This window comes from Falco rusticolus, chromosome 2 (genome assembly GCF_015220075.1).
Source record: "Falco rusticolus isolate bFalRus1 chromosome 2, bFalRus1.pri, whole genome shotgun sequence".
In the NCBI taxonomy this organism is placed as follows: domain Eukaryota; kingdom Metazoa; phylum Chordata; class Aves; order Falconiformes; family Falconidae; genus Falco; species Falco rusticolus.
The window spans coordinates 41,687,140-41,831,318 of NC_051188.1; positions in this window are offsets into that span (position 1 = coordinate 41,687,140).

Genomic DNA, 144,179 nt, shown 5'->3' on the forward strand with positions numbered 1-144,179 from the left:
TCTCTTTCCTCATACTCAAAAGGACAGTAGTAAATGAGATGAAAAAAAACCTTGAAGGTGGCATTGAAGACAGGGGAATCAATTACCAATTACCATCATAGGTAAAACAGCCTTGTCTTAGGGAAAATTAATTTCATTTTTTAGTGAGAAATAAAGACAAAATTAAAATAACACCTTCCCGCCATTTTTCTCCCAAGTTCAACTCCAATACTTCATTTGCAACTCTTCTACCCACCATGGAGAACCTGCTCCAGCGTGAGCTCTCCATGGGCCACAATACCTTCAGGAAATACCCACCTGCTATGCTGTGAGGTCCTCCACAGGCTAAGGTGTGGATATCTGCCTTGGTGTGGTCTTCTCTACAGGCTGCAGGGGAATCTTGTTCCAGTGTCCAGAGCACCTCCTCCCCCTCTTCCTTGCCTTACCTTGAGGTTCACAGAATTGTTTCTTATGCTTTTTCCCCCCTCTCAGTTCTCAGTGTCTGTATGGTAATTTTCCTTTTCTTGAATGCATTTCCTCAGGGTGCCACCACCTTGGCTGAGGGGCTCAGCTGTGACCTGCAGTGCGCCCAGTGGAGCTGGCTGGAACCAGCTGTGTCTGGCACAGGGCAGCCCCAGCCTCTTCTCACAGAAGCCACCCCTGTAGTCTTCGTAAGGACCAAAAACTTGCCACCTACACCCAGCACAGCACAAAGTAATGCAGTTGGTTTGGGGTTTATAATGTGTGTGATCAAATACTGGGGTCGATTTCCCAGAGAAGTTGTGGAGTCTCCATCTTTGTAGATATTTAAAATCTGACTGGACATGGGCATGGGCAAACTAACCTGACTTTGTGCTGAGCAGCAGATTGGACTAGATTTCCAGAGGCCCCTTTTGACATTAGTGACTCTGTGATTATATGATTATGTGATGTGGACCATAGAAAACATATTAATGATTTGCAGAATTGTTGGTCAGCCACACTTCTAAATGAAATTAAAACAATTCAAGTTTATTCAGTGACCACAGTATAATACTACAAACAAAATACAAAAAATAAAACAAGGAAAAGGAAGAAGTTAGGGAACTCTTGAGTGAGGTTTCCAATGACACTGTTAACATTTTTGGTTAAAATATGAACAGCTGTTGAACTGCAAAAAGGGTCTTTTTAAACCTTCTTAATTCCTTAATTTTGTCTACTGTTTTGCTCTAGTGGAAGCTCTGAGGAATTTAGCTTCTGAGAAACTTAGTTCAAAGCTTTGAAGATTTCTGATGCACTTATAATCCTGGGAATTGACACTGGTTGACTCAGGGCTTTTATGTTTCCTTCTTCTTGGTGCACAGACCTTGGAACATTTCTCTGCATTGAATTAAACTCACCTAGTATTAGATGTCTGGATGTTCTGGTTTGGCTAGGACAGAGACAATTTTTTTCATACTAGCTAGCATGGGACTATGTTTTGCATTTGTGCTGGAAACAGTGTTGAAAATACAGGGATGTTTTCATTATTGCTGAGCAGGGCTCACACAGAGCCAAGGCCTTTGCTGCTTCTCACCACACCCCTACCAGTGAGTAGGTTGGAGGTGCACAATAAAGCTGGAAGGGGACACTGTTGGCACAGTTGAACCCAACTGACCAAAGGGACATACGATGTCATATGACATCACACTCAGCATATAAAGCTGGGGGAAGAAGAAGGAATTGGAGGATTTTCAGAGTGATAGCATTTGCCTTCCCAAGAAACAGTTATGTGTGATGGAGTCCTGCTTGCCCAGAGACGGTTGAACACCTGCCTGCTGATGGGAAGTAGTGAGAGTACTCCTTGTTTTTCTTTGCTTGCAGGCATGCTTTACCTATTAATCTGCCTTTATCTCAGCCATGAGTTTTCTCACTTTTACTCTCCTGATTCTTTCCCCCATCTCACTGGGTGAGGAGTGAGCAAGATGCTGTTTGGTGCTTCATTGCCAGCTGGCAATGGCTTATACCATCCAGTACTTAAAGCAGGCTTTTAAGAAAGACAGAGAATTTCTAGCAAGGCCTGTAGTGACAGGAGAAGAGGTAATGGTTTTAAACTGAAAAAGAGTAGATTTAGGTTGGACATAAGGAAGAACATTTTTTTACAATGATGGTGGTGAGATACTGGACCAGGTTTCCCAGAGAAGTTGTGAATGCCCCATCATTGGAAGTATTCAAGGTCAGATTAGACAGCACTTTGATCAACCTGATTTATTAGAGTATTTCCCTGCCCATGGCAGGGGAGTTAGACTAGGTGATCTTTAAAATTTCCTCCCAACCCAAACCATTCCATGGGTTTATGAATCTATCATTCCATGATTCTATGATTCTACGATTCTATGATTCTGCAGTTATGGTCCCTGTTAACTACAACTTCTTGAGTTGTATGGAAATGTATTTCTTATTGACTTCAGTCAAGTTTCCTTGGCCAGATTATTCGTTTAGTACTAAGTCCATATTCAGTTCAGGATTGGGAGTCCCATAGAAAAATATTCAGATGTTTTTATTCTGGTGACTTTGAATCACTGAATTCTTTATCTGGATATGGATTATCTAGATCTTTTTAAGACATCCTTTTGAATGTTCATAAAGACTCCTATAAGTCACTGGGGTTTGGCTGAGCAAGAAACATAGAAACTTTTATTTTTATAGTTCATGGAATACACTAGTATCTCTTATTTTATTTCAATATATTGAATAAAATCAGAAAGTACAGTTTGCAGTTCTTTGTTTCTAAAACAGAGAGAAAAGCAAACTGTATTCTGCAGATTGAAATACATTGATTATGTAGAGTGGCAAGGATAAGATGAACATTAAGTTTTTCAAAGCACTAGAATATTTTTAGTCCTCTTTTTTGATTGCAGCATAGTAACTATCTAAGGAAAAGAAGTCAACAATGACTATTGCTTAATTTGGTTTCCATTTTTTATCTGATCTGTTTCTGCATATGTATAAAAGAAGAAGCAATTTGGTGTTGCAGAGAAAATAAATATCTAAATAGTCTGAGCCAAAGATAAACACCAAAATGATAACTCTTCAGTATCACTTAATGTCATTTATGCTTTAGCAAGAACTTCATGTGAAAAGTCAGAGAAATTACTTTCCAGTTTTAGTTTAATCGTTGGAAATAAATTAATTGTGAGTTAATTTACCCTTATGCATGTGTATAAATCAAACAAAGGAAATTATGTCTGTAATGCTTACATGCTTGTATTCTTCATTGATAAGAACAAGTTTCATCAATGGAAATTTAAGTGTAGCACAGTTAATGTTTAAGAGATGACTTTATAGCACTTGAGTTTGATAACTACAGAAAACCTGAGCTGCAAATAAAACCTCTTTTTTTCCCCTGAAATATTCTCAAGAATCATGATTGATACATTTAATAAACAACGAGAAACATTTTGTGATTTTATGTACCTGATAATATGTGGAAAGTGCATTTTTTTTTTCTTCATAGCTAGTCTTCCTTTTTATTTTTTTTTTCCCTTGGTGAAAAACTCATAAATGAGACAACAATCAAGTTACTTCCTGTCATCACAGTATTTCCAGAAGGATTCAGTTCAGTACATGCACAGTTTAGATTTATAATTTACTTTAAATGGCGAGGCTAACAAGTGCTAATATCGCTTACAGAGAGAGGAAGAGTCTGTGAGCTGTCATTGTCACTTTGGAACAGAGATTTATGTTTTTTTAAATCAATCTGTCTTCTAAATTATCTGTGCTTTTTAGGATTTTAGTGTTTTGACTTTGTCCTGGTTTCAGATGGCACAGAATTAATTTTCTCCTTAGAAGCTGGTTCAGTGCTGTGTTTTCAACTTAGTGTGAGAACAATGTTGATAACACACTGATGTTTTCAGTTGTTGCTGGGTGATGTTTATACTAAATCAAGGACTTTTCATTTTTTTGGGCCTTGCCAGTGACAGGGCTGGAGGGGCACAGGGAATTAGGAGGGGACCCAGACAGCACAGTTGACCCCAACTAGCCAAAGAAGTATTCCATGCCATGGGATGGCATGCTGAGTATATAAACCTGGGTAAGAAGAAGGAAGAGAGGGACATTTGGCATTATGGCGTTTGTCTTCCCAAGTAACTGTTGAGCATGATGGAGCCCTGCTTCCCTGGGGATGGCTGAGCACCTGCCTGCCGATGGGAAGTGGCAAATTAATCCCTTGTTTTGCTTTGCTTGCATGTGTAGCTTTTACTTTACCTATTAAATTGTTCTTACCTCAACCCTTGAGTTTTACATTCCTTTCCAATCCTCCTCCCCATCACTCTGGGTGAGGGGGAGTGAGCAAGCAGCTGTGTGGTGCTTGGTTGCTGGCTGGGGTTAAACCACAACAGACTTCCCCTCCCAGTTGATCTAAAACATGTATTTATAATGACAAGCTTAAAAATCTGCTGGGGTTTCATGACCTCAGATTTTTTAAAAGCAACACTTAGCAGAAGAGCATAAGGCAGAGGTGCCTATAAAAATCATAGAATCATGGAATCATTTAGGTTGAAAAAGACCTTTGAGATCTTCAAGTCCAACTGTTCAAATGTCTCATGTTTAGACTTTTCAGGGGAACATACTTTATCAGAACACATCTTCTGAAGTATTTTTGTGACTTTTATTAAAATTAAGTTTATTAATTTAACAATGAGGTTAATATACAGAACATAGTAATGATCCAATCCAGAAGAAAAGATGTTTTTTATTCTCAAGACTTTCATTTACTTGATTCGTTCTTTATTTTCTGGATTTTTGTAAGAACACAAAAGGTAAAACATACAAGGTGGGCACTTCATTATCCATAGGAAAAACAGTTCTTTATTAAAACCTCTAATTAATTTTTATAATGTAAGTTGTTATAAACTTAAGTTATATAAGTAACACTTGTTTATGTGTCCCTCTGGAATTTATTAAGTCTGTTAAATTAATGTTCAGGTGATTGTTCCAGCAGTTGCTGATTTCTGTCACATTAAAGCAAGTCTAAACTGTAACATGTCTGCATGCACTTACACAGATTTAGCAAAAGTCATCCTCTATCTGGCTTTAACATCTGGTATTCTTTTCCTGCAAAAATAAATTTCAAAGAATGCATACGAGATTTTCTAGCTGTCTGTAAGGTTTTCTCTTTACTTTGTAGAAAACATTTAAGAGAACTCTAGATGTAAGTTGTAAATCTACTGCAAATGACAGGACCATCTGATGAAGAATTAGATAATGAACTGATATGTCTACTTATAGAACAATACACACTGTGACATGGACTTATTTCAAGGATACAGACTTTCAAGGTATTTATCTTACAAGAACACAATTGTAAAATATAAAGATGTTTTGATTATGAAAGTGAAATATTGAAATGCATTATTGATTGTAATATGAGGCAGAAATCACAACTGGCAAGAACAATAAAACATTTTGTACTTTTCAAAATTAAATCCACTTTCATAATTACAGTCTTTCAAAAGCTGTCCACAGGGAAGTGTTTAAAGGGATTGAAACTTAAATCTTTGTTAATGTCTACAGCTTCCTTTTTTGCACATCTCCCTTCCATATTTATTCAGCTGTGAAATCGTCCTGGTTAACAACAGCAATTGTTTTTCTTGTTTCTACATTCCAAGGGATACCTTTTTTAAAAAAAAATAATATTTCAAATGAGAAGTCACTTCTCTGGGTTAGCACTGGAAAATTTACCTATAGCATTTCTTATTTCTTTAGACTACAGTATGAAAATAATTCAATTTGAGGTTGCTTGGAATATGATGACTTGAACACTAAAGAACATTTTATGAGCAGAGAAACACTCATTAACTAATTCACAGACAGGATTTTGGAATACTATACTTTGAGATACACATTCAAATAATATATAAAATAAATGATACTGTAACAACCCACCCACAACAGTGAAAGCAATCAACCAGTGGAACCTGCCACCAAGAGTTATACTGGATTGTGTGCTATATCTTTTAAGATTAGGAATTATATCTGTATTGAATCACCTCAGAAATTTTCTACACAATCTTACAGCCATTTGTTGAAAATAGAATTGTTTCTTCCCAAAAAGATTTCACCAAATCCTGTGAAGATTCCTTATGAAGCTGTCTTTGAACTAATGATGACCTGTCTCAGACTTTAGGAATAACATATTTCTCACCTGAATCTGGAAGTTCATAACCAGACTGTCCAGATGTATGTCAGCAGATTACCTCAGACTCTATGACCACTGAAGAGATGATTTCAGAGCCAACAATTCTGGGATGCCTATAGAGATAAGTATTTGAAAGTTCTTTGTCTAACAAGGCTTGGATTCAGGTGACCAAGGGTCTAATGAGAAGCAGCAGCTAAGGATGCAAGTCACTGTTGAAAAAAAATGGCATTTGTTTTGGTTTCACTGATCCTATAGATTATTTGCTGAACAAAATTGTTAACGGCATCAATATCACAGAGCATCTGAAAGTCCATAAAACTGCTTTTATAGTGGAGAAACTACTGCATGCTTGTTTTTCCAAAATAAAATATACTCATTTTTTTTTAAACTGATACAAAATGAAAACCTACATTTAAAAAATTAAAATTCATCATTTAAATAGCTTGACTTCTCCTGCTTAAATCACTTCTTGGAAAAGAAATGTTTCAAATCACATAACCATCCTGTTCCTTGCTGTACAATGATACATTCTGCTTATGAGATACCTTCTCAGAGTCTCCCTAAGAAATATGCTTAGGGTGGAAGAACATCCAAGGAGCAAATGTGTAGCACACAGACAGCACAATTTAAAGGAGAGCAAAATATACTGTTCCTTAAGGCATCCTGAAGAAGCTGTTATGGCCAAATTAAGGAATGTGCTTTTACATAATAAAGAATCATTCTGGTCTGGTAAAAGTACCAAATTATCTGTATTGGATCTGGCTGAGATGGAGTTAACTCTCCCCATAGCAGCCCTTATAGTGCTCTGCTTTGTACTGGTAGCTAGAAAGGTGCTGATAAGACACCAGTGTTCTGGCTGTTACTGAGCAGTACCTGCACAGCACCAACCAACCCACCTCCTCTCCACCCTTTGCTGAAACAAGAAGGCTGGGAGTGGGGCAAGAGGTTGGGAGGGAACATAGCTGGGGCACAGATGACCCAAAATGACCAAAGGGGTATTCCATGTCATAGAATCATAAAATCATATATTCATTTAGGTTGGAAAAAAACTATATATCACCAAGTTATAAATATGTCATCATCAAGTCATAAATAAGACACTACCCAGTCCACCACTGTCGTATGAAATCATGCTCAGCAATAAAAGATAAGAGAAAAGAGGAGGAAGGGGGACATTCGTTATTAAGGTGTTTGTCTTCTGAAGCAACTGCTATATGTACTGAAGCCCAACTTCCGAGGAAGTGCCCAGACATTGCCTGCTGACAGGAACTAGAGATAAACCTTTTTGCTTTACTTTACTTCCACAGGGCTTTTGCTTTTCTTCATTAAACTGTCTGTATCTTGACCCACAAGTTTTTGATTTTTTTTCTCCTCCATTACTCTGAAGAGAGGGAGTGATAGAGCAGCTTGGTGAGCACCTGGTGGCCAGCTGAGGTTGAGCCACCACATTATTTCCTCATTACTCTGTGTTGCTTGTTTCTCAAGGAATGCTCTAACCCCACAGAATTTGTGGGCTTGCTATGAGATATAGTAGGTGAATTCCTTCTGACTGTAACATTTATGGCTCCTTCAAAATTAAGTCAATTCCCCCCCCCCCATCAGCCACAGGATCTGACCCAGCTGACATGATTAAAGTTCGATGGTTGTGCCTTTGGTAAACTTCTTTCCTTTTTTTCTCCTTACATAATTCATGTTGTGTCTTTGTTGTCTATCTTAATTCAATCCATTCCATCTAAGAAGCTGAGCAAAGTTACTCTTATCAGAGTAACTCAATGTATCCTTTCTCATTAGAAGTGTTAGCAAAGTAAGGAAAATATTCCTGTCTAAATGGTGTAATGGAGGAAACAGATTTGGATGAAGAAAAGGAATGAGGAGAAAGGATTTTCTATGGTTTTTATATTGTTTTTCACACAATTTCACAATTTCATTTTCTCTCTGTCATGTTTTTCTAATTCTTTTTAGAGCTTCACATTTTTTCCTTTTTGAGCTTGAGAGACTGAAGAACAAAGATGGTATCTGTTTTTTACTACCGAACAGCCTGGAAATTCTCAGTAGAAGAACTAGTAGTGGAAGAAAGAGAAGGTGTTATTATAGCTAATCAGAATAAGGAGTTTCACATATTTACAGTACAAATGTTTTTAAAATAAGTAGTCAGTGATTCTTTTCATAGATTGTTAAAAATGCACCTTTCTATTGTTCTTAATTGTTATATAAATCTGTGAACAATTAGCAAAGGCTGCCAAGTTTATCAGCTGTACTAGTAAACTAAATGGTTAAAAATAAATACTTATTTTCTGGTTGTGCTTCTTCCACCCCATAATCAAACTGAATGAAAAAGAACAGAATAGCCACTCATTCTTGATTCTTGTTTCATCCTTACTACTTGTTTTTGGCTAGACAGCATCTTTGCATTTTGATTGCTTGAAAAAAGAAAGTCAGTATGAACTATGATAATTTGATGCAAACTAGAGGAATAACTGAATGCTTATTTGTCTACATAGCTAATGAAAGCATATTTTGTTATTTCACTCTGTGTGTGTATATATTTATATATATGCCTATTTTTATATGTATATATGTATAAAAATTAGGAGAAATCCTAGCACAATGGAGACAATCCTTTCAGCAATGATTTTATTATTATCTTACCATTGTTACAATATCAATTTCAGTAATGCTGAATTAACTTAAGTCCTTCAGGATGAGAAGGGTTGGTTTCTGTAATGCACTATAACTTATAAATCAGATATATGTCCCCTCCATGATCCCATGCAAATAACCAAAATGCTAACAATTAAAATATCAATTAAAATATTTAAATTAGTCTTGTGAAGATAAAGCCTTAGGCTAAAGCTCTGAAATAAATTTGGGTTTTGGCTTTGTTAGAACAATTGCAATTTTATATAAGTCACAAAAGAATAAAAGTGAAAATGTCTTGTTATCAGGCATTTTAAAATTAACTATTTTTTCTTCTTGTTTTGGAAGAGGTGCTTATCATCCCAAGAGGAATTTGGAAAGCACTTTTAGGTCCCAAGTTTCCAACACTGTATGCAGAATAAGACATTCAGATGAAGATTTAATTTCACATTCGAAGTTAGAGAATTTGGGTCTATCCTTCTCAATATTAAAACCAAATCACCTCAGGTTGTAAATTAGAATGAAACTGACACTTGGATTAATATATTAAAAATCAGGCTGATCACAGAAATAGATCAGGCAGTAAATCTGTTCCTCCCTTTGCTGTATACATTTATGTTTAGCCTAAAAAAGCTATAAGCCATTTTGAGAATTTTGTAAATGTAGCCTCAGTTTTGATGATTGACATTATTTCTTTGTGGTAAGTTATAATGGGAATCCAGTGGAAACATGAATAAATAGTTAGGAATTGAAATTCAAACCAGGTCGACTTTTTAAGAAAGGGAGTAAGTAAATATCACCAGTATACTAACAAAAACCAAAAACAATCAAAAAAAGCGCAAAAGGATATCAGATGTGGAGATACATTATTTTATTGCCAATTATTGATAAAAATGAAGGTGGAGGAGGCTGGAGATATTAAAATCTTTACAAGAAGAGAAAAAAGACAGGGTTCATGAGGGAAACATGCCTTAGCCAATGGCCAATGTTCAAATGTCAGAGTATTTTGACTGAAGCCTTTTTAAATATTAATAAATTTGTGCATTGTAAATATGGAAACAAAGGGAAAAAATGAAGTTTTGGGGAAAAAAAAGAGACAGAAGTAAAGGGCAAGGACAGTAACAAAGGTGAGAAAGTGGGACATCTGCAGTGGTAGCTGAAATGCTTTTCTGTCATTGAACACCAGCTATGTAAGATAGATGAATTCTTCCCGGTATGTTATTTCTTCCATACACAATCACTAATTTTTCATTTATAAGATGCTTGTGAACTATGCTGAGAATTAATTGAATGATGAAATAACACTAATGACAAGATTAAGGGTCACATATTGACTTCTGTATCTCACTTAATTGGAGAAGAGGGAAATAAAAAAGGCATTTGCCTTTTCATACAAGCTGATGATCATCCTATTTTTTCCAGTTTTTCCTCTCAATTTGCCAGCATCCTTCCTTAAAACTATGTACCTTATTACTTCACTTTTCTCCCAACAAATATACTGCATTGTAAATGTTTCCTAATGAGATTATTTTCTCTTTTCTAAGGATATAGAGCTTGTAGGTTTACAGCTGAGAGGCACATGGTGCCCATATGGGAAAAGCATGTCTAGCTACAGTGGGATTTTTTGTGTCTATTACATGGATCTTCCACAAAAGAAAGAACTTTTTCATAGCTGCAGAGATTTTTCTTTGTAATAAAGAACTGTTGGGAAATGCTGGCAACTTTACATGCTTCAGTAATCAATTTCTTTTTTTTTTCAAATGCATTACAAAATCTATTTTTCATTTGGAAAAATCTGACATTCTCTGCTTCTCAAGTTTGTAAAAAGCTTTTGAAGTGGCATTCATGATTCCAGCAGATGCTATTCAATGTATATGTAAATGTATAAAAGTATAGTTTCTGTTTTGATTTCTGCATAATTTTAATTCACATTTGTTGCAGACAGTAGAGTAATTGAAATTTGATTATATGAAATGAAAAAGTAAAATACCACATATACAATTAAAATACCTTTTTTCCTTGTTACTTAAAGAACCAAAGTAAAATAAGCTTTTAATTTTAACATGCAGGGTACTAAGAGAGATTTTAAAGGTGGCTGGTATGAGTTTTCAAGAGAATATAATATAATTTTAATATACTTTTCAAGATATTGTCAGGTCAAAACAGGGTTTTTGTTTTCTTCATTCCATGCATATAATTTCAATACATGAGAAAAAGAGTAGAAAAAAAGATCAAGTCCTGAGTCTGAGTGGTTTTGACCATGTCTTCAGAGTACAAGGATAGAGAATACCTGGTGTTCCTCCCTGGAATGGGGCCAGGAACAGTACTGGGATGCCCCATGCAGGATGTGTGCTCTGATACAGGTGCTGTAGTGCCACATGGAAGAGATGTCAGAAATGGATGAGCAAGCTTTGCTGCACTCAGCATGAGAACAGAAGATAAGCAGCATCTCCAAAAAGAACAAAGGCAATGGCATGAGCCCCATAATAGTGGAAAGGAAGGCATGGCCAAGACAACAAAGAAACAGAAAGATAAAAGCTCTCAAGTGGGTGGCAGCTGGAAAATATTGCTTCTAAGAGCAAAAGAAAGGTTCACTCTCCACTTGTAACTGATAAGAAAACAGATTCAGGACTTTTGAAACTGAGAAGGAGGAACACTCAAAGGACAGACTTTTTTTTCTGTTTTTTCTACAGTATTTTCAGTCAAGGGAGAAGACTATGGCAAGAGCATTCATATGCAGTGAACCAACACCTGGCTGCATTACAGTTTGGCCTATTCAATAATGGCGCATAATTTGATGAAGGAAAACTACTGTCAAGAAATGACAATACAGCTGATAAAAACAAGGAATAGCAAAATTATTAACCTAGTAAGAGCTTTAACATAACCTGACAGGGTGATGGGCATCTAGGTTCAGAAGTCATTAAGGAAGAGCCACAGAAGAGGAGATTCTCCTGGAATAAGGGACACTTATGTTTCCTCTCAGAAGAGAGGACGTTCAGAAGCTTTTCTCAAGCATTTGTGCATTAACACAAATTACTCTATTGAAGTAAACAGGAGGAACTGGAAATTCTTGTATTTAGAGGGTTTTTGTGATAGCACAACAGGAACACATGAATGAGTATAGACTGTTAAAGACTGATAAAGAGAGAACGGGGAGAGTTTCACTGTGTAAAACAGCTCCCTGGCTCTGCAGAGCTCCAGCATGAAGCCAGAGACTTATTTTCTGTATCTCTAGATAGAGATCTGAAGATAATATGGTCAGAGAGCTGGTTTTGATCAACTGACAGAGGATGAGCTCAAGAAGTCTGGAATTTTTGGCAGAAAGCCTATTTGACTAAGAAACCTTTTTGTGAACTAAAATATAAAAAGGAAGCATACAGGAAGTTGACAGCAACGGTGGAATCTAAAATGTGTGTACAACATCTCTAAGCCTTTTAATTTTGTATGAGAGTTTGATCACTTAATCCACCTGAGGGTGTTGAAAGAACTGACGATGAAACTGGACAACTGCTGTCATTCATTTATTAAAAAAAATCCCACACTGTTCAGGCATTGTTTCCAACAACTCAGAAAATTAATCATTCTGTATCTACTTTAAAGAGGGAGGACTGAAGAACTAAAAGGCCATTCAACCTCACCTCAGTTCTTAGAAAGATCATGAAGCATGTCCTCTCAAAACCCATTCCCAAATGAATGATGGACAGGGAGGTAATAAAATTTACAAAGGCCAACCTTACTTGACAAAACTGAATGCCTTCTGCTCTTAAACGATGGGCTACAAGGAGAAAGAGGCAGCAGAAGGCCTAGATCAACTTCAGGAAGGCTTTTGAGACCATTTCCTACATCAGTCTCATCTGGAAGCTGAGGAAGTATGGGCTGGATAAACAGATAGCTAGAGGAGATGAAATTTGGCTCAGCTGTGATATATTTATAGAACTGTGCCTTAAAACATAGAAGACACCTATTTCTGGGTAGGCAACTGCAGAATGAGTGGGATTCTCCAGGCTTACCCTAGATGCCAATGTGTGTACAACTGAATCAAGCTAATTGGACATAAACAGCAAAAATTAAGATGAATTCCACTCTTCCTCAGTGTTTCAGAACAGCATTTAATAAGAAACAACATAAACAAAATGAGACAGAAATACGAAGTTTTGAAGGCTAAAGCTAGGACTCAACATGTATCACATAATTTTGCATTGTGGAAATCAATGCATTTTTAAATTTTATTTGTTACAATTTCTCTGGCAAAGCTCTCAGAACTGTCATTTTCCATTGCTTTAGCAGGGCAGAATATCCTCTTCTTTTATATTAGGAAAGAATAAGAAATAAAACAAAATACTGGAGGGATTTTAATGAGGCAGTTTCAATGAGTCAGACTCAACTGAATTTGAAAGGAATTGTTTCTCCGAAGTTCACATTTCTTTATTGGTTTTCACTTCTGTTTTACTGAGGCTCTTCTCTTTGGCTTCTTATTCATAAACAGTACAGATTTGTGTTTGCATCCACAAGTTGTTAGACAACACCTATATTTGTAAAACTACACCTTTTTGTTATGAAAATCCTTGAAACCTATATAAACGTCAGGGAGCCACCATTCTTCCAGTAATACAAGAATAATGGAATGAGTAAAATGATTATCATAATGTCTCTTGGCTTTAAAGTCCATCTGTTTAATCATGATCTGACCATTTTGCAGCCAGAGAACTGAGAAAAAGGAGTTCTCCAGAATATCTACACAAGCCACATTCAGTTTTAATAGCACTGAATTTTAGAGGTTTCCTGGAAGCACTTACATGTCCTGCTATAGGCTCCAATATCCTGTTTAACATTATTTTGTACTTCTCTAAAATTTGTTTACTGGCAGTTAAATGATAGTTCAATGTCTTCCTTACATATGTTCCATGCAATGTCAGCTGAACACTGTCAGTTTTATATTTTAGAGTTCAGCCAGGCACTATGTTGCTGGTTCATCAGAGAAATAAGCCATCTATCTGCACTTAGCTGATGTTTGCTTATTGATTCTGCCTAAGAGTTACAAGTGTCTATGTGTTATCTGGAAAATATATGAAAACATTCAACCAAGATTTAATGTGCCTTATGCATCAAAATGGATACAAAGGTAGAAAAAAATATCTTGGGTTTTTCAATTCTCACTGGGAAAAATCTCAAATGATAAGATTATAATAAAAAGGGAGCTGAAAGAAAGAGCAATAGTTCATTTATTATATCTCTCTGTCTCAAATTAGCATCGGTTATTCTGAATCACCATCATGATGGGAAGGAAACCGCTTGCTGACTACCATGTCACCCTACCTGCACAGCTTTGCCTGTTGTAATAACCATCAGAAAATAGAGTCCTCAACTTCGGTGCTCTCAGATCTCTTGTACTGTTTTAAGAGCCAACATTACTCATGCCTCCGCATTAATAGCCAACAGGTTGCCTTTTTTGTTGCCTCCAACAGCTAGTCTGATAGCATCCTGCCACTCTATGCGCTAGGTTCTAAGCATCTTTTAGTTATTCATTACTTCAGCAGAGAGAGGTCTCCTGCTGTCTGTATCTGCAGGCAAGCACAAACACCAGCCTCAGTATACTTTGCTACTGCACCTCTTTCCTTTTAAAAGACACGCTGAATTTTCTGCTTTTTTAATCAATTGATGCTGTGCTTCAGCTGTATCTTTCACTGAAAATCCAGTTCCCTGTTCTTCTTCGTCTGCAACAGACTGGATGCGGTTTTTCTTGTAGAAGTTTATGGTGGAGAAGTAAATATTAAATTCAAATCTGAAAAAAATGTATTTGATGAAGCTTATCTAACTAGAGAAAAACATGTTAACTGAAAATGGAAAACACTTTTTTGTTTTAAAAAACATTTTTGCTTTTTTTTTTTTTTTAATGTATAATGTCCTTTGAATTTCCTCATGGAAAATAACATCACTTTTCAAGATCCATTTCTATATATTTGAATATGTTAACATGGCCTCTAAACCCCCACCATTTTCATAATATATAAATGTTGAGCATTGCTGATATGAAAAGTCTTTCCATCTTTCTATAAGGGTCAGTTTTCAATAAGAGGTATAATACTGGTACTACCTGAAATTACAACAGTACTTGAAATCATGCACTCCTATGACTTCAGTATGATATAACCACAGTGAGAAGTGAGAAGCCCTAAAATCTGCTGATCAGCTTCAGTAGATATCCTCCATTTCCATGATAATAACTTAAGCCTTGTTCCAGTTTGAATTCTTCCTTTATCGTGGTTGATCAAAACGATATGCAATATTTGAACGCCTTCTGTACTGTTATTCATGTTTTCTCATTTCTATTGAAAATGCTCACTGATGCACCACAAACTACAGATATCTTTTTATGACCACATTAAACAGATGATTTATAGCTATTCCATAAAGGACCAAAACCCCACAATCTTTTAAAGGCAGATTAAAAACCCCACTGTGTATCATTGTGCCCTATTAGATACAAGCTAGCTCTAAACAAGTATGTCTATGTCTAGTGGAGTGTACTTCCTGAGCTAATAATCCTTGCTATGAGGAGAAACACATTATTCCATGCTTCAGCCTGGGCTGAGAGAGAAAAGTGACTGTTGATTACGAATGGCTCATATTAGGAATTACTAGCCTGTACTTGGATGTGAGAAATACATGCACTTTCCTCATGCCCACAAGCAAAAAATCAAACAAACGTTGTGATAATACATATTTTTGTCTTCCATTATTTTCAAATACCTCCTTGTCCTCCTCAATAAACAGGAAAAAAATAATTCATTGCCACCAGATATTGATCTTTTTAGTACTAGACCCCTTTTTATAACTTGTTGCTACGAAGTGAAGCAATTCTTTCTCCACAATACTCATATTCTCCTTTGTATTTTAAATTTCTTTAATTTTGTGTTATCAGAAAAATTTAGCTTATCCCTTACACTTTTTTCCAGATTAACAGAAATATTAATAAAGATTGTAAAAATTATTTGAAACCTATCCTTGATGAATATGACTGTTAATATTCCTCTATCCCTATGTTTGTTTGCTTACAGTAAAAATTATAGCTCCTCTTCTAACCAGCTTTTCTCTTCCCTAGAGTTGATACTCATGCCTATCATTTCTACTGTGCATAATTTGTAGTGCAGGTATATATCACATGCTTAAGTTCCAATAGATTAAATCCACTGAATTTTATTTAACCAAGAGAAAAACCAAATATCCCACCCCCCTAAAAATACCCAAAAAAACCAAAAAAGCCCAAACCCACCAGTTTGCTGTTCAAGAAAAATACTAGGCTAGCCACACTAAAGCAGTCTTCATTACGCACATGCTATTTATTAAAACATTCAATTTATGAAAAATTGCCCTTTTAAAGTAAAGAACTGCAGCTGTATCCCTACATTTGCTATGTCTGCCCTTTTATATGAATCAAGTCACAGATATCTAGGACATTTTCTTTTCTATGAGCAATTTTACAATATCCCTTTTGTTTACTAAAAACAAGTGGAATACATTATTTGGAATATTCCCTTAACACTATGATAAAGTGCTTTTCAAAATTATGAATGCTATTTCTTACTTAATCTGTATTTCTAAAAATTACATTTTTAGTACTATGTTTGTTTCCAGTAACATAAAAAGAAAATCTACCAATACCTAAATCTGACCTCCACCCCCTCCACCCCTCCACCCCCCATAGTTCTTGGTCTGATACTGTGGTTCTAGAACTATCCCAGTAAATCTTCTCCTACTTTAAAATCTTTCATACTATTTATATTTTCACATATTTCTTTATGTTTCATCCTTCCATTTGCAATCATTTCCTCACTTCTCTGTTTACTTCAAATTTCCTGAATTTTTTTATGGTCTTCAATACCTATATTCTAATTGCAACTGCTAGATTACTGGGTTTTATCTTATTGTTAACACTCAAATACTGCTCAAGTCTTTTTTTTTTTTTTCTGTGAATATCCTTCCGTCACAATAGATATTTGGGGAGTTTCTTTGGTGTGTATATACTTGCTGCATTTTGAAAAACAAAACAAAACAAAAAAATAACAAAATAAATAATAAAAAAAAAACCACAAAAAAATCCCCAAAATCTGTAGGATCAGTAAAATGCCTTACATTCTTTATTTTTATGAAAGAAATATGTTTAGATTTTGCAACACCAGGTTTGTCTCTGAGGGTCTACGAAAGCTGGTTCCCTTTACAGAGACTGTTCTATTATATACTTTTATGAATAGGAATTGCCAGACATTGAAAGTCACAACAGTTTAGAAACCATGGCAGTGGAATTCGATGCTGATAGACACATAGGGCACTATAAATTCTCCTGAAGTTGTACTACAGTTATGTTTAGCAAATTTATCAGTAGGACAGATTTATCTTTGGGTTGTTGACTAATCAACAGGTTCATGGAAATGAATGGAAAGAAAATCTTTGGAATTTGAAATGAGAAGTGAATAGAAAGAAAAGGAACAAATGCTGAAGTTGTCTTGATGAGAAGACAGTAAGGTGATTTGAAAACCATCTGGAAGTCTGGGCTGAGAGAGTAATGACCACTGGAACAAAGTCTAGTTGGAGGCCAGTGACTAGCGGTGTACCCAAGAGGTCAGTACTGGGTCCAATCCTGTATACCATCTTCACTAAAGATCTGGATGATGGGGGAGTGTGTACGCTCAAGTTTACCGATGATACAAAACTGGGACAGTTGGCTGTTACACCACAGGGTTGTGCTGTCATCCAGAGGGACGTTGACAGGCTGTAGAAGCTGACTGACAGGAATCTTGTGAAGTTTAACAAGGGGAAGTACAAAGTCCTGCACATGGAAAGAAACCACCGCAGGCACCAGTGCATGCTGGGGGCACCCAGCTGGAAAGCAGCTTTGCAGAAAATGACCTGGGGGTCCTGCCAGACACCATGTTGAATATGAACAAGCAATGTGCCCTTGTGACAAAAAAAGGCTAATGTCATCCCCAGCTTCATTAGATAGATTGTTGCCAACAGGTCAAGGGTCCTTCCCCCTCTGTTCAGCAGTGGTGAGACCACATCTGAAGTATTGTGTCTTGTTCTGGGCCCCCCAGTACAAGGTAAGGTGTCTGATGGACATCTACAAAGATGATAAAGGGACTGGAGCATCCCTCCTATGAGGAAAGGCTGAAAAAGCTAGGACTGCTTATACTAGAGAAGAAAAGGTTCAGGGGGATCTTATTAATGCCTATAAATACCTGAAGGAATGGTATCATGTGAATGGAGCCAGGCTCTTTTCAGTGGCGTCCAGTGACAGGACAAGCAATGAACAGAAACTGAATCAGAAGGTTCTGTCTGAATATGAGTAAACAGTTTTTCACTGTGAAGGGGACTGAGCACTGGCATAAGTTGCCCTGAGAGGTTCTGGGCCTCCTCAAGATATTAAAAAAGATATTTAAAAAAAGCCATATGGATATGTTCCTGGGTAACCATGTCTAGGCAGCCCGGTTTGAGCAGAAGGGTTGGACCAGCTGACCTCCAGAGGTTCCCTTCCAGCTTCAACAACTCTGTCCACTCAGTATTTCATCAATGGGAAGGATGATATATTTCTTTGGAAAAAGCAGCTGCTGTTCATGGAAAATGTTTTGGTTTTGTAGGAATCAAAAGACAAACCACATTTTTTTTAAACCAATAAACCTGAGATTAAATAAACTTAACCTCTTCTTTCTTACATCTATTTCAGAAATTCCCTTGAACATAAGAAAATTCCACTTTTTACTCCATTATCTCATAACAGATTGCTGACTGGTTTCTTTAAAACAAATTATTTTATAACTTCCACTTTATTTCTAAAATTATTTCAATGATGACAAAGCTGGTTTTCTTACAGAAGCCTGACTTTGCAAAAATTTTCAACAGCTTCTTCCTCATCCAAGTAAAATGCATCATTGAAAGGAATTCATAAAATTTAGAAGATCCCGTCCTACACCAGGTTCCTAACATCCAGAATCTATTCTTAATGTTTAATTTGGTGATGGTTCTTTTTTTCTCATCTTGTATATTACTGACCCATGTGTCACTGCTATTGATGCCGCTGTTGCTTTTTCTGTCAGATGTGCATAGAATTACTAAACAGTATTAAACATACAGAATAGATCTCTCATCCTTCTCTGGGAGTATTCTTCTAATTATAAATCCATGTATCAAATGCAAAGAAGTAATGAGAATGGCAAATAGATTAAAATCCTGGTCTCCCTTGGCTATGTAGTCAAGGGGATTTGAACAAGAGAATTTCCTACATTCATGGTTGTTGGGTTTTTTTGCCTTCTTGTCAGCTTGTAAATCAGCTTTCATTGTACAACAGTTACTTTAAACAAAAATTAATAGCATAAGCACAATGAACTAAAACCCAAGAGATCTATACTTTGTGTCTATGCATAGGATATGGTACATGCTAATGTGAATAAAATGTGAAATATTATTATAAAGACATTAGGTTTCAGCTTTATTCTGTTTTACACTACAGTAACTTTATATTTTCTATTTAATAAGTATTTTCAGTGCAGAAGCAGCAAAAAGGCTGCTCTGTACTATGAGCATTGTTGGGTTTCTCTTGTTCACCATTAAAATCTCATACCTTCCCTCTTCATTCTCTTACTCTTGTACAAAACACAGGATCTGCAGAGGAACATCTACCCAATCCATAGAAAACTGCTATGTAGATAGCAGTTCTTTTCAACCTCTTTTTTACATATAATCAACAGATTAGTCTGTGGCAAATAGGAATGACCATAACTAGTATTATTTTTATTCCCAGGTTGTTAAGGGAATTACATAGTGATTAAGGTCTTTTTGTAATTTAAGCATAAATACATCACAGAGGTGTTCATTGTCCATAAAATGGACTTTGTATGCCCACCAAATTTAGAATTAAGTTTACAGTAAACCAAAGCAAATTAAAATAATAAAAAACCCCAACTCTGTTGATTATGGTGAGAAATAAGCAATTAAAATATTTAATATTTAAATAAATTTCTAAAGAAGTCTCAGATATCCATCTCTGACATTTGATCCTTTGAATCTGCCCAATAGGTCTACATGGAAGTTCCTACTCATCTTAGTCTGTATCCCCAGTCATAGTTGCATTGTAATGAATTAAAAATAATGTCTAACAGGTGTTTCAAAGCTAATGTCTAGGCTCTGCTCAATCATGGAGATTTCAAAAGTAAGAAGAGTCAAACCAGTGGATACCTCTAACACAAAAATATTTCTCCTCAGATAATATGGCTATTTTTTGCAAAATACATTTGCAGGTTTGAGACAATTTTCTGACTTAAAATGTCTCATGGACTCTAGGAAGTAATCTTACAGTTACTTTATCCTTTCCACTAGCCCATATAATCAGTAGAATTAGACAAAATACAAGAATAATTCAAACATATGTAAATTTAATGTTTTGCTTATTCTATTACTGGTGTAAACAAAGACACAAAAAAATGGATGGACTCTTCTCACTTATGTCTGGAAACGTACAATGAAACTATCTGTACATGAAGAAGAAATATGCTTCTTTTAGGTGAAAATAAAGACTTTGGAATCAGGAGAAAGAAAGGGGCATCTCTAGAGTTTATGTCTTAACTGTAGATATCCTTACTGAAGTTATCTGAAGTTTGGTGAGAATACCACCACAAATGAAAATGTAGTTGTCTGTCTCAGACAATCAACATGTTTGCATGAAAATAATCAGATATTTTTTGCTGAACTCTGGGAGTAAATATTGTTGAACCAGAAAATATATCTAATTGTCCAAGAAAAAGGAAAAAAAAAAAAAACCCAAACAAAACTATGCATCCTGCTTTATGTGTAAACCACTAATCCGTTATAACCTTATGTTATGTCTGTTATTTTCTTTTAAAAACTTCAATGACAGTATACTATCCTATGAGTATAGTAGTCATGAGTTTGATGATAACAGTCACTAACTGAAGACAGCTACTAAAACACACTTATAATATTCAGGGAAATCCAAATACTTAACAGTGACAAACCTGAATAAGCCAAATCAACATAGCATTATTGCTATTATTTGGCATATTTATATTTAAGAAATGCAATTTTTAAGATGCTTTTTCTGCATACAGAAAAATAGAAATACTAAACTTTCTCCTGTGTGTGTGCTTGCAATAAACAGACATAAATGTGAATAAATGCTGGACATACATTATTGTAAAATAGGGGTGACAATGGGGATACCGTGAACTTAGTAAAAGTTATTGGCAGTGCATAAAGAGATTTGGTTTAATGAAAATTTAACAGCATAACCCGACTGTTGCAGTCAATATAAAGCTATTCATATTAACTAGTATAAAGGGTCAAGAACTTCATAGTAAGAACTTCAAACTATGCTATTCTATTTTTCCATAAATGCTAAAATATTTCCTGTAGTTTTTATTCTTTTTTTGGTTATTTCAACATCAATTGGAATTTATCAAATCATTTAAGTAGAAAAAGTAGAAGTGGAAAGATCCAGCATATCTTCCTTTTTAAAAAAAATCCATTAAACTCCAAAGCAGTTTCATATCAATAAGGGTGACAGTCTACATCCCATGTATTTGATCTATATAAAGCCTACCCATCCAATGGAGTAAGAAAAACATGTTATTTTAATGAGGAATAACCACCAGAAAGATCAAATAGCAGATTTTCCTAAGTGTGTTGTAGAAGAATTAGAATTAGGAGAATTACAATTTTTAAGGAAAAAAATAGAGTAGTGATAGAGTAATCATCCCCTATTTCTATATTTATTTATACATATATTACATTTTTACATAAATTTATCCATATTCTCATGTGTCAGAAATAGAACTCCTTGAACTTCTCACAGACAACTTCATAAAGTTGTTTTTGTATATCAAGAAGAGAAATGTAGAATTTATTTTCTCAGAAAAAATATTACAAAATAATGCAGTGGAATATAAAAATTTTGTTCACATTGTATCTATTACCAAACCATACAATGGAAAGGATGCTCTTTCTTCACTTTCATTGAAAAACTCATAGAATATCACTGTGTAGTTAATAGCTATCACAACTTCTTTTTTTTTTTTTTTCAGATAGGTTACCTATTTGATTGCTTTTTACTTTTTCCCTGTTACAAGTCAATTGTCAGCTAATCTTTTCACATGTTCCTTGTATGACATTTCTATCAGCCTTTTGTGAATGGTTAGTGCTAGCAAGCACTGAGCTAAAGTAAAGATTTACTTATTTCCTACTGATAATCCGTTTGAATTTGTTGAAATGTAAGGATTTTCTGGGAAATAATGATAGCTATAATTAATATATGGGGAAGCAAAAAAGTATTAGACAGTGACTCATTTAAAGAAATACTAATTTTAATTCAATCGGCTCTTTATTTCTTATTATTCATTAACTTAACTTCATGGCATTATTTATGTTAATAACATTGCAAATACATAGTATCAAGTAATGTTTCTTAATTACTGCAGAATAATCCAAACTAACTCTGTAGACTGAACTTCATTAGTTTTAAAGTAATGCTGCTTATATGAGATCAAAATTTGTAGATATGTAGAAGCACCCATAGATACACAGGAAAGACAGCAAATCATGGTAAGAGAAATGCCAAGAGATATTGGAAAAACTGTACATGACATGTCGTGTACATCACATGCATCCAGAATAAAATTATTATAGTTCTGATCTAATTATAATGCTATTTTCGAACCATTGAAAAGACACTATGGCCGTAATATCTATCAACTATTAATTTATGCAACATATAAATTAAATATATAAAATTCCTGTGTTTCTCTAAAGTACACAGATATTGACATGTAAAATCACTTTCATTCATATCTGTACAACATTTTCTAAAGGGGTCAAATAGGCTTTTTAAAAAAGCTTTTTCTCAAAACAAAGTTATAGATCTTTAATCAAAATTGGTTTAAACTCTTCTTTTGGTGTCCTTTTTAAAAAAAGATATTAGTGGTATTTCTATCTAGGTACTGTATTTTTAAATAGCACATGACCATAAGTAATAAGATATTTCTAGATTAAGCATAAGTATGCAAATTTTAACTCTTTTTGTTCTACCATCCTTAAGGCAAATGATCAAACACTATTATGAATACTGAGCTCCTAAACTATGTGTATATCCAGTGTGTTACTGATGTTCAAAGATGCTAAGGAACAGAAACTTTAAGTAGTTTCATGAAAGTTTGAGCTAAACAGTCAAAACAGCCTAGGTCACTGAAGGTATTTTTTCTGATTATTTTTCTTTAATTTATCTAATAAATACAGGTTTTTAGCAGATGTTTTTGAGAATCTCAATCCATGTGAATATATGAAGTTTTTCAATGCATTTTTTTTACTATTAAAATTTTAGTATAAAATATAATATACTGTTAAATGAGATACAAATACATGAGGACACAAATACTATGAAAATTAACTAAGACACAAGAAACCTGACACAGAATGCTGGATTATGCTTTAAAAGTTACAGATGGGAAATTTCTTCAGTAACATGAAGAGTGATGATTATTTGAGAAGTACAAGGATAGATTGTTGCACCAAATTAATTACAAACAAAAAGTTGCAATTCTGGTAGAAATTTTAGGTGTTAAACCTAAATATCATAATGTGGATGGTTTTAGAAAGTAAATCTTTGCATTACTTCCCACTGTTTTCTTCTTTCCTCTTTTCCTAACTCAATAATGGTGGGGCTTATTCTCCTCTCAGCACCTCTCTTGACAATGGGTTGCCTTCTCTGACTTTAATTCCTTGACAATGAAATCAGCTCTTACACTTTTCTGGTTGACTTTCCTCTGGCTCCTCCCCCACTCCCCCATGGTCCATTATCTTTGTTTAAATTCTTTTCCCCCCTCTTTTTTCTTTTTTTTCTTTTCCCTCTATATTCTGCTAAAAATGATATGGAAATGAAATGTTCCTGCATTTTTGAGAGGACTTGTTTTTCAGAGTTGGAGTTGTTGGCAGTTTTGTGCACCAAAGAATGACCTTAACCAATGGTGCTCTTCTGTTGGGTTTCAGCCACTGTATATAGATCGATTTAGAAATTCTTTTTTAATTTGCCTGAAAAAAATTAATTACACACTCAGATTCACTCAGTCAATCTCAGTTGAGAATCTCCAAGTAAGACATATTACTGACATCCTGTCCTTATTAAGCATTACACATTGCTATTGTGAATTAACCACAGTCATATTCTAAGTACTTCAGAGGGAAAGTTTGTCTGTCATGTCATAAACATCTTGTTTGTATTTGAGCTTCAGATGAATCTCTATTAAGTTGCTGTACTCAGACTTAGAGAATGCCCTAAATAATTACAAAATTTGTTTATTTCTTCTCAAATACATTTTTCTAGTGTTTTTATGAAAGAATGAGTCATTTCAGCAGAATAAAATAAAATTATTTTACAAATGTAATAAGCAAAATATACTTTAACTTTCTACTCATAATTTATTTCACAATTTAAAACTTGCTTGTATTCATTATCTCATGCTGAATACTTGAAAAATGCATCAAATGACCACCAAAAAAAAATCCACAAAACATTACAAAATTACCAAGTAAAATCTACAGTACTCTTGTTTCTCATAATGTAGAACAGAGACATACAACAATTTATTTTAAACTACTAAACCAACATCATTAGTTTAACCAAGTCAGGCCTCTAAAAATCAGGATTATGATGTTCCAGTGTTCCAGCTAATTATCTTATAAAAAAATACACGGAGAGGCATTCAGTGGTCGTGGGGTTTGTATGTATTTAACAGAATAAAGGGCAAGAAAAAAAAATAAATTAACCAAGTGATTGCTTGAGCTGTGAACATCTGTAGTGACATTCATTTTCAAAGTATTGTACACACTTTCTAATTAACTAACAAAAATTAATTAGTTAAATATTAAGGAAGATTAAACTGATTGTGAAAAATCACTCTTGTTGGAACTCTTTTGATTTCTTTAAGCTCAGAGAAGCATAAGATCTGTTCCATCATTTAGTTTCCATTCTGGTGTACTAATCCTTAGCAAGCTAAACTAACTTTTTACCCCAAGGGACATATCCTTAATGATATAGCAACAACTTTGATTTACCTTGTACCACAGGCTGCAAAGTAAGATTAAGTGGGAGATGCATTTTTTGTTTAGCTCTATTTTCCCCTAGTTTCATACCAATAATGCATATAGGGAAAATTGGGAGGAAAATAACGAGGTTTTAAATAGCAAGAGACATAAAAACCAGCTAAAGTGTAGAAATGCCAAATACACAAGAAAACAGACCTACTTTGTATCGGAAAAGTTATGGGGATGTTACATGCATTCTTACATTAGATATATGTGTAAAGGTAATTTGTGACAAGGTACATAACATAATTAAGTTAAGTAAGGAGATAAGCATGCAAGCTAGAGTTTGGAGGGAAAAAAAAATGTGCACGTCAAAATCAGATTAAAGGATGACTTGGTATGGCATCTGTGTTCTGTTCATCAGGGCCCAATGAAATAATTCACCAGAGCATGCCAAAAGACTTACCAGAAGTCACTCAGAATCACTCCAGTATCTCTAAGAATTTGAGGGAATAGATGTGGTCATGGAAGACTGGGAAGTTGGATAGATTTGTCTGTGGTGTTTGGCAGGGAGGTGGAGTTTTATCTTAAGGACTGTAGGGGCAAGTCTATAACAGAATGACTGACTGTCCCACAAAACATCTCATGAATAACTAAAGTCTAGTTGTTATAGCCATTCAAGGTGACTGGAAAATTATTCTCCAAGAATATTTGTCAATGGTTTGGTGTACAATTGTGAAGCATCTTAAACTCAAAAAGGGTCTCTCTTAAGGTCAGGTTTTCATTAATGGTATGATAGAAAACAGAGGATAACTTCAAAAATTTGCAGATGACATCCAGCAGAAAGGAGGTGCAACTTGACAGAGACTCGGACTTCAAAATGGTCTTGGCAGATCAGTGCAGGATCTGAAATCAGGGAGATGAAATTCAGCTGAGACAAAAGCAAAGTGCTGTATTTCTGAAGGAGGAGAAATACTAATGGGAATATCTGAATAGGCATCAATAGTGCTGAGAGGAGTTCTAGAAGTAACCACGTATCAAACACAAGATAAGTGCCAAGAGTGTGACATTGTTGCAAAACAAGCAAATCTCATTTAGGAATGTAATAAAAGCTTTTTTATTTTAGAGGTATTCTAGGCCTGCTAAACTGAGAGAGAATAAATGTCTCCCAGTTAGCAGTGAAAATGATTTATCTCAGAGACTCCAGCTCACTTTAGGTGGTGAAAGAGTGAGAAAAATTGTTCTAGGACTAAGTTATCCGACCTTGAACTTCCTGCTTGATTTTGGTTGAAGTCAAATAAAAACCTAAAGAATAAACCCAAACCAGGATGTAACCATTTATCTACTGGGAAAAAAACAACTACTTTTTAGATGTCTTGTCTGCCTAGAGATAAATTTCAGTAAAATGCCCAGTTGTCCATGTAGAAAATTTTGTGTTAGTTACAACAGTAGACAACTAGCAACAGGAAGGCTCCTGGAGTTAGCCAGTAGGAAATTTTCTATAGCTAGATAAAGTTGTCTGGACTCCTCTTTGTAACAGTGTTTTGAGGGTGTAACTCAAGATCAAAGGAAAGTATTTACATATACACTTAGACTGAGAGACCCAATACGTCTTCTGAAGAGCAGGGCTCATTATTATCCTTTACTATCTGTCAAGGGAAAAGCTGATGGCAAGATTTATATTATAATTACTGTTTAGAACTCTTGCTTAGAATGAGAAAAGTTTTGAAACCTCCTCCAATAAGTATCATGAATAAAACAGCAACAGGTTATATGCCTTTCAACCTATGCAGACTTTCAAAGTTATCACAAACCAAATAAGCTTCTTACCCTGAAGCACCTCCATCAACCTTAATCAGACATCTCAGAGCATAGAACACCTTTTCTGTCTCACACTGCCCTGCCAGTGAGTAGACTGGAGGTGCACAAGAAGCTAGGAGGGGACACAGCTGCAACAGCTGACCCCCAGTGACCAAAGAGATATTCTGTTGCATACAACATTGTACTCATCAATAAAACCTATAGGCAAGAAGGAAGTGGAGATGGGCATCTGTCTTCCCAGGTAACTCTTGCATGTGATGGACCCTGCTTTCCTGGAAATGGCTAAACATCTGCCTGCCAATGGGATACAGTGAATGAATTCCTTATTTTGCTTTGCTTGTGCATGCAGGTTTTTCTTTACCGGTTAAACTGTCTTTAGCTCAACCTGTAAGTTTTTGCACTTTTACCCTTCCAATTATGTCTCCCACTCCATCGAGTGGGAGTGAGCAAATGGTTGTGTGGGGTTGTGCTGGCTACTGTGGTTAAACTACAGCACTAAGTCCTTTATTAATGCGGTATGGCCTTTACATATTTATTCATTTCAGCTGAAATATGTATATCGCAACGAAAATTTGGGTGGCCCTTTAAAAAAACGGAAAAATGAATCAGCTATAACTAGGGGGAAAAAACCCCAGAAGACCATTTGCTATTTGCTACAAGTATGTCACAGTAGGAAGGTGCTTGTGATGAACTGCAAATTACTTCTGTATTATCACGATTTACATCATACATTTTCGTTTCCTATACTTTTCAGAATTCGGAGAACTGCTGTTAGTGTTGTTAGCATCCAAGGAACATGCTTCAGTGCAAAAACTGATATATGAAGAACAATGTAATAAACTGACTGCTTAAAAAAGCAGTGGTCATTCTATACCCAAGAGCTTTGTCATTATTTCAAAAGCACTGACTCACCAGATTGGTCTCTCTGTACTGCGCCCCTCTCTCCTTGATTAACGATTTATCACCATCAATGAGACATAGCCATATTGCAATGATTTCATTGTAGGTATCCAATGTTTTCCTGATGAACTAAATCATGCATTATACATAGGGGTCTTATTTGAAATTATAGACAATGGGACATATTTTTTAATAGACATGATTCATATACTGAGACTAGGATACTATTGCAGAGAATACCATGGAAGGTTTTTAGATCCATTCCTTGGAGGAAGGTAGTGCTCCCCAAAATAAAGGAAGATATAAAACATACAGGAAAGACCTAAGGCAAATAACCTTTCTCCTGCTCGCAGAATCTCACTTGTAAATATGGATACAACAGACATTACATATCATATGGGAGAACATATCTGCTGATAAGGTCTTATTCTGTATGACCACTGGTATTTTCATTATGGAAAAAGCAAAATCATTTCTGCATTTACAAAATCATGTGTACCCCCCAAAAAATATTCAGAATTATTATCTGATCTGTTAAACAAATCATCTTATTACAGAAATCAGTTTGTGGAGAAATTTATACAAAGGGGATGGAATATATTCAACACATTACACCTGAAGACATATCATATCCTTTAAATGTGTAAATACATGAAGTAAATAAGGTTCCTCAAAGTCTGTCATTTAAGAAATCCACATTGTTATATTTGTTTTAGATAGAAATCTGCACATCACTTTATGGTGGAAAATACAATTAACTGTTCTATAAAATGAAGGCTGGACCATCAATTTCTTGAGCTACAAGTTGTATGCTTCTTCCATTTTCTAGTTGAATTGAAAATACATAGTCATAACAGCCACTTTGGGCACTCAAGGTCATGTTCAAAGCAGCCAGTACTACACATTTTGTTACCTATTTGCACAGAATTCACATTTGATCTTGGCTGTGATATGGATATGCACTGTTAATTTGTATAAGGCATTAAAGATCCATCAGAAAAGTTAAGATTTGGCACTTTCTCAATATTAATTGGATGGAATCAAAATAAAGTGGATTAAGTCAAATTTGTCATGTTTATTTTTTAATTAATTAATTTTCTCTCTGCTATGTTCATATGTCTATTGGAAAGAAAGATCAAATAATTTGACCAGCTCCAACTGTGATGTGCAGCAGAAAAATGACTGACAATAAAAGGTGCATACTGCAAACTTCTATTTTTCCTTTTGCAATATAACTCTAAGATAAAATTCCACCAAATAAGAGTTATACTATTTAGAAGTAACAAGCCACCTAATTGTAACAGAATATGTTGCATCAAAAGGTGAGATTCAGTTCATCTTATTTTGGACCTTTGCAACCTAGGCAGCTACAGGTGTCTACGTTGTAGTTTAGAGTCTTTCTGTACTCAAGAAATAGACATTTTCAGCGACAAATTCATGTCAGTTCTGAATGAGATGAATCACGCTTTGGACCCAGTTGGCAATATTAACTAGATCTTACTAGGAACCTCGAATTATTCTTTCAAATATCAACATCTGATGGCGGTTAAATGAATCACACCTACAATATTATTGAATTCATGATTTCTTTTCTGGGTGCATCACGCAATCCCAGATGATAATGAAACACCAAAGAAACATCAGGGAAACCACCAGAAGGAAACATAAGCTTAGGTTTACATAAAATTATGTATTTTTGGTAGTGCTAGAGATATATTGGTGCCACTATACAAAGAGAGACGAGATTTCATTTGCAGTTCTGTGCATCCATAGTCAAGAAATATATGGAGTACATAAAGGGAAGGACAGCAAAAATTATCAGGGATATGGACATTTAAATTGACTAGAAGAGTTTGGTTTATAATTTGTTCATCTGCAATATTAAATTAAAAACTAACAGACTGTTTCTAGACTCTGAAATGTTGAAGATTTCTGAACCCAGTAGGATCATGGCTTGCAAAAATTAATTCTAAATTGGGACTGACCACTTGATGAAAAGATTATCTGATGCGTTTGATGATGTTGCTTGTGTTTGCTTTTTTTTTTTTTTTTTTTTTTTTTTTTAATAACAGCACTAGTCATTTCAAAATATATGTGGTTTTAGGTAATTTAACATTCAATATTTAACATTAATTCTAGTGTCACTATTTTTTATTTAAAAAATGAGAAACTGTGCCTAGAGAAACATCATGTTGTTTTTGGTGGAGTTTTTGATTAACATCTACTGTTTTTATTTTACCACAGCTTGTTGTTTCTGGGTTGTTTTTTTCTCTAAATATCAGTATTCATATTACAAAAAATTGTTTGTTTTGGAATGAGTATTAATGTTTACTACTTATTGTTTCCCATTCAATTGTTTAAAAAATGATATATTAACTATAAAATTTTAACAACACTCTACAGTCTTGTTTGTTCAGAAGTGGACTTATTTCAAAATAATTTGCTGCACAAACTTATCTATCATTTTTGTCTTTGTCATTCTAAATCTGTTAAGAAGCTAAGTAGCAAACAGTAAGCTGTAGATGTCTTTTATATATTAGTCTTATCAGTCCTTAGAAAATACCTTGTAATCGTGTTCACTTATATGTGCCTTTTATTTGCTACCTGAAATTACTTCCTCTTCTCCAGCTCCATCTTAATACCTTTTTGATTTGTTTTCTCCTCTCTTGATTGATCATGGCTAATAAGTTTTTCTAACAATCTTCTCTTCACTAATCTAACTTCCTTAAACTCATGCATTATTTGGATTCTTAATCTTCGGACCTTTTCCTTACAACTTCAGGTTGCTCTCCTGTCTCCTTTGCCACTGTGACTGATTATGCTTTATCAGGGCAGTCTTCTCTCTCCCTCTACTCTGTTGTGTTTCACAGGAAGCCCATCCTTCAAAATCTTCTCATACTTTTCAGCACCATTATCAGTTGAATATCTAATTTGATTTTTCAAAGATTCATATATAGCTCTGGTTCTGAATATGATCTTAATTTCTTCAGTGATTTCACATCTCAGCCTGCCTCTGACATTTCTATCTCTATTAATCATAACAGAATATGACCCAAATTTTTTCCTCAGAGCAGAATAAATTAATGGCAGTCAATGGACACTGGAACAACATAAAAAGAAAAAAGCATAAATCAAGACAAAAAAATGTCCAGAAATCAGTTAAAATACATGTGTTCATAACATCAGTATACCTCATTTTATTAAAATACTTGCAGTAAGAAATACTGCAAATGTTGTTGTGAATGATTTAATGTTCAATTCTGAGTGATTTCACATTTGGTTTTCACACTGACTAAATAATTTTCGGGGTATTGGACAAAAACTTGCTTTTAATTAATCATAGAATTCCCCATCAATGGGAGCATTTAAGGTAAGATTGGATGGGGCTTTGAGCAATCTGATCTAGTGAAAGATGTCCCTGCTCATGGCAGGGAGTGTGAAGTCAATGACCTTAAAAGTTCCTTCCAACCCAAGCCATTCTATGATTCTGTGATTCTAAGATGCTAGAAGATAAATAGTATTAGCCCCAGTACAGACTCCTGGGGGACACCACTCACTACTGGTTTCCCCTTGGATGCTGAGTATTGACTGCAACTTTTTGGAAACAGCCATGCAGCCAATTTCTTATCCAACTAACATCCCATCCATCACCCATATCTCTTCAGTTTAGAGGGAATATTGTGGAAGATGCTCCCAAGGGCCCTATAGGAGACCAGCTAGATAACATCCGTAGCTCTTCCTTTGACCACTGATGCCCTCACTACATCACAGAAGGCCACTACGTTCGTCAAGCATGATTTGGCCTTGGTGAAGCCATGTTGGCTGTTTCTAATCATCACCTTGTCTTGGATATGTTTCAATATATCTTCCAGGACAATCTGTTCCATGTTCATTCTGGGCAGAAGGGTGAGGCTGACTGATCAGTAGTTCCCAGAATCCACCTTTTTACCCATTTTCAAAATGGCCATGATACTTCCCTTTTTCCAGTTGCAGTTTCACCTCACTGCCATGATTTTTCAAATATAATAGAGCAATTTAATAAGTGTCATACCATCAACAAGGAGCTTTAGATGAGTCACCTCTTGAATACGTTTCAAAACCACCAACTGCTTCTTAAAAGAAAATTAAGAGGGATGTGGGTTGTTGCAGCACAAACTAGTAGGCTGCAACAAGGCTTTACCATTGGTCAGATTCTACTGTCAATACTGTTTCTCATTCCTCCAGAGGCCAGACCAGACCAGACCAGACCAGACCACTACTACTACTACTACTACTACTACTACTACTACTACTACTACTACTACTACTACTACTACTACTACCACTACTACTACTACTACTACTCCACCCAGACACAACTCTCACCCTCCTCAGTGCTATTTAATTACTTAGCAGGAACGAGCTACAGCTGCACATTATCCACATCAGCCAACCTACTGCCTTCGAGGCAAGGCCATGGCTGCATGTTATCAATGCTAAGCAACCCACTGCCTTCATTCCTCTACAGTAGGTTATGAAGAAATAAATAAGATCTTGTCAGTTTGCTGCTGATATAAAAGAAAGTTGAGAAAGGGAAGTGAGTTCAAACACAGAAATAACAAGTCTAGATGGAGTTTAAGTGCAATTAACTAATACATAAACTAACTTTCTGGAAATTAAGGTGTGCCACTTAAGGGAAAATCGAGGATTAACCAAGAAAATATAGTGTTGTAGAGGGAGGTGTGGTTGCATGTCATAAAAATTAAAAGAAGCCTGACAATTACTCTCCAGCTTCAATTTACTGCTAAAATAATTAAGGCTTTATCAGAGTAGCTAGATGGCTGTCTTTGTACCTGGGAAAGCTGCAAGCAAAATTAACTAAGGCTGAAAATAATTGTAGGCACTGTAGTCACAATAAAAAGTAATATCTCCATGAAAGTAAATTTCTCCTTAGAAGAGTGGCATTAATGCTGATTCACTATTTGAAGACTCTGGGGTTAACTATTCCTGTGTGAAGTAGAGAATAAACTCACCAGTCATTTAACAAACACAAAAACAGACCCTTCCATGTGAATATTCCTGCTCACCTTTACTGGTTTTGGTTCCTATAATTTATATCATTTTGCCTATTTTACCTAACAAATCTGTTGCAGTTTTCTGTAATGGCATTGCTATCTTATCATCTTCAGTGTATAATGATAGTTGAGTTTGGAACTGATTAATACATTTCATATATAAATCAGGAAACCTTTAAAAGAAGTAGGCATTAAATTTACATTTTTGTAAGCACAAGCCTAGTAAAGCATGGATCCAATGGTTCATTGAGAATTTATCTGTTATCTGTATTTGATAACACCCAAACTCAACATCACAACAATCATGTGATGGACACTGTAACTGTCAGGCAAGTGACCACAAACTCATAGGAAACCAGACAGAGGAACCCCTGTGAATGTGAGACCTGATCTATGCAGAAACAGACCTTCAATAATCAGACTTTCCAATATTACAGCATGAGGCTTTTGCAGGACTTCCATATTCATAATGCTCATTTCTCTTATCTCACAGTGGATTTGGATTAGAACAGCAGAAAAGCTGTTATTCCAGCATCCAATATAATACAATGACTTTTTACAAAGGAAGTGTAGGTCAAATTTTATTTGTTTGTTTAATTTTAGCTGAATACACTGAAAAGTGTTTAGATTTCCATAATTTCTTTTTAAAGTTAGATGTTTCAGTTTATACCGTTAATCTACCACTTCTTTCCGTTGTTTTTGTCCCTCTAGTTTTGTTTTGGTCATTTTTAAACACTAATCTCTAATTAGTAATTATAAAATAATATGATGCAAATAAAATTTTAATTGCTTTTAAACACCCAATACTCTGCCACAATAAGTATGTATACTACTTCTGCATCGTCAGAAGATAACATAGTTGCTTGCTAATGCAACCTTTAGCTCCTAGTTTCTATTGTTACTACCAGCAAAAATTCTACAGGCTGTTATTACATGCCACGGAACAAAAAGGGCACCATGTTGCAGTGGCTGAATAGATAACACATGTCAACAGTGAGAAATACGTGATTTACTTTAATAGAAATGTTTGAAGTTGCTCTGAGTCACTTATCAGAGCCCAGCAGCTTATTTCATTAGCATTTTCATATTTCCTTATGTTTTTAAAATCAGTCTGAGCAAACAGTAAAAAGTTCATGTGTAATTTATTCTAGTGCCTTTTGTGGGATGTATTTTTAGAGAGAAAAAACAGAATTAATACTGTAGTCTGTTGTCCTATAAGATGACTCACATGAAAAGTATAATAAAAGTCTGATGTCAATGTTTTAGCTATATTGTGGGACGCATATTTGATTTTATACCCTTCAAAATCCACAAGACAATTCAAAAAAACATATTTAGGTGAACTTGGCATACAACTGGAGGACAATGTAATATCAAAACAGTGGCAGTAGAAAAACATACTTAAAGCTTGGTAAGAACAGCGGAGGCCTTCTGATTGTTCATCACACAGCTAAAGTTCTCTTTGAAGCAATAGACGTTTCAAGGATAGAACTTATATTATGCAAAAAAACCCAACCCAACAAACCAAACCCAAACCCAAAACAAGCCAACAGTGTTTGTCGGGCAGAAAACTGCAGAACAAAAGAGATCTTAAAAAAAAGCATGTTCATATTTTATTGTTAACAAGGAATATAAATTTTATTTTGTATAATATATTACAGTTAAGAATGAAATTATACTGAGTTGTGTAAGGTTCACTTTGACAGACTTCGGGTTTAGTTATTATTATTACTTCTACTATTATTCAGTATGATATATAATCTGCACATAGTGTTGTTCCTTATGTCAAAAATGGTTTTGTACACACGTTCAAAAAAAAAAAATCCATTTTCTGTAGAAGGGAAAAATCAAGCAATCAAAAGAAAATGGAATTAATTGTAGAATTTTTTAAGTTTTGTAAGTAAACACACACAGACCTTGAGAAATCTAACTCCTAAGTATAAGAAAATTGAAGAGACAGTACAATGCCCAGTTCGTTTACAGACATCCAAACTAAGTGTGAATTTAGATGAGAAGAATCCCATCTGATGTGATTTTCAAGAAAACAAAAAGCAAGCAAGCAAGCAAACAAAAACCCAGATGAAGACAATTGGTATTTTACGTATGATGTGTAACTATTAAAATATAAATTCACTACATGAATGGGCTGGACTTCTGTTGTAGGCATTTCATACCGCCTAGTTACATTAATCTTGCACCTCCCTAGAATTGTTTATACACTGGCAATGTCACTGATTTATCTTATTAAAACTTGTTTTCTCATTCTTACTAGCACTCAGCTATGTAGTAGAGGTAGTGCAGCCTAACAGCTCCTAGCTAACACTGAGTTACAGAATAGGAATCATGCTACAAAATAGGAGAAATACACTATAAGGTGAGAAGAGACTTGGAGACTTATGTAGGTGGCCACTGTAAGGAGCGTAATCAAGTTTAATTATCTACAGTGATCAACATTCCTATAGCTGATGACATGATACAGAGCTGTAAGAGACACTTAACCTGGTCATGTGACTTACCGTTTCTCTGTTCAGAAAGATAATTATCCATGACACTTAAGAGTCTAAAATATACTGAAATTAAGGCATTACCAAGCATGACACTTTCAAAATGCTAGCATTGGGCTTTGATCAGACTACATTGGTGTATTTTATTAGATACTATTACAAGGTTCTACTGCTGCTGGAAGGTTAGAAAACTTCATACACAACCACCTCCAGATACTCATTTGTTTTTTGTCACTTAGCAAGTTTTTAATTCTGTAACACATCTGTTGGCCTCTGTCTAACCATTTGGCAAGTATATCATGGTGTCTTTTCTTCATATCACTTTTTGAATGACTGAGCAATTTTTGTGTAGAACATAGAACAGTCTTTTTATAATAGGAAGAATGGTTTTTTTTTTCTTTTTTTAAGCATTCATGAAGAACTTTAAGATGTATGTGAGTCTTGGAAACCTGTTCACTAAGAACTACAGTACTTAGACAGGAATTTTCTGAAATGTCATCAGAACTACTCCAGAAGTACTTAGCAGAAATGTCATACTTCCAAAAAAAATACACCTGGCAACTTATTTTACCATCCTGCTGGCTTGAGGACAGGAAATAAAATATGGGGTTTGTTGCTTCTAGTCCAATGATTGAAAACTAGATGCTACACGTTACTGAAATTCACTATTGTAATTTTTTTCCAAGTAGTGTATTGGAACTGACTCACAGTCACTCTCTAGTCTATAACTGATAATTGCTTAGCTCAGGAGTCAGTTTACAGTTTATGGCTGAAGTTTATGGTGAAAATAAATGGTGAATATAAATATGAATGGTGAAAATAAATATGGTGAAATTAAATGGGAGTTTTATGCCTCAAATGAAGTAAAAAAAAATATTTTGAGATATAAATTCTTTATTTTTTTCCCACTAAAATAGTAAAATTAAGTATATATGTAAGGAAAGCAAATTAAATTTACTACTGGTTTCCATGGAGGAGGCATCTTTTCTCTTTTTTGAAAAACATGGGATTTAGAGCGCAAATCTGTGGAAAGCATGAGAAAAATGGCAATTTAATTTAATTTAAAGTTCTTAAGTGGTAAATCATCCCAGACCTAAAGCTGTGATGCCTGTCTCCTTAACCAAAAGGTGATAGCAAAAATGAGACCAAAAAGCTTCAGTCAGACTATTTCAAATGGACTGAAACCTTCCTGTAAGTGGCTTGTCCTATGAAGCTTGAGATACAGTTTATTCTCTTAGACAGTAATTGTAGTCTAAATCCATGTTCCCCAAAATTAAACAAAATTTTGTTACAACAATATATGCATAGGTCTCTGAATTTGCTTGGCCTTGTAGATTTGTGAGGTACCACATGATCTTTAGAGTCTGTATTGTTATACTTAGTCTCTATGTAGTTCTATAAAACACCTTGATGTCTGACCTACTGAATACTCCATGACCTGTTCTGTTTTGAATCTTCATGATGTAGAATTCTTCACTTAAGGAAAGTTAAATATCCTCTATTATAGTTAACATGGTCTCTGACCTCTGTTAATTTATCAGCTATGCCTCAAAGTTATTTGGGAGTGTAGTGGCTGTTACAGGCTAAAACATCCAGGGAGAATTCTAATACACTATAAACAAATATGTCCCCATTGTTTGGGAATTTTACCTGGAGCTGCTTAATTCATATATATTTATGCATAATAGGTTAAAATCAATCTTTTTTTTATTTTATACTGTACTGAGTTTGGCTTTCACAGTAGCTTGTATCATGTTATGTTTTGCATTTGTGCTGAAAACAGTGTTGATAATAGGGGAATGGTTTTGTTATTGCTGAGCAGGGCTGACACAGAGCCAAGGCCTTTTCTGCTCCTCACACCACTCCACCAGCAAGGAGGATGGGGGGGGCACAATAAGCTGGGAGAGGACACAGCTGTGACAGCTGACCCCAACTGACCAAAGGGATATTTTGTTATTATTACTGGCATTGTGCTCAGTAATAAAAGCTACAAGCAAGAAGAAGGAAGGGGGGACATTCAAAGTGGTGGCATTTCTCTTCTAAAATAACTATCTTTCCAGGAGATAGCTGAACACCTGCCTGCTGATGGGAAGTAGCGAATGAATTCCTTATTTGTTTTGCTTCCACGCACGGCTTTTTCTTTAACTATTAAATGTCTTTACTTCAACCCATGAGTTTTTGCAGTTTTACCCTGCCAGTTCTCTCTCCCACCCCACTGACTGGGAGTGAGCAAGTGGCTGCATGGGGCTGTGCTGTCTACCAGAGTTAACTATAACATTGAGTCATGGCGTTTAGCCAACCTTTAATGCAACACACCAGAAAATAAAATGCATACATGAATACATTTGCTATGAAAAGTTAGAAGATCAATTTATTTTCAATCCTGAAGAAATATCAACACAAATGGATTCTTCATACAAAACTAATATTAGAGTTATAAGGCTTCAAAGTAAAGACCATATTCTTGAAGAAGTGGTGATATAACTGTCCCTATTTACAAATTAAAGTTCTTTGTGTAAGTATTAGTGTAGCATACTGGTTTTGCTAAATTGAAATCCTGTGTAACTAAAGCATAACCTCTACTCATGTCTGAATTCACAGTTCTACCTTTTAAAGTATTCTAACAGATGTACCTTATCATGCAATTTTCCTTTAAGTTGCCACTGCCTGTAGACGTGTTTGCTGTGACTAAGTGACTAGATGCAATTTTGTCTTTATAAATGCTGGAATTGATTTTTGTCACCTTCAAGATCTTGTTCTGAAAATCCAAACATATCCTTGACCCTAAAGTGCAGTTGCAGCAACAGCAACAGCAGACCATAAAGGGTATAAATTTTTTTGTCATCAAGCATGTCAAGATGAGCAAAATCTGATAACCTGATTCTCCCACAACCACACATATACTGCTTTTCCTGACTAGTATGTGGAAAGGCATAAAAATAATTATTGATGAGTAGAAAACTCAATGTATTACCTGCAGAATACACAGTACACAACATAACAGACTTTATTTGGTTAAATAAAACATTGCCTTCTGTTGTTTTCTAATAACCCAACTATAATTACATTTCAGAAAATAGTATTGTCTTTTTGTTTAATCTGCAGTTCAGGTATTTCAATACTCATACCTTGTACAAATTCCCTAAAATTATGTGTACTTTTTCCTTAAGTAAACTAATAATGTATCCACTCTTAGTGTCTGAATCACATGTTTATAAGGTAATTAACTTCATACTGCAAATAACAGCAGAGCATGAAAGAAAATATAGATCTGAGGTACAAAATCTATGCTCTTTCTTCCAGTAAATATGTAAGTAAAAAACTTCTAATGAAGCAATAAAATAGATTGTGAAATTCATCAGTTCTCTTGCTTGATTCATTTATTATCACCAGTTGGAATTTAATACAGCATAAAATCTGTCCCAGCATTTTCCTTAAATACATTTCCTGGCAAAGAAAAGCATTGTATTTCCTGCTGTTATTTTGTAACAGGGAAGTATTATATTAAGAACAAATCCTTTCATTCTCTCTATTACATTGATCACATACAAAATCCAAATTTGTGGATAGAAACAATTTCCCCTACCTCAAATTGAGTTCACTGATACAATGGGAAATAAAATGAAGAGCAAGTAGAAGAGCTCCAGCTGTTAGAGAATTCTGTGTTGCAGCTCACAATGCATGTGTCATTTGCTCATGAAGATTAAGGCAATTAATTTTTTGTTGTTTTCCACACCTGACAAATCAATCAGACAATGATATAATCAGTAACAACAAAGGTTTAATGGGACTCACAGTAAACAAGACTTAATTATTGCACTCTCCCTATAGGGGGTGCACTCTAGGCAACAAGACTATAACGCAGATAATTTTGCCTCTTTTTATTTTTTTGTGTCCCTGTAGAGATCTCTATAGCAACTGAATTAAATTATATGTGGTGCTAATACCTACAAACTGTTATAAATTAATAATGCTGCAAAATTGGACTATGGTTTGTAAATGGTAAAGATATATGGACAGTATAAATTTATAGCACATGAAACTTGGTTACTGCATTTACTTTCTAAACTAATTTTAAATAGAAAGCTACATAAGCACTTTTACCATTGTCCTGATCTATGGAAGTGATTGCATTGTTCTTTTAAAATATAGCGTGTTGAATTTTATAAATACAGTTAAACCTAAACTTGCTTGTGAACATGTTGCTTCTGCTATGAGAATTCCGTTGTATATACATGAGCAAAACAGCTACTCATTACAGTCTGACCCATGTCTTATGAGTCTTCACGTGTACCATGGAAATCTCAGTAGAAACAAAAATCATAGGTCCTATGTCTACTCTGTCTTTTAGAGCTATGCCTTCCATTTAACCTGTAGCCAAGGGTATAATGATGTGCTCGTGTTATGACTGCCCTAAGAGCTGGTATTGCAAAGGGGCTTATCGAGGACTCAGATAAGTAACTTCTATTTTAGTTTCTTAAGAATAAATCTTAAAACCCCAAGGTTCTCATTGAAATACCTCAAAATAAGAGGATGAGAGCTAAAATACCTTCTGTTTCACCATGAAGTTGCTTACAGGCCTAAAAATCTGTTTATGAGAAAGCTAAAAGCAGTTTGATACTACCAGTTAAGTGTAAGCAATTGGGAATCCCCCCTGTTCACAATCGGAGCAAAAATCAGTTTCCTACAGGGAAACTTTAGAGAGGTCTTTAATAAAAATTATTTAAAATATGAAATACAGATGACTTCAAAAAATGGGAGCTCAGGTCAGTGTATGAAAAATATATTTAGCTTTTATTTCTTTATGAGACGTTATAAGAATTTAATATAAATAATAGTGAAGATGCAATATAAGTAGATACTGTAAAGCATGTATGTGATTTAGTGCTTTAAAACACTTGGATAGGGACTAGAATTATATGAGTGTGGTAATGTCCTGGTTTCAGCTGGGATAGAGTTACTTTTCTTAGTAGCTGATGGACTGCTGTGTTTTGGATGTGGTGCAAGAACAATGTTGGTAACAGATGGTTTTAATTGTTGCCAGGTAATGTTTACATTAAGTCAAGGATTTTTTAGTTTCTCAGGCCTTGACAGTGAGAACGCTGGAGGGGCACAAGAAACTGGGAGGGGACACAGCCAGGACAGCCAGCCAGAACTAGCCAAAGGGGTATTCAATACCACAGAACATCATGATGAGTATATGAACTGGGGGGGAGCTGGCCAGTGCCTGTTGACCACTGCTCAGGGACTGGCTGGGCATCAGTCAGTGGGTGGTGAGCAATTGTTCTGTGCATCACCTGTTTTTTCTCCTTTCCCTTTGGATTTTATTGCTCTCCCTTGTCCTTCCTTTTCATTATAATTGTTATTATTCCTATTATTGCTATTATTGTCATTGTTTTGCTTTTTGTCCTATTTTATTTTATTTTTCTTTAATTATGAAATTGTTCTTATTTCAACCCTTGAATTTTACATTCCTTTCTGACTACTATCCCCATCCCTTTGGGGGTGTGGGCAGGGGGGAGTAAGAAAGCAGCTGTGTGGTACTTAGTTTCTGGCTAGGGTTAAACTACTACAGGTAAATATTAAATGGAGTGAAAAGAAACTCACCATTGGTGTTAAAGCTGGGATTGTCCATAGATAGTGACCATGTGCATAACAGAGATTGATTCTGGTCCTGATTATGGTCGTGTGCTAGTATCAGTGATATGCAAGAAAGCATAAAAGATTTAATGATCAAAATTGGAAAGAACATTAAAAGAGTGCAAATAAGGAATGGGACTGTTTGCTAATATTAGGGTGATCTATTTGTTAAACTAATAATACTGATTAATGAGGACAAAAGTTAAGTCATAGGCTCATACTGAGAATATAGTCTAATGAGTACTGTGGCAGAGGTTTTAACGCACTTCAAAAATTTAGAAACAGAGACTAGCAAGTAAAAGTAAAGAAGTTAGAATGATAGCTGGCTGCACCATCATTTTTAAACCTGAAACAAGCTTGACACACACTGATCTAGAACAAAACATTCTGTAGCAAGTGTCCTGTTATTTCAAACTAGCAGACAGGTATAATCAGGTCCAGTGCCTGGAAGCTGACAATAGATTAATTTAGATTAGAAATAAAGAAAATAATTTTAATTGTGATGGTAATAATCTGCTGTACTTGAAAGCTGTGGTGGAGATTCATCGCTAAACATATGTTTTTTCCTCGAAGAGTTACTATAGTTCAGAATCAGATTAATTCAAAGAATTCCTATGACTTGTGTTATGCTGAAGCCAGGCTAGATATTGAGTGCCTCCTTAAGGCTTTACAGTTTTTGGATCCGTTTATTACAACGGGAGGCCAAACCATAGAATAGAATAGCACTGGTAGAGAAAAACTATGATAGAATCCTGATTACGAACAGTAAAAAATACCTTGTCACTCCCATAGTTTTCAGGATAGAAATGATTACTCAGGTTTTGTGCAACAGATGATGCTAATCCAGGTTGGCAGCTGTCATGGGCTAACCCCAGTGGGCAGCTAGGCACTACACAGCTGCTTGTCACTTCCTCCCATCACCCTGAGTAGGATGGGGAAGAGGAAAGGAAAAATAAAAGTGAGAAAATTTGCAGGTAAAGATTTAAAGAAAGAAGTTTAATAAGTGAGAAAGAAGTGGAAGAAAATAGAAGAAAGCAAACAAAAAATGATGGAAATGCAATGACTCACCACTCCCCCCCACTCCCATGGGTAAATTGATAGTTTTTCAGTTCCTAAGCAAAAGATGGCAAAGCCTCCTAAAACTCCCTTTTTTTTTTTTTTTTTTTTTTTTTTTGCTAAGCATGACATTTTATACATGGACTGGTTTTTTGGTCAGTTTGGCTCAACTGCCTGGCTCTGTCCCCTCACAACCTATTGCACCCTCCACAGTTTATTCACTGAGGGGGCAGAGTGAGAAACAGAGAAGGCCTTGGAGCTGTGTGAACACTGTTCAGCAAAAGCTAGAGCACTACTGTCTACTCAGTATTGTTATGGTTAAAAATCTAAACCACAGCACCATGTGAACTACTATGAAGAAACTTACCTCTGTCCTAGACAGTACCACAGATAAAACCTTTGGGGATTTTATCCACTTCCTTTCCAAGAGAAGCTTGAAGCCCTGTCAATCAATTTGTGCACATAAACTTTTGCAATTTCAAACACAATTATTTTTTTTTTTTAAGTTTCAGATAGAATATCCTACAGTGCCTATATTATATTAATTCATGTACATACCTTACCTTTACCACTTTTACTGTGATTTTTCACTGAATTAATTTAGGCTTTAGGGTTCCTTAAAGAAAGTTATTAAATGTTCAGTATTTCCACAGAAGGTGTAGGCAGACAAGCTGGAATAACAGTTTAGACCTCTGTACTTGATTAGCTGAATAGCTTTCTAGACTGTCCTGGTTTAACACCAGCCAGCAACCAAGCACCATGCAGCTGCTTGCTCACTTCCCCCTGCTCCCCCCGCAAGGGATGAGGAGGAGAATTGGAAAGAAATGTACAACTCCAGAGTTAAGAACAATTTAATAGCTAAAGCAAAACCCATGCATGCAAGCAAAGCAAAACAAGGAATTCATTCACTACTTCCCATGGGCAGGCAGGTGTTCTGCCATCCCCAGGAGAACAGGGCTTCATCATGCGTAACAATTACTTAGGAAAACAAACATCATAATGCCAGATGTCCTCCCCTTCCTTCTTCTTCCCCCAGTTCATATACTCAGCATGACATCATATGGTATGGAATATCCCTTTGGCTAGTTGGGGTCACCTGTCCTGGCTGTGTCCCCTCCCAATTTCCCACGCCCCCCCAGTCCTCTGGCTGGCAGGGCCCAAGAAACTGAAAAGTCCTTGACTTAGCATAAACATGACCCAGTAACAGCCAAACCCATCAGTGTGCTATCAACATTGTTCTCACACCAAATCCAAAACACAGCACTGCACCAGCTAATAAGAACAAAATTAACTCTATCACAGCTGAAACCAGGACATAGACTTTTGACTGGATTTCTTTTGACTATTAGGCAGTTGGCATTCATTTAGATGTTACATTCAGAAAACTAAAAGTAGGTATCTGGCATTTGGAACTCAACTCGTTTTCCAATTTGTATTAATAAAACTGTTACTGAAATATCTTCAGTTCTGCCAACATCAACATTTATTCTATCTCTTGCCAAATTTCAATTTAGCATAAAAAACCGAAGTGAGTAACTTTACTTAAACTGGTACAGTTTCCAGCTGTCCATTAGATTTTTTCATTTTTCACGCTACTGCTTGATTTGCATTACTGCACTGTTACAGTTGTTTCTTCTTCTGATGCTGTTTCATTTTCCTGCTCTCTGCTTCATAAGGCTCAAGATCATCTTTCTCCAGGTAACACTGCAAATCTAGTATCTAGCACTTAATCAGCTATATGGAGAACAAGCACAAAAACCTGAGGTAGCAAGATTCTGATCAATTTGTAAGCTTTAATGGCAATTCACTTTCTCTGTTCCTTAAGAATTACGGATTCTGCTTGTAACACTGTAATAAAATTTAATGGGAACAGATGCCCCACAATTTGGATTTCTTGGGTTTTAAGCAGTTTTGGATCTTAATGCTGAATTAAACTTACCAATCAAAATGAACATAATCCAGAAATATGTAATCTTCATGGTAAAATTTGGATTTAAAATTTCATAAAATATTCAGAAACCTGTTACAACCACATAAACACTTTCCTTAAGACCAGATTACAGTGTCATTAAGATGATTAAAATGTTGGAATATCTGATATAGGAGGAGAGGATGAAAGATATGTAATTATTCAGACTGAAGAAGAGAAGGCTTTGGGGGGTGGGGGTAGGGGGGTGTCTTATAAATGTGTGAAAAAAAAGATGGGGCAGTTATAAAAGACCCAGCCAGACCCTTCTCACCAGTGCCCACTGATAGAACAAGAGGCAATTGGTGCACACCAAAGAAACACAAATTCCACTGGAACAATAAAAAAACTGTTTCACTGTGAGGATGGTCAAACACTCAAACATGTTGAGAATGGTTGTGAAGTCTCCATACTTGGAGATATTCAAAGCTTGTCTGGATATGGTCCTGAGCAATCTGCTATAGCTGTCCCTGCTCCGAGCTGGGCCATTGGACTTGATGTCCCTCAGCACAGGGCATCAGGCATGTCTGTGGGGATGTGAGCAGCTAAAGACATAAGCCAGTGGGTGGGGATCAGGTCAGGCCTGGTGAGGGGAAGCAAGGTCAGACACATCCCTGGGAGGGCCATGCAGGGCTATGGGGATGAGCAGAGGCTAGGCTGGGATGTGGGCATGTGGATGGGTCTGGCTTGGCAAGGCCCATGGCTGAGCAGGGCTGTGGGTAGCTGGAGATGGACCCTGCTGCAACATCTCTGGGGCAGGGCTTGATGGGCCCAGGGCACTAAAATGGAGTCCTGCACCAGGGGCAGGGATGGGGAGCCCCAAGGCATTAAAGCCTATTAATGCACCTGTGTCCCTTTCAGGTACTTCTGAAATATTCTCCCACAATGTGAATGACACAAATTTGTCTCCTTGGTCCCTTCTTTGAAAAGCAAGCTCCCAAATCTCAACTAAATCATAGGGAAACTGAATGAATCATTAGTTCTCTACCGATTTCCTAGTGAATATAATGGGATCCTAGAAATCTAGTTTGCATGAAGATGCTCTTATTTTTTAACAAATTTTTAGAAATGTCTGTAATGTTTAGCTTGCTTTCACCTAAATGTAACCTGGACTTTCAACTCAGAAAGACTGTTCTAATCTCAAAGCTATAGGGTAAACACATTTTCTTTCTGTTAGACTGCCTCCACTATGTAGAAATACATGAGATCTTTTAGTTAGCATTAAAGGCTTGTCTATAACAATTAGAATTCAATACTACAATGAGATACCTGGACTAACAAAGCTTAGATTAACTTTTTTGGCTTGATATTCTCCCTGTACTCCTAATTTATCTTAAAGGTTTCAATAAGCAGACAAATTGCCTTGGCTGTAGCACTACACTACTATGTATTTCTGATACAAAGTTAGTTTGTTAAAAGCTAGTTTAGGTATTTTTTAACTGGTGCTTAGTTACTGCAGTTAACTGTACAGCCACTGTGTAATAAGGCCACGATAATGTGTAGCCTTAAGGGTCAAGCCTAAGTCTTGGAAAAATGAGAATGTAGGTTCAGGTCCTGAAGACTAGCTGCCTTGCTCTTGAATAAACAATGATGTCAATTCCTCAGCTGGCAACTTTCATTTTGAAGGCCTTCTCTCATGTGTTGTTTCACAGACGCCCAAAAGAAACATTGTCTTTAAGTTTCCAATAGTGTTGCAATTAAGCAAACTGAAAAACCCAGGGTTTCATTTCCACAAAGAGGGGAAAATCCTCTTTCTTTCCCTCCTGGTACTCTTCTGCTGCTAAACTGAGCAATCACTAAATTATCCCAGGATTTTCATAAATACATTCCTCAAATGTTAAACCAAATCCACAGCTTACTATTTTTTAAGGTTACATTTACATAAAATCATTCTGTGATGAAGGGTATTGTTTACATAGCCATGGTCAAAAAGATAACAGCATGTCACAACTCCATTTTCCTATCATTGTGTTCTACTCAGCTCACAGCCAAGGCCAGCATTGATCTTGGAATTAGTTTACGTATGCTTAGGGCTTTGAAAAAAGAAAATAAAATAAATGGTGCTATTTCTGATTCTAATACTATTTCCAATGTATTTTTAGATGTTATTTTTATCAGTACTTTTTGTATTTTTTCATGATTATGATTATTGCCATACATAGGTCTTATGCAATTTCTTTGTTAATATTAACATAAATTAAATATTCTTACAGAAACTTCTTACTTTCAGACCTTTCAGTAACAAGTTTTAACAAATTTTTAGAATTCTGTAGCTGAATTATGGATATTTCCTCATGTGGTTGTTTAAAACTTGAAATTTAATAGCACAAAGAAATGCTGTCTTGAGGTATTTCATCTAGATGATTCAGGTAGTCCACTGAAATATGTAAGTAATGCAACAGGGGTATTTTTGTCATAATATAATCATATCCCTAAGGCTTTAAAAGATATGAGATTTAGCAGAGTATCTGTAATTCCCAAGGGAGGTGATTATCTCCTGACAGCTACCCACTAGTTTTGCCTTGCTGCTTTTATAAGAAGTCTGCATTGTGTGAGATAATGCAGCTTAATTTCCTAGAAGATAAAGTCAGTTTGACAGCAGTTTCAGTATGTTTCACGTGAAATAATCTGACATTATGAAATAGTGTAACATTTAGTGTGTTATCTAGCCATTAAGATTGCTCCCCCAATTCAGTGATCCAATGCAGTAATAAAGGTGAGCAAAGTGATATGGCCAACAGCATAAGGATATTGAGAACTTACAATAACACTGGGGAAACATAATGGAAATTTTACTGTCTGGAGAAAATTATATTTTGTGGGGTTTTTTTTCAGGATATTGTAATTATGTAGATTTCTATACTGTGCTTACAAGACTACAAACAGAACTAGACTGTCTTTAATCTAGCTCTGAATAACAACAGTGAGTGACATGACGCCTCTTAGCTTAACAACGCCAAATGTTCATTTCCTGATTTGATTTTGAAATCCTTTCTAATACGTCACTTCTAGAAAGCTGCTTATAGCCAGGCTATCCATTTTAAGGTTAATTTATTGTGTCCCTGTGACTCTACATTATTGTAGATTCAGCTGATGAAGAACTGGGCACAAGGGCGACATTCACCTAGCCTAAGTAGCATATTGAAAGTTAGACATCAACTAATTATCTAAGTTCATAACTTCACCATAACTTCACCATTAATAGGAAAAAAAATAAATCAATAAATCTCCAGATAGTAATGTTATCACCTTACCTGAAACTTAGTAAATTCTTTATTATAAGACTTTTTTCTCCAACGTACAGCATTCATATTTTAAGAAACACATTTTTGTTATAATCATCCTTACCGAGACTCTAAGTTGTGCAAATCTCCAATGAAGTTAGCTTTTGCTGTTACAAAAATACTCACAAACAGTAACAAATGATAAAGCATGTTATCACCAGCTCTTCCTATGCACAGATAAAATGAGATCACTGTAATACCTAGTATCAGTGCCATACTTAATTGAACAATGTCTGTGTTAGAAAAACCCAAAGAAAACAACCCCACCCAGCTTCTTAATTCACACCCAGAAGACAAGACAACAAAAATAACAAAAAAAAATTATCTCAGTTCCACAGAATTCTAAAGATCATTACATTTAAATGAGAAAGAATCTACTACTTCTTTTCCAAATTGGCACTTTCAAAAGAAATATTCAAAAGAATGATGGTTCCACAAATAAATAACAAAGTATTTGCTGACAGATATGAGTTTGTGTCTTTTTGCTGAATTTTTAGTTACAATCACAAAATGGGAAAATGGTTTTACTCTTATTCATACTAGCACGTTACTTTTATTGGCTGAACTGGGTTGGATATCAGTTATAAACTACTTTGAATGTTAGCTGGAATCAGTGGAGGGACTAGTAGGATTCTTGGAAAGCTACACTAACAGAGTAATGTTAAAAAATGTTAATACTTGTTGACTTTTAAAAATGCATTTGCCTGGGCTAGCTTCATTCCTCTCCTGTCTTTCTTTTCTTTTCATAGAAATTGAGTTTTACATATACAAATTATCAGAGAAACAAAATTTAGTCCCATGTGCAAGTAATATTGGTAGAAATACCTGTATTTTTGTTCAGTCAGAGAATACAAACTATAATGTACAACTTACTTGAACAACCAGATCTAGAAAAACATAGCCAGAAAAAAAAGAGTATAAAAACATTACAAAGAATGGCTGGTGAGGAATGAAACAATGATCATTTTAGAGTAATTTTGAGCAAATTAATCTGAGGGAAAACACCATGATGTCACTGCCTTAAAAAAGGAGAAAATCAAAAAGTGGAAAACTAACTCCTAAAAAGTATTGATATAAATGGTCCATTTAATCATGAAGAATAAATTAACTTTTTTCATGGAAAAGGTCAGAATTGTTCATCCCTAATATTTAGTCCCATGGGCTGATAACTGAGTTTAAGTCAGTTTATTAGCCATGAGAAACAACAGGTTGGGGGGGGGGGGGGGGGGGGGGGGAAGGTGAGGCAATTTTAAGATCTGAGAAGACACTGGAAACTTCCTAGGCTCATGAACCAAGCACTTTATACTGCACGCAATGCAGAATCCTTCATATATGTCTAGTAAGTCCAACACAGCAGACTTTCTTCCACACATGCAGATTAGCCATGCAAGACATATGCATTTGTATTAGTACAAACATTTTAAACACAGTTAACATACTTTCAGGCCCTATTTCAAACCAAATCCCACATGTATGTACCTCAGACTAGCACAAAACCTAATTGTAAGACATAGTGATAGAAATGCTAGGAAAAATTCCTAAGACTCAAGAGTTTCAAGTTAAAACTGAAAATATTGCGCTTCAGGGAACTTTGTATCAAGAAACTACCAGTAGTTCTGAGAATCCTAAAAACCCCTGAAGTAAACCAAAGTTAACTTCAGCTTGATTCCAGCAGAGTTAAAAATGGTGCATCTCAAAGGGGCCGTACTCCTTCTATTCTTTCTGCAATACCAAAATTGGCTGCAAGATTGATAGAGTATTTTTCAAAAAATTGGTTATTTTATAAAAGTTAATCTTGTTCCAAAGACATAACCTCAATTTAAGCAATTTGTAATTCAGATGGAGATAAAGTAGGGACTGCCTTCAATCTCTACAGTATCCTGGCTAATTAATGAAGTGTTTACTTTACATCATTCTCTTAGCCTTTGGCAGTGTTTGACAGCATTCTTTATATAAGCTTATTTCCCCAAACAATATTCCTTCTCACAACAGTAATTATACCTTCTTCACACAGCACTACATGCACAGACAGAAATCATATTTCACAGTTCAAAAGTCTTGTGATTCACCTCTTGTAGTCCTGAAACATGGGTTTGCAGTTTGGTGATATAATAATGTGGGTATGCCATTGGGGGCAAGAAGACCAAAAAAATAGAAATTTTGGTAAAATAAATGGGATTTAAAGAGTAATTTAAAGAAGCAAGCCTGGAGTCAGGGGAGATGTTCACACCTTTTCAACCCAGTTCAGCTATATTTTGAATTTGTAGGTACCATTCCTAAAGCAAGATGAAGGATTCTAAACAATTTCTCCAAACATTTTGGCATAATTTACTTTAAGATTAGAAGTTACACTTTCTTAATTAAAGACACCACTAGTATTTAGTATTATTTCTAAGGAGACATCTTTGAAGGTTTACTGGTTAAAAGTATGAAAGGAATTTTAATTTCAACTTTAATATTATCAAGACAAGTAGCAACACTAAACAGCAATCCAGTTATTGGAGAGCATAACATGACTGTGATGATCTTGTTTTGTAAATTGTTTCAGTAATAAAGTTTTGCCATTAAAACATTCCAGATTTTAATACAATTGAGAAATTGGTATCTTCTGTTTGCTAGGATACTGAACTTGGCACTTCTGATGATGAGAAATGTGGAAGAAATTCTGTTACATATACTCATTAAATGCAATGCAGAAGGAATATGTCTTCTTTTATGACTAAGCATTTTAAAGCAAAACCACTGTTTTCTGATAAATTTAGAATCAAAGTGAAACTACAGAAAGCATAAAAGATTAGTCATTACAGAATTATTTTAATTATCCAGATGTAAGCTCTGTATGAATCTCTAGATCTCGGTAGGAATAGATACTGCTTGAAAACAAGAGACTGCTAATGTTGACAGGAAACAGCCAGGAAAAAAGTGTGTGACAATAAAGGAGAGATTGATATCAGGCTTCTTTCCTTACAGAGAACTCACACTATATACTGTGAAAACACTGTTTGAAAGTTCTGTATTATCTTGAAGGTGTTTTGGTGTATGTAATATATATATTCTTGAGCTTCAAGGCAGGTTTTCATGCATTTCTAGTTCTTTCTGACAGAAATTAATAGTAGTGGGGATGATGATGATGATGATAACAACAACAACAACAACAATAATAATAATGTAATACATATAAAATTGTTTCCTTGGAACCATTTCACTCGAATATGCCCTGCTCAGAAAGAAAAATTTAGTCCTGATAGAAAGTTTACATCTTCACTATCCTTGAACCTTGTCTACATTTCTTAAGTGGTATAGATTATATGCTGCTGCCTCCACACATTTAAAGAAAAGTGAAAAATGTACAGTATTTTTGGCATGGGTGTTGTATTAGGGTTGAATTTAATTTAATTCAAAAATTATTTTTTTTAAAGTAACAATTTATATATATATATCCTTCTGCTAAATTCAAGGCAAGTAATACTTTGAAAAAAAGTTGAAACCATTATGAAAATGGGGTCCTAACCTATTCTGCCTCATTTTTTTTGTCTGATTTTGCATTTTAAGAGGGATTTAATTCTACAGTTAGTACCAGTCTTCAAAGTGGGACTTTATATTATTTACTTATCTGGCTAGGAAAATCTGTTATCAAAAATGAATCTAAAACATATATATGTGTTTAAAGTAAATATATAAATATAATAAACATTAATACATATTTTAAAAAAAGAACAAAAATATATATAGGACCATTGTCTCCAAAACAGTAAGTAGTTTTTATGTTTTGTATAGCCTCATTAAGAACTTAACAGGTAAACTATGTCAAGACTGCTAATTTATTTCAGGGGAAAAGCACGGATTAATTTGTTAAAATACAAAGGAAGTATATGAATGGTTATATCTTTAGAAAGTATGACTTCCAAGCAAGGTGAAGAGAAGTAAAATTGTGCTGCTGAAAGACAAGAAGATTGGATATTTACATGCATAAAATACAGCACCAAAGAGGAAGATAGTATGTTGTCAATGTGCAATATCACGGCAGAGAAGATTTAGATTAACTGTCAGAAATGTTTCAAATTAATTTAATTTGCCAAGATAGTGCATTAAGTCTTCACCTTTGGATGACTTCAAGAAAAAATTAGTTAGTCATTTGCTAGGAAGGGCTATATATGAATGTTCCAAGCTGGGGCAATGGAGTGAATTAGATCTGGATGCCACCTTTGTTTCCATTTTTATTATTACATTTATTTATTTTTTATTGCAAATGTATTATAAAAGTATAAACGATTCAATATAATTAACTTCTTTGTTTTGCCAGTAAGAGGTTCTGTATCCCAAGAGCAAAATAAATTACTTACTGACCTGAAAAAAACCTTGCAAGGAATGAAAAATGTAATGTGGTAAATAAAGTGTCTTGGGATGCTTCTAGAGTTGGGTCTGATACTCATATTAACCTTTATACTCACTCAGACTTGTATTGCACAAGGCTCATATAGCTTTTGAATATTTAGAAGACTTGGACTGTACTTACTGATAATGTAGGAAATCTGGTGCACAACATGAAAAATAAATAAATATATTGTACTAACTGGGATCCCACCATGTTCACAGATGAAATTTAGGAATCTAAATCCAGATTGATAGTCTGAAAAACCTTATGTAGCTGCTACATAACCTATTGGTTATTTTGGTAACCAAATTTTGGATACTAGCTATATTGGGATATCAATTTAGTATTTTCAGTTACCCTCACACCTGAATTCCATGCCTTAATATATCTTAACTGTAATTCTGTTGAGACAGTTGGAGTATATCTCACAGTCACCCAGCCAAGATCCAATGGTCAGGCATTTTGTAATCATTGCTAAATCATCTGCAAAGTATATGCTAGTAGGGATAAGGCTTTTATTATTATTATGTAGTTATAGCCCTATCAAGAGCAAGATATGATCTGAACAAATCAGTGGTCAAAACATTTTTTTCAGGATGCATGAAACTTATCCCCCACCTCCCCCAGCCTTCTTCCTCAAGTAATTTAAATCTGTGTGCCATCAAAGAATCACAGAATCAGAAAATCAGAGAATTACAGAATGATTGACCTTGGAAATTCAAGCATAGAACCATAGAATCACAGAATGGGTTGGGCTGGAAGGGACCGTAAAGATCATCTAGTTCCAACTGCCCTGCCATGAGCAGGACACCTTTCAGTACATTAGATTGCTCAAAGACCCATCAAACCTGGCCTTGAACACTTCCAGGGATGGGGCATCCACAACTTCTCTGGCCAACTGGATCAACTGGACCAGGTTGCTCAGAACTGTAACCCGTTGCATTCTGAATACCTTTACACAGGGAGGCTCCACAATCTCTCTGGACAGCCCATTACAGTTGACCACCTTCACCTTCACAGTAAAAAAGATTCTTCCTGTGTTCAGATGGAATTTCATGCTTTTTAATTTTTGCACATTACATCTTGTTCTGTCAGTGGGCATTACTGGGAGGAGTCTGGCTGCCACTTCTTCATTCCCTCCCATTAGGTAGTTATACAATACACATTGATGAGATCTTCCTAGATCTTCCTTCTCTCAGCTTCTCCTCATATGTCAAATGATCCATCCCCTTAATCATTTTAGTGGCCTTGTGCTGCACTAGCTACAGTAACTCTATGCTTTTCTTGCACTGGGGAGCCCAGAACGGGACACAGTAGTCCAGTGGCTTTACCAGGGCTTAGTGGAGAGGAAGGATCACCACCCCTGACTTGCTGGCAACATTCCTCCTAGTGTAGCCCTGGATACAGTTATACTTCTTTGCAGCAAGGGCCCATTGCTGGGTTCTGTTGAACTTGCTGTCCACCAGAACCCCAGCTCCTTTACTGCAAAGCAACTTTTTAATTATAAGAGTTACGTAGCTACAGCAAAGTGATTTTTTACATATATATATATTCACACACATGCATATGTATGTACATATAGTTATATTTACATTAATATATATAGCTAGTTACATAGTTATCATAGAAAGCAATTCTGCCCATATGTATTACATTTTCTTCAGTGCTATGTTTTGCACACTTTATCAAAGATGATGCCTCCTCATCTTAATATAGCTGCCTAATTCCTATCCTATTCTAAAGTGCCTAGTGAGCCAGTCTTCTTAAAAGAAAGGCCTAGTTTCACCATAAAGGCAATAAAACACAAAGAGTACTGCTGTGGATGGAGACATTGTTTTTCTCACCTTAGAAGCCATGATAGTTGACAGGGACCCTACAATAAATTGTTACTTCAGTATATATGTAAAACTTCACAAATGCTTTAAAATCTATACATACATTAAGTATATTAACTGCAGCTGTCTAAATATAAAGTCTGGATATTCTGTATGAGAGGAAAGTGGCCTCTCATGTTGTAATGAGCATGTTTTCTTGACTTACTATTTTGCTCAAGAGTTGTTGTGAACAAAAATGCTTCTAATTTCTCTATCCAGTGATGTAGAAGACAGCATGTGTTAAGCATAGTCAAGTCAGTGAGGAGAAACATCATACTAAAGTTGAACTGACTGTTAGTTACACAGTATACAAATTACCAACTTTGATGCCCAAGAATCAGACTTCTGGAAAGACAGTGTATCACATGAACTATTATGATACATTTTGTAGAAATATTAGCCTTTTTACAGACAGTCACAAAATTCTTAAGTCAATTCTGGCAGTCAAAGCTATTTTTAATGTTCGCTTATAAATTGTTTTGTTTGTTTTTTTCTTCATTTTTATTTTACATAGTAGATGTACAGGCAAAAATGAAACCTATAGAAATGGTTCTGATTCAAAGGCTTTTGCATCATTAAGACGTTTCCAAATATGAAAACAACAACAAAACAAACAAAAAAAAAGTATGAAACAAAACCCAAGCATTTAAACCACCTTCTTTAGAAGATCTAAATCTTCTCTGAGTCTTGTATAAACTAATCTATATCACTAGCACCTAGACTTTATTGGTCATTTTAGAATGGTTGCAGATAAAATGTTCATTCGCCTTGATGGCAGCCCAGAAGCACATTTCAGTAGTCCTTTTTTTGCCTTTAGTCCTTTCCTGTATGTCCATTTCTTTGTCTGTCTTGTTCCTCTAACACTAGTACAATTTCTCTTCCTATTTTCTGTCATTCTCCTGTCACAATATTTTTTTTTTCATCCTGCTTTAACTTCTATGGGTCTATTTAAGGCATTTATTATCTCTGTAATTAGAGAATTAATATATTATAATACCAGCATTGGAATACCAATATTACAATACATAGCTTGTTCCTATAATTTCTAGCTATCAAAAGAATGTACAAAATAATGTGGTTATGAGAGGAAAGTGGTAAGAATAATAATAACTGCCTGTTATCCTGACCTGATTTCTTGTGGTGATGTTTTAGATTTTTTGAATATGTTTTGTAGCATCATGTGCAGATTTAAGATTGAATTTTCCATTTCCTTCCTACTTTTCTGAGTGTTGCTTTGTGTGTAATGATGCTACAAAATCAAGGATGACAGATTAGCAGATAAAATCTTGACATCCATCACTGATGAAACACATTCAGGCAATACATATACTGTATGCGTATAGGTTGAGGACAAAACCTGTTCTTTATTGTTTCACAAAATCTGGGAATATCATGTGTAGGACTATAAATATTGGTAAAAATGGTTAGGAAAAAAATGACTTTATATGTGTTTGAAGAGTAGTGCCCCACTGAAACTGTAGAAGTTAAATGTGTAAGTATTATTATGTGTGTATATGTGTTGGTATCTGCCTATAAATGCTTCAAAAAAGAGAGAGGCAAAGGAGTGTGACTGCTCTGCAAGTATTTCAAACAGCTCAAAAGCAGCATATGCTTTTTAATGCATGGTCTAAAATGTGCCACTTAACATGTATCTATATATTAACATATCTATAGCAGAGGGTGGACTAGATGATCTCCAGAGGCCCCTTCCAACCCTAACCATTCTGTGATTCTGTGATATATGTGGTTCAGGCCTGATTCTGCACCCAGTCAAGTAAAAGAGAACTTAGCCACTAATTTCAAATGGCTCTGGACTCAGCTCAGCCTCAGATTAAGAAAAAAAATTACAAAAAAATATTCCTGATTTTTTTTTAAAAAGTATCCTAAAGCAGTTCCCTTATTGTGACCCTGAAAACCTCACAGCGGTATCAACAAACAGTTGTGTAATTAGATGCCAAATTAATCCGCCTGGACCAATTAACCCAGAAAAAGCTCCCAGGCTCAGTAATGTGATGTCAACAGAAATAAAATCAGAAAGGAGAAAAAGGTTGAGTGAAGAAAACTTCTTAGGAAAATCAGAATAGAATTATGGATGATTATAAAAAAGTCTGGGATCAAAGAGATCTTGCAGACAGGTTTGCATCAGAGTGCAAAATAATACAAATCATCATAAGGTACTTGTTATTCACAGGGACACTGAAAAAAGTTGACAAATTGCCGTAACATTATTGTAATCTTTGCTACTTAAAAGTTTCTTGTTCTGGGTATTTTGGGATTGGTGTTTGTTTGTTTGTTTGTTGTTTTGTTTTGTTTTGTTTTGTTTTGTTTTGTTTTGTTTTGTTTTGTTTTGTTTTGTTTTGTGAGGTGGTGGGGTTTTTTGAGGGGGGACGAAGAATGATTGCTGCTACATTTCCTGACATTTTGGTTGCCTAAAATTAGCTGGAAGATTTATATCTATGAATAACTACAATGCTGCTCTACCAAAGCATGGCAGAGAAAAGGTTCAATTACTGGAAGAAGAACTGTACATTTATACAAGTGTGGGCTTCTTTTGCTTACTGGAATCCCATCTACTTCTTTCAATTCTTATCTGTTGAAGTGGTGACTTAATATAAACATACAAAATTAGACACCCTCCCATTTTCCTTGAAGAATCTTAAAACCTGGTTAAATTATCTTATCTTAAAAAAACCCAGCATCTGAAGTAGTTTATAAATTAGTCACAAGAGTCCAAATTCTGTGAAGGGAAACAGAACAAGTGCAAGTCAAATCATGTTGGCTAGTTATGGAGGAGTACATGCTAACGTGCAGAAACTGGAAGCAATAGATCTAGGTCAATGCTGTATAAGTGTTATGCATAAACTGACTGGATGATGTCTTGCTGTTGCCTTCTTTCTTTTTTTCCTGTTACCCTTTTCTATTTTTCACTTTTTTTTTTTTTTTGTTGTTTTTTTTTCCCCCATCTTTTCCTCATATTCCCAAAGGATCCTTACTATTTGAGTACTAAAGACTTACCATTTTTTTTATTAGCATCTTCACATTTTATGTTGTTCCCACTGTTTGCTGGCAATATCCATTCTCCATGGTTACAAGAAGTTACTGATTAATAGTATAAAAACTTTAAAATACATTCCATATCAAGTGTAAACTATTTAATATTGGGGGTGGTGGTGGTGGTGGTGGTGGTGGTGTCCTTTAAGAGCTGGAATAGAAATTGAAACTCAAAAAGTAGATTCTTAACACACACACACATAAACACACGAATCATAATAGCATTACTAGTAGTGCTTTTATGATTATACAATGCAAATACAAGCATGAGTGTCTTGCTTTTCTTACAGAAGTAATATCACAAAATAAAACATATTATATATACTTCTCCAGATTGTTAAGGTTTGTTGAAGTTGTTAAGGTTTTCAGGTATTCATGCCTGTGAATTTTTTAACTCCTTCAATAGAATTAGTGATTTGTATTTGGACTGGTTTCAGACCTGTTTTTTTGATGGAAAATAATATGTAAAAGTTAATTTTATTTTATATTCATTTGAATGTATATTATATGTAGTGGTATTGATATTTGTTTTGTGGTGGGGTTTTTTTGTTTGTTTTTTTTAAATTGAAATAACACCTAATACAAAAGAAAGTGGAAGTTAGTACTGTCTTTGCCTAGGCTCATTATAATCCTAGTCATAGTGCTATCATTCACACAGAATTATTTTAGTTAAGTCTTCATTTCATCAAGATTTTCAAGTGCATTAATTTGCATGATGCAAGAATAGTAACTGTAATCTCCTTTTCTCAGGCAGATTCATCAATATTTGGGACTTGGTAAGTGAAACCAAAAAAGAACAAGACAGAGTAAAGGAGACAAACAGTTTTGCTGTAATTTAATCTTAATAAGAAATTTTCAATTCCTAATCATGTCTTTTCCAGTCTACTCTTTAAGTCTGCAGAATGTACTAGGAGTTAAAAATATGCTTTCAATGATTTGTTCCAGAATGTTTCCTTTAATAGAAATTAAATAATAATTTAGTACCCAATGTTCATAGCAAATATTCAGTGGCAGATAACTGATAGGTTAATGCTGAAGGATGGAAGGACCTAGAACTAGATGGCTGAATGTGTAACTCATTATGGGAATTATTATTTTTTTTGTAGTACAGTCAGCTTGATAATAATTTATAGTTCACAGAAGTAATTATATGCAAGGAAATTCACATGTAATAGCTTTTGGTTAGGATTTGAAGCTATTCATTTCATAGTATATTTCTAATTATGCTTTAATTTGGTCTGGCTCTGCTGAAATTTCGTTCAGGATAAGTAGATGCCAAAATGAGGTTTGGTGCAATTCAACTGTTTTGGTTTGGTTTGGTCCTGGTTTGAAGTCTGCAGAATCTTTGGCACAGATGTCATAAATAAACTAAACCGAGTTTGGTTTGGTATATTTGCCTAGTGTCACTGCAGTAGGTAGAGGAATGCAATATTTTAAAATCTTGTCTAATATTTTCACTCTAGGATGTTTAATGGAACTTTTAATGTAAACAATAAGTGCAATCCATTGCAGAAAACACTAAAGAGGAATTGAGGAACTTTAGGTCTCTGACAGTAAAAAACCTTGCAAGTTTTATGAGTGTGTTGACTGGTCATTTAGCCAGTATTGTATGACTTTTAATCCCTGATTACTGGCATTAAATATTAAAAGGAAAAGAAATAAAGGAAATTATAAAGTGATCTTTATTACTTTGTTCAAGACTTCTAGATGCTTACCTATAGGTAGTAGTACTTCATTAATCACAGTAGTTTTGAATATTTTTATTTATTAAAGTACTCTCACATCAAATCAGAAGTATTTAATCAACTCCAAAATAGAAAGCTGTAGGTAAAACATAAATTAATAATTATTAGGAAAGTTTTAAATGTGTAACAAATGTTTCTTTCTGAAGTATTACAAATATTTAAAATTCCAATTGTATTTCATACACTCTGAATAGATTTCTTTGTAAAGCTATAAATGGGATTTTTTGATCTAAAAAGATCCATTTGATTTGTATACTTTTAAAAGAACTTGTTGACTTAGCTCTAAGACAAAGCTATTTTAATTTACATGTCTCTGTAGAACAGTTTAATACAGAATATAATTTCTGTAGAAAAAGATCACTGTTTAAAATTTGCATGTTTTTCTTTGATGTTTCTGTTTTTCATTTTCTCTTACTGTATTTTTTTTCTAGGGTTATGAAAACTCTAATTAGATGTTGTTTTAAAGTCTATTCATTTTCTGCTTTTGAGAATGAAACTCTTAGGTCACAGAAAAATTATCACCCACTCTGGTTTTTCCAATCTTGTCATGTCATTTCTATAAAATTCATATTTCCAGACTGATAAAAGCATGTTGATAGAAACTAGTACCTCCTAGTATCTGGTACACTTTCTGGAAAGTGTAGTTTTCCAGTACCATTGACATTATGTGGATGTCATGGTTTAACCCTGGCTGACAGAAAGCCCCATGCAGCTGCTTACTCATTCCCCCCACAGTGGGATGGGGGAGAGGATTGGAAGAGCAAAAGTGAGAAAACTTGTGAGTTGAGATAAAGACAGTTTAATAGGTAAAGAAAAACCCGTGCACACAAGCAAAGCAAAACAAGGAGTTAATTCACTACTTCCCATGGGCAGGCAGGTGTTCAGCCTCTCCAGGAAAGCAGGGCTCCATCACGCATAATGGTTACTTGGGAAGACAAACGCCATAATGTCAGATGTCCCCCCCCTTCCTTCTTCTTCCCCCAGTTCATATACTCAGTATGACATCATATGGTATGGAATACCTCTTTGGCTAGTTTGGGTCACCTGTCCTGGCTGTGTCCCCTCCCAATGTCCCGTGCCTCTCCAGTCCTCTGGCTGGCAGGGCCCAAGAAATCAAAAAGTCCTTGACTTAGCATAAACATGACCCAGCAACAACCAAACCCATCAGTGTGCTATCAGCACTGTTCTCACACCAAATCCAAAACACAACCCTGCACCAGCTACTGAGAAGAAAATTAACTCTATTCCAGCTGAAACCAGGGCAGTGGTATAGATACGACTGCAAGCATTGCAACTCATTCTGGTCTATTCAGGTCTCACTATTCCAGAAGCTTTTGCACCCTTTCACTTTGTAACCCCAAAGGTAATTTAAATGCTTTATAATACACTTCTGAAAAACTGTAACAAAGCCTTTACATCATATCAGATCCTTTGCATTGACAGAAATACAAAAAAACCACAGAAAAATAAAAATACCTTGTTGAGTCAAAAGGAGAGCCAGGGTAGGTAAAGTGGGGAGAAAATCCAGTCAGTCTGCTTCAGAAGGTGCAATCACAGAACAGCGCATATGTAAATTACTCAGAATAATTTTCCTGCTGGCCAAAGGTCTCTCCTTTAAAAAAAAAATAATTACAATAAAGAGTAAGAACATAGCATACATTAAGCAAGCCACAGAACAAATATTTCTGTTATTTTACTTTAATGGAACCTTAAGATTATTTGAAGAATGTTCTGAAGGCTCATTGTTTTTTACAAAAGAAGAGAAATTCACTTAACAGAACATTTCCTCATTCAACATACTAGTGCAGCCTCACCTTGAATACTGTGTGCAGTTCTGGGCCTCAACATTTAAGAAGGATGTTGAGGTATGTGAATGGATCCAGAGAAGGACAGCAAAGCGGGTGAAAGACCTGGAAGGAATGTCCTATGAGGAACAGCTAAGGACTTTGGGCTTTGGCTAGTTTGAAGAAAAGGAGGCTGTGGGGAGACCTCATTGCTCTCTACAGCTTCCTGAGGAAGGGAAGTTGAGAGAGAGGTGCTGACTTTTTCTCCCTGGTATCCAGTGATAATACACATAGGAATGGTTCAGAGGGGAGGTTTGGACTGGACATGCAGAAGCATTTCTTTACTTAGAAGGTGGTCAAACACTGAAACAGGTTTCCTAGACAGGTAGTTGATGCCTCAAGCCTGTCAGTGTTTAAGGGCATTTGGACAATGCCCTTAACTACATGCTTTAAATTTTGGTCAGCGCTGAAATAGCCAGGCGTTTGGACTAGATGATCCTTGTAGGTCCCTTCCAACTGAAACACTCTATGCTATAAAGGCATCACAGACAGCACTAGCACCAGCCTATCAGAGATTTTGTCATAATGCATGCACTTTTCATAAACAGGCTGAATTCTCTACATGAACATTTACATGATCTTGGACTGTCCCTAGGTATGTAGGGTCCACTCTAAGCTCTGTGACATGAATGATTTTTGAAGCGAGATTGTAACTTTATTTGTCCCCTTCTGGGACTACTTCTGAGGTTGGTTTGGTTTGTTCTTCCACGTTTGGGATGTTTGGGTCCTCCTCTGGGATTGGTTGGGTCCTCCCCACCAGGATGGTTTGGTGCCTTCTGAAATCTGTCAAATTCACTTGACACTGGTATTGTATATCCATATAAGAAATCTATCATAAATATATCTGATGTTATATAGATAAATTTGCTTCACTAAATATAAGTTTGTAGTAGCTTGTAAAAGTATAACTACTTGGTTGTTGCTGTTATTGGTTGCTGCTATAATAATGATTGCAAGGTAAAGAGGTAGAACTTTCCTACATCTTGACTCTGCTTTTTAGTTTCTTTTTAATATTATCATAGTTCGTTCTAAATTGTACATTGCTACCTGTAACAGCTGGCTATCAGTAGCTCATGGAATCCCACACGAAACTCTAGCCTATGGGTCATGAATTTATTACTGATCTAGAACAGCTGATTGTTGTATTTCAGGGCACAGTGCAAACACTTTTTATACTCATCATCCCTCAAGACTGTGTCATTGTGACTAATAGAAATGATGGTTTTGATGGATGAAGAACATAGTCTTTTAAAAAAAAGGTCCTGTACTTTTTAACTGGAGTGTATAAAGAGCCATGATGACTCAAGAAAGTGCTTCAAGGGCACCCTAAGGGCATGCATGATTGAGTAAAATGTGCTTCTCTCTGCAAACAGGCAGCCATGGAATGCCAAGGTGATAAAAAGTCCTAGAACCACTTATGCAGAAACAGAATGCCCCCTGGCTTTTACTGAAAAATATGCAAGAAGATACACCAGCAACAGTAGCACCAGACCAGGTCATTTCTTACATAGGACTACATAGTGTTTCATGAAAAATTGCTGAATGCACTCAGATTTTTACAATAGATTTCACACTTACTTTGCTTATCACTGAATTTCACTACTGCACAATAATTTTCTGTCATGAGGGGCTTGTAATAGTGACAAGAATTTCTGTCATATGTATAAAAAACATCTACTACTTCTACAAAGAAGGAAACAAAGTTTTTCTTTAACAAGATATTGAATCCTAACAGATTTATCTGATGCATGAAATTGACTATGAATAAATTAATGTAAACTTAATAGTGTTTTCTACTTTCCTCCATTTGTGGTCTTTCTCATCAGTTCTTTTCTCTTTTTGCCAGTGCCCTATGAATTAGTGGCTAAAGGAAATATGCAAATTCAATATCATACCTCAAGATGAACAGTGAATTTATGTTCAGTTTAGTTTGCATCTATCTGTCTGATAAACGCCTTCCACATGTTTCACTCTTTCAAGACCTTTTATATATGGTGTTCAGCTGATGGTATGGGGGCTTAGTTTAATTTTTCCAATAGCAATGTGGCAGAAGCTTTTTCTCATCCTTAAGTTTGTACCGTATTTTCAGACAATGACATTATTAAAACTGGAAGAAGTCAAAGTAGTAAGAATACCAATTAACTTTGAATTAAGCAAGAAAAGGGAGGATGAGTACGCAGACTCATTTTCACACAGTATAAAAACACTGTTTCTAGCCACAACTTGGCTAAATGAAAAACCTCAAACCATTACATTATTTTTTATTGCTGATGCAAAGCAATGTTTATCTAATATTTCTCTTATCTTTATGAGTATTCTTTATGTAATTTGCATAAGTACTTCCAAAATGAAAAATGATGCATCTGATGGTAATTACACCTGACTAACATTCAGAATATAATTAAGTAAATTTATGCTTGTGGGAAAATTACTTTGGGGGGGAATTAGAGAAAACTGGGACCTAACAGAAGTGTAATATTGCAGAAAGCTTTTTAGGATAAAATACAGTTATTGCTTTCATGATAGTTGACGTGCACAAAATCTACTTCACCATATCTCCCTAAGCAGCACACTTTGCCATCTCAGCACATGCTGATAGGAGTGACGAAGGGTGGAGTGGAGTGGAGACACCAGGCCCAGGCTCTGTTGTGCTCCCTGCAGGGATGGGAACTTGATGGTACCACACAGCTGGTAAGATCAGATGTCCACTACTGAGATAAAAATTGTGGCAAAACTGTTTTACTTGGATGAGATGATCTTGTTGTAATGCTAATGCACACCACCATCCCAAATATACCTGCCTCCAAGGTACTACTACACCTCACTGGGCATGTGATACCAATCAGTGTCAAAGAGATGTATCACTAGAGTCACTCATGCTCCACCTAAATATAACTGGTCTTGGACTGAAGTAAGTCCAGAAGGGAGGGAACTGTTGTCTAAACTCCTGAATTACCAAACTCTGATTTAGTGGTTAACTGTATGTTAAACATTCCTGTGCACAAAGTTTAGGTTAGGCTGACCCACCCTCTAAAGTCATCAAAACTGATAAATGAAAGCTAATCAAAAGAGTCAACCTTGGGAAACAACACCGTTATCTAAATTATGCAGAAAGAAACCTCCAAGTGACAAAGTTTTGGCCAAGCTGCTAAGGTGAAAGTAGGACAAAGGTAATCGTAGTAGCAGGAGATTGCAACCTCCAACCCAAATAGCCCCCTCAAAAGAGGGCAAAACCCCACTTGGAGAGCATGCATAGTTAGTGAAAAACTTCAGTGGTGCTGTCTGAGGGTGCACACTAATTTGCATTAGAAACGAGAAATTTGTAACCAGTCCTGTCTATGATAATGAATATGCAATGTACTATGAAGTATAAAACGTAAGTAAAGAAGGGGAAAGGTTAGGGAAGACTCCACTGTAACTTTTGGGATCAGTCAATGGGCTGTATTCTTTCCCAAAGGGGTGCTTACTGTGTAAGAACTTTATTCTATGACTAACTCATGGTAGTTGTTATTAGGTGTATTGTTCTAAGCTTGCTTTGCAGTCAGTGTATTATCATGGGCAGTGTCTGAACCTTATTCTGTCACAAACTTGCATTTTTTATAATAAAAATCATCAGGTGAAGTTCATTTTCTGTAAATCTCCGGAGATTTGAGTAGTTGTTATAAGGGATTTGACTCAGAGACACTGTTGGTGGAGATCCCTGAATAGGTTGGTTGAATGAACTTCCAATACAGTGGGCTGTCAAAATGCAGGTAGTGGACAGACTGGTTGGACACAAGGGTCTCACCTTTCTTGGGAAACTGACAGGCTGATCAAACACAAAAGGTTTGAGGAAACCCCTCTTCTTAACATGACAATGTTACTTTATAATAACTTTCAACATGTTATATGTTAGACATTTACATGTAAACACCTGAGAATATTAACACAGTTATGCCAATAGATAAAGAAATAATTCCTGAAGGTTGAGGTCAAACGATAACTGCTTTGAATGAAAGGAATTTATTTCAGGCAATCATAACCCTTATCCTTCTTATTGTAAGTAACTAGCATGGTTGATTGCTGTATCTGCTACAGTTTGACCTGTTTCTGGAGAAGGAGCAGAAAAAAAACACAGTGGAAATTTCATGATTCGCTGCACACTAACATAACCATCTGCTGAAATGTACAATGGCTGAATTTTACTCAGCATGAGCACCAGCATTTCATCTGGGACCCTTTTTGAATTATCTTTCTTCAGTGGTTAGGGAGAAGCTGTAATCTCCTGGTAATGATCTTTTAAAATAGATGTGGCATCAAGAGAAATCAGTACGAAAATGAGGGGAGGGGGTGGAATATTTTCCTCTCAACCTGAACATTACTGGATGTTTTTTTTAAAACTCTTCATTATATTAGTAATCATATTAGTAAAGAATAAATTATGCATACTTACTTGTACAAAAAGAAGTTGCTCTCTCTCAAAGTTTTGCAATTCAGATCTTTAGTGACCTACATTAAGTAAATTCAAATGTGAATATACTGATTGTATGACTCTTACTAATTCTGTTCCATTGTTAATATTGGTCAATAATGTCTTTATTTAAATTATTGTATATTTTAAGACCCTGATGTTCTGTAGTGGCAAAAGTGTACGTGTCTGGAGTTCCTTTTGGGATTAGCTTGAAATGTAACAGGGCAATGCCATGTCTTACTGCTAAATATAGATAATATCCACAGATGCACAGCCATTGTAATCTCATCTGCATCATATAACCCTCTATGATATTGACTGTATTGGTGTCATATAACTGTAAGAAACTCTACTAACAGTGCTAGACAAATTTAATATAGAAAAGGCAGAAAAATAAAAACTTTACTATTACTTTTTTTTTTTAATCATGGTCTAATAAATTTAAATATTCCACAAGAATATATCAGGTTTTATGTTATTAAAAACTGTTACAATTAAACAAAGACCCTTGATATGTATAATATACCTAAAACATATGTATCAAATTTTATATGTGCACATACATATACACAAATTTTAAAAAGCTATACATAATTATGTACTTCTGTATGTAAAGATATAAAATTAAAAATATTAAATCATCTAAACTTGAACATATTTTAATTTATGTGGAACAACTTTTTTCCCTGAATTTTCTATCTTATATGAAAATTAATATTTTATTTTGACTCACAATGGAAAGAATTGCTGCATATAGATAACTGAAAATACTGAGTCAACCTTTTTTCTTCATCTTTTTTCCTTAATATGTGATAAATACTAATACTTTATATTCCCATTCAGCTAGATGATAAAACAGATGTCCTTATGACCATTTTGAGATCTCCAGAGTTTGACTAAGTCATGGGAAGAATAGGCTCATCTCTAGTGCTGTAGCTTCTGTACTAGCAACAGCAACAGAATAGTTTTCCCTTTACTGGCAAAGTTTTAAGGCCTTGTGATTGCAAAAGCTTAAACTTTCAGTCAAGTATAGTATCAAAACTAGCTATGAGGTGCCATTTGAAGCTGCTTTATGAAAGATGTAAATGTATCAAACCATTTGGATTCTAAATCTGTTGCTGTGGAATACAGTTCTAAAGAGATTAGCAAATAACCATTTGGTCAGTGAATACAGAATAACTTACTCTCCTTTTTGTTGTTGGGGGTGAGTGAGCTCACCTTTAGTAGGGCTGCAGGTTTCCTTTCAATTTAGAGGCACGCAGCCTTAAGAAGCACAGTCTACCAAGTGATTCATACTTAGGTAAATATCAAAATTTATTCCTATCAATAGCCATAATGTGTATTTTTCCCAGTTATTTTTTAACTTACCTCAATGTAATATATATACAAATATTTTATATAAATGCATGTTAATTCCTGCCCTTTAGTTGTAACAAACTGCAAAACTACTGCCTCCAGATTCCCTGAATGCACATTTATCTGTCCACAACATTTGTAGTCATATCATTTCACCTGGCCCTGCCTACCTCCCAAGATATCCTTGAAGCCTGAGTCTTCTGTAGTTAAGATACTGTCTTCAGGATTTCTGAAAGTAAAAGTTAAGATAAGATTTCACTTGGAGTTGTACAATTACTTATTCTTGCACAAGACTATTATTTTAAAGCATTACATTTATTGCTATGTCTTCTTGTTTAGCAAAATTTTAAAAAGTTCAATGTATGTGAAAGTATACAATGAAAAAAATGTGTGATATATTCTCTCTAGTTTCTTATTACTATGGAACAATTTCTGCAGAATATCTGCAATATATAATATGGAAAGTTTAATTGTATTGATTTGTAATTTTTTGTAATTTGAGCTTATTTCCCTTATTGATAAAATAAGATGTGCAATATCTCAAGCTCATCAATGTAATGAATATGCAAAACCAGAAACAAATATAGGTGGAATGAGATTTGGAATTACGTTTTAGCATAGCAGAACTGGCAAATCTACAAATGACAGATGAAAATATGTGTTATTTCTTCTATCAAATGCAAAACAAATATGAACCCTTTTTCAATATGACTAGGCGAGTGTTTCTGTATGATATTAAAAATATTCTTCTGATCTATGGTGATGCTATAGGGAAACATTAAAAGTTCTGAGACAAAAGGAAATATGGGCTTTAAAACTTATTGTTGTTAAAGCATGTCAATGCATTCAAACTACCCAGATCTATAATCACTTTTTGCCTATAATCTTAAGAATGTTTACTAACTTGCATTACCTTGGTCTTCATTAGTGCCACCAAAAACCTTAAAAGACTTTTGGATAGGATTATTACAGAAATTGTACCTTAATTGGAACTTAATCTCTATAATTATGCATAATTACCCATGTCTATTACTCCTACTATGAGCACACATTTTTCTTTAGCTGTAAGGCAAAATGAGTTAAAGCTTCTAGAAGCATTGGATAATATGATTTGTATGCACTTCACTGACTTTATTAGGCTGTACAGTTTTAAAATTCAATTAAAAATGTATTTTCACTTTTTGGCCTTTGACATTGGTAAGGAATATGAATGGAGAAAAGTACAGATCTTGACGGCAAATGACAACCTTCAATTTCTTTTATTCCTTGAAACACGGGCCAAAAACGATGTAGTACTGTCCTTTGCATGACTTCTCTCCATTCTGAAATATTCAGATGGACCAATGTACAAACACAAGGGAAAAGAAGGGTGCATTTAATCCAGTTTTATTATTTTCAAAAGATAAGTATGATTAAATCAGAATCACTTAGCTCCAGTCTTTCATGGGTCTATTTAAACTACAAGACATGTTGGTTGTCACCCCAGGGAGTAGATTTGTGATAACATGGCACAGTCATTTGTAAAACTGCTCTTCGTAACTAATGCAGCTTGCTTGGATGAGTTTCACCATTTTAAAGAAATAGACACATGCAGTGACTTCTGTTTGTGCATATTAAGTTTTCTGAGGTTAATCTTTTAAAAATTGATAGTTGTGTCAGCAGGATTCATATTCAGTGGCCAACACTGTCATCAATTCCATGAAATCATTCATGAGGTTACATCCATTTACTTCTATAATCACAACTATCATTGCACCTGCCTCAGCATTACTTACAGATATTATACTTGTGGTGCTCTAGAGATAAGAAAATACTATGGATATACAAAATTGTTAAAATACACTAGTATTCTGATATGGCAAAAATGTTAATAATTAATAAAAACAACAAACAAACCAACAAAAAAACTAAGATAAAGTCCCAAACTTTTTTACTCAATTCAGTTTTTCTTGTTTAACAAGAAAGTACTGTGTCATTTCTAAAAATTAAGTGGATAGTAGTGCTAATAAGAGATACAAAGTTATTGTTTTCTTTTGTATGTTCCTATCAAATCAGTTACCGATTGCCATTAGAAATTCAAGCCTGATTTAATGTATGTTACCTGTCACAATGAAAGCTGAGAGTAACCAAATGCTATATGTATTATTTTCATATTCATATATATAGATATGTATGTATGCATATATATGGTTATCCTTTATCTTGTGGGAATGATCACCTGTGTTTTCAATATCATATATTATATATTATTGGAGAGGCAAAAATACATATGTGCAAAAAAATTAATTAAAAAAGTTTTGACAGTTGCTATTGATTATGTCAAAGTTAGTTAGATGTTAAGATGTGACTAACCAGAATCTGGAGGGTAATTACATATATGTATGTCTATGTCTGGGTGTGGGTGCACTTTTGATTTTACTATCTGAAATCTGGGAACAGTGAAATAAGAATGTATACATGATCAAGACTGTCACAAGGAAAACTTGAGAATTATACTTTATCACTCAGAAAGAACCGTAGAGTGAAAGTTTTAATCTGCATCTGAAGAAAACTAAATCCTGATTAATGGTTCACTGATGACTAGATCATCTAAAAAGAATATACCTCAGTGGGTCTCCCCCTCTACTCCACTCTCATCAGACCCCACCTGGAATACTGCATTCAGCTGTGGGACCATCAGCCTAAGAAGGACATGGACCTGTTGAAGTGAGTCCAGGGCAGGCCATGAAGATGGTCAGAGGGTTGGAGCACCTCTCCTGTGAAGACAGGTTGAAAGAGCTGAGGCTGTTCATCCTGGAGAAGAGAGGGCTCCGGGGGCATCTTATAGCAGCCTTCCAGTACCTCAAGGGGGCCTGCAAGAAAGCTGGAGAGGGACTTTTTACAAGGGCATGTAGTAATAGGACAAGGGGGAATGGCTTTAAATTGAAAGAGGGTACAAGATTAAGACTAAATATAAGGAAGAATTTTTTTACTATGAGAGTGGTGAAGCACTAGAAAAGGTTGCCCAGAGATGTGGCAGATGTTCTATCCCTGGAAACATTCAAGGTCATGTTTCAGGGGGCTCTGAGCAACCTGATCTAGTGGAAGATATCCCTGCTTACTGCAGGGTGATTGGACTAGATGACCTTTATTGGTCCCTTCCCACCCAAACTGTTCTATGGTTCTATGATCTATAGTAGAATTAAATGTTCAAAGTCTGCCAGATCTCCTAGGTGAATGCTGTTCAGCCCCAATAACTTACTAGCTTGTAGCTTCTCTATTTAGTCTAATATTTCCTGCATTTTTTTCTTTTTCTTTTTTGAATTTAATTTTTCTAGTTCATCTAGACTATCTTCTAGAAGGGATTCAGAATCTGTCAGGATATTCCCAGCATAGAATTCACTAAGAGCATAGAATTTTTTGAGAATTCATATATTGTAATATTCTAGTCCACGAGTACCCCTTTTACATCTTTGTCATTGGTTTAAATTTTTATGTGACATCATCTGTAGAACTTATTTGATATCTTTTTTATTATCGATTTGATAATTCTTTCATACGTTCTGTTTTGAATTTTCTTTGTAATTTTGACCTGTCAGTTCACAAGACCTGCTTTCCTTTAATGAAAACAAACAAACAAACAAAAACCAAAAAAACCCAACTTGTAAAACTGAGTACTTTTGTGTTCATGCCAGTCACCTGGAAAGTCTCAGATGTGCATTTTGTTACCTATTGTAACCTTTTCTTATTAATCTATAATTCTGTGCTTCTATGATTCTACATATGCCAAATCTTATTTTTCTATTTTATGTTACACAGTGGCTAAATACAAGAAAAGAGCAACAGAATTAGAAACAAAGACCAAAACACTGGATGTGATTTTTCCACTTCAAGACTCAAGTCAGTCAGTTACTTTTTTGCTATCTCTAGTTCAGTGAATCTTTAATGATACAGTGTTCAAGAAAAGTTAGGAATATTCATTTTTCTCGTGATTAGGAAGCTCTTAGAGTAGACACAGATATACAAGCGTCTCAGTCTGAAGAGCTCTGGAGTCTGATTTTGCACTTAACAGCCACTTCCGTAGCTCCTTCAGCGGTTATACAGTATAACGACAATTAACATTTAAACTGATAGCTACTAACAGAGGCCACTAACTAACAGTAACTAACAATAACTAAGTCCATCTAAAGGTATTGTTAGAGGGCTGCTAAATTCCTACATCACTACTGCGCTTCGAAAGAAAGGAATAATTTCCAAAAAGGCCTAGAAGATCTAGGCATGACTAGCACTCTCTGTATCTGTCCAGTTCTGATATTCAAGAAGATTTTTTGAATTATGCCCTAACAGATTTGGGCAACTTCTAAAAATTTTCAGGTTTTCATATAAGAAATCTTTGAATTACAGTTTCAGACACCTCAGCTTTGCTTTAATCCTTCTCTTGGGAACTGCGCTTTATTAGATATAGCCTTAGAACCGTAATTAGGACTTAGGACTGAGCAAGTGATTTGAGAGTCCATCATTTATCTTTTATTTTTTATTTATTTATTAATGGTTCACTGATAAATAATAATTATTATTAATAGTGGTTCACGGATAAATAATTTATTTTTTTATTTTTGACTTTTTCAGTGTATGAAATTTTCATTAATATTTTTCTATTAACAAAATGAGCTATTATAAATTAATCAATGAGAACACTGTGCATATAATAACCATCTGGGCAAAAGAATCACTTGTACAATGAATTATCAACAGTCACTGGAACCACTGACTCAAATAAATTAGTATTTTGTAGCATACATGGTTACAAGTGCCAGGTTGATTCATGAATCTGAAGGTTACAGTAATGATGACAAGAAGGTCTCAAAAGCCTGGCATGGCAATTACTTTGGGGAAAAAAAGTAGCCCTAAACAAACAAACAACAACAAAAAAAAGAATAAAAAGAAAAAAACAAACCCCACATTTCTTTCTTTCTTTTCTTTCTTTCTTTCTTTCTTTCCTTCTTTCCTTCTTTCCTTCTTTCCCTCTTTCTTTCTTTCTTTCTTTTCTTTCTTTTCTTTCTTTCTTTCTTTCTTTCTTTCTTCTTTCCTTCTTTCCTTCTTTCCTTCTTTCTTTCTTTCTTTCTTTCTTTCTTTCTTCCTTTCTTTCTTTCTTTCTTCCTTTCTTCCTTTCTTCCTTTCTTTCTCTCTTTTCCCCAAAACACTAGCTTCACTTTTGTTAACTTCCCTAAGACACAAATGGCTAACTACACTAACAAATGCAGTGTAAGGGAGTATAAGCAGATAAATAGCAAAATGAAAGGCTAGCGAAAAAAAAAACCCACCCCAAAACCCTATATAAGAGCACAGTCCTCAACTGCAAGTTTGTCTTTTTACCTTCACAACATGCACTAATCTTGTATTCAAATTTTGCCTGTATCTAGAGATAAAAAATTTTATATTTATACTAGTATACTAGAAGCAATAATATGCAGCTCTGACTATATGCACATAATAATGACTTTGCACTTAGGAAAAAAAATTCTCAGAAAACAAAGACCTTAGATACACAGAAGGAATGAATGAATATATTTGAAATAGTTCCTATATAGTGGAATGACAAACAATCAAAATGACATAGCATTTAAGGGTCAAATCCAAGGGAATTAGGTGAGATTTCAACAGATTTTCAATTAAATTCCTTTTATTCCATGTTATATCAACCATTTCTCATTATTTCTTCCTCAGATTTATAAGGTTTAAAACCTATTCAGCTTTCCATAGTTGTCAATTCTGTCAACTTTGATTTCAAGTGATTTTATAATAAATTTCTTAAACAGTTTTAGGGGATTCATGTGGCAGCTATTTCTTCTTCAAAGCTCTTCTTTGTACAACAATAGTTTTATTTTTAAAATTAATTATCTATTAAATAGTAGAGTAATATATTGGACAGGTACATGAATGAGAATCCTTATTTCATTATTTGTACATGTCTTAGCAAAATTATTCTCAGAATTAGAATAAACCTAATGGTGATCTACAGAATCCATGTAACAGTGTTGAACCATCTTTTAGCCATGGCTAATCTAAAAAGCAGTGTGCACTATTTATATTTCCAAATGTTTTACATAAAAGGAGTCATGAATGGAATATCCTTTAGTAATACTTTCTGAGAAAAAATGTAATACATCCTTTGTTTAAGATACCTTAGCAATTAACTCAAAGTTTTGCTTAAGCTTGGTGTATAATATAGCTACATGAGAGCTGACAAAAAGAAACAGGAAGCTGTCATACCTCAGCTTCTCACAAAGGTATTTTTAATCACTAATATTATTGAAACAAAAAAATCAGCCAGGTTTCACAATATCCAGTTTCCCAGTCTTCATTATTTTCTTTCACAAGCTTTGAACAAGTTAACACTAAAATTATTGAAGCGATATAAATTTACATGCAAATCTATTTTAACTGCCTGATAGCAGTTCAAAGCTGTAAGGAAAGATAAATAGTTTATCTAATTACATGATATTTAATGCTGATGTTTTCACAATACTGATTGGTTAAGTTGGCATCATTAGAATCAAAAGATATGCTTGAATTGTTTTTATTACCCTCATTAATGATGTTAAGCTCAAGAAGTACAGATATTATGTTGCTATAGTGTGGACTGCGTATTATGAGTGGCAAAACCACACTTCTGTAGTCCTAACACTTTAAAATTTTAATTCATGCTAGCAAAAACTATAAAATACAAGTCTGCCTCTTGTGCCTCAATTATTAAAATGTGAATATAAATAAAGAAGAGACAAAACATATTTTGAGCATTTTAATTTTAATTTGACATATCTTATATAATTAATGTACTAAGTAGACTAACAGTTTGCAAGACTTCCATTTAGAAAAAAAGAAGTTACAAATTTAGAGTTTGAAAGACTGCAAGATGGAGTCATATATTCATGTTTAGAAAGCAGACAGACTTTGTAAATTTGTGTTATTGTTGACTTCTTGTTTCTTAATTTTACTTAGATACCAGTTCAATATTTATTAGTAAAAGGTGTTAACATTTTCCTCTAACTTTCCATTCTAACTTTGTAAGCTTCTAGTCTTTAGAAAGCTATTGTATATTTTATTGAAGCAACAACAACAAAACAGCTTGCAGTATATCTATGATAAAGATCTAGAATAAATGATTATTCTAAATATTATTAGTAGCTACATAAGTTATTATTTGTCATGTGCCACAAACAGGACAAACTGCATCAGAGAATTATTGATTGTACTGGATACTGCACATTATGAGAAACAGTTGTCCTTGCTTAGCTTTAATTTCAGGAGTGCTTCAAATGGTACACAAACAGATTCTTATGAGGAATATTAGAAGATGATTTGTGTCAGATGGGATTCTTGAGCAAAGGTTATCTTGTAGGTTATCTTTTTCAAATGTTTCTACCTACAGTACATTGTAAATTCAAACCACTCAATCCCTTTCTTTCTCAAGATCAGATCACAACTAAACATGTGCCACCTTTTCGTGGGACTAGAAACCCTCTGAAATTCACTCTTTCTTAGTTTTGCCACTGAATTGTGTGCTTTCCAATGCTACTAAAATTTCAGGAACAGAAAAGTATTCAAATTGTAATCATCTCAGCTGATTTTATGCATCTGCAATATATATTCTTGTAGCTAGATTACAACTACCCATACTAGGTTAGTAACTTTTGAGGTGAGTTACCTCAAACATAGTTGCTAAGTAGTCATCTACTTTATATTGAAGAGTTGAATCCTCAAGCTCACTTCAATTACCTCCAAAATTAGTGTACTATGACTCAAAAGATAGCACTAAAATTTACACAAAAGTAATGTTATAAGATGATAGTCTGGAAAAGTTATGACTTCATTAGTAGTTTTGCTTGGTTTTAGACTACTACAAGTAAAAATACACAAACCCTTCATCAAATACTGTAAAAACCTGATATTCTCAAGGGTAACCTATTTAGTGAGTAATTCAGTTGAAGAGGCATAATGATATTCATTGTAATAACTTTTACTCAATAGAAAGATATAACAGATTCTGTCTCAATAATATTTTACAGTTTTTCTCTCTAAGGAGAGGTAGAAAATTACTAGTAATTACGCATATATAAGCATTTCCTCTGGATGCTCTTAAAAATCTCTAGAGAAACTCTTACAAGACCTGCACCTAAAGGAGCAAATAAAAGTATTGATAGGATAATAAGATAATTTGGGTTGGGAGAGAAGTAGGCCAACCTCCTGCTCAAAGCAGGTTCATCTGTGAAGTCAAGCTGACTCAGTCAGGGCTTTATCCAATGATGTCTAGAAAACCTGTAAAGTTGGAGATTGCACAGTCTTTGTGAGCTACATGATCCTCTGCCTGATTGTCATCTTAGGAAAAAAAGTTTCTTCTTAAACCCAATCTGTCTCTTGTTTCAACTTATGCCTGTTGCCTCTAATCCTCTCACTATGTATGGCTGTGAAGAGCCTGGATCCACCTCCTCTGTCACCTTCCTTGTAGTTACTGGAGAGCTGCTGTTGGGTTCCCTTGAAGCTCTCTCTTCTCCAGGCTGAATGAGTCTCTGCCTGTCAATATCTGAGAAGTCCTCCAGCCCTGACCATCCTGGTAGCCCTCTTCTGAACTTGTTCTAGTTTATTGATGACCCCTCTGTATGCAGCAGGCCTGAAGTTGGATGCTTTTTCACAGATGTCGTCTAATGAGTGCTGAGTAGAGGATGATCATCATGTCCCTTATCTTCTGTCTATAATCTGGTTAACATAGTCCAGATGTCATCTGTGCTGATAGGACATGCTGCTTGCTCATTTTCAGCTCACTGCATTCAAGGTCCCAGCAGTTTTCCTCAGACTTGCGCCCCGGTCCCACAGTCACCCAGCCTATAACAACGCCAGAGTCTCCCTTCCCAAAAGCAGGACTCGGTGTTTGTCCTTACTGAGTTTCATTAGTGTGATATCAGCTCATTCCTCCATCCTGTCAGTACAGACACATGCTTGCAGACCTAGTGTTCCTCTGGTTGACTCCAGGTATGGAGAATGATCCATTAACCACAGCTTTCTGAGCCTGACCATCCAAGCAGTTTATTGTTTATCTGGTTGTTCACCCACCCAGTCCATAATGTACTGACTTTGATACAAGGTTCTGGTGGGAAACAGTGTCATCAAAAGCCTTGCTAAAACAGAAGCAAAAGACATTGTCTACTGTCCCCTCATCTATGAACCTGGTCATTTAATCACACAGGATAGTCAGGATGATCAGACATGATTTATACTTTATAAGGATTCCCACCCTCCCCAGCCCACAGCAGAACACTTCTGGACTGATATTTTCTCATCTTTGTGTAGATTCTGTAGATTTTCAAAAGTCAGAGGCAAAATTCCCATTGATCTGACATGGTCAATGTTTCCTCTATGTATCCATTCCTAAAAAAGGTTGAAAAATAACTCCTATAGAAATTAACACTGATTTTCTATAGGGAAATTTGCTACAAGAGGAAAATTTTGTAAAAAATGCATGCATATGTTTTAGCATTTTATGGATAGTCCTTTACACTTAAACAGATGCTTAAGTTACTGTGAAGTCAAGTCATTATATTTCAAATATAATGCTACTGAACTGGAATTTCTCTTCCATCAATTCACCAGTTATGTAGACTAGGTTAACAAGTTATTATTCTGAACAAACAGGATCACTAGTGCTGGGTGACTACTGGAAATTTAAATATAGTCTATCGTAAATACCTAGAGTGGGAATAATTTCTTCAAATTTATACAAATTAATTGTGTAAGTCTAAATTCTTGTAGTCAAATACTTCTAGGATGTGATCCATCTCTTCTTAAAATGTTAAGACAAATAGGATTATTGCTTTGTGGCAACGACTTTTTTGTTTCCACTGACTTTAAAGAAAGCATAAGAAGCTTAGTTATCTATGTTAGATGAGATGTATACTTCCATTAGACAATTTGTATAATAAATGAAGAAAGATACCCAACTCCAGAGGACAAGCCATAACATTTGTATATGTAGGCCATGATGATTTTTCCCTTGGCGTTGCCTCTCTCTAGATAAAAAAGAGACTACAAAACTGTCTTAGCCTAAACAAGCAACTAAAACTATATGAGATGAGCTCCACTCTTGTCGTAGTGTTGTGGTTTAATGCCAGCCAGCAACTAAGCACCACACAGCCACTTGCTCATTCCCCCTGCAGCAGGATGGGGGAGAGAACTGGAAGATTAAAAATGGAAAAACTTGTGGGTTGAGACAAGGACAGTCTAATAGGTAAAGAAAAAGCTGTGCACATAAACAAAGCAAAACAAAGAATTTGTTCACTACTTCCCATGGGCAGGCAGGTGTTCAGCCATCTCCAGGAAAGCAGGGCTCCATCGCGTGTAATGGTTACTTGGGAAGACAAATGTCATCACTCTGAATGTGTCTCCCCCTTCCTTCTTCTTCCCCCAGCTTTATGTGCTGAGTGTGACATATCTTACGGGATATCACTTCGGACAGTTTGGGTCAGCTGTCATGGCTGTGTCCTCTCCCAGCTTCTTGTGCCCCCCCAGCCTGCTCGCTGGTGGGAGAGTGTGAGAAACAGAAAAGGCCTTGGCTCTGTGTCAGCCCTGCTCAGCAATAAGGAAAACACCCCTGGATTATTAACACTGATTCCAGCACAAATCCGAAACACAGCCCCATACCAGTTACTATGAAAAAAAATAACTCTGTCCCAGCCAAAACCAACACACATAGCCAACTCTCTTTGGCTCTGTCCTCTGTGATTATTATTTCCTCTCATTTTTAGTTCAACATGAGTGTACTGAGTCTGGCTGAAATTGAGTTAACTTCCTTCAGAGCAACATATACGGTACTGCGTTTTGGTTTTGTGGCTAAAGCAGTGTTGGTAACACACTAGTGTTTTGACTGTTACTGGGCAGGCTTTCTGGTTATCCCATTCTGCACCCTCAGCCAGTAGGCTGGGGTGAGCAAAAAGTTGGGAGGAGATGCAGCTGGGACAGCTGACCCCAACTGGCTAAAGGCTAAAGGCCATGCCTTACAGTGTCTGAGATGCTTTCATTCTGGTTTCTTTCAGTATATAAGTCTGATATACCAATCAGTCAAAGCCCAGCTAGAGACCATCTGGAACTTTTTGGAAATTTGCTGCATAAATGATGAGGTAATTGCACACAAATATAAAATTCCTGAAGCAATTTCAGCTGGTACTTTTCATACCATCCATTCTACGCAACAGACAGGTTTTTTACATTGTATTTAGATCTAAAAGTAAGTGAATAAACAAATTCCTATAAATGTACTATATAAATACAATTTTTATTAATATCATATGAAAGCTTATACTAATATAATTAAAATGATAGGAATATATATCATAAATTCTACTCTTTTTTTTTTTTTGGCCTAAGCAGAAGAGCTTTATGGAAACAGCTTTGTCATCTGATAGTATATGTGTTAAATTAATGCTCTCCCATGTTTCATTTTTTTTTATAATTGTATTTAAACCTCATCTTTGTAAGTCTAGCAGATTAAATTCAAGACATACTTTCTGAATTTCAGATAATTTCCTTTCTCAATAACAGCTATTTAAGATGAAGAAAAAATGAATACTCTGGATAATTTTATGCAGATGAAAATCATGCTCTTATTGATTTGTTAATATGAAAAATAGAAAGATTTTTTTAGAGGAAAGCCTACAGAAACAGACCATGAATTTTAGTAATACAGAAAAGGTCTGTAAAATGTGAAATTAAGACTATCAGTAGATCTTGCTCCACTGCATGGGGCTTCAGATGAGAAGGTTCATCAATCATGCTGCCAGAATGTGAAGACAATCTGGTCTTTCCAGCAAAGAAAGCACCAGGTGATACTGTGCCATTCTGACATTAGGGATACTGCCTCCTGGGTTTTTTGCATCTTTGTATCACTTCTAGATTGGGTACGGGGTTTTCAGTAGACATACAATCAGGTTCCTGGCTTTACACATATGCACACTGTGGTATAATTTGTTCTAGGTTTACAGTAAGTGTACTACTACTGTTAATCTACATACTGAAACCGACATGCATATCAGTTTAATGCTTTGTATAAAGTCTTTATATCATACAACAGATACGCACTGCGGTATTAAAAAAAAAAAAAAAAAAAAAAAAAAAAAAAAGAAGAATATCTAATGGATTATTTTTTGTTGTACAGTCTGTTTTGAAAAAAACCCCACACATTACTGTTTTAAAAAAAATTATTAACCATATTCTGCTTCTGTTGCTTGTAGAGAATGTTACCTTGTACCACACTTTAAAAACAATCTCACAGCAACTTTTTACCAAAGTAAATTTGATTCAGTATCCTGAAAAGTACATGGCTTCAATGTGGAAAACACCAGGGGTTGGATTCAATTTCCAAATGTGCCTACCTAAATATAAATGTATCGATGGGAGATTTGCATGATAGATATCTGAGCTGTCACTACTGACAGCTGAGCCTAAAAGGGCTTGATTTTTGGTCTAAACACAAAAGCCACCCATGATGCCATAGGATGTTAGAGCCTTCTGCTTAAAGCTGTCAGACCTGTAGGTGATCCCTGTCTCCTTGGAGTGGCACCTGAAGAACAGTCCAGACATCCTAAGATATTTCAAATACGTCTGAAGTTGAGAAACTGAATGAAGTTCCTGCATTTAGTCAGCAGAGGTCGTCAAATTCTCCTAGGCTTAATTCAGTTGCCTACACTTAAGACAGTTTTTCAGGGCTCTTTGAAACATCATGAAGTGTTGTTCATTGCCTGAACTTAGAAGTCTAGTGTCATTTTAAGAGCACTAGACTAACCCACCTAACTCCAGATGGTTCTTTAAAAGGTTCATGTCTTTCATAGGTCCTGATCCTTACCTTCCAGGCTGGATTGGACGGATGAAGGATACATTGCATATTTTAAGGCTTCTCAGGACTCTTATGTTTCAGCAACTGAGTCATGACTTCTTGACTATATGCTTTATTTGCCTCTTGGTGTCTGAAGCATCCTAAGAGAGCTGAGATTCATGGCTAAGGACTTATAAATGACCAGTCCCCATGTAGAACACTTTTTGGGGATTAAACTGATATCCTAGGGCACCTGTGTAGATACATTTAGATGTCTGTATTCAGCATATATAGTCTGGAGTTTAATTTCCCTCTATATTTGTCAAAAATAGCTATTCTGAACATGGAATTAACAAATTTTTTTTTCTATTTCTTTAATTTCTTATAACACCAGAGGATTCAAATAGTGTGTAGAAATAAACAAGTAAATTGTGAATTCTAACCTAAAGATTTGAAGGCATACACATTCATATCCTCTATTGTTGCAAGTTTAAGATCAAATAATGTAAAAGAGCTTATGTATGAGTAACTTAGGAAGGGAAATAGAAACTTATACTAATATTTAATTTTCATAATCAATGCAGAGAAAAAGACAAGTGGGGTAATGAATGATAAATTTTGGAAATAAGTTGAACTATTTTCACATATTTTTTCTTAGTTTACCACAGGGAAACCATCATTACATATGCATAATAATGCATATGACACATTGAAGTGTCTGCTCCAATGAGACCCTTTAAAGACTTTTTTTTTAGTATGTCTAGATACTTCTGCTGTCAGAAGAAATTGCAGAGTAATGTGGCAATACTTCTGATAATTTTGAGTGAATCTATTTTGCTGCAGGCAACAGTTACCCTTTCTAATTCACTGTGGCTTTCAGCATTTATGTGACAGAAAGTCTCTACCCTTAAAATGTGAACATATTTATGTCAAGAAATGGTATAGAAGTAGTTCTTATGGAAGAGTGCATAAACGAGTCTAGATCCACACTGCTCAATGACAGTGTCCCAAGAAAAGATCCTAGTCCTCAGGCTAAAAGGTACAGAGTACCTGGCATCCACTTTAAAGCATGTTAGCAACATTCATAATACATAACATTTATAAATAGGACTGCCAGGCCCTAATATACCTGTTGCACAACAGATCAAGTGGGCTTCATTCGTGTTTACGAGTGTTTCAGGACTCAATTATGATTTGGCTGAAAACTCCAGGAATAGCAGCTTTACGTCATGCCTTTTTCTCATGGTATGTGGCAAAAAAATTTTGGAGAGGGAAGAGATCTTAAGGACACAACAACTGTTGTGATAATGTTGGAAGACAGTTTCAAAGATTTTTTTGAGGTGGAGAATCCAAAGTCAAGCGTAGTTTTGCTGATGTTGCCTTTTGAAAGTGTTGCTTGCAGTGATCTATCTCTAGAATTACACTGAATCTTGTTGGACTAGCTAGTTTAGATCAAAAGGCAACTCAAGAATTAACTAATGTTTACACAACACTGTGTTTGTTACAGTCCTGGCCACCCACTCAATCACACTGCAGTAACGTTAGATTGTTTGATGGAGGTAGTTCTCTGTGTTAAGAATTAACCAGTGATACAAACTTGAAATTCTCAAAAATTATTCTACTGAATGCTATTCAGTCCTTTTATTCTGCGGGTTTTCTGTGTGGAAATAGAAGCATAAAATTTGCACAGCTGTCACAATCATTTGTGTGCAAATATGGCATCAAAAAGATGTTAAATTATGTTAATGTCCATTTTGAAAAGCAGTGTCTTTTAACCCATTACTGTGATTTAAAGCCAATTTCAGATCTGAGCATTTTTGTAGCTTGCTGAATATACATTTCAAATACAATTAAACATTGAAACCTTGCTAATTTTTTTGCCAAAGTTGCAGTCACAAAGCCCCAAGAATCTACTGTCATAACAGAAGGGGCATTTTTCTGTGAGAACACAATTGCTCTCTTTGAAGGGCAGGGAGCAAAAATTATAAATTTTTTAGTACTTTGAGATCTTAAATGAAAAGGAAAAAACAGTCCGCGAGGAAGATTAAATTGAAGGAAGTAGACATCAGAATCCACAAGACCCTACAAATGATTAAGGCTTTCTTACTCAAAGTAACTTTATAAAGAAAACTACTACAGACAGAGATTAACTAGAACATCTTAATTAGATCACCACGATTACTTGGCTAAAGATTTAATTAGAAGAACTACAGCTATGGAAATCAAGCAGGAAAATCAATTAAGAATAGAAACAAACAGAAACCTATATATATTAAAAAAAAAAACAAAACAAAAACAAAACCATAAAAAATTGTTCTTGAAACCTGTGAAGGGAATGGTTAAAACTAAACTGTATTAAATTCAAACAACAACAGTGAGCTGAGAATTTTCTGCAAGACACTGAGTACCAAGGCTGTATTGTTCCACTGAACTGTGTAGTTATATTTTTTCATATCTCTTGTGATGAGGCCTTAAATATATTTAGAGAGGAATGTATCTGCAAATATGAAGTTTAATAACTTTATCTTAGGTAAAAATTAAAAAACTTAGAACTGGTAAAATATAATGGATCTAATTTCTGTAGCACGGACCAGAATTTTTTACCAAAAAACAAAAATCAAAAAACAAAACAAAACAAAAAAAATCTTACCTGTAAGTTAACTGCCTAACTTGGTTGTTGTTGGGGTTTTTTTCCCTAACATACAACTTATGCATTCAATTTTCCAGTTCCATTATTCCTTTTGAAAATTTTAAAATACTGCCAGAAGCAATATTTAAAGGCAAAATATTTATTCATTAGATAGCTTCTCCAGATTTATGCTTAGTTTAGATCTGGTTGTCTTATCGTTCTGAAGTTGATAACATTGAAATAATTGCCCTGGACCAATTATCCAAAGCACATTACAATGTACTTTAGCGCGTTTAGTATTTTACATTTCACCTTTCCTAAATAACAGGTCCTTAATTTTACAAAGCATTTACTTAGCTGTTCTACTAGAATACAAGTTTTTTGACTTTCAAAATAGTTCATAAAGTCTTCAGTGTAGCCAGACTGTGGATGTGGAGTGCATTTTAATTTTTTTTTAATGTTTCATTTTAATTTTTTCCTTTGTAGTAGTTCTTTTTATTTCAGCACCATTCCATAGATGAGAAAATTGAGAATATGTATTTTAATAGGTACAGGTTTTATTATTATTTTTTAATGCTGGTAGAGGATGTAAAAGCACTTCTAGAAGTGGATGAAATGTTAATAAAATGCTTTGAAGTACTGCCCTACATAATTGCTGCACATTATTATTCTCACTGTTCTGTATTTTCAAGCTATGAAAAGGCTCACTGCTGTACTTAATTTCATAGAAAAACAATCTTCAGATTTATTTGTTCTTCCAAATTTTTAGCAAAGAAATAATTTCGAAGTGAAGAAACAGTAATCCTGGTCTTTGGAGCTGATGAACACAAGGTACCTCCCTACTACTGTCGCTGAATAATTTCAGGCTCTCTGGTCTGGTCTTAATACATGCCCTGATCTTGTCCTGACTTTATTGGCAAGAGGCACAGGCATGCATCAAGATTCCTTCCTCTTTCCTCCTAAGTCTTGAACTGAGCACAAAGGAAGTTGGAGGTTATGAACCTGAAAACATTTACCACTAGCTCCAGCTCATGTCCCTGTCTGGAGAGTCCAGTCACATTCTGCTGTTTCCTAAGACTCTGTGTGTGCACTTCCTTATAAAAAAATGCCCAAATGTGCAGATATCTTCTGAAAACATTTGTCAGACCTTGAAATTTAGGATATTATTATTATTCACTTCAAAATAAACCGATTTCTCATTTTAGATGTTTGAAAGTGACCCCAACTGAAATTAGTGTAGATTTGAAACAGAAGAATCAGAAACTATTTCATAAATCTTCTTTGTGATCTTCACAAATCAATAAGTACAAAGATACTTAAATTCCTGTTGAAGTGACTTAGTTGCATGAATATGGGTTTTTTGGTCTTTCATGACAGTAAAATATCTAAGTAAGGCAATTAATTTGCGTAGGACAACACCTAATATCTCTGTTTTGTTTTGTTTGGTTTTGTTTTAAAGGCCATCTCATGGAAATGAGTTAATCTTTTTAATTTCATTCTTCTTATTTTGAGTTGAATTTACTGCAATAAAATAACCCCCAAATTATTTACTGCATCAGTTTCCTTTGAAAGTGTATTGCTGATCACCTCAGCATACTGATAACCTTCTAGCCAATAGAGTTGGTCTATAGTGAATTTTTTTCATTGTTATTTTCTATGCCTGCTAGTAGAATTGTAACAATGCCTGCTGGCTGAGAAATTAACCAACTGAACCCTTTCACATCTGTTTCACAGTAGGCTAATGAGAAAATGGGTCTGACATCTTCACATTTTTTTTTACTGAGCAGTCCCAGCAGTGGGAGAACAAGAAAATACAACTTTTTGCAGCCATTTAATTCAATTTTCCTTAACTTTGTTACAGAGGTATAGCAAGGTAGAGTATATATTACTTCCAGTTACACATAATACTGTATTCATTTGAATGGATGTTCCTGCTTCAAGAATTTATGGAAACAAATTGAAAATTGAAAATATAATAACCAATGCTAACAATAGCAGTACCTCCTTCCTTTGGCTTCTCTTTATATAACCCATAGAATTGAAATGAATACAGGGCTGTAGTTCCTATCCCTCCCTTCATGAGTCACAAATAAATTGACTGACCTTTCCCATGTCAGTAATTTCAACTGTCATTGTTCACGGATTTCTTAGTGTCTCAATTTTTTATGTTGCACTTAACAGTGAAAGAAGCATCTTGCAAACACTTAGGATGATGTTACTCTTCTGAAATAAAAAAATTCCAAAACCCAATTGTATACTCAGCTGTCTACCACAGTCTACTGTATGCTATTATACCCAAATTTCTTTTCCAGTTTTCACAAAATTGCTTGCTTTTTTCTAAGTCCTTCATCTCACATTTCGGTTCATGATACTCTGGGATTAGAAACCTTTTTGTTGTTTATTTGCTTGTTTTTAATTTGCTGAGCACAAACTGCAAGTGCTTACTTGTAGACAGTGTTATTTGATGCTGATAAAAAAAAGTTATACATAGCATATTATGGAAATTCTGAATAAGCAGTAAACATCTTTAATGTAAAATTACGCAAAAATACATATAAAAATACTGAGTGTAAACTGTCAGATATATGCACTTCTTAATTCTACAGTTATGCTGAAGAAGATTGAAAATAGTTATAAATTTATATTTAACAGATTCATATTTTTTAATTGTGGAACTAGAAGTAAAAATTAATTTCAGTTAAAGACACTTTAACAAGATAGCCACATAACATCAAGTCACCATTCAATCAAGAAATTTTTAAAATAGACTGCAGTCATTAGAGCTTCCTTGTAAGAATGAATAAAGCAGAAGTAAAAAGAAAGAATTACAGAGTTCACTCATGCCGTTCTGGAGAGTCCTATCATCTTATACTCCATGCTACTTTTTATTCATGAGGGAAAGGTGAGATAAACTACTGACTGCTTATGGCCTTAAAGTCTATGTACTCAAAAACCTGAAAAGTTACTTATAATCTAGAATAATATCCATTTTAGAGTATATTTGTTTTCTAAGGGTAGATAGTTTTGTGATCAAATACAGAGGAAAATGCATTGCATATGGTTCACAAGTGTGACACAAATATTTAAAGTTTTTTCAACAGGAATCCCTAAATAACTTAGGAGTGCAAACTGAGATTTAATAGGGAAAAGGAATAAATATTTCCAGTATCACTAGAATCAACATTTTAAAATAGATTTGAGGAAGACAAGCAGAATTTATTTCAATTTTGAATTTACAACAACTTGTTTCCCATAAAAAATTGTAACATATATAACTTCCTACCCCCACCCCCCCTTTCCCCACTATTACCACTAGAAAAAAGTTACAGCACAGCAACCTTTCAAAACTGGTGTAAACTCCCTGCATTTCTTTTAGTTGCTATCAATCTCATAATGAAAAACAAAAAGAACAAAAAATCCAATTCATACTACAGGCTATTCAAACTTTCCCATTAGATTTCATTAAAAAAGACTCCTTCAGCTACTGCTTTTGTGTGAAACACATTCTCCCTGAGAAAATGTAAATGCGCACAAAAATAATCAATAGAATATGCATGATCGTACCTTATCTAATCATGCAATGCTAATCAATATAGTGAACAAAATCAGTATAAGACAGGCATACAGTTTCATAGTTTTAACATGAATTGGAAGAGTCAGAGGAAGTGTAAACAAAGAAAATAAGATGCAAGGAAAGATTTAAATGCCAAACTTCAGTTTTGTTACTGTAATGATAAGTAAGACAATCATCTAATACTCATGTTCAACACGCTCTTTTAGGGTTTAATAAGAAGTATTTCATCACACTACAGCAATTTGGAATGACTGCTACTCAACCTATTTTATGACTGAAAAAAATCCTAAGGTTTTTCACTGGGGTCCCTGAATACAAGAAAGATGTCAGCTACCACAAGTCTCAGTGCACTCAATGCAGTTTGCTAGTTTCTTCTAGGAACTAGTTTATTGCATTAGGGCTGATATTCCTGCTTGTCTTCCACCTTATACATTGGGACTCACCTCTGTCATACCTTCAGCTGCTGCTACTGAATCATAAACCTAAACTCAGAACAAGGAAGATAAGAAGGGCTGTAACCTTTTTACTCCCTACCCTGGGATATATATTCTTCCCTGTCTTGGTCTGACTGTTCTGGCACAGAGGAATGAAAGCTGAAAAGGCTCTGCTCTAGCAGTTACAATGATGAGTTAGTTCTCTAGCACCCTAATCTTATGGCAATCAGCAGTATTCTAAATATTATGCAACCCTTCTCTTTATTTAATCTTTTACTGTAATAATTTATTTCCTGCTTCTCTTACATAATTGTTCTGTAAGTCATTATTGTCTTCCTTAATTCCTTGAATTGCTCTGCTTCTAACTTTAAATTTGATGCACTTTTAAGCTCAAACTAAACTAAAATACTTGAAGTTGTCCTTGGGCTTTGTGTAATTTATTTCTGGCTCCATTTTTAGCAAAGTGGAAAAGCAGATCTCTTCACTGCTTCCAGTAAGATAGTCATGACAGTAGATCTGTACTGGGTTTGTATGGCAAGGTTTTGGGAGTGGAAGGGCTACAGAGGTGGCTTCCCCCATGTCTGACAGAGCCAGTGCCAACTGGCTCCAAGTTGGACCTGCCGCTGGCCAAGGCTGAGCCCATCAGCCACAGTGCAAGTGCCTCTGGGATAATGCATTTAAGAAGGGGGGGGGGGGGGGGGGAAATTGCTGTGCAAGGGCAATTGCAGCTGAAAGATGAGTGGGAATATCTGAAACAACTCTGCAGACACCCAGGTCAGTGCAGAAGGAGGCAGGAGATGCTCCAGGTGCCAGAGCAGAGATTCCCCTGCAGCCGGTGGTGAAGCCCACAGTGAGGCAGGCTGTGCCCTGCAGCCCATGGAGGTGAATAGTGGAGCAGATCCCCACCTGCAACCTGTGGAGGACCCCACGCCAGAGCAGGTGGATGTCCCTGAAGCAGGCTGTGATCCCATGGGAAGCCCACTCTGGAGCAGGCTACTGACAGGACCTGTGGACCCATGGAGACAGGAGCCCAGGCTGGAGCAGGTTTGCTGGCAGGGCCTGTGGCCCTACAAGAACCAACGCTGGAGCAGTCTGTGCCTGAAGGGCTGCACCCTGTGGGAGGGACCCATGCTGGAGCAGTTCGTGAAGAACTGCAGCCCATGGGAAGGACTCATATTGGAGAGGTTTGTGGAGGACTGTCTCCCATGGGAGGGACCCCAGGCTGGAGCAGGGGAGGAGTGTGAGGAGTCCTCCCCCTGTGGTGGAAGGAGTGGCAGAAACAACATGTGATGAACTGACAGCAGCCCCCAGTCCCCATCCCACTGGCAGGGAGGAGGTAGAGAAACTGGGAGTAAAGTTAAGCCCAGGAAGAGAAGGGTGGGGTGAGGGGTAAGGTCCTTTAAGATTTGGGGTTTATTTCTCATTATCCTACTCTCATTCGATTGGTAGTAAATTAATTTTCCCCAAGTCGAGTCTATTTTGCCTGTGACAGCAACTGGTGAATGATTTCACCCTGTCCTATCTCAACCCCTGAGTGTTTCATTACATTTTCTCTCCCCTGTCCAGCTGAGGAAGGGCAGTGACAGAGCGGCTTTGGTGGGCACCTGGCATCCAGCCAGGGTCAACCCACCACAAGATCACTTTTTATGTCAAATAGCTCACATCAGGTGATAACTGCATTTGAATTGTAGCTACACAGGCCAGACAAAATTAAAAGATCGGACTGAGAAAGGCTTCTGGGGAAAAGTTATTTCAGATTCTGTAGAAAAATATAGAATTTCCAATTGAATTATTATAGACAGGTCCACTTTGTCACAAGAACAACAGTCCCTTGTATGTGACAATTTTATGACAGGACAAGAGAAGAATCTCATTGCATGTTTAATGAAGCAGGTGTTTTAATGGAAACTACAAGACAAAAAACTATCATGATTATTCTTTAGCCAGTAAACAGAGATCTTGCAGAAAAAGAATAAAGTAACATTTGATTTTTTTTGTCGATGTTCCACATTTATAAGCTGTTAGATATTTGACATCTTGGTAACATGATGTTCGGCTGCATTAGAGACTTGTAGAGGTAAAGACTGAGCCTTGAATTTATAAAGGTAGTTAGTGCATTTCTCCCGTCCATTCAGAGGATAGTTTTTTCCTAGGTAATTTGTTCTAAATGAGTAAGGAAATGACCTACAGGTCTCTGCTTAGTCTTACATCATGTCAATATGAAAAAATGTAAGATCGTAGATGGTATCTTGCCATCACCTTCTCTCTGCAGGTTGTGTACTAAATGCTCAAAAAACCTTCTCAGTATGTACAGGAAAGGTGTCTGTTGGTTTACAGTGCTGGCAAGAAAGAATGTAAAAGTGTGCAAAACATCTCAGAATGGCCTGACATCAGGAAATACCTAAAACCAACTTGTTTCTAAGGAAGTCCTATGAATATGTTTAGAGTCAGAGTAAAAATGTTTCCTGCACACACACACATGCACGCACGCACACACGTGCACACATGCACACACATATACATATATAAATAAGGGAAAATAGTCAATAGTCACGTAAGATTTTGGGCAAGTTTATTGATATTCATATCTCTAAGTGAAAACTGAGTTTTGAATTGGCATTCAAACTAGCAAAATACCTATAATCATTTGGCACAGCTACCACATATTCTTTTGATTTCCTACTTTTTTCATGCTGCAGTAAAATATTTTAAAGCCCACAGTTCATTTTAATCACCATAATTATCACTTTATCCCTTTTCAGTGGATCAGATTTTAAAAGGAATGTGAGCCAGAGGTTAAGTTTCTGCTCCAGGAACTAAAGGCAGTAGAGACCTCAAAACGTTTCTGTTCTCTGTCTCCAGCGCAAGCCTTGGATGAGACCAAGGTTAAATATTATCCTCTGTGTTGTTTTCTGTACCCTTCCTGATGATGTTCATGATTTTGTTGTCTTTGTTTTCTGCTGCTGCAGACTAATTTCAGACTGCTGGCTTTGTCGGGGTCCAAAATCTCTTTCCCTTGTTTCAGCTTCCAGATCTGATTTCATCATCACATGGATGTTTTTCAGCAATTTTTAGTTACTATTTTCACTATTTGCATTGACATGTTTATTCATGCTGAAGTTTAGTAGAAAAAGCCTACACTTATTCATAGAACTGGAGATTACATTGGTCACTCCTTTTATCAGAGTGATCATAGCAATGCTGAAATTACTGTTGTCTCACTGCAGCACTTTTTAATGATAGGTTAAACGCACATTGGTCATCGGTTCTGCAGTTTCACATTTGATGGTGTTCACATATATCTCAGGCAGATGCTGTGCAGCCCTGATGACTTACTGTCATCTAACTCCTCTGATCAAATGCTTTCTATATATTTCAAATTGATCAAGCTTCTCTGACCTATCTTCTAGAAAGGGTATGACAGCTACGGGAATATACATAACAAAAGACCAAGCCAAAGAACCTACAGAGAGTTTCTTCTATGGCCTTTTTAATCTCCAGCTGTCATTTCTACACTACAGCAGTTGGATGTGTTATTACTAGTAAGCTATTATGAAATACTGTCCAACTCAAATTGAAATTCCCTTTAAAACTAGGAAAATTGAAGATAGCTGAGATCTGTTTTTTCAGGTTTGGTTTTTGTTTGTTTGTTGCTTGTTTTTTGATTTGGAAAAATAATACAGACATTCTTAAAACATTTGAGAGCTTCAGCTTTTGATAACAGAACTCTACTGCTACGCCTTTATTCATTAGCTATCCACGTTCATCTCCTTTTCAATGACATTTTATGAAGATGCTTATGCTAATATTCAAAAAATGCCCAGCAAAAAGGTTTGCAAAGCTGAAGATAAGACTGTACAAATATTACAGTAATTTAAAGAATAAAAACTTCAATGGCAATTATGATTCCTTTGGTACTGTGAATTTAATTACTAATAATTATTTAAGTATAATGCAGTTGTTCTGAAAAAAAACAAAACAAAACAAAACAAAACAAAACACTGGTTTTCTGTGAGAACTCAGATTAATAGTTAACATTGACAGAGCTCTTTAAATACTGATATATATAAAAGGACTGTAAAACTTCATACTTTTTTTCTTGCCCTTTTTTTTTTTTTTTTTTTTTTTCCTTACTGACATTTTTGTTATGGGACTGTAGGATGTTTAGCTGTTTACTTAAGCAACTGCTTCCATTATGTTAAGAAGCATAATACTGCACGGGTTCTGCCTGTACAGTCAAGGTGGTGATTAAGTTGAATAACACTGGCCAAGACATTCCTCTCTTTGTGCCTCACTCTTCCCATTTCTAAAAGACAGAAAAGTTACTGTCTTTCTATATAAAGTATACAGATACTTACTAATGGAATCTGCTGTCAGTACTGCATAGAATATGATTTAAATCCTTCGCACAAAGAGCAACAAAAATAGCACTTTCTTGTAAGAAAGCCACACCAGATAGGTTTTATGTATACATTTTATTTCTTTCTAAGTGATTGAGGGGAATTTGTCATTGTCTCCATTTGTTAGAAAGAAATGAAGCTGTGATTGGTGGGAACTTTACTGTAAAGGAAAACTAAGAATTCTAAGTGTGTAGCCAGACAGAACAGCAGCAAATCATTGTGTAGTGAGCAAGGCACTTTTATTTGTTCAAGAAACTAGGAATTAATGATGGTCTGAATCATTCTATCATTTCCAGTACTCAGATGAGGCTTTGTGCAAGCATAGCTTAGACTCATAAGTCAATCTCTCTTGCTCTGGCCATACATCTGAAAGGTTTCCTAAAATGTTGGAAGACAGACATCAAATAAAAAATAAATAGATAACTGCACTTCATCTAGGAAAAAGTGAGTTGAATGTATGTCCTACTTAGGGTATGGTTCATCTCATTATGGCAAAACAACTCACTTCCTCCTGTCAAGTCCTCTGTTTCATAGAGAAAGGACAGATCGCAGTCTGGCATCAGACCGCTGTGCAGCATACCGAACAGAGTGCCTTGCCTGTACTCACATAGCGCACCAGGGTCTAACTCCATATTGGTATTCTTGCCAGAGCAGCAGCTCAATGAATTTGAGTGTTACTACTCTGCCTTCAATTAGCTCATTTCACACATTGGATGGGTTGTCAAAGCACCAGTATTTATTAAGCAGAGCTGGAAAGGTGGGCTGTAATGCACAGTGAAATAACTAGGCTGCTACGGCTCTGAGTTTGGCAGGTGTTACACTGGGTAGTAAGTGCAAACAGTGGCATAGTACACACATTGAACTCCTTGCATGTTAGTTAACACTTGTGTTCATTTTGCCTTATTTTAAGCACTTACCATGAGAAACCTTCTGGGTTACTGGAATTCAATCTGCTCACTATATTCCAGCCTCCTAAAAGGTATCAATGAAGAATCCTCTTATTGCATCTTTGTTTTCACAAATATGACTTTGAAATATGTTTGTTGGAATATGTGCTGTAGTGCATGTACATCTCACCCAGATAGCACGGGTAGAACCTAAACAAATATAGGTACTGTCTGATTTCCAATGGTTGAACTAAATGTTCCCAGAGGTTTTGATCTCTTTGGAGGAATAGGCAACCTGACACAAAAAGGGAGCTCAACTTTTCCTAAGATAAAGTTCTCAGTATCCCAACCTAAAGGCATGAATCCAGAAATCAGCTAATTCTTTTTTTTTTTTTTTTTTTTTTTTTTTTTTGGACTTTACTTATACTAGGCATCTCTTTTTTGTCAGATAATAAGAAAAGCCTCTCCTAAGGATAATTCACATCATAAGTGGACTGAACCACTAAAAGTTTATGTTTCTGCCTATAGAAGAAATCATATTGCACACAAGCTATGTAAGAATATAAAGGTATGTGGTTTGCATTAGTTGGATTGGATTAAAAAAAAAAAAAAAAAAAGGCAAACAAACCCCACGGCCCAAAAAAACCCCCAAGCCAAACTGTGAGAATTTCAGGAGTAAATTAAAACTAGTAATATAAAGTTTGGTCAATTGAGCATGTAGTCAATAACATGAAATTATTTTCCTACTCCCCCCTCAAAAATGATAGAAATTTATTGTTTCTTCAAGTTCACCATTTGACCTTTTTTTATTTATTCCTAAGGTCAGCAGTTCAAGTGACAACATTCCATTTAAAGGAAGAGAGAGATTGGTAAGCTAATATCAGTGGTGAAGACAGTCATTTTAAGGACTGCGTTGAAGAGAAAAATAACATCAATTAATTCTTCAGTTATATTTTGAGAGAACAAGTTTTCATCATTTAAAGTACTCTGGTGTTTTCTGTGAATATTGTTAATTTAACTAGAATTTAAATTTGTAGCCTTCTCCTGAACTTAGAATTTAAGCAATAAAGAGGCAGACACTGGTTCACAGATGACAGTACAAATAGCAGAATGTGTAGAATGTGACAAAAATGTTTTCTAAATGGTGGTCCTCTAGAGGTCTTACATCCTTTCATCAACCCTGTTGACAGGCTTTACTGCTGAACCAGGGAACCAACCCATGCCAGTATCAGTTGCCCCTATACTTACGAAAATATGGCCAAAACAGACAGTTCACTTAGTAAAGAAAGACAAAACAGGGCCATCACTGGAACAGGAAGGGAAGGCAGAACAAGAGGTAACCATTTGATCCCTCTCCCTGAGTGAGCTGCAAGCTATGCAGAAAGATTTCAGCCATAGTCCAGGTGAGCACATTATCACCTGGCTGCTCAAATAATGGGATAATGGGTCTAATAGTTTGGAATTACAGGGTAAGAAAGCCAAGCAACTGGGATCATTTTCTAGGGAGGATGGGATGGACAAGGCAATTGGAAGAGGGACACAAGTCCTCAACCTCTGGAGGTGACTCCTATCAAGCATGAACAAAAAGTATTGCTACAAGGAAAATGTTATATGTTGCCCAGGCAAGTGGACCACAATACAAAGAAATATCCAGTACCTGAGGGAATTAGATGTGCTGGAGGTGATTTATTATGACCCGAACAACACTCAGTTATCCACAGATCATTGTTCATGGCAAGACAGCAGAAGTTTCTGAAAAAGGGAAGAAAATATTCCAAATTCTTCTGAAAGTCAGTTTTGCCATAACAAAGTCAGGTCAAGGGGATCTGCACAGGAGGAAATCCAATTTTTGGAAATAAAATAGCAAGATGGACATCATGAAATCCCAATGGATGTGATCAACAAAATAACGGCTATGTCTCCACCAACTAGTAAAAAAGAAACATAATTTCTCAGGCATTTGGAGGGCTTTTGGAGAATGCACATTCTGAATTACAGTCTGATTGTAAGCCCTCTCCATCAAGTGACTCAGAAGAATGAATTCAAATGTGGCACTGAGCAATGACAAGCCTTTGAACAAATTAAAATTAAAATAGTTCATGCAGTAGCCCTTGGGCCAATCCAGACAGTGCAAGATGTAAAAAATGTGCTCTACACCACAGCCAGGGAGAGTGGCCCTCCCTGGAGCTCTGGCAGAAAGCACCAGGGGAGATTCAAGGCTGATCCATAGAGTTTTGGAGTCAGGGGTACAGAAGATCTGAAGCCTGCTATACTCCAGCTAAAAAAGAGATACTGGCAGCTTATGAAGGGGTTCAGGCTGCTTCAGAAGCAGCTGGTATTGAATCACAGCTCCTTTTGGCACCATGGTTGCTGGTGCCGGGCTGGATGTTCAAATGGAGGGTCTTTTTGATGCATTGTATAACTGATGCTACATGGAGTAAGTGCGTTACACTGATCACACAACGAGCTCAAATAGGAAATCCCAGTCATCCAGGAATCTTGGAAGTGATCATGGAAAGGCTAGAAGGCAAAGATTTTGGAATGTCACCAGAGGAGGAGGAGGTCATGTGTGCTGAATAGATCCCACTGTATAATAAATACATCATCAGAAAATGAGAAGTAATATGCCTTTTTTAATGATGGATCATGCCGAATTGAAGCAAAGCATTGGAGTTGGAAGGCAGCTGTATGGAGTCCCCTGTGAGAAGTCACAGAAATTGCTGAAGGAGAAGGTGAATTGAGTCAGTTTGAAGAGGTGAAATCTATCCAGCTAGCCTTAAACATTGCTGAATGAAAAAAATGACCAAGGCTTTTTGCTGACTCATGGATGGTGGCAAATGCCCTGCGGGGGTAGCTACAGCAATGGAAGTAGAGTAAAATGGCAGCACAGAGCCCATCTTGGCTGCTGAATTATGGCAAGGTCTTGCTGCTTGGGTAGAACCTGGTTGTAAAACCACATCACGTAGATGGTCACACAAGCAGGAGTCAGGCTGCTGAAGAAATGGTGGATCAGGTTGCTCAGGTTGAAGTGGCTCAGGTAGATTAGGATGGGCAAAAACCAAAGAAACAAAAAATGACACCTCAGGCCATCAGGGAAGAGATGCAACATATAGATGAGCTTGTGATCAACATGTGGACTTGACTGGACACTATCACACAGGTTATCCATGAATGTGAAACATGTGTTGCAATTAAGCAAGCTGTCCTGGTTTCAGCTGGGATAGAGTTAATTTTTTTTCTTAGTAGTTAGTACAGTGCTGTGTTTTGGCTATGATGTGAGAACAATGTTGATAGCACACTGATGTTTATACTAAATCAAGGACTTTTCAGTTCCTTGGGTCCTGCCAATGAGGAGGGCTGGGGAGGACACAGGAAACTGGGAGGAGACACAGCCAGGACAGCTGACCTGAACCAGCCAAAGAGGTATTCCATACTATATGATGTCATGTTGAGTATATAAACTGGGAGAAGAAGGAATGGGGGGACATTTGGCATTATGGTGTTTGTCTTCCCAAGTAGCTGTCACGTGTGATGGAGCCCGGCTTTCCTGGGGATGGCTGAGCACCTGCTTGCCCCTGGGAAGTGGTGAATGAATTCCTTGTTTTGCTTTGCTTGCATGTGCGGCTTTTGCTTTACCTATTAAATTGTTCTTATCTCAACCCTTGAGTTTTACATTCCTTTCCAATCCTCCTTCCCATCCCTCTGGGTGGGGGGAAGTGAGCAAGCGGGTGCATGGGACTTGGTTGCTGGCTGGGGTTAAACCACAACACAAGCCAAGTGGTTAAAGCATCTTTGGTGTGGAGGGTGATGGCTGAAATATAAATTTAGGGAGGTCTGGCAGATTGATTATATCACATTCCCACAAATCCACCAAGGCAAGCACCATGGGCTTACACGGTGGAAGCAACCACTAGATGACTGGAAACATATTCTGTGCCACATTCCACCACCCATGGTGGCCTTCTTGAAAAGCAAGTCCTATGGAGACATGGTACCCCAGAAAGAAGTCAGATATCAGGACTCATTTCTGAAAAAAATCTTACAGACACTCAGGCCAAAGAGCACAGCATATTGCATCCCCTATCATGCACCAGCCTCCAGGAAACTTGAACAATACAATGGACTATTAAAGACAACACTGGGACCAATGGGTGGTGGGACCTTCAAACAGTGGGATACACTTTTAGTAAAAGCCACCTGGTTAGTCAACACTAGAGGATCCGCCAATCGAACTGGCCCTGCCCAATCAAAACTTTTACATACTGTAGAAGGGGTAAATTTTCTGTAGTGCACATTAAAAATATGCCGGGGAAAAGAGCCTGGGTTATTCCCACCTCAGGCACAGGCAAATCCATTTGTAGGATTGCTTTTGCTTAAGAACCTGGGTGCCCTTGGTGGGTAATGAGGGAGGATGGGGAATTCTGATGTGTGCCTCAAGGGGATTTGATTTCAGGTGAGAAAAGACAAAGAATTAAGTTGTGTGATTCTGATTGCTACATAACACTGTATATTAACACCTCTATAGTGGCTATATGCCCATCACCACACTGGCCACCTTGCAGCGCCTGTATCTGCTACTCCAGATTTGGGTTTCTGAACCCAACTCCCTTCTGATCGCCACATTAATGGAGAATGAACTCTGATGAGATTACTGAGCTGTGATGGAATAAGAACTGGCTTCAGCATGCAACAACCCAACACCATACATTATCTCTCTTGCCCTGAAAGACTGTTATGGCAGATGGAACCCAAGTCATAGACTAAATGAACTCAACAGATAATTTCATAGGGATGGCCCACATACCAAGGGAATGATATCTGTATGTTTATATCAAAACATAATAAAGGTGATTGTGTATTGGGAGGTGTGGGACCTGGGCATGATGCAAATGGTATAGAATAATGGGTGGATACTGTCCTGGTTTTGGCAGGGGTAAAGTTAATTTTCTTCCTAGTAGCTGGTACAGTGCTGTCTTTTGGATTTAGTTTGAAAAGAATATTGAAAACAAACTGATGATTTTAGTTGTTTCTTAGTGCTTACCCTAAGTCAAGGACTTTTCAGCTTCTCAGGTCCTGCCAGTGAGAAGGCTAGAGGGCATGGGAAACAGGGAGTGGACAGAGCCAGGACAACTGACCCAAACTGGCCAAAGAGATATTTCATACTACATGATGTCACACTGAACGGTAATACTGGGGGGAGTTGGCTGGGGCGGGGATCGCTGCTCAGGGACTGTGTGGACATTGTTCAGTGGGTGGTGAGCAATTGTGCATCACTTGTTTTGGGTCTTTTTTACTTTTTCTATTTTTGCTATCTGCCTTTTCATTACTATTATTATTACTATTACTACTACTACTACTATGATGACGATGATGATGATGATGATGCTTTATTTCAATTATTAAACTGTTCTTATTTCAACCTATGGGTTTTACTTTTTTTTTTTCTCTGATTCTCCTCCTCATCCTACTAGGAGGTGAGGCTGAGCCAGCAGCCGCATAGTACTTAGTTGCTGGCTGGGATTAAACCATGACACTGTTTTAATGTAAACCCATTGTAAAGCCCTTTCTAGGCCAAGACAAAACCAAGGTCATAAAGTAATCCTCCTTGATCACCTCATGGATTATGATAGCTACCCAAGCAGGTATTTTCACTTTAAAGAAATTATAGGTAATTTTATAGTGCTAGGTGTTCAAGCACTCCTTTGTTACATGATTTGTACCCCACACAATTAGATAACATTAAAAGAAGTTATTCCCTGAAATAACATAGTGGTAAAGTTCTTTTATACCCTTGACTAAGTAGCTCCTGGCATAGAGTAAAGATTACTAACCTTTCCCAGACATGTATCCCAGGGACCCCATGTATCATCAGACAATCCCAAACCCCTGACACCAGTGGGAAACCTGGGAGAAGACAGACTTGCTCTCAATGGAGGAGGATCAGATTAGGGACTACTTAAACAAACCGAACATACATAAATTCATAGGACCTGAAAGTGCTGAAGGAGCTGGCTGATGTCACTGTGAGGCCATTCTTGAATAACTTTGAAAGGTCATGGCCATCACAGGAAGCTCCTGAGAACTGAAAGAAAGCAAATGTCACTTCTATAATTGAAAAGGTCAAGAAGGATGATGCAGGGAGCTATAGGCCAGTCAGCCACAGCTTGCTCTATTGACAGGTGATGGAGAAACTAATAACTGAAACTATTTCTAAACACATGAAGAACAATAAACTGATCGAGTCAGCATGGATTTGCAAAGGGGAAATAATTTCTGGCCAACCTGGTAGTCTTCTGCAAGAAACTGACTGGTTTGGTAGGTAAGGGGACAGCAGTAGATGTTGCTTATCTTGTCTTTAGTAAGTCTTTTTTCAATATATCCCAGTAACAGACTCATAGACAAACTGATGAAGTGTGGACTAAGTGGACAGTGATGTAAATTGACAGTGAACTTGAACCACTGGTTTCAGAGGGTTGTGATCAGCAGATGAAGACGATATGGAGTCCAGCCCCTAGTGGTGTACCCATGGCTCCCTGCTGGGACCAGTAATTTCTGACATCTTCATTAATGACCTGGATGGTGGAACCAAGTACACTCTCATCAAGTACACAGATGAGATATAAAGCTGGGAGGCTGGGTTGGTACAACGTATGATTGTGGAAGATGCTGCCATTCATATGGACCTCAATAGTCTGGAGAAATGAGCAGAGCGGAATGTAATGATGTTCAACAAAAGGAAATGCCAAGTACTGCCCCTGAGGATAAATAATGCCATGTCAACCTCCTGGAAAGCAGCTTACAAAGCTACAAAAAAAGCTGCTACAAGAAAAGACATGTGGGGTCCTGAAGAAAAACAAGCTGGACAACAAGGGAAGGATCAGGAGGGATCTTCTCAATGTATACAGGACAGAGTAAAGAAGACAAAGCCCAAGTCTTTTCAGTGGTGCCCAATGAAAAGACAAGAGGCAATGTGCACAAACTGAAATACAATAAAATTCACTGAAAAGTAAGAAAAAAAGATTTTGCTGGGAAGGTGATGAGGTATTACAACAGGTTGCTCAGAGAGGTTGTGGAGTCTCCATCCTTGGAGATATTAAAAACATGGCTAGACACAGCTCAAAGCAAGTTTCTTGAGCTGACCTTGTTCTGAGCATCGATTTGCACTAGGCAATCATGAAAAGTGCCTTCATACCTTAGCCATTCTGACATTTTGTGTGAATTTGTTTTGTTCACGTACCTGTTCCATCATATCTTTAACAGAGATGTTATCTTTAAAATGACAAGGACTGCCAATTTCCTGTATAGTTGTGAGATGCTTGATATAATACTCAGATTTGTCTGGGGCCTCACAATACAGCAGCAAAATAAATGATTGTAACATTAATGTTAACTTTAGCTAACATTTGAAGCAATGCTACTGTGCTTTCCCTGTTCACTACCACAAACTACCTGACCCTCTGTATCATCTTTAAAATCTCTAATTTAATCACATACTATAGTGTTCTCTTCGGAAAAGTAGACTCCACTTAATGATTCAAGCCACAGCAGAAAAATTTGAAACCATCCTTTTGAACTGAATCTATGTATTTTCACTTCCAACGATTTGGTTGAATATGTGAAAATACAGGTCTGAGTGCAGCCCTGCATGTTTTTGTTTTGTGAAGTACTAAGCACATTTTTGACATTTGGATAACAATAAAAACAACCATAACGACATATTGTGACAGTCTGTGTCAGCTGCCTAGATGTACAGTGGAGGTAAATTATAACCATGCTTTAAGGACACTATGCTGATTTATATGAGCTATTTAAGTGCTTATGTCATATTACATCTGCACTCAGGCAAATCTCTTGCTACAGTGGAAAGATCCAGAGCAAGAGTCCTAAAATCCACTTGTCTCAGGTGAGTCTGCAAAAGACGAGAGGCTTTCTGGAAGGCTCTCCTCATTGGTAAGATGACCAGATCACATGTTATGCTGCTATTTGCATTCTGACTGTGCAGTTTGTATTTATTTAGTCATTTATTATAACAATAGGGAACTATGAGTAAGTTTATAGCCTGACTCCTTCCTTTGAGTCCAGCTCATGAGAAAGCATAGAAAATAGCTGCTGTTTGACTCTATACAACCTATTCTACTAGTCACTGTCACTACTTACTCCTAAGCATGATTGCTGCAGCTAGTGTATAATACTGGGATTTCTGGAAGATCAGGAAAAATAGAGCCAGAAAAAAAATATTCTTACTTCTTTTTCTTGTCAAGGTTGGGGGTTTTGGTTTGTTGTTTTTTGGTTTGGTTTTTTTTGTTTGTTTGTTTGTTTGTTTCTTTGAGGTTTTTTTTAAATGTTCCTCGTTTTTTCAAGAATAAGTTGGGAAAAGTGTCCATCTGATGGCTACTAAAATACATGCAAGAGCTTACAGCTGGAGATACAAAATTATTTTCAGTACCAAATGGAAACACAGGGAAACACGGACCTGTAGCACTAATCTTGGGCAAGGCAGCTTAAGTTTTGTGTATTATTTCAAGTTGTTTCTCATTGTTGACAAAACTTAGAATGTGCTGTAAATCATATATATGTATAGATATGCAATGATGAAACCGATTTTACTTACTTCAGCTTAAAAAAAAGGGAATGGAAAGATTTTATGTTTTCATATCTGTGATTCTTAAAGTATGCATGAAGGAATGTGAAATAAATATTAATGGAAAAATAATTCTGATACAGTATACATCAGAGCAAACCTAACTCATAGCAAAGGAATGTCCTGCAGTAAAATGTCATGTTTTGTATCTAAGGTCATGCCATGAAGTTTAGACAAACTTATTTCTGTAGGAACTTTATTTTCTGCATCTAGAAACCTGAACAGTATGATCTAGGCTGTCCTTGTTTCACTATTGTTCCAAGACACCTTGTTAATATTCCTCTTTAGTATTTGTATTTGCACACTCTGTCATGTACTTTTCACCCTACATAGTGCTATAGTTCCAGGTGTACCTTATTCAGTTTACCATCTTGAATATTGGATTGAGCTGTAAATGTTGGCATTTGTGCCCTATTGGGACTCCTTGCCAACCAGCCATGTATTTTTCTTTGTTTTATTTCAAAGGTTGTATTCTTGTGTGTGGTCTAATTTTGAAGAGGATTAATGTTATCTACTTGATTTCTGAAAACACCACAGATATGAACAAATATATTATGATACTGAAGAATTATTACAGCTTGCTGAGCAGATAAGTACATGTTAAAACTAATCCCGCTCTGAAGATTGTATCCTGTCTAACTTCACATAACCAGAATTGCAGAAGCTGCAAAAGAACAATATTAATAAATGTCTCCATTAATAAATAAATAAATAAATAACTGTATGTGGGGTGCAACTTTTTGGTTGTTGTAAAGACATGTTTACATAGACAGAATGGTGACCTTCATTTTCCATCCTAGTAATTTACCTCATCTGTGGGGGTTTTTCTTGTCTACACTGTTTTTCTCTGTTGGGAGTAAATGATGTTCTTAGTAAGTATTACATAATTTTAGAGAGAAAGAAACTTACTTTTGCAGCTAAAATGTTGCCTTAAAACTAATTCAATTCACTAGTTGTTCATGTTTTCAGTTAAACTTTATTTAACCAATAGAAGTTTAGTGAAAATTTTAATGGGGCCCACCAATATAACTAATATATGTACATTTGTGTATTCTTACTTTGGTTTCTTTCAGAAGCAGCTTCATCTGTACTTGTTTGTTTATATGTGTGTCCAGTTAACAGATTTTGAAATTTTGCAAAGAAGTAACTTAGATCTTTTCAGTTGATACTGCTGTGGGATTGCAATTCTTAATCTTGGTCTACAACATCTGAATTTGACAGAGATGTAGAAGTCTCAAGATTTAGTGCATTCCTATGAACTTCCTGAAAATAAATTTTGGCTCTATTGGAGCCCTATTCAATATCCCAGCTATGCACTATATGATTACGTCTACACAAATAGTAGAGAAAATTATAGGAAATATACAAGGAAAATAGCAAACATAGCCAGGTTTCCTGCAAAGCAACACTGGTGTAATTACTTTCTCTCTGTGAGTGCAAATATCTCATTCTTAACCATAGACTTTGGATCCACTGACTGATTTTTAATCTGATGTGGCAGAACAATTCACATCTCTGAGATGTTTACATTTCTAGAAGTTTTATAGAAGATGCCTAGATAAAGGAAAAAAAACTCCTAATAACTTGTGATCTTGCCCATTTCACAGCTGAATACAGCAGCCTGCATTTCTCTGACAATACAGTGCACATAGACATTGCGGGTATATGCAGGACTAACAGTAAATGATAATGTAATTCAGTTAAGAAGTCAATCTGCCAAGAGACACAAATACATAGTAAACTATCCTTCAGTGTATCCAGAACAAAATTTCTGTGCCTATGGTTTTGGAATCATAGAATCATATAATATCTTGAGTTAGAAAGGATCCATAAGGATCACAAAGTTCAACTCCCTGCTCCTCACAGGACTACCTAAAACTAAATCATATGAGTAAGCAAACTGTACAGATCTTCTTGAACTCTGACAGGCTTGGTGCTGTGACTGCTTCCCTGGGGAGCCTGTTCCAGTGACTGACCACCCTCGCAGTGAAGAACCTTTTCCTGATGTCCAACCTGAACTTCCTCTGACACAGCTTCGAACCATTTCCACATGTCCTATCACTGTTCACCAGAGAGAGGAGGTCAGCACCTCCCCCTCCCCTGCCACCCTTGAGGACATTATAAACCGTGACAAGGTCACCGCTCATCCTTCACTTCTCCAAACTGAACCAACCAAGTGACTAAACAAACCTATCCCTTTTATAGTCAAAAGGGTTGTAAATTATGACCTTTCAAGTATACTGGAAAAACCTCACTGTATTCAAACTGGATTTTATAGAGTAAGTGGAGACTTTTTTGGGAGAGAGATGTTGGGAACACAAGTTTCTATGATTCCACAGTTTTTATTTCAGAAGTTGTGAATGGCATCCCAGTTACATTTTAGTACTCTCTATTTATCTTTCAAGGAATTAATCTTTTTTAGACCTTTTTATTTAGGGACAAAGAATGGGTACTAGGGGAAAAATGGAGCTTTGAAGATAAGGTTTGATTCTCAGTTCTGAGATCCTATGTGGTCTTAGGAAAATGATGCAATTAACTATGCCTGTAAGTATGCCTTCACAGCAGTGCAGATTAAACGGGCTGACTACATATGACCTAGCTGAGAATAGGAGGCAATGAAATTAAGAACAAAATACTTTTGATGGAGCTGCAAAATTTCCAGATCCAAACTGATGCTACAAAATTTGTTTTGTCTATATTGCTAAATGACATCTTGGGGACCAGTATACAGTGTTCAAGGCAAGGGTATAGACCAGCCCAAAGCTAGATTTTTTGGGGGTAATTCCTTCTAAAACTGGCAGTTTGCATATACGCTGTATAGCACCTGGGCCTCAATTTCCTCTGAGTCCAAAGTGGACCCCTATGTCTAGGAGAACATAACTACTTTTTTCCATGTTTGTACCTGTTTGATATGTTTGAAAGGTTATGATAGCTTTTTTTGCAGCCCATCAGAGGAATGTTTCTGCAGCATGAACCTGAGGGATATATTGCACACTCTGGTGTATGGCATGAGGGTCCACAGTTATCCTTTAGGATGCAAGATCAGAGACCAGTACTGGAGGATTTCATAGGATAGAGACAGTCATCCGTATGTGCTCTTGTTTGCAGTGCCTTCTCAGAGCTGATCTTGTGGAGAACTTTCCCCAGAATAACACCTGCACTCTGTTTTAGTTAGTGGAAGCCAAACAGGATTAAGAAGACAGTTAAAAAATAAGCAATGTGGAAAGTCAGGGGCCCATATTTTGTCTAGAAAGTCAGGCAGGTTTGGAAGCCTGCTGAAAGGAGTAGGAAGAGGTAATTTGCCCCCCAAAGTTGTGAAAAGCCCTTAGAGTCCACAGAAAGGACTGCAAGGCATTGCTTGAATCAAATCCTGGAACAAAGAGCTGCCTTGAAAGAACATGTTGCTCGGGGAGGTTGTGGAGTCTGCATTCTCAGAGACATTCAAAAGTCACCTGGACATGGTCCTGGGCAACTGGCTGTAGGTGGCCCTACTTGAGCAGGGAAGTTGGATGACATGACCTCCAGAGATCCAGTCTAACCTCAACCATTCTATGATCCTGTGATTCTGTAAACACAGGCCCAGGACTTGTCCAAGCTTCTCCCCACCCCAGCTCCACATTTTGCCTGATCAGTGCCTCTGAATTATCTCTTAAAATTTAAATATTCAGGTTCATGCTCTAATATACACATGTTCTCTGTATGATGAAAACCTTTAATAGCCTGTATTACAGGACATATAATTGTGGAGACAATTCAATTTTTTTTTCTTTTTTTAAACATTAGAAACATATTTAAATATTTTAATATCGCTGCATGTCTAAGACAGATTTCTGCTATGTAGACTGGTTGGTTTTTTTCTGAGCCCATCTAATGAATTTAAGTTTAGTAGTTAAAAATTATATCCATCAATACACTGCCTCATATAGATTATATTTAACTAATAAGTTCTTAATTCAACTTTATTTCCTTTGTATATCAAAAACTTTTTCATAGTCTTCTTTAGTTTTAACTGACCTAGATGACTGTGGTCAATTTTAATTTTTTATCACTTGGCTAGTTACTTTATTCCATTTGGTCCCCAGTCTCTTGATCATTTTCTGTATTAAAACTGTACATTACTTCTTGCTGCATAAACGGCTTACCTACTAACCTCTTTTGTGGGAAATAAGATAATAAAGAGCCATTTATAAAAATCAGTCCTCTAATCTAATACTTCTTGATGTGGTATTCCATTATTTTTATTTTCATTTTTCCATAACTTTGTCACCAAAGACTTCAGTGGCTTGATGATATTTAGCAATTTAAACAATGGAAAAAATGGCTAGTTTTCTTTAATTTGCTAATTTTAAAATGCTAATTAATAAATATTTCTGATGTATATATTTAGAAATTGAATGTGTTTGAATATGAAAGAATGATATATATTTCTCAGTATTTTTCCATTCATAGACAGTTTCATTTGCTTTTCATAAAACCCCCTGTGATGTTAAATACAATTGGATTAGTACCATGCAAGAACATCTGAAACAGCGACCATCAATATGACAATATTAAAAGGTGACTATAAGGGAGACTAGGTTATCAGTGCTGATATCACTGATATTGATTGGACAACTGACTGGAGAACCCAACTTTAATATTAGGTTGAGGAATGTTTCTTTTCCTCTGAATAATGGAATTGTGAATCCTGATTTCTGTTTTTCATTACTAATTCAGTTCTGATCAAAGTAAATTTACAGTGAATAAAGCTAAGCTGGCAACATTTAAAGGGAACTGGAAAGATAGCTAGGTTTCCAGTCAAATAGCAATCTTCTGTTGAAATGTTCTATGTAATACCTTCTCCAGAATATACCTTTTTAAAAAAGAAATCTCAAACAATAATTAGAATTTACCCTAACATACACATACAAACATACTACTATAGTTAGAACTCATAGAAGATACTGCATTTCACACTGTAAGTCACTTCAGGAACTTAGAAAAAAACACAATAACACTCACACCATAAGAATTTAGGAATTCCTAAAATAGAAATAGAGAGGTAAATACATAAATTAATAAATTAAAGAATTATCATCTTTTACATTGTATGAGTCTCTATTTAACAATACTGATCTGAACCTGTACTATATTCAGGGTCAAATCCACTTGCAATTTCCATTCTTTCATATACAAATCAATATGTACTTGTCTTCTGACACCTTGAAAAAATGATCTTTCAAATGACAGTAAGTATCTTACTGTGAGTGATTCTATCACACTTTCCAAATCTCTTGTAAGTAGAAAGCTCACTAAATGGAAAGTAGCTGCAAGGATTTGATAATGCAGTCCAATAAGTTGTATGCAAAAGATATTATTCTTACATTAATGAAGCTTAATATTTTTTTTTAAGACTTTTTGAGTGCACTAGTAGTTTTCTCTGCCCATATTAAAGTTTATCAAATACAGAGGGTTTGAGAGGAAAATATATTGTTCAGTGCCTGGAGTCTTATCCTCTTGAGAAAGAAGAAAACATGAAGGCTGAACACATTGTAAAATGTGCCATTAAAGGGATAGAAGTCAAACTGTATTCAGTTAACTTCTTCATGTCTCAAAGGCTTTCACCCAGCACTTTCATGAGTTGATATTGCAGTTGCATGATTTTCTGGACATCATGAAAGCAAGAATTTGTTAGTACATTTCCAAAACTGACAAGGAAACTTTTTTCCAGTAGTCTGAATGCCACATTACAAAACCATCTGAAGATACAACTTTCTTTGTAGTGAACAGTTAAAGCAGATGTATAGGTCAATTGAACATAGGAGTACTTTCTGCTTGTCATCTACTGGTTCATTTCCAAAAACAAGGATGTGCAGTACAGATATTAAGAAAACAATTAATAAGTCAAAATTAGACTACAAGAAACACCTATTCAGAGGTCACAAATATTTTCTGCAAAACTACTTTTAGATGGTGCCAGTGTCCAAAGTATTTTTGATGATCCAAGAAAGATTACTGTCTGAGCAATGCAGATCTCTTTCCAAAAGCAAATTTTGTGCAGCAGAGGAAAAGAGAGTAAATATAAAGTGATGACCTACTGAGATATATCTGGAGAGAAAATATGTACTTTTTTTTTTTAGTGCACTGCCCTGTGCATTGTATTGTGTTTAATACACCCCTGATAAAAGAAGCAGAGTTCAATCAATAGTCAGTTCTTCTAACCAAGTTTCATGAAAAGAACATTTAAATTTTCTATTCCTTTACACACAAGGAACCATCTTCACGTGGAGATAACAGCTTTACTTTTCACCTCTTCTTTCACTGCTTTTATTTAGTACAAGTATCTGCTGTGTCGTATTAACTCACTTTGCTCCCAAGTATTTCCAAAAAAATATAAACACACAAGATTTTCAGTCACATAAATATATGGTTTAACAGATCCACAAGCATGATTGTTATTTCACAGTTAACAGAGAACAAGGCAGCACTGGAATAAAAGGCTAGTGTAGCCTTTCAGGTGGGCTCAGTCCACTTCCTCTGAAGAGCTAGAAGATTACTAACACAGCTCATCTTAGCCATGCAATGAGGGAGGGGAAGTACTCAAAGGTTGCTTATGGCTATCCTGAATATAATAGCAATGCAGAAGGGCAGGGGATACAAGACTGCTGCTTCCCTGAGGCTGCAGAAGAATTTTTAAAATAGCTCTGCTCTTGTTCTGAGGTTCAGATATTTCTTGGTGTTTGCTGAGTACCCAGAGGAGCTAATGAATTTGTGGATGGGAAAACCCCAGCTTCTTCAGTTACTATCATCTGCTAAAGTCCTGTGATATGTAGCCACATATCTGCCCATGTATAGGGCTTTTAGGTGTTTTCGTTTCTTCCAGAATATTTGACTTTGAAAAGGCACTTCCACCTGCAGAAACACAGTGCCCTTTATCTATTAAGTATGACTTTTATTTCTAATCTAAATCTCTGACCATTCTATATAATCTGCAGTGCCTTTTCTTCCCAATCTATAGTACATTTTGCTTAAATTGAACACACTGTGCTTCAAATTTCAGTTCTAAATGATCTATCTAGGTATTAAAGTTGCATTTAAGCACTTTGTAGTGCTGGATAATTGATGCCTTAAGTTCCTACTGCCTTTTTACTAGTGCCTTCATAGGGTTCATTTAAAGGTAAAGCACCATCCATGAGAGGTAATTGGGGGGTGTTGGCTGAGAGCTGAGCCTAATGCAATTCACAAAATCTATTGCTCTAAAATTCTGAATACATTTTCAGGGATTTCTGCCAGGATAACCAATATGTGGTCATTTCATGGGTGGTAGGAAGTACGACTCATGTTGTGTTAAAATTTCCATAGGTAAAAAGAACATGCATACATTTTTCAGAAAATAGTAACTATTTCTCAATCAAAGAAATGCTAAGAGTTGCAATTTGCACATACTGTGGCCAAAGGAAACAAATGGGAAAATATTAATCCTTTTAAATGATTAGTGACAGGAAAGATCATGATATCTGTTCTATAATGGTACTGAAAGCCTGTTTAGGGTGCATACATAAAGCATTTTAGATTAGATTGATATTCTATAACTATAACCCATTAAACACCATTATAATATAGAAATTAATGCACACTATAAATTATTATAAAATGTCTTTAAAGTTAGCTTGGGGACTGCAATCTTTTTCAACTAACAACAGAAGTGTTATGGAGTTTGTTTTCTGTTACAACCTGCAGGCTATATGTACATCTCCTGATCATAATAAAAGAAAAATCTGTCTCTTTGAAAGTGGTAGAATTCTCCAAATTTAGACATCCAGTTTCTTTTCAGATGCTTTAGACTATCAGAGACTTCCATGTCAAGTTACTAACTATGATGCAAGGCCCCTGACCTTCTGGATTGGCAGATAAGGGTGAGGCTGGAAACTCTGAGGCATCTAAAATAACACCACTTTATCTGCTAGTGGAACTTTCAGACTTTGTTCATGAGTCCATCCATCTACAGAGATAATTTAACCTGGAATTTTTGTGTTTTACCAGTTTTGTAAATACTTACTTATAAAAATGTGAATGTTTAACACTATAGAAACTCTGGTGGACTACTGCAAGAAGAATATCCAATAGGAATAAGTGGGGCTTGTTTTATTGATGTAGTAATCCCAGATATATCTCATTGTCCATCTGGAAACACTTAATCAGGAGAGTCTGCCAACTTTTGATTTGCCAGTGAGGATTCTTAAATATATGTTTTTTTAAAATTTATTACTGTACCTCTGCATAATCCCACTCAGAGATTTACACGACATAATGACCAAATGCCTGTTTCCATTATGCAGTCTTCCAACCATTACTATCAGAACAGCTTTATTAACAAATCACTGGTGGAAAAACTTTTATAAAGGCCCCCAAATAAAAGGCTTCATCTACTACTCTGCTTTAGTGTGGTTTTCTTTTTTTGTTTGTTTGCTTTTTTTTTAACAATAGAAGACCAGATGGTAGATGTGAAAACAGAGAACCATAAGAAATACTCTCTTCCCAGCCTCTTTCAGAAAAAGAATGCCTAATCATAGAAATTTCTAATCTTAGATATGTGCAGAAATATACACCTTTTAAGTATTATATTAAACTGGTTTTGTACAACTTACTAACCGCTCATGCCCAGAAGTAGGCAGAGCACATTTAATTGAATGAGTGGAAAAACTGATTTGTTAAAATTAAGGAGGTCTGTTTCAATTTTCAAGTTTGAACTGATTTCTTTCAATACTTAGAACAGTGGAAATTGCTTGTGCATTCAATGCTTTAACAACCATCTTTAATAGTTGGTACATTCCATAATTTAAACATATTCCAAGTTCTATCCTGCAATGTTGTTTATGTCCTCTATCTAGACTTTTTCTTACTGACACTACTAAAAGTATTGAAATAATATCACAAAAATTCAGAAGATGCAAAGAAATTAGCTAACAGCAAACATAGTAAAGGTTAAGTGCTCCGTAACATCCTTTGGATTTTCTGTTAGTAAGCATGTACATGCAATAGGCATATAAAATCAAGTTTCCTAATCTCTCCCGCCTTGTTTTGGCTGAGAAAGAGCAGTAAGAGAGATCTGGGAAACTAAGCAGATGCTGATTTCTGCAGCATCTGTCATGGGCTGTTTACTAAGTCTGGCAAAAACAGCAGATGTAAATTATAGAGAATTTGCACTACATGTTCATACAGGATAGGCAACTGGCCTGTTGACTAGTAGACAGATGGCTAGAGACAATATTAATCCAGCAAAGACCTTCATTATAGTAGGTGTGTCTAGGGATTGTGTGGCCAATTTTTCAGTAACTCCTCATGTTATTCTCTTTACATTAATAATGAAAGAGCCATTTGATAGAAGAATAAGAAAGAAGTAGACTGACTTATGCAACTTCTCATTCACGCACAAGGGTTCCACAATTTTGGAAAAAAGGGAGCTGTGCAAGCTTTCTAAGCAGTCCTGTTTAAGTTCTGATATAGTGAAATATTTTCGTGATTTTCCAGAAATTGTACTCTCAAAGGTAAACACATTAAATGTCCTCAATTTAGATTATGTGTTTTGCTTCTTTTGGATGCTGTCTGCGAGCATTTTTGCTATACCCATACATTTTCACAGAATTGTTGCCTATCTACAATATAACATTGTACTCTCAAAAAATTTCCATGATTTTACTCTGTAGCTGAAGAATACAGAAAGATGTGTATGTTAGAGTTACATTTTCCACAGTATGTTAACTTAGATAACACTTTTTTCATTGTGCCACCACAGCACATTCTTTTAATGAAAGATTTGCTTCCTTTAATAATTTGGTCATAACCCAAGCACAGAAAAGTTGAGGGCAGCCTTCTCTGAAACCTTTGCCAAGATCAAGGGATGAAAGAGTCAGAGAAAAATGGCTGTAATGCTCACGTGGGAAAAATTAAACCTTTATTATGATAGAAAAAAGAGTTACGGTTAGTAACTGTATAAATGCAATTAATCCATTGCATTTAGAGTGGCAATTATGGAACCATTGAGCTAATGCTGAAAAAGTGTTGCATTTTATAGTGGTTTTGTTATGTTTCTTAAAAATAGAATCATAGAATCAAAGAATGGTTGGGTTGGAAGGGACCTTTAAAGATCATTTAGACCACATTGCCTGCAGTGGGTACAGATGTCTGCCAGCAGATCAGGTTGCTCAAAGCTCCATCCAACCTCACCTTGAACCCTCCCAGGAATGGACCATCTTCAACTTCTCTGACCAGACTTTGGGAAATCTAATTTAAACCTACCCTTTTTCAGTTTATACTGTTACTCCTTACCAGATCAGGACAGGTCTTGTTAAAATGTCTCTCTCTTTCTTTCCTATGAGCCCCCTTTAAATGTTGAAAGGCCACATTAAGGTCTCCCAGTGTGTTGTCCAGGCTGAACAACCCCAGGTCTCTCAGCCTTCCTTCATAGGAGGGATGTTCCGTACATCTGATCATTTTAGTGGTCTTCCTCTGGATCTGCTCTAACAGGTCCATGTCTTCATTCTGCTGTGGTCTCAGAGCTGGATGCAGAACTCTAGATGGGGTCTCATTAAAGCAGAGTAGATGGGGAAAATCACGTCACTTGGACTGTTGGCTATTCCGCTTTTGCTGCAGCCCAGGATACAATTGGCTTTCTGGGCTGTAAGCTCACATTACCAGCTCATGTCCAATCTTTCATCCACCAGGATCCCCAACTTCCTTCTTAGTAGGGCTGCTCTCAATCTATTCATGACTCGTATCTCTCCAATACAGTTGCCAAAATGTTGGGGGGGGGGGGGGGGGGGGGGGGCTGTATCTAGAGCTTTACAGACATCCAGGTAGATGACACCCATAGAAAGTCAGATCCAGAGGAAGACCACAAAAAAGATTAGAAGGACAGAACACCCCTCCTATGAAGAAAGGCTGAGAGAGCCGGGGTTGTTCAGCGTGGACAACACACTGGGGAGACCTTATTGTGGCCTATCAATATTTAAAGGGGGCTCGTAGGAAAGATGGAGAAAGACTTTTTTTACCAAGACCTGTAGTGATATGGCAAGCGAGTAACAGTTTAAACAGAAAGAGGGCAGGTTTAAATTAGATTTCCCGAAGTCTGGTCAGAGAAGTTGAAGATGGTCCATTCCTGGAAGGGTTCAAGGTGAGGCTGGATGGAGCTTTGAGCAACCTGATCTGTTGGCAGATGTCTGCACCCACTGCAGGCAATGTGGACTAGATGATATTTAAAGGTCCCTTCCAACTCAAACCATTCTGTGATTTGATATTCTATACTTACTTATTTGCACCCAATTTAACTGAAATTGTAATAAAAGCAAGTGATGACAAAGGAAATTATTAATTCCTCTTAGTACTGAAAATACTTTCAAAACTGCAAAACTATGAAAAAATAATTGGAACACTCATTGAAATCAGAAGAATTCCCTTTCCTCATCAATAGGGGGCACATACATACGTGTCTTTTTAAAGATTTATAGATTTACAGATTTATAGACTTTATTTTTTATTTTACTTGAGTTAATGACTATATAATAGCATTAAACAAATTATTAAATTTTGTAGCATTATAGACAAATTAATACACTGTGAATTATAGTACTATTATAACATAGATAAAACCAAATATCTTTAAAATATGTTTCAAACTGCCTCATTTACTATGTTTTATTAAATATCCCATGATTTGCCTAAAACCGACTTTTTCTTAAGGAATAATTATTGCTGTAATGGAAAATTGTTTCTTTACTTTTTATCAGGTTTAATGTTTGGCTTATTTTCTTATCATTAAATTATAAGCAATACGCTACCACTCTTTTGAAAGCTTTATGAATAAAAGAATATGAAATATTCTATTATACCCTGTAATAGTCTTTGTAGTAAATACTTAAAAGTTTTGTAGACAGAAATTACATATTGAGGAATTTAATTCATTTAACAAAATTCACCTTGAAGGTAGATCTTTATATGTGGGCTAGTTATTTGCATTATCTTAAAATGTAATGGAGACAATAGAGGATATTGTGGGAATAAATTAAATGTCTAATAGAAAACAGTAACTCCCTAAAACAATAATGATAGTCTATGCATATAGTAGAATATAGAACTGTGAATACAGCTCTATATACTAGACTCAGGCTGGATATCTAGCTTTTAAATATCTACCGGTAGACAAGATGATTCTTAGTGTTAGAAAAATCTGTAATGATGAGGGGAAAAAAAAAAAAACCAACAACCTAACAGATCTCAGTTAACATGATTTTTGTACCCCCTCTGACAGTTATTGAAGTCAATGAGTGAATTTGTCTTGACTTTGATAGGAATTACAAGAAATCTGGTCCCTGGAAAAATCTTTAAAGAAATATATAATAAACACATAATGAAGAACAGTGTGAGTAGGTTGAACCCAGAGCATCATGCACTACATGCTATGAAACATTGACCAAAAAATATTGTTAAATGGCATAAAAACAAAAAGCAAAAAGCAAAAAAATTTCTATGTATTAAAACCAGTTCCTTGATGTTCTTAAATGATCTTGTCAGATTTAACTGAAATTGTAATGAAAGCAAGTGATGAGCAAAGGAAATTATTAATTTCTTTTAGTACTGAAATGACTTTCAAAACTGCAAAACTATGAAAAAATAATTGGAACCTCATTGAAATCAGAAGAATTCCCTTTTCTCATCAATAGGGGGCACATACATATGTGTCTTTTAGAAGATAATATTATTTCATTTCATTTGGTTATGTCCCACCCCCGTCCTATGGAAATACCAGATGATTTGAGTCTACTATGTTATACACTGAAAAATATTGTTTCCAAGAATCTACAGAAAGATTAATTTGTGTGTGTGTGAAATTTAGGTTTCACTGATGACAGATTTCATTCTAAGTCGCTAAATATGTATAGACTTCCCAATGTGACACTAACCACCACTACAGCCAACAGCAGCAGTCTGTTACTCTCACTAACATTGCAGTAGATGCACTAAAAGAAATATCTTAATCCTAAACAGTTATAGGTTAACTTTGTTATTAATATGCAGTTATATCTCAGTTACTACAGATTTCTCCCTGGCATTTGGGTGATGGATATTGTCTATGCATCACAACTTAGATAAAATTTAAACTTTTAATTCCTTTAACTCCTGGATTAACTTAGAATCATACTTCAACACAAAGTTTGCATGATGAAGATCAAATCCTGGAATTATGTGGCAAGTCATAAAATTTTGTGGAAGTGTATGAGACTTAAAAGAGAATGAATAAGCTAGATGTACTGGGGGGAAAGCAGAGTTTAGGAATAAATAGAAATATCTCAAAGTGACTGTTAGAAAACAGTCATAAATAAATAGATGTCATATATAAAGATGAAAAAAGATTCCGTTAACTAGAGGTTCCTTCTTATTGATATGGGTATGAAAGATAAAACTGCTGGCTTATGTTTTCAGTTAAATTTAACTTTTTTAATGTGGTGAAGAGGATCAAGCTTAATTCAGAGAAGAAAGAATGAGAATGATTTTTGGAACACACCCCACACACACACACACACACAAAACACCCAGTCTGGTTATAAATTTATTTATCTGGTGAAGAGCTTTAAGATACCGTAGTACAAGAATTAGATGTTTCTGATGGTTTGGGACAAAAATGAGATAAAAATTAACTGTGCAGAAGCGTGGTCATGCTTTTAGAGAGTAGTAGTAAGTTAGAAATGAGAAAATATATGTGTGATTGGTTGGTATCTGATTACAAAGAATTGTTACTATAACAGTAATATAAAAAAAATGATCCTACAATGTCTCTGAAAATGTATTTCTACTAGAAACAGCATGTTTAATGAAAAGGGAATGTGTTCTCACCTGGAGCACCAAGTCAATTCCAGTTACACTCTTTTGTTATCTTAAGCAGGTTTTGTCGCAGAAACAAGATACTAACACCATGAATACCACCCAGGTTCTTTGTGGAGCTCATGGAAGTAGATTACCATGTTCAATACATCATAAAATGTTTGTCATAAAAATAAGCCACAGGTCTAGTTTAGATACCTAACATTCACTGGCTAAATGTAAATGAGATAAATCCTATAGTCATACTCGAGACAGATTAATTCAAACAGTTGCAAAAAGACTCACTAAAATGGCATGGAGCACTAAGAAATTTTTTAAATAAATAAATAAAGAAAATAAATTGTAAGACCTAGTAAAAGAAATATAGAGATTAGTCATAATTCTCATTATAAACACCTCAGCTGGGAGAGGTTCTACTCGTGGCATGTCTTTTATTTTTCAATAGACAATCAGGGTGGGGGGTAGGGGTGGTGAATAAAATGCAGGGATTAAAAAAGTCAAAACCAACCAATCAAACAAAAAAGCAATCTCAACCTATTGTTTTTATTAAGCTGAGTGTTTTAGCCAAAGAACTGTATAACCAAAATCTGGGATTTGGGGCACCTTTTGCTTCTGGAGCGATTACTTTTGACCTGGAGTAAATGTCATATTTCTATGATTTCATGACTAAATTCTAGGATTGTGTCTTAGATGGAACAACAAAGTGAGATTGTTATTTCAGAGTATGTCATGGTCTGGTGAAGAGAACTCTTTCCTTGCTGAAGGTATTTTCAATACTCTACTGGCAAAGATGAGCTAGGAACTCATAGTTCCTGGTCAGCTGTTCAGGACGGCTTGTACGGAATGTCCGGTTTCAGCAAGTCAATTACTTGAAGTAGGATGTAAGCCTCAAAAGAGTCAGTTTATCAAAGTTAGATACACAACTAATGATCCATAATAACAAAAATCCTCTGATCTTTTTCCTAGATGTCTGCATGGCTTGTGCATTTAAACAGGGTATGTTGTGACAGTTTTTAGTCATTCCTTTAGCTTGAACTCACAAAATCTAAATAAATGGCCTGTAAATTTATAATAAAGATCTTCAGGTAAAAATGATTCTTGGATTTACCTTTCTTTTTCCCAGAGGAGGATACAAGTGTTATTAAAAATATTTACTGAGATTAACATAGATTCACATACATGTCTGCTTTTTATACCTTCCAATATTTTTTGTACACAAATGGCTGAGTATAAACACTGTAGTATAGTGAATTTATTTCTCTGTTTTTTCAGCTTGAGTGGATGACAAAAGATTTAAATTCACAATGCAAGATAATTGAGTTTACCTCAATGTTAGACTCAGAAACCTGTTTCACATAAAAAATCTCTGAAGAAACTGCTGAAATACTAACTTCTAAAAGTGGACTTTTTGTAAGAACTAGTAATTCTACAAATAATCTTAATTTAAATATAGCAGGAGTTTATTTGTAAAACATATATATAAAGTTTTTTTTCTTGAACGCTTCTGTTGCAGTGACCTGATAACTGAAATAAATGAGAATATATATTCTCTTATACAATTTTTTATCTTAACTATATCTATTGCATTTACAAGGATGTAGGCAAAATGATAATCACATCACTTTCTCAGTAATGAATTAATGAATTTTTATTTCCTATTTTCATTCTAAGGAACAGTGATTTTTACATACTCAGAACCTTTGCAACATGCTTTTATCAATTTGACATCGAGCACATTAAACAAAGAAATCTTCTACCAATTTGGAATTTTACATTACTATAGGCAGAAATACAGGCAATATTGCTAAATCCACTTGTAAAATGAAACTCTGCTTAGCACAACTGTATTCTGGGCCTCTGTCATTCAGCCAGAAGGCCTGAAGTTCCTGTCTATACGATCACCAGATTTCTGACTAGTTTATGCTGTCTGGTTATTTGTCACTCAAAAACCCTACCACCATACTAGTTTCATACCTTCTTCCCACTCTCCCTGCCTCTTTCCACCCCCTTCCTTTTTTTTTTTTTTTTTTTTTTTTTAATATCAGTCCTAAAAGATTTCATTGCATTTTTATGGATCAGTTATAAACAAATTAATATTATAATAATATATCTTCATATATAAATTAGACTTTAAAAAAATGAAGTTACAAAATCATATTTGCTGTGAATTACACCCAGTCTTGATTTAGTAGGTGTAACAGCATGTTATGTTTATATTATCCGGTAACTTTTTTTAAAAAAAATAATATATATATGTAATTGAGAACATAATGGAAAAACATGGATGTAAGATATGTTTTTAAAATAATTCCATTGAGTAAAACTTTTAAAGGTTGGAAACAATACATATTTGCTGTATTTTTTTGCTGTTCAAACAGTTGACTGCAATTCACACTTTGTTGAATTAGAAGTGAACAAAAATCAATAGTATCTACAGAAAAATTTCCCTGCTAATAGGTTGTATTCATGAAGTAGAACATTGCAAAATATATAAAGATAATTTGACAGGTTTTCATTCTTAAGTCCCATCTAAAGGACCCTTTCATGATTTGTTTTGACTCTTAGAAAAAAACCAAACCACAAACAGAAAACAACCAAACACACCAGATGTGGTTTCCCCCTTTTTTTTTTTTTCTTTTTTTTTTTCAACAAAGACATATCTTCATGTCACAGTTTTCTTGTTACACAAAAATTTGGAAATTCCGTGTAGAATCTAAATTCAGAAAAGATAAACCAGACAAATCCCAGGTTTTCTTGATTTGTCCTGTCTTATTTTTCAAGGTTTTGTTATTCATCAGTTCTCTAGGTAGCCAGATTAGTTCTGGATTTGTCTCTTACATTCCCTTTTTGAGGCAGAAAAGTCATTACTGGCATATTGGAGAAACAACACAACCCTGTCAAGACGTTGCTTTTTAATGTATTGAAACTTAATGTTTGACTCAACACTTCAAGTACATATTAAAAAAAAAAATAATTGTGCTGTTTGTAAAATCATTAATGTCCTGTTTTCTGCTACAGGAATCATGAAAGGTTCGTGTGCATTGAATGGATGCGATCAGTTCTGTGCAATTTCCAATATGACCCTCTCTTGAACAAAGAACAGATGGGATGTTGGAGAATTAATTGGGAAATATGGATACATATAAATACATATAAATACAGCATGCAGCTGGATTTAGAAAGGAGAATAGATGTACCTGAGTTAGATGGTAGGAGAGACAAACTGAGGAAAGAGTTGAAAACAAGAGTGAACAGACTACAAATAGGCAAGGAGAAATAAAGGAGAAAGAAAATGGTAGCGTGGAGGAAATACAGTCAGGACTAAGAAGACAAATAGACTGGGGTGGGAACCCCAAATAAAGAACCATGCAACCTTGATACTGTTTCGTTCCGATATGGTATTTAATTACAGACTTTTTTTTCTCCTTCACCCCCACCTCATTCAGGCAGGAAGGACAGTGACTCAGGATATTGCAGCTATTCAATTATTTGTTTCATCCTCATTGTTCATTGTGTATCCCTAGGTGTTATTTACTGCATGCTATTGAAACCCCTCTCTGTACACAGAATTATTAATTTCCTCATAGACTCATTCCAACCTTCACTTCAGCTGAATCAGCCCTTAGCTATATTCAGTCCCTGCCCATTAACTAAAATGTACCTACTGATTTACTCTTTTTCCCAACTCTCCCCCTCAAATCATTTTTCCAGTCCCCCTAAATAGTTCACGGAGACTGGAGCTGCTGACTCCCGGGGCTGTAAATGAGTGAGCCTTTTTATTTTATTAATGTTCACTAATGGGTTTATTAATGCTCAGTAGGTATTTCATTTCATTGGTTTATGTTTCCTCTTAAGAGCACACACTCTGTCCTCCTGAGCTGTGCTTTATTTTGTATTGGCTGGCTAGTGAAGATGTTCATTTGTCCTGTGCCATTACTGCCATCTGCCTTGTCAGGCCTTTCTTGAAAATGAAACTGTGTCTCAACGACTTTGCCCTTGGTTAAATAAATAAGCCATAACTGTAGCTGTAACATCATTATCTGAGTATGAGTCTGAAGGTCTTAGGATTTATTAGGGTGATACAGCCATTACCATTGCAACTTGGCTTTATTGTATTCACCTTGCAGCAGAACGACATCTGTGCAGCACCTGAGGTGTTACTGGGAACAGGCTCTACAACTCCAACTCTGCTCTAAGAAGATGGTCCCTCTCCCACACTTACACAGAAACACCCCTTTAGCCTTCCTTGCTTTTGTAATCTCTGTCCTTGTATTCTTAATTTTGCCTGTTCAAGCCCCTTTCAGCTCACTTAAATATAAGCAGAAAGCAGTGAAAGATGCCAAATGTGGTGTATGCAATGACAACACAGATGGTATCTCTGAAAACAGAAATTAGGGATGGAAGACTATAACAGTCATCTAGTACAAGCACTACTTTGGAGAAGAGGAAACAAATTCTCAACTGATATAATTATGATAGTTCATTTCAAGTCAATGAATCTTTAAAATGTTTATTATCTGTATTGTCAAGCTTAATTGTAGGACTCAAAGTCCTCAAAGAGAAGCAGCAAACAGTAATAATAATTACATTGCATTTAATTTCCATGCACCATATGTTGACCTAATACTATACAATGCAGATATTGTGAGATTCCTTGCCTTGAATGCAATACATTTCTAATTCTGTGCATGAACACTTTTATTCATGGTCTAGCCTCTGCACTAAACTAAAACTAATTGATAAAAAACCTGTTCATGCAAAATGAAGGTGGCACTGTACACCCTGTGGGAAACATGTGTCTAGAGAAATGCCAGACTGAAAATTAGGGAGTCCAGAGTTATGTGCATGGTAACTCAAGTCTAGTTGTTGTCTTTGAGCAAAGTCCCAATACACATAATACTCATAGTCATTCAGCTCTTGCAGATGATATGAACACTAGGGGATTAAGTCACATTTCCTCTGTAAGAGGCTCTACAACTTCTTTTTGCTAGGTAGAATTTGTATTAAAGTAAGCAACATTTTATACTAAGTGGAAGGGGCAGACTTCTGGCATGCATTTAAACACTGAATTTAGTTTATGAAAAAAACCCCACAGATTAAATTTATATGTTTTACATTAATTTTATGAGTTATTTTGTTTTGAGGTTTTTTGAATCAGTCCCACTAAACATATTTTCAACTTTATATCAATGTATTAATTCCTTATCAGAAGTTCTTCATAATACTCAGAATGCATTCACACAAATTATAACATTATGGCTGTATAACTGTATAAAAATTTAAAAAAAAAGCAGCAACCATGAGCAGAGACAATGTCAGTGGAATATGACCACAGATCATTCTCTAGAAAACTTTCTTATACAGGGTTTGAAAATACTGTTCCTGTACGCAGACATGATTCAATAGTGAACCGTATGGCTTCTTGAACCACACAAATCATCTATCTTACATCTGTGCTAAACAGACACATTCAGCTAATCTTTTTAATTTTGAACATCTATGCTAGTCTCTTGAATAAAATCATATGTTGAAAAGGATATCCGTTAGAAATTATAAAACAGTCTGTATTTATTTTCTTCTTCTTTGTCAGATTTTTCTCTCAATATTTCTGCTTCTCTAACTTAACAAAATTGTGTAACTTCTTCCAGGTATTTTTCCTCCTTTTTTGTTTTTTTTTTTCAGACTCAGATTTCCTTTTCCATGGATACTTGTCCTTCTAAATAGACAATAAACATTGTACTATATTTTCTGCTTTAACCCATTTTCTACTTGCCTTCTAGAATTCTCTTCCTCCAGTGATTCAGGTGCAGGTATTTTTTGTAATCAGCTGCCACTGTGTTCACCACTTGCTTGCTTCAACGAGTCTTTCTCTTCAAACTGAAAACATATTATACCTTCATAATCTTAAGAACTAACACTTTATTTTACACCTTTTTCCATTTTATTTCTTTACTGAATGCTTTGTCATACTGTCCATATTGAGTTTCTTTTGGTCAATGATACCCACTCTCTTCCCACAAGCAAATTCTGTGATTTATGCTTTAATCAAATTACATTGTCCAAAGTTAATTTCTGTTTAGTGATTACTGTCTAATTTCAAGTACTCCACACTGTCCTTTCCTGGCTTTCAACCTTGTTAAATGTGCTTTTATTGAAATATAACCCTTTTTGTTTTGTTTCCATTACTGTGTTTGTTCCTGTTTCTTCCACTATCTAACTTCTTTAAATCTGATCTTCAGAGAATCCTCTTACTTCTCTCCATCCATTAAAGATTTATGTCTTTCTTACCCCATGAAAATGCCTTCCACATTTATATATGTATTTATGCACCAATGCAAATTCATCATTGTTTATACAGAGTTCTTAATATCTTTCCATATACTCCTACCATTTTAATGTGTTCCACAGACCTGCTGATGGATTCTCTTGCGATGTTCAGGTTGTTAATAATGATGGTAAGCAGCAAGTCCAATATTAATGCCTAAAGAATGCCCAAGAACTGAAATGAGACTGATCACCTTCCTTAGAATCTCCTTGCCACTAGTGGAGATGAGTGTGACTTTTTCATTTTTCATGTCACCAGGATACTTTTATGTTTCAAAGACAACAGAGAGTGGTGTTACAGTGATGTCAGCAACCCATGGATTTATCCCATCAGATGCATGTGTCCTGGTTTCAGCAGGGACAGAGTTAATTTTCTTATTAGCAGCTGGTGCAGTGCTTCATTTTGGATTTGGTGTGAGAACAATGTTGACAGCACACTGATGGGTTTGGTTGTTGCTGGGTCATGTTTATACTAAGCCAAGCACTTCCTGGTTTCTCGGACTTTGCCAGTGAGAGGGCAGGAGTGGCACTGGAAATTGGGAAGGGACACAGCCAGGACAGCTGACTTAAACTAGCCAAAGGAATATTCCATACCATGGGACGTCATACTGAGTATATATAGGCTGAGGGAAGAAAAAGGTGGGGGAGACATGTCTGGAGTGATGGTGTTTGTCCTCCCATGTAACTGTTCAGTGTGATGGAGCCCTGCTTTCCTGGAGAGGCTGAACACCTGCCTGGCCATGGGAAGTAGTGAATTAGTTTCTTGTTCTGCTTTGCTTTTTCTTTACCTATTAAACTGTCTTTATCTCAACCCACAAGTTTTCTCACTTTTACTCTTCCAATCCTCTCCCCCATCCCACTGTGGGGGCAGTGAGTGAGCAGCTGCATGGGGCTTAGTAACTGGCTGGGGTTAAAGCACAATAGCATGTCAAGGTAAAAGGTCCCATTTATACATCAAATTGATTTAAAGTTCCAACATTTGTATTTGCATTTGTTTATTGTCAGCTATTTGTATTCAACCTACAGTAGGTTTTGGGTCGGTTTTGGGTTTTGTTTGGTTTTTTTTAATGATATGACAGTTATTTATGTATTTATTTTTCACAATTTAAACATAACTGAACAATTAAATTATTTTCTGCTACTGTTACACTTAGTTTGCAAGGCAAGAACATGTTTTATGCTCTACGTCGAACAAGAAAACTTATAAGAAAGAGTATATGATTTTCATATAGATGACTACTGTTTGTAACCTAATTCTGTATTCTGTATTCTTTGTTTTGGTTTTCTACAATGCTGTTACGACAGTGATTACTTGTTTTAATAATTTTTAGTTGTGGTGAAACCCAAAATTCTCAGTAATAACTTAAGATGGAGTTCTCTTGATTCACACTGCTGAGGATTTAGCATTGACAATTTTCCTAAATACTTTATAATGGAATATATATATATATTAAAAAAAAAAAAAATCCAGCCTTTCCTCATACCTAAGGTCAAATAGTCAAATAGTATATATGAATTTGAATATGTTTTATTGAATCCTGAAAATATCAGGGACGAATAGAAGAAAAATAAATAAAACCATCAAAACCAAAAAACAAAACCCAAACACCACCCCCACCACCCAAACTGTGTAACTCACTGTTAATGCAAGAAGTAGTTCACCCACCTCCAGCAACTCATCATTTTAAAATGCTGTGAATGCTGTGTGACTAAAAAGTCAGTATCTCTGACTCAGGAGCAGAGATACAAAAATATAGAAGTTCAAAGGCCATTAGAAATTAACGTACACTAAATATGTACATATTTCATAGATCTTTGATCTCTGAGTTTTTCTGATATTTCAACACATAAGAAAAATGTAACTTGCCTTTTAAAATGTGCTGTCATCTATGCTTAAAGACAAGTGCATGCACAGACACACACACAAAATGTATTCGACTCTGTATGTGCCTCACTGAAGCAACCAAACTGGATGCATGGTCACTTTAGACCTTTTCTGTTACCGGTGGAAACCAGTGGAAACCTGAAAAAGATAATTTAGTGGGCTGAATTATCCTCCAGATTGCTTATCTATCGTTGATGATTGTAAATGACATTAAGAACATCTGGGCTTCTCTTCCATTTGAAAAATCAAGAAACCTTAGATGTCAAAGCTATGACATCTAAATGTCATCTTAATTACATTCTTAACATCTTTCCATATACTTCTACCATTTTAATGTAGGAATCTAAATGCCATCGTAACAGTTAAACTTTTTGGACCCATCTTTTTTTGCAGAACCACTGCTATAGCAATAAATAAATACAAATATACGAAATGTTTCTCATAAATTAGTTAACTGATTATTTTAACACTAGAGCTAAAGAAATTTTATGGTATTTGGATAAATTCTGTGTTCACAATGCCACTTTGTTATACATCTTTATGTGTTTTATTATTAAAATGTTGATACTGAATCTGCTGTTCTGTTTCATAAAAACGCTAAATACTGAATGACTCTCTAACATAGAAACTCCTTGAACACATTCTGTCCATATGCACAAAGAATGTCACATAGATGTTCATATTAAACAACTAAGCAAATAAAGAAGTGCCCCAGAGACTCATATCATAACACTGAACTGCCATAGTTCATTTATTGCTATATAATTACAAAGAATGTTTATCCATTCTTGCTCTGTTTATCTAACACCACCTTTTGTAATGTTTGGGGTCATAGAAGGAGAAGAACTATGCTTCTAGAATATTTGTCAGTTAATTGGACAAAAATGTTTTCCTGAAATGAAATATTTTTAAAATACAAGTTCTCTTGTAATGTGGAAGTTACATTGCAAGGAGAGGTGTTAGTGCAAGTATCATTATCACTAACAGAGGATGACTTTCACCTTCTATGGATTGCAGTCTGGATTTTTGGCATAAATAACGTTCTATTTAGTGTCAGGTCTGTTATAACTTTAGTTTAGTTCTTCTTTTAATGTTACAAATATCATAATTATTCCTTTTTTAATCTTCATACATAAGCATTTCAAAGCTATGGGAAATACCTGCAGTTATGTTCACTTTCTTTGCAGCAACTTGTACAAGAACAGTAGTTACATTTACTTTTCTGATTTTCCAGAACTGAATGTGTGCAGTAATTGTGACACAGAATAGGTTTAAATTCTTAAGAAGATTAAAAAAGACTTCAGGGGTAAGATTGAAGGTCCATCTATCCTAGCATTTTGTCTTTGACACAGCAGCCAAAATCAGATACCCAAGTAAGAGTACAAGAGGGCAAAGTTATATGATCTACTTTATAAGTATCCTCTTAAATTCCAACCGTTTCCAGATCCAATTTTCATCTAACTATCAATAACCCCAACATTTTGCTACTGGGTAGTAGTTTAGAGTTATTTTTTAAAGAAGTATGAAGTTTAATTAGGACACTGGGAATCCCTCTTCCCATGTGCTTCACTTTACATTACATGTTGTAATAATTTCACTCGTTATGAAATCTAGCACAACTTTGCCAACAAATGCAGTCTAAGTAACAACAGTGCTTGTATCTTAATACTGCGTTTGGATTGTATTCCAAGGAATGAGTATCAACTAAATACCATGCCCATTTATTTGTTGACATCTTTCCTGTAAGAATATTGCATATTACAAGGACTAACATTACATTTAATAATGCTTTTTTTCTTCTTTCTTTTGATATGGACTTCTGTACAGTGAGCATAGAACTGAGCTAAAGATTTATGTATACATATATATATAAAAGTACTAAACAAAATTCTCTGTTTCTGTCTTCTTTCTTCTGAGCCTATAGTTTCTAGGACACATACACACTGAGCATGTTTTATTGTAACTGTGATGAACTATTAAAAATTAAGTTATTAGCAACAAAGAAGCCATCCTTTTAAACATGTTTAACTACAGAAACTCACCCTTCTCTCAATCTCCCCACAATAAAACTGAAGCAAGCACTCTAGTTACAAAACACTATATTGGCAGTGTAAACGGTAACTCAAGCTTTTTTAGAGCTCACAAAGATGACTTGAAGAAAGAAATGTGATATTCTAGGTCTTTTACTTTTTTTTTTCTTTTTTTTTTTTTTAACTTAAATTGCAAGGTCTTCAGAAGAGATCAGTTCCTTAGCAGGTAGTTGTTTTATTTTAATGTTAGCTGTCTAAAGGCTAGGTATCTAGTGAGATGTTCAGCTTTAATGAGGAATGAGAGAAAGTGGGAGAGATGCCTCTACTGAATAAAAAGGGAGTTAAGTCTAGGTGACTATACTTCAAATGGCTGAAGTTAGATGTGATGAATTCCAGACTTAATAGTTTAGTGCAGTCCCTGACACTGGAAAATTTTAAAATTTATAGACAACTCAAAGCTACTGAGATACCTTTAACAAGAAGGAACAGTAATATCTGGCCTGCTTAAGGTAAGAACTATGATTCCTATGCCCTTTTCCCTACACTTGACCAAATTTCAGTAATAGACACAAGTTTGCCCTCAGTCCCTTGTTGGCAAGATGTTCAGCGCTACTTGATATGTTATTGCCCAAGCACACAGAATCAGGCAACTAAAGATCCCATAGTACACTTCGTTAGACTAATTCCTATTGTGATGGCTTCATTCCAACTTGGATAATTATGTTCTGCCTACCTACATTTCAAATGGAAATGTTATTCTTCTACTCACTGCTTCAATTTGTTATGAATTGTTCATGTGCGTTGTTGAATACTTGCTGTATTTCAGTGGTAGGTGAAGCACAAACCTTATTAACACCTACCACTCTCACAGACTGAATGAATTATTCTTACGCAGCTCTTGGAGTTCCAATGATGAGAGATGTTACATGAGTGAAGAACAAGTATCATTAGCTCATAACCTTAATCTTTGTCAGTATTAAAATTTCAAATTATGTGAGTCATATGATGTTAGCTTCCTTTTTACTTAAGTACCATGACATACTGTAAAGGACCAGTAAATTAAGCAAATAATATATAAATAAATACAATGTAAACAATATTTTAATGCAGTAGAGATTAAATGCAATGCTATGGAATTCTTTAAAAAGTTATCTCAGCTGATGTGGTGGTGTGCTCCCCTGCCACACACACTTAAGCCATAACTACTAGTGGAGGTTGTGATGGATGCATCCAGCTTACTCTGGACATTGGGGTATGGATGGCAACATGGTGACCAAGGGCTGTCTGGAATGGTGACACAGATGTCTTTCTGGCATGTGAATATGATCATAAGTCAATCATCTTACTCTGTAAATAATGGACAGCCAAGGGCCTGTTGAGCTCTCCTGCATGGCAGTGGGCTGCACACCAGGATCTCCCCTTGAGATCCTCTCAGATTTACTCCTTGAGGCTGAGAGATTCCTTGCTGCAACAGATTTTCAATAAGTGATCAATAGCATGCTAAACTTCGAAATCTTAGCTAAGTGCCATAAAGCATTGATTTTGCATATATATTCTTTTAGACATAAACTGTCGACCAAGTCTGGGACTGTGAGTGGATCCAGCTGCACATAGACTCCTCTCTGAGAAGGAGTTTTGAGTGCAAGGGGATCCTTTCTGAACCTCATGACTCAACAGCAGGGTCTCCCTGACGGTTTTGTCTGGCCCTGTCCTCTATGCAGTAAATAAGTGTACCTTGCCGTCAAATCTTATTGAACCACTGTTGCATTTACCATTGAACTTTTTTATATCAAAAAACTATATTGTTGCTTTTCTCTTACAAGTGAAGAGCATGACTCCATTTGAGACAGCTGAGTTTGGAACAGACACATATTATCTGATAATTTACTGAAATAAAATGAATTTTCTTGAACAAACAGAATATTTGCTTCCCTACTGGAGCTGAAAAAGGATTTTTTTTCCTTGAAACACAAAATAATACACAGTTTGTTAGATGTGGTTTGAGTTAACTATTTCTCTCACTGAAGAGATTAATAATTTATCATTGTTGGAAACAACACATTGGACTAGCTGGAACGATGACTTTCATGAAGTCTTAGAATCTAAGGCCAGATTTAGTCTTATCACTAGACAGTGCATTTCACCCAGTTTCACATATTCACAACAATATTTATTTGGCTTCTAAATTCCTCAGTTGTGTGACAGTGAATTACAGGAAGCCAGCAGCTTTATCTGCTTCTAAGGGGTAAATGCTTTGCTGCTTTAGACTGGTATAATATCCTGTTACATTTCTATTAGAATGTTTACACGACAGCACCAGCATATATTTTCTTCACAGAGAAACACTGGTGCACCTTCCCCCTGTACACACATACTAAACATTACCTAAACTTAAGAAATTATGCTAGGGCATCCTGCAATGTTTTTTCCTCCATAAACCTCAAGATATTTCCTGGGCTAGTAGTTCAAGATTCAAGATACCTGTAGCCAAAATCTTGTACGCCATATCCAAACTGCCAGATACTGAAAAGCTTTTGAGCTTGCACCATTCTCCTCTGCCATGTCCTGACTCTACATTCTCCAACAGATGCACATTAGCGCTTTCATAATCAGTTTTGTCTCTCTTCCTTCTTTATCCCACAGCTAGATCTCCTTCTGCTTCCTTAGGTACACATACAGCAAGGAACTATGACACACTCCTTCCCACCTGGACAACTGGGATCAGAATCTAGGAGTCCATGTCAAGAACCTACTAGTACAAATGCAGCCCAAATTGATCTTGCTTTGTCTCTAACACAGAAAGTTTACTGTAACCAGATGTAGTCACCTTTAGGGGAAATAGAAAACATTGGCCCAAACTTTTTAGTTTATTATAAGACAAATAATGAGGAAGAGTGACAGAACATAGGAATAAAAGGATAGGAAACTGGAGAAATAGTTACTCTATCATTACAAAAATTAGAAAAAAATAGTATCTGTGTGTGTATGTGACATTTCTAGTGCCATAGGGAGTTACATTATCTCAAATAATAATGAATTCTCTGAAACTCTTCCAAGAATTAGAACACTGACATTGGCTACAAAGACCTAGTTAAAATAAAAAATAAAGAATAAAAAAAAAAATCCCAGCAATGCAAGATGGATGCTTTATTTACTTTAATCTCATCATTCAGTATTCAAAGAAAAATAAGAAACTGAATAATCTTCTAACTGCATCTTGTAAGTATTTTGTCTAAATAAAATACTTTTGAAATCTGTGTTTCAAATAAGATATCAAACACATCATGTCTATGAGTGTTCTTGAACTATTGTATTAGAAGAGCTTATTTCATATGGAGGTGATGTTATAGGGTTTATACCACAAGACAGTGATTTTCTCAAGAGTTTCTTATTCTCTTTTCTACTAAATGCACAACAGGCAATGCTGACCGCTTTAATCTTTCAGAGAAAGCCTTACAGTCAGTTTCACTTTTCTCTGTGTGAGTCCTATCCTTCGGGCCCAAAGTCTTCAAGCTAGAGCATGACCTACAGTAGTCTGTTGCCTGCCTTAACCTTGTCCCTTCCTCCAGGCACAGATGAATGAAGATTAAAATACATCATCTTAAGCTAGAAACACTTCTTTCTGTGAATGAGCTGTCCTGGAATGCAGGTGACTTACAGACTTCTGAAGTTATATGAACAGCTGATCCATCAAGTACAATCAACTGGTTTAGACACTTTTCACAAGTCCCTTGACATACACCATGTTATCAAAAACTCTTATCCCAGAATGCTGGCATTTTTAGCTATAATTTACAATGATACATAACAACAACAAAGAAATCCAACACACAAAACCAACCAACCAACCAAAACAAAGAGACATTGAGGCTGCTTCTAAAATTCTTTAAGTAGCTTGAGAAGATAGGAAAACAACAAAACATAGCTATACACAGTCCAGTGCCTCCGTTTCCCTTTTAACACCGTACAATCTCTACTCAAAGGTGAGAGGAGTTCAGGAATGACACCATCTTTCTTCTCTCATCTATATATGACTTCATTTCTGAATGTTGAAGTCTCTATGATTTTCTCTTTCTCCTTTCCCTTCCTCTGGCTCTTTAGTTGGAAAGGGTTATTAAATAATGAGTTGGATTCTTGCTTCCTCTCTCTTGCTTATGCTGCCTTTATCTAGCCAGTACAAGAACACCGTTACACAACATGAATTAAGTATCCCCTTTAATTAAGGTTAATAAATGTAACCTAGGCATACTTTTGTGTAAAGTACCTTAGGAAGTATTGCTCCTCTCATAACTTTAATTTGAAGTTGCGAGTATGGGAGAAGCTGATGTGAAGTTACTTCCAGTTTGCTACATTGTGACTTTCCTAAGCAAACAAAGAAGTCTCGTTTATAGACTGTCTTTCTTTAAGGCTGTGTCAACATTTCTTTCCTTTCTTTTCTGGGAATATGTCATTCTCTAAAATCAGAAACCTATGTTCTTTCTTGCGTAGTGAAGTTGAAATAGCATTGCTTCTTTCAGGTTGCAGCTAATTATTAAAAGTACTGATGGTATTTTACAACACCATAATACATAGGAATACTAATATAGCCTTTTGATTTTTGTAACATAAGGAACATGGAGAAACACACATACTCATAAGAATACAGAAATTTCACATACACACACCCACCAGCCCAAACAACTGAAATTTACAAATTGCATATGTTTAATTTCTCAAAATGATCTGAACAGTCATCTACTCTCTCTCCCATGCAGATTCCTGACAAAAATCCCTAAATAACAAAAGTGTAAGGCCTGGACATCAAATCCCTCTTATTTACTTCACCGCTTCCTCTGTCATTTGCAGACTATACCAGAAACTAGGCAAACAAGAGATTGGATCAAATCCTCTTTTACCATCTCTAAATTCTTTTTGAGTCCTCTCACAAATTTAAAAAATACATTTAAAGCTTTCACACGTAATTGCATGGATGCTGGGTTTGTTATTTGTTGTTGCTTTCCTTTCTGGTTGATAAATCCTCATTAATAAAACATGTATGTCTTTAGTCTGTCCTTCAGTCAAAATAAAGGGAGTTCCTGATATTTCCCTTACCATGTGATTCTGCAAGACCTAAAGCTACCATCAGCTTTGGAAAATGCCTTGTGTTACAGTTCTCAGCTCAAATAAAAACAATGTAGTGCTGAGTCTGTAACTATGCTGAACCTCAGACTTTGTGACACTACTGTCTAGAAATATTTTCAGAGACAAATATGGATATTTTACTATTAGCTCCATACTCTTCAATACAAATCTTACATAAATTATCTATGAAGAGGTAAGTCAAATCTGATCTAATATAGAATTTGTTCTTGAAAAACAGAGAATTTTTCAAATGAGCACAATTTTTAGTTACAGAATCACAGAAAAAAATAACAAAAAGTGAAAGAAATGAATATATGAACAAAAAATGTATAACAAAGTTAAATGATTTACGGATAGTACTGCTAGGATATTTTTTTTTAATGAGTTGTAGGAATAGGTTCTTTCATGATAAGAAGCATAAACAAAAGAATAGACTGTGCAACTGCAGATAACAATACTTATATTAAAAAGCAATTCATTTGGGGATTTATTTAAAATTAATAGGATCAATAATAAACACTAAACGCTCTAGGGAGTTATGTAATTTAAAAAAATGCCATAAGGAATTGTTTCAAAAAGTGCAGCCAAGAGAAGATGCCATTTTACTATACCAAAGTGGGATGCCTTCCTGCTCTGAAACCAGATATGAAATCAAGTATCTTTAGATGGAAACATTTATTTTGATCACATTTTGACTATTTACAAGCCCAGCAGAATAATTACTTTGACTTTCTATTTAACTTCTGTTCATTTTTCAGGTAGCCATATATGAATTAAATCTCACAGTCAGCACATATATTTCAGGAATACATTAGAGAAGGACCCAAGCATTTGAGAATAATTTGGAAGTTGGTAAATGGGGGATAAATTGATTTGCAACCTGTGGAAGTGCTTTGCTTTCTATTTCTGTCTGACACCTTTGATACAGGCACTTAGTAACTGTTTCTACTATCATCATCTGAATCTGCACAGAGCCTGAGTAGCTTGGTGAGGCTATAAACAGGGAGATAAGTTGAACACCCAGCCAAATGACAGAATACTATAAAGGTCACTGTGGAAGTACACTGTTATAATTAATAGAGTATATAATGCAATAGAAGTATCTTACCTCAGTCATGTGATGATGAATATAACTAAGAGAAAGTGGCACACTGTTGTTCTGCCCGCATGACTGATTACAACAAGGATGAGAAATAATATTAATTTTAAACAACTCTGGATCCTTGTAGATGCAGTATTCATAACGTAAATCTGTTCTTTCTGATAAATGTAATACAAGACATTATATCTTCTATTGTAATCTTCAGAGGAGGAAGAATGCCCCACTAGAGTTTTAGGATTTCAGTCCCACAGGAGGTAGTACAGCCTGTTGAATCTGAACTGAATAAATTCCCTATGCAGTCAATGAACAGGCAGACAACTCTGGCTATATGCAGGGGTGAATAAATCAATCCACATAAGTCTGATGCTTTTTCTTTCCACTGAATGTATTTGTTCTTTCAGTGCCTTCAGAGATTACTGCTCCTGTTTGGTATCTACTTCTTCCTCTAAATGTACAGAGAATCACAGGAAATGTTAGATGTATACATCCATTCGGGATCTCAGCTGCCATAGGAGACAGGCACGAACTGGACAAGCACAACTCCTTTTGTTTTTCACATAATACTTGTAGGGTGAAAGCATGTGCTTATGGAGTAGAAGTCAAGTTTCTAATCTCTGAGGATGAGGAAGACTCATGTAGCTCTCCTATCCCACAGGTGAGTATCTTCTCAATTAGATTGTGAATATCATAGGTAGACATATTTATAGTGCACCCTGGGATGATAGGACCAGAGGTACTTAAGAACAGAGAAACAAATCAAAGGTGATTTTTGCCAGAGGATTTACCTGGAGGAGAGGGAGATCTAAAATTCTAAATCCTTGCCTTCAATTATATTTGCTTACCATTCGATGACAATCTTACAGAAAAGATATACCTGACTCAAAAGTTGCATGTATCTGAAACTGCTGCACTATATCAAGTGAATTTTATGTTAGTTAAAGCAACACACTTTATATGTGGAGATGAGAATTTAACATTTGTCTAGTAAAAATAAAATCTTAAAGGTCTTACCAGTCCAGTTACAATTACACTAACACTTGTAGTCCAAATTATCCACCTGTTACAACCATTTCTTATTAGCAATACAGTTGCAATTATTATGCATAAACCTCCTGATGGTGTGTTCCTGTGGTGTTATGCTCACTCTTTTAAGTACCCTCAACCTGAGGTCAAGGTCTGTCTTCCTTAGATGAGTGATTACACTGAGTCATCAGTGCCCTGAATTTTTTTGCTGGAAGAAGGACATTGATGGTAAGGGTTTCTCCCCCCTCAGTCTTAGGTTCTCTTGGAGTTACCTTCCATGTTTTCAAACATTCTGCTGTTGACATGTGTTTCTTGTTGTTCCAAGGCTTTAATTATACAACGATTACTGTTTTGTGAAAGCTTTACCATATATGGCATATTTTTAAGGTAAAAACAGATAATTGCACAAAGCTAAGGTGCAGCTAAAACTAGATAGGATTTTGTCACCTGCTCAATGGATTACTTCGTTGCCTTAAGAACAGACAATCCAAAAAAAACTTGCCAAGTCCTGCAGTCAGTATTATTAAACTAATATCAAGCTTGTGGCTGTGACCTGTAATAGCAACACATGACCACAGATCTGCAGAAATCTGGATAGACTCAGACTGCTTTTTGACTGCTTTCTTTACTGTATCTAAACAGAATAACTTGTGAATGACAAGATAGTCAGAACCTTTTCTGTAGGGGATTCAGATGACTGTAACAGGATTTAATTGCCTTGGTGCCATGTGTATTTTCTAACGCAACTGTATGGTGCCTAGGATATAAAACTGCAAGAGCTCACAAGTGTGTAACAGTAATAGTATGCTTTAAAATCAGTAAATACCTCTGAATATATCCATAACACAAACAAGAAAATGTTTCTTAACTAACACCTCAATATCAAACCTGATCTTTCATATGAACATTGAATCTCCATCATTCAAATGCTTTAGGAAACTTCATACCCATGCACAGACTGTTTACAGTTAAACTGACTTTGCTGTAATGCCTCAAGTTATAATAGTGTAGTACTTTTAATATAGATATTAATTGTTTTAATACTGATGAATCATTATTTCAGGTCTAATTATACAGTTATCTCCTGAATTCAGTCTCTGCTACCGTCTAGTCCTTTAGAGAGTCTTCAAAATTATCTCCGCTCCATTCCAGTTACTTTCACAGCTCTTCTGTGCTTACTTTTTTTCCCCTGGAAATAATCAGTTGTGTCTCTCTAGTCTGTCCACCATAAATTGTCTTTCAGAGGCATCAAGAGTAACCTAGTACATTAAACCCATGACTGTCTTTACTTGTGTGAACTTTATTCCTGTCTTTAGATATCTTAGTATCTTTGAACTGTATCCTGTACCCTGTCATACATGAATGTGTGTGTTCTTATCAACATTTTCTGTCCATTCAGATTGTATATGCTTTCTGGTATGAGTTGGACTAAGCTAGGCAGTTTGGTTCTTAACTTTCCTCTAAATAAATTTCAGCTACTGGCAGGCTAAGCTTATGGTCCTGTATAACTTTTACCAGTGCACTAATTTATGGGTTTGCAGAGTTACATTAGTATCTAATGAAAGATACTCCTTCATTCCAAGTCCTTCTAATTTGGTCTCTAAATGGAGTACTTGCACAATGCTGAGCACTTTGTTCAGAAATGATGTCTTATCTTGTTTCTGCTTCTCTGAGTTTCAGCTTTTGCCAAAAATGTGTTATTCTTTTGAACTTTTGATTGCAGTTTCCAAATGTTGGAGTCTATTTGGACCTATAGATGCTTTAATACTGTATGTTTTTTTCAATTTCCTTTTTTTCTTGAAAATACTTGACTTTCGCTTCTTTCAATCCATTTTAACTTAGTCTGTTGCAGTTTTTGGTTTCCAGTTTCCTTTCCAGCTATTCTGAACTGTCTTATTTTCCTTCCAGAATTTTTTTTGTACCCTCAACAGTATCTAAAGCTTGACATAATCTAAAATCTTTCGGAGTGTTAATTCATCTGGAGACCTTTTCAATTATTTTGGTGCTTTGATTCCAATCGCTATCACATGGAATCTGTTATAACGGAATATTCCAAACTACTCTAAATACCTGTGTGCCAAATTAAGTATTTCCACCCATGATTTTTTGAACTTTGACTTTTCTTGAGAAGGTAATCTTATAGTAAAAACTTCTCTTACTACATCGTTAAAGAAAAGCTGTAACATGTTTCCATTCTCCTTAAATCCAGAATTTCCATGTATATGTTAAATCCCCCTTTAATATATTTTTCCATAGGATTCTCAGTAACACTGAGTAAATTTTAGATCTCTAAGGATTTTTGCTTGCTTCAGTCTTGGTTCTTTATCTCTCACTCTTTACTTGCTAAAGTCCTTTATTTTCCTTAGCTATACTTCTTCTATCACATGGTATTTATGCTCACAGACTCATTGAAATATTTGAAACAATGTTGGTTGGGGGTTTTTTTCTTTATTATTATAAAGATGCTATAAGGAGAGTTTGAAGCATGTGTATCAGAGCTGCCTTTTTTCTCTGAATCTCTGTTGGGAATACTTTCAGTGCAGGAGTCATATCGACTGATACAGATATCTAAAATAAGCATAGTTTCTCTTAATTGCAGAGGCAGTTTAATTCAGATGTATATTTAGTCTGTGGTTGGTTGGCATAAAATAATTTTCTCAGCTTTAGAGCAGAACTCTATTTTAGTATTAGTTTTCTTTAAAAAAGCAAGCTGCATTGCCTACAGTTATTCAAATGTGTATATAAGTTTATACAACTTTATATATTGTTTATACAATGTCTTTGCTAAAGTCCTTACCCTCAAACACAGAGGTAAAGAGCAAGTATTGTTTATCTTCCGTACCATACATCTGACCCTAAAACTTCCATTAGAGTTATCATCAGAATTCTCAATGAGGTAGAATTAGACCTCTGTATAGCTGTCCTCCAGAGTGAATATAAAATGCTTTCCCAAGTATACCTCTAGTTTTCTTGCCTCTATTGGAAGCATGTTCACAGATTTTATGGAAAGTTTTATTTCCCTATAGTTTCCACATACAACACTACCAAAATACTTAATATTAGTCCATAGTGTAAAATAAATTAACTAATAGAACTTTTCATCTGAACTAAGTAATGAGTGCAATAAAAGAAACAACTAGATATGTTTTATTATCTGTGTACATAGGAGAAGCTCACTATTCTTTTATTCCTGTTGCTAATACTGCTAAAAATTGAAGCAACTCATTTTTCTTCATTAAAGTCTGTATTCTAGAGCTCCATTCTTTACATAAATAATTCTGAAAAAAATATTGCTACCTACAGTATAGGTTTCTACTTGATTTTTTTTTTTAGATTAAGATGCTGAGTGAGCAAACAGGGTCGCAAAGTATTTGAAAAGATGAATTGATTTAAAAAAAAAAAAATATCTGGCTATCATTTTTTTTTTTTACATGGAAATACACAAATCCTGAACAGCTCTATTGCCTTTTTATAAAAAGCTAAACATAAATGTGGGATGCTTTTTATGTTATGTGAAGAAGTATAATTGACTTACCAGAAAGTACCCAGGGTTCCTCAGAATAAGTACTTAAATAAAAACAGTTCATTTCTAATGAGGGATATAAAAGGTGATGCAAGATGTAGAGAAGGTCTGAGTCTGTGAGGTACTGATTTCAGCAGAAGTTGAGATCGTGACACTTGACTCTGGATTAGAGTAATACTTAAGTGCAGAATGCTGGAAAACAATTATAAGAGTAAAAACTAATTTAAAAACCTCTATGGGATTAGATTCTGGTAAGAAAAAAAAAATTCAGCCACATGAATTAATTACAAAACCATAGTCATACATTGAAAGGTATTGGCAGAAATTAGGATATATTTAGAAAACAAGAAAACAAGAAAACTCTTTTCCAGGAAAATTTTGTATCTGACTTTGATGTTGATAGGATTTAGCTCCCAGTTAGAAACCTGGAAGATTTCTTTAAAAGCTTTTTCCATCAATCAAATAATCACCTTCCTTGGATGTTTTTTCTGTTAATTGAAGCATTAACAATTAATTGATTTAATCAGTTTTGCCATGTTTGAAAAATTGTTGATAATGCTGTCATTTTGCTCCATATTGTTTTGACACAAAGCAGATATTAATCGTATCACATTGACTTTATTTAAAAATAACATTTTTACTTTTAAAAAAAATGAGGACATGTCAAGTTTTTATTAGATTTTTTTAACTAGTTGTGAGGACTCTTTTCCTTTAGGGTTATTTTTTCTTAAGCTGCATAGCTGAGCCCTTTGCTGATGTGTGTTGTTAGGGACAAATCATTTTATTCTCTGTTTAGAGTTTTGTCCAGTTAAATCATCATTGGATTGTTCCTCTAACAAGTTCTTCCTTTTTAGTTTTAAGATTATTTTTTCAAGGACATACTGCTGTGAAGATAATCAAATCAAGCTACCTTAATATTCACCAGTGAAGATACCGAAACAAAGAAAAAAATCTGAGTTTTTTTCCCATGAACCAGATAGACACAGGGTAGTGAGAAGGAATGTCACTGACACTGATCTTCAAGGTACTTCTGGAAAGACAAAAAAAAAAGATTTGAAATGCAGGAAAAAAAATTAGCAAGAATTGTTTATTTCCTACATTCTTTTTGCTCTTAATATAACATTGAGACGCCCTCGGATTTCTTTTCAAAGAGATAGTTTAAAAATAATAGTGTATACCAAATCTGCTGTTTTAAATAAAAAGTAGTCCTGGTTATATGCAATCACAGGTTTTTGAATGCATCTTGGCTATATTAAATTATGTGATGAGATGATTCATATTTCTTCAATAACCTGGAGAAAGTTTATTTGTGGAAAGGACATCAAAATATATTTATAATGAAAGTAAATTACTAGTCCTATAATAAAAATAGCAGCAAACATTAGAAAATATAAGGAGAATATCTGATCTCTTATATTAGAGGGAAACGGTCAAACACTGGAAGAACTGGAGTTAATCTTTCATCAAGGTTAATATGCCAGCACCTTATAGATTAAATAAATGTTATTACTGTTGCTTTATAAGAGGGATTTTTTATTTTTTTGTATTGATTCAAACTTTAGTCTGGTTAAATCAAAGTTTTATATCTTAGATAAAGAGGACAATCCCACCCCCATCAGAAAAAACCCCACCAAAACCAACAGACTGACACTCTCCCCCATCCATCTCCCCCTCCACCCTATCTGGAGTAAAATTTTTACAGATAATGCAAATTTTACAGTTCCCATCTGCAAAGACTAATAAATATTCTTTCATATTATTTTTGATGATGGACTGTATCAGTCCGCAATGAAAACATTTACTACTAAACTGTTACAGTATTTGGTATCTAAGACCAATAATATTACTCTTCTGAAGTCAAAATAACTCATATTCAATTTCTAATTGGATTCCATCAAAGTACCAGCCCATCCACACAAACACTCTAGTCAGGGTATTATGAATATAGTTCAATATATTCAATATATGAATATATTGGAAACCTGGATTTCAAAATAAATTTAATAAACTTTGATCTAATAGATTATCACAATAATATTTAGATCTGGCCCACATCTAGTCAATGCCTTAGCACAAAACTCCACTTTTTCCCTACCAGGTGGCAATTTATTTTCAATTTTATTTTATTTTATTTTTTTAAACAAGCTGACAAAATACAAGCATCTGTACTTCAACCTTTTTTTTGCATAACAAAACTTTTCCATACCTGAACAATTTTCATACCTGGCTATAACTTTCAATGGCCAGGAACAAAACAAAAAACCTACTGAAAATGGGATGTGACTTTTGAATGTATATCAAAATAAGCCACACAGGTATTATCCAAATATTCTCCTTTGCAGTGAGGATAGCTACTTATCTGTTAAAAATAGTAAAATGAATTTTTTTTAACATCAACAATCATGATTTTGTTTACATTACTTGAAGACAGTTATCAACTTGTTTTAATATTCACCATTTTAAAAAGTGGATTTAAAAAAAAAAACAAAACAATTAAAAAAACCCAATTATTTTTCTAATACTGAATGCAGATTTTCTATTGAGAATCAAGAAGCTTACATTACATTAGAAGCTGCACAAACAGGTAAGTATGATCATCAAATTTAATTTGTGATACTACATCTGACTTTATAGATAGTAAGTATTCAAAATAACATACACTTGAATGATGTGTACATATATACATCGTTCAGATATACATATACACATATAAATATGTGTATATGTCTGCTTAATGTTTAGGTACTAAGCAATAGCCATTAGGAAAAAAAAAAAAAAAAGATGTGAAAGAAGCAGGCAAGATTAGATACTTCACACAGTTTATGAAAGTATGTTAGAAGTTGTACTTAGTTACTGAAGAAGGTGATTTTATATTTAAGTGGATTCAGTCACGGGGACTGTGTTCTGGGAGAAACTGTTTGAGTATCCAGGGAAAAAAGGGCTCCTAACACAGATTCCCTGGTCAGGTAGCTACTACTAAGTACAAAGTATGTGGGCATCAAACACAGAAAATCTTGCAGAGTCCTGTACAGAGTAAGAAACGGGATCAATAGAATTAATCATCATGAGTATTAATGCAAATAAGAAGACAATGCTAGAAAACAATCTGATATATTCACAACAGTTGGATGTTTAGCGTTTGGGGTTTTTTTCTTCTTTCTTTTAATTGAATTTATTTTTTCTTCATGCAAATCAAAGAGTTTACAACTGGTGAAATACTTTATGCCCAGTGAAAGCAGTACACTGTGTTCTGAAGGCTGATTTCACCTTTGTAACCTTGAGTATTCACACTTCCAGTCAGGGAACAGAAACATATATTAATCCAGCTTACATATCCAGACAAAACAGCTCTGATTTTAAATACCCTGCAAACATGAGCAAAAATTTCAAATACAGAAAGAAATTAAACATAAAACCCTCTCAGTGTGTTATGCTATGAACTTCCTGTTAAAAAAAAAAAAAAAAAGTTCTTTAAACCCTATTTTAAATGCATTATCCCTAAGTTACAAGTAAGAGAAGAGAGAAGGCAGTGACAAAAGCTGTAATGTTTAAAAATATAACCGGTGTCTTATTCTGCTTTGTAGACTGTAAAAATGAAAGATCACTAAACCTCAGTTATTGGTAGTTAGAATGATAAACAATTAATCAATTCACAGTAAGATGTACAGGAAGCAATGCTAGCCAGGTTTGAAATGCAAAAATTGTCATCTGATGAAAAATATATATTGGTCACTAAAAAGGTTTCACTAGGAGAGAGCTAGCTTCTCAACACTTTACTTAGCTGTAACATTGCTCATAAAATTTGTAGCTGACCCATTCTTATAGTTGCCTGTATCAGAGAATGTTGCAGCTTGCAAAGATATCATCAGCACTCCATAAATCCAACAGTTTTTTAAGCAAAAGATCCAGTTGTACAGAATGGAACAATAACTGAACACAGTGCTTTACTTTTCCTTTTCTAGGCATCATATATTATTAACATTTGTATTCAGGGTTTGGTTCTTGAAGGTGAATGTTTAAGTAAAACACATCAGCTGTCTAAAGCCTGGTCCTGTTCCAGTAAATTGGATGGAACAGAACAATATAATACTACTTGACGTTAAGCTATAAGAGTTTTTAATTATACACAGTTCAAGTTGATTCTCTTCTGCTTAGCTTTTGACTTGTCCCCACCCCAATCCCTAGGACGGTAGATTAATTCTCACCTGACTTTAATACAGTACATTTTAAAGTATTTTCCCTCTAAATTAAGTTTGGTTTTTAGATTCAAACATAGGGAGAAAAACCGTTAAGCATATTAATAAAATAAGTTTTTAAAATGTTTTGGCTTAAAAGGAGAGCTTCCTTCTTTCTACTCACACTGAAGTAGGGGTTATGACTATTCAGGTTTCTTGGGGAAAAATATTTTTCCAATTTAATTGTTTTTCCATTACTTTATGTGAAAGTTGCTCTGCTAGAAGTCAATGTAACAAGAGAATACTTATTTGAATCACCAGATATGATAGCATCCAAGATTTTGAGCCCTACTATTACAAAATTAAAATCAAACCCAAAAAAAGTATAAAACTGTCTTCTTGGTCAGAATATAATGATTTTCTGTATTTAACAAGTTTGCAAAGACAAAACAAGAAAAATGTGTAGTTATATGAAATGACTGAGAGTGTTTTAAGGTGGGCAAGAGGCCACAGCACCAAAAAAAAAAAAAAAAAAGCTTCATTTACACAGGATATATCCTTTTCTGTTTAAAAATCTCTTTTTATAACACACAAACTGCAGGTATTTAAATTTCTTCAGATAGTAATTCTTAGATGTAGCAGAAGAGCAGGATATTCTTATTATAATCTCATTGTCCTGACTGATTTTAAACTCTTCTACAGTTTCTTTCATATTCTAAATATAGCATTATCTACTCTCCCAATTTTTGCAGCAGAGGACTGCTATAGGAGTTACCACAGTAGTACAATCATTCATATCCAGTCTCTAAATCATTAAAAGAAGGGCAACTATCTTGCATTGTCCCAATGAAAACTGAGTGCATAAAGTTTGGAGTAATTAATCCTATCTAGCTATTTAAAGGACAGCTCTGACCAACATATACCTAGTAGGAATATAAGACTTACTACCAGAGGGGAAAATTCTCCTCTATTCTAGAACACAGAACATGAAATCTAGAACATAATCTAGCACTAGCTCTTTGCAGTATCCATCCAAAAACTCAGATATTTATTGCAGAGTATTCAGTTTATAATCTTAGCTGTGCATAATAATTAAAAAGTTATTCACGCTTCCCAAAAAAATAGCAAAATAAAAGGTTAGGATCAGATACTTCAGCCCTGCCGTGTGGAGCTTTGCAGATTCCAACCCTTCATTTCCTGACCTTTGGTGAGAATCTCCATCCTGTGCTAGGGACGCAGTTCAGTTCCTTCCATTGAGAGTGGCTGAAATGGCACTGCTGCAGTGATGATCCCAATGACGCAAATCGGACATGATCACTAGGCAAAAATACTGTCTTTTGTTAAATAAATAACAAATATTGGGGGAAAAAATGGCCAAGCTTTCAATATCCAAATCCTTCATTGGATCTGAAACATAAACTTCAAGATAAGAATGATGGTTCTTAGTTTCATTTAACTATATTAAATAAACAGACAGTTTGAGAGAAATGGGTGGTGGAACAGGAAGGGAATGTTGTTTACAGAAGGGGAGTCAAGGATACCATTAACTCTTGTAATGCAAAGCCGAGTAGTTATCACCTTTGTAACACAGAAGAGTAAGTTTACAGTTGATTGTGAACAGAATTACTGTGTTACATATGACCAATTTTTTTAATTTAATCCTTTGGTTTTAATGTCTTCTGGAATTATTTGTTTAACTTTCTAAATTTATTTTCAAAATACGTTTCTCATGACTCCCTAAGGTCAGAAGTGGAACAGTTGCTCTGTGAAAAACATTTCCCCACTCTACTGAATATCTTCCTGAGGTTCTCCTTATGTGTAGCAGCTGTTCACTTTCAACTGCATAAAAGTAATGTTGCTGATACATTGGATGAAGTTTTATGTTCCATATATGGAATACTATGTTGGAACGTATATGGAACATCATGTTTACACTTATTTGTAGTATCTATTAATTCTGATGGATCCATTCTACAAATGGAAGTAATTACAATGATTATGGAGATTTGTTGACTAGATTTGCATTTATTTTGTATTCAGAATATTGTATTCAGAGTTCGTTTGGTTTGCAGAGAACTTTGGTAATAAGTTTAGTGAGACTTGGGAGTCATGAAGGCTAGTAGTGAGAGTTCTAGGAAAGCTTCTTTGAGGTTAAAATCTTTCATTGTCAATCTACTGTTCAATGGCATTCTACAAAGTTGTGTAACATGGTATATTACAAACCACACCATAGTGTTCTAAGTTTTACTACTATTATTACTTTATTATTAGTATTATTGTTATTATTGTTACTGTTACTGTAGTTGTTGTTGTTGTTGTTACTATTGTTATTATTGTTATATCTGTATCAATTTTAGGTGGTTCATGCAAAGATGCAATCCATGCTATTGGAAACCATCCACATGAAAACAGGGTGGGGGGTAAAGATGGCAGAAAGTAAAACACAAACCCCAAAAATGCAGAATAGTTCATTGGTCAGGAAACCAATTCAGATAATTATTGCAAGCAGGGATCTCCCTAAGCTTAGCATGTGAGAAATGGTAAGCCTTGAGATGTCAATGTTCCATTCCACTCCAAAGGTTATGCAATTTGCTGCCTTCCTTTGTGTAACCCTTAGAATGGTTATCTTATTTCCCTGAAGCGTTGTATCATGTGCTTCATAGCAAGACCAGTAAATAAATGACAGCACCTCAACTGAAGCTAATGTCAGACCATTTCTAGAAATGTCTTTTTGACCTTAGCTCTGGTTCAGCTTGTCCAAAGCAGCATGACGATTAATGGACTGTTGAAATGTTTTCTATTGTAAGAAGCACTAAATGAAAACAGGAAAATGCAAGATTAGTATATTTTGTTCAGAAAGCTGTGGGAAAGATGGAATTTAGATATGAGCTAATCAGCAGTGTGAGATAGTTTCCTCTGTAATGGACACGATGAGATAATTTGCCTGGGTTAATGTATGAGAAAAAGCAACATCGCTCCCATTGTAGTCTATTATTTGCCCTGTGGAACCAGAAGTGATGGTGGACTGTTACTTACAAGATTAAATAAAAGCAGAGTCTGAAAAGTCTATTAGAGGGAATATATAGGTATTCTGTACATGGTAGTAAACATTGTTTCCCCCTACTGATACATAAAACATAATGTAAATTGATTCTGGATATTTTTCAGGGTAATATCTTTATTTTTCAAAAAGTGCTTGGCTGTCTTTTTTTTTGTTAGTTTGTTTTTTCAAAGAATAGCATCTCATTTCAAAAACAGAGATCCTTGTTCCCAGTGACATTAAAAAGAGATTGCCACCATCTACCAATTGAGTGGTGTGGACCTGTGAGACCACATTAAACCTTTTTCCTTTACAGAAACAAAGGTAAGTACAATATATCACCTAACACACTTTAAACTCTGACCTATTTTTCTTTTCCAGCCGTGACTTCAATCAAGGAAACAAAAGAAAGATGTTTATTACCTATCTTTGCTAAGGTACATTGAAATGACCTTTGAAAGGTCATTGAGGACAGGAGAGATGCCTGAGGACTGGAGAAAAGCCCATGTCATGCCAGTCTTCAAAAAGGGCAAAGAAGGAAGACCCAGGAAACTACAGTCCGGCCAGCCCCACCTCCATTCCTGGAAAGGTGAGAGAACAGCTCATCCTGGAGGTCATCTCTAAGCGCGTGGAGGAAAAGGTTATCAGGAGTAGCCAGCATGGATTCAACAAGGGGAAATCATGCCTGACCAACTTAATAGCCTTCTATGGTGGAATGACTGGCTGGGTGGATGAGGGGAGAGTGGTGGGTGCGGTCTACCTTGACCTCAGCAAGGCTTTTGACACTGTCTCCCATTACATCCTCATAGGTAAGCTCAAGAAGTGTGGGTTAGGTGAGTGGACAGTGAGGTGGCCTGAGAACTGGCTGAAGGGCAGAGCTCAGAGGATTGTGATCAACGGTGCAGAGTCTAGCTGGAGGCCTGCAGGTGGTGGTGTTCTCCAGGGGTCGGTGCTGGGTCCAGCCTTGTTCAACTTACTCATCAGTGAGCTGAATGAAGGAACAGAGTGCACCCTCAGCAAATTTGCTGATGATACAAAACTGGGAGGAGTGGCTGATATACCAGAAGGCTGCACTGCCATTCAGTGAGACCTGGACAGGCTGGAGATATGGGTGGAGGGAAACCTGATGAAGGTCAACAAAGGCAAGTGTAAAGTTCTGCAGCTATGGAAAAAGTAACCCCAAGCACAGGGATTATTTTTTATGCAACAATATAACGTTATTATATTATTGAACAGGGTAGGGGTTGACCTGCTGGAAAGCAGCTCTGCAGAGAAGGACCTGGGAGTTCTGCTAGACAGTGAGCTACCCATGAGGCAGTAGTGTGCCTTGGTGGTCCAGAAAGCCAAAGGAGTCCTGGGGTGCGTTAGCAGAAGTGTGGCCAGCAAGTGGAGGGAGGTTGTCTTCCCCCTCTACTCTGCCCTGGTGAGGCCCCATCTGAACTACTGTGTCAAGTTCTGGGGTCCCCAGTTCAAGAGAGACAAGGAACTACCGAAAAGGGTCCATCACAAAGATAATGAGGGTGCTGGAACATCTCTTTTATGAGGAAAGGCTAAGAGAGCTGGGTCTGTTTAGCCTGGAGAAGAGAAGACTAAGAGAGGTCTTATAAATGCATACAAATATCTTAAGAGTTAGTGTCAAGAGGATGGGGCAAGGCTCTTTTCAGTGCAACAGGACAAGGGACAATGGGCACAAACTGAAACACAGGAAGTTCCACCTGACTATGAGGAAGAATTTTACTTTGAGGGTGACAGAACACTGCAACAGGTTGCCCAGAGAGGTTGTGGAGTCTCTGGAGACATTCTAAACCTGCCTGGACGTAATGCAGTACAACCTGTTCTAGGAAAATCTGCTGTAGAAAAGGGTTGGACTAGATGATGTCCAGAAGTCCCCCCTTCCAACCCTGACCATTCTGTGGTTTCAATAAGTGAAAATATTTTATGTGTAACCATAACTCATTTCTACAATATATGAGTAGACACTACTTTTTGCATGGGTATAAAACTAAACATGCTAAGATCACAAAAGGTTTATCGTGAAATAAAAGGTTTCATTCTAGCCTTTACCATTCTACTGTATGGCTAGAAATAAGCTTGTATGATGTGCATTTATTTTTAATATGTAATATAGCCCATGTATATGGACAAATCCAAAATACAGCACTGCACCAGCTACTAATAAGAAAATTAACTCTATCCCAGCTGAAAGCAGAACAAGTATTTGTCCTTAAAATAAATATTTCAATTCTTTTTGACTGTATTAACGCATTTTCCCTTACCTTATTCTGCTAGTAAACCTACCTAAAATGGATTATATTCCAATGATAGCTGAAACTTAGCTGACATCATTAGTGTTAAAACATTCAGTCTGTTTTCGTTGTATATTTTTCTTACAAAAAAAAAAAGTTAGGATGGAAACAGTAAAAAAATATAAATGGAATGTGACTCATGAGGAATGTTTTCTGTATAGCCTGAACACATGTAATTACAGCACAGCATCTGTAGGCTTCCATTACAGTCAAGTGAGACATACTGGCATGGAAAGGTTTTCTTCTGCAAATTGCTACAGAAATATGACTTTATTTTGTCACTTATTTCTAACAGAAGAAGGTGTATAAACACTAATTGCTATGTCTTTGATCTCTTAAACGTGTTACAAAAAAAATTTCAAAGAAAAAGCAGGCTTTTGGGGGTCTTTGCAGTTACAGTTCTGGGAAATTTAGGTCACACAACAGAACTGTTAATTAGATAGAGGACCAAAAAACCATTTTGAGCTCTTTAACTCTCATCACATCCATCTACTATAGAAGGAACAAGTTGATTTTAATGTTTGTTGAACTAAAAAAATATTGCAGCAAGCTAACCTTGGGCCCTCATTTCCATAAGTGGTTCTTACATACTGTGTATTGTTTGACAC